The sequence below is a fragment of the Cajanus cajan genome, chromosome 6, assembly GCF_000230855.2.
Source record: "Cajanus cajan strain Asha chromosome 6, NIPB_CcT2T_4, whole genome shotgun sequence".
Lineage (NCBI taxonomy): Eukaryota > Viridiplantae > Streptophyta > Magnoliopsida > Fabales > Fabaceae > Cajanus > Cajanus cajan.
In genome coordinates this window covers 61,461,773-61,605,951 of record NC_138522.1, presented here as the reverse complement: position 1 = coordinate 61,605,951, position 144,179 = coordinate 61,461,773, and the positions used below count along the sequence as shown (strand labels likewise).

General features: G+C 31.0%; 11 protein-coding genes across 22 annotated transcripts; 5 read left to right on the top strand and 6 right to left on the bottom strand.

Annotated features, from left to right (window-relative positions):
- Positions 1 to 1,297: 1,297 nt before the first annotated feature.
- Positions 1,298 to 4,247, top strand: LOC109796964 (APETALA2-like protein 3). 2 transcript variants are annotated; one of them, XM_020356836.3, is made up of 10 exons: positions 1,300 to 2,042; positions 2,116 to 2,141; positions 2,233 to 2,263; positions 2,350 to 2,437; positions 2,536 to 2,681; positions 2,859 to 2,903; positions 3,018 to 3,121; positions 3,247 to 3,389; positions 3,537 to 3,650; positions 3,737 to 4,247. In XM_020356836.3, the coding sequence occupies exons 1-10, from the start codon at positions 1,582 to 1,584 to the stop codon at positions 3,986 to 3,988; spliced, it is 1,410 nt and encodes a 469-aa protein (XP_020212425.2). In that variant the 5' UTR covers positions 1,300 to 1,581; the 3' UTR covers positions 3,989 to 4,247. The 2 variants fall into 2 exon arrangements, with proteins under 2 accessions (XP_029126833.2, XP_020212425.2); XM_029271000.2 differs by having other exon boundaries at positions 1,298 to 2,042; positions 2,859 to 3,121.
- Positions 4,248 to 24,731: 20,484 nt separating this feature from the next.
- LOC109796182 (putative LRR receptor-like serine/threonine-protein kinase At1g67720) lies at positions 24,732 to 33,320 on the top strand. The gene is made up of 15 exons (XM_020355848.2): positions 24,732 to 25,028; positions 25,710 to 26,244; positions 26,646 to 27,151; positions 27,330 to 27,462; positions 27,660 to 27,731; positions 27,841 to 27,909; positions 27,983 to 28,054; positions 28,138 to 28,206; positions 28,849 to 29,003; positions 29,089 to 29,327; positions 30,810 to 30,936; positions 31,004 to 31,072; positions 31,218 to 31,404; positions 31,546 to 31,681; positions 32,457 to 33,320. Exons 1-15 carry the CDS (start codon positions 24,941 to 24,943, stop codon positions 32,790 to 32,792), a joined length of 2,793 nt encoding a protein of 930 aa, XP_020211437.1. The 5' UTR covers positions 24,732 to 24,940; the 3' UTR covers positions 32,793 to 33,320.
- Positions 33,321 to 35,123: 1,803 nt separating this feature from the next.
- LOC109796934 (uncharacterized) lies at positions 35,124 to 62,973 on the top strand. Of its 5 annotated transcripts, none has more exons than XM_083059243.1 (9): positions 35,124 to 35,369; positions 35,450 to 35,677; positions 35,769 to 35,898; positions 59,751 to 59,880; positions 60,228 to 60,262; positions 60,744 to 60,842; positions 60,973 to 61,126; positions 61,226 to 61,845; positions 62,087 to 62,973. In XM_083059243.1, the coding sequence occupies exons 2-9, from the start codon at positions 35,463 to 35,465 to the stop codon at positions 62,840 to 62,842; spliced, it is 2,139 nt and encodes a 712-aa protein (XP_082915369.1). In that variant the 5' UTR covers positions 35,124 to 35,369; positions 35,450 to 35,462; the 3' UTR covers positions 62,843 to 62,973. The 5 variants fall into 5 exon arrangements, with proteins under 5 accessions (XP_082915369.1, XP_082915368.1, XP_082915367.1 ...); XM_020356795.3 differs by lacking the exons at positions 35,124 to 35,369; positions 35,450 to 35,677; positions 35,769 to 35,898 and adding exons at positions 58,997 to 59,241; positions 59,353 to 59,526 and having other exon boundaries at positions 59,608 to 59,880; positions 61,226 to 61,363; positions 61,448 to 61,845; XM_020356794.3 differs by lacking the exons at positions 35,124 to 35,369; positions 35,450 to 35,677; positions 35,769 to 35,898 and adding exons at positions 58,997 to 59,241; positions 59,353 to 59,526 and having other exon boundaries at positions 59,608 to 59,880; positions 61,226 to 61,363; positions 61,445 to 61,845.
- On the bottom strand, positions 47,199 to 57,301 carry MCM8 (minichromosome maintenance 8). The gene is made up of 17 exons (XM_083059240.1): positions 57,023 to 57,301; positions 56,266 to 56,406; positions 56,055 to 56,172; positions 55,704 to 55,926; positions 55,417 to 55,580; positions 54,237 to 54,500; positions 53,711 to 53,806; positions 53,375 to 53,527; positions 52,819 to 52,889; positions 52,614 to 52,732; positions 51,832 to 51,961; positions 50,634 to 50,685; positions 50,350 to 50,530; positions 50,075 to 50,249; positions 48,077 to 48,247; positions 47,882 to 47,995; positions 47,199 to 47,523 (listed from the first exon to the last, which is right to left on the bottom strand). Exons 1-17 carry the CDS (start codon positions 57,221 to 57,223, stop codon positions 47,473 to 47,475), a joined length of 2,424 nt encoding a protein of 807 aa, XP_082915366.1. The 5' UTR covers positions 57,224 to 57,301; the 3' UTR covers positions 47,199 to 47,472.
- A 3,181-nt stretch (positions 62,974 to 66,154) lies between the features above and the next one.
- On the bottom strand, positions 66,155 to 67,803 carry LOC109797036 (small ribosomal subunit protein uS12). Its single transcript, XM_020356925.3, has 4 exons — positions 67,664 to 67,803; positions 66,786 to 66,941; positions 66,561 to 66,687; positions 66,155 to 66,439 (listed from the first exon to the last, which is right to left on the bottom strand). Exons 1-4 carry the CDS (start codon positions 67,666 to 67,668, stop codon positions 66,299 to 66,301), a joined length of 429 nt encoding a protein of 142 aa, XP_020212514.1. The 5' UTR covers positions 67,669 to 67,803; the 3' UTR covers positions 66,155 to 66,298.
- A 7,879-nt stretch (positions 67,804 to 75,682) lies between these two features.
- On the bottom strand, positions 75,683 to 80,367 carry RIP2 (ROP interactive partner 3). 5 transcript variants are annotated; one of them, XM_083059236.1, is made up of 5 exons: positions 80,112 to 80,364; positions 79,335 to 79,408; positions 78,960 to 79,056; positions 77,949 to 78,129; positions 75,683 to 77,774 (listed from the first exon to the last, which is right to left on the bottom strand). In XM_083059236.1, the coding sequence occupies exons 3-5, from the start codon at positions 78,977 to 78,979 to the stop codon at positions 76,119 to 76,121; spliced, it is 1,857 nt and encodes a 618-aa protein (XP_082915362.1). In that variant the 5' UTR covers positions 78,980 to 79,056; positions 79,335 to 79,408; positions 80,112 to 80,364; the 3' UTR covers positions 75,683 to 76,118. The 5 variants fall into 5 exon arrangements, with proteins under 5 accessions (XP_082915362.1, XP_082915363.1, XP_082915365.1 ...); XM_083059237.1 differs by lacking the exon at positions 80,112 to 80,364 and adding an exon at positions 79,826 to 80,081; XM_083059239.1 differs by lacking the exon at positions 79,335 to 79,408 and having other exon boundaries at positions 75,683 to 77,771; positions 80,112 to 80,367.
- Positions 80,368 to 87,964: 7,597 nt separating this feature from the next.
- On the bottom strand, positions 87,965 to 92,387 carry LOC109797600 (protein IQ-DOMAIN 2). Its single transcript, XM_020357695.3, has 6 exons — positions 92,190 to 92,387; positions 91,404 to 91,503; positions 91,008 to 91,325; positions 89,779 to 90,000; positions 89,557 to 89,676; positions 87,965 to 89,033 (listed from the first exon to the last, which is right to left on the bottom strand). The coding sequence occupies exons 2-6, from the start codon at positions 91,476 to 91,478 to the stop codon at positions 88,350 to 88,352; spliced, it is 1,419 nt and encodes a 472-aa protein (XP_020213284.1). The 5' UTR covers positions 91,479 to 91,503; positions 92,190 to 92,387; the 3' UTR covers positions 87,965 to 88,349.
- Positions 92,388 to 101,464: 9,077 nt separating this feature from the next.
- On the bottom strand, positions 101,465 to 104,320 carry LOC109797688 (beta-1,4-xylosyltransferase IRX9). Its single transcript, XM_020357798.3, has 3 exons — positions 103,498 to 104,320; positions 102,787 to 103,018; positions 101,465 to 101,913 (listed from the first exon to the last, which is right to left on the bottom strand). The coding sequence occupies exons 1-3, from the start codon at positions 104,145 to 104,147 to the stop codon at positions 101,782 to 101,784; spliced, it is 1,014 nt and encodes a 337-aa protein (XP_020213387.1). The 5' UTR covers positions 104,148 to 104,320; the 3' UTR covers positions 101,465 to 101,781.
- An 879-nt stretch (positions 104,321 to 105,199) lies between these two features.
- LOC109797687 (Tetratricopeptide repeat (TPR)-like superfamily protein) lies at positions 105,200 to 108,720 on the top strand. Of its 2 annotated transcripts, XM_020357797.3 has the most exons (3): positions 105,200 to 105,357; positions 105,772 to 105,850; positions 105,944 to 108,720. In XM_020357797.3, exon 3 carries the CDS (start codon positions 106,264 to 106,266, stop codon positions 108,553 to 108,555), a length of 2,292 nt encoding a protein of 763 aa, XP_020213386.2. In that variant the 5' UTR covers positions 105,200 to 105,357; positions 105,772 to 105,850; positions 105,944 to 106,263; the 3' UTR covers positions 108,556 to 108,720. The 2 variants fall into 2 exon arrangements, with proteins under 2 accessions (XP_020213386.2, XP_029126835.1); XM_029271002.2 differs by having other exon boundaries at positions 105,772 to 108,720.
- Positions 108,721 to 109,772: 1,052 nt separating this feature from the next.
- LOC109796953 (P-loop containing nucleoside triphosphate hydrolases superfamily protein) lies at positions 109,773 to 114,910 on the bottom strand. The gene is made up of 11 exons (XM_020356817.3): positions 114,692 to 114,910; positions 114,359 to 114,607; positions 114,182 to 114,273; positions 113,983 to 114,079; positions 113,735 to 113,815; positions 113,421 to 113,653; positions 112,166 to 112,360; positions 111,977 to 112,067; positions 111,039 to 111,161; positions 110,547 to 110,697; positions 109,773 to 110,412 (listed from the first exon to the last, which is right to left on the bottom strand). The coding sequence occupies exons 1-11, from the start codon at positions 114,770 to 114,772 to the stop codon at positions 110,213 to 110,215; spliced, it is 1,593 nt and encodes a 530-aa protein (XP_020212406.1). The 5' UTR covers positions 114,773 to 114,910; the 3' UTR covers positions 109,773 to 110,212.
- Positions 114,911 to 131,996: 17,086 nt separating this feature from the next.
- LOC109796742 (uncharacterized) lies at positions 131,997 to 134,285 on the top strand. 2 transcript variants are annotated; one of them, XM_020356516.3, is made up of 2 exons: positions 131,997 to 132,883; positions 133,740 to 134,285. In XM_020356516.3, exons 1-2 carry the CDS (start codon positions 132,120 to 132,122, stop codon positions 133,843 to 133,845), a joined length of 870 nt encoding a protein of 289 aa, XP_020212105.1. In that variant the 5' UTR covers positions 131,997 to 132,119; the 3' UTR covers positions 133,846 to 134,285. The 2 variants fall into 2 exon arrangements, with proteins under 2 accessions (XP_020212105.1, XP_020212106.1); XM_020356517.3 differs by lacking the exon at positions 133,740 to 134,285 and adding an exon at positions 132,971 to 133,225.
- Positions 134,286 to 144,179: the final 9,894 nt, after the last annotated feature.

The following is a 144,179-nucleotide window of genomic DNA, read 5'->3' as shown; positions in this document are numbered from 1 at the left end:
ATATAATTAAGAAGTCAAATTCAAATTTTCGTTTTAGGTCCAGTGTTCAATATTGTGAGACCATAAAGTAAATAATTTCTTATTTTTGTATCCAAACATAGCCCATAACATAAGAAACATAGTAAATAATTTCTTATTTTTGTATCCTACTAGTAATAAATGCAAACTCTAGACATGCTATAACAGTATATTAATATGGGGGAGTATATGCGCATGGATGAGACGCAAACGTTGCTTGTTATTTATACAAGAATACCAATATCTTATACATACACACACTTTCCTTTCAATTTTATTACTTTGTTTTGCCAAACAATTTTACTAGTTTAGTTGTCGAGTAGTAACTACAATTTGTGGTAAACGTAAAAAAAAAAAGGAACAGAAGTCCTTCACATCAATGCAATAATTTTAATCTACACGCTTTAGATTCTATTCTAGTTTAATATTACTTCTTTTATGCTCCTTGGAGTTCTTATGTTATATAAACTTTTAATAATTTAAAGAAAATAATGTAAAAAAAAGTAAAATTTACAATCATCTTTCTATATATCACCACACCATTATTAATACCCCAATAGTTTCAATTATCATTAATTTTTCTTACATTTATCTGATTAATAGAATATTTCTTTTACCGGTATAATTGCAAGAATTTTCTTCTTGCTCGTAATTTTGTTTCTTTTCAAATATTTTTCTTTAATTAAAATGAATAAAAATTTAAAATACAAAATAAGTAATGATGATTATTATTATGGAAAGAAAATGAATTGTGAGGTGAATGAAGTGTGTAGTAAAATAAAGCATAGAGTGTTCATAAAATGAAAGATGAATGTAACAGTCAGTGAAAGACAAAATTTGATAATTGAATGATAACTTAGAGAGTCAATGAGCTAAAATATAAAGAAATAAACAAATACAGAAATTCAAAATACATATTTGTTATTTTCTCAAAGTGCTCAGTGCCATAAGTTTATTATGTATCAAGATGGTATAATAACCTAATATAATACTAATAATAAAAATATTATAATGTTTAAATGTGTCCTAATCCTGTTTCTATTAGAAAGTATTAATAGAAAATAAAGAGAAAGAGGAGAAAAGGAGCCAGTTGACTGACTCCATGACATACACATTGTGAGGCCTGAGCAAAATGCGCCAATATGATAGGAATAAATTAATTAATATCTAAATGCATTATGAAGAAAATGATTTAGTTATTTTTATTTTTTTATATAGGAAATAAATATATAATAATGGGGAATTTGTTTCCCCGGGATAAAAGGTGAAGGTGCGGTAATTGTGAAGAGGAAAAGAAAAGGAGGCCCAGCATAGTATAGCATAGGATAGCATTCATAGGATCAAAGAAGAAGAAAAGGCAGAGTCAGAGTCTCCTCACTCTTTAGTCTTCTCAAGGTGCATGAAATTTCAATTCCAATTTCCTATGGACTATGCTTACAAGCCCATTCAACAAAGTGAATCCGTTGCCGTAGCAGATTCCACCCCTCGCTAAGCTTCTAACTAACTTCACTTTCCCTCCAAACCTCTCTAACAGCTTCTAACAAACTAACGCCTCACCTCGCCATGCTGGATCTCAACCTCAACGCCGATTCCGCCTCCCACACGCCGCCGCTCTCCGCCGCGCAAATGGAGAGCTCCGGAAGCTTCAATTCCTCCGTCGTCAATGCCGCCGACACCGAAGACTCCTGCTCCTTCGGCGACGCCGTCGCCTACAACTTCGCCATCCTCAACACCGCCTCCGCCGTCGACGACGCCGCCACCTCCGCCGCGCTCCATCTCGCCGGAGAATCCTCTCTCCGGACCATCCAGCTCTTTCCGCCCGCCCAATCCGGAGACACTCCTCCGGGATGGCTGGACTTCTCCTCCATGGACCCGCACCACCGCGGCGCTGCCGCGCCGGAGCAGAGGATCGCTCCCCGGCAACCGCAGGTCAAGAAGAGCCGCCGCGGACCGCGGTCGCGGAGCTCGCAGTATCGCGGCGTTACTTTCTACCGGAGAACGGGGAGATGGGAATCGCACATTTGGTTAGTGAATAGTAATCGTTTATGCTTCTCTGAAGTAACACGCTACTGTTTCTGAATGCTTCTGTGCGTGCAGGGATTGCGGGAAACAGGTGTACTTGGGTGAGGACGCAAGTAGAAGATTCGTTTTATGTTATTATGTGCTTCACCTTTCTTCAATTTCGCTTTTCTTTTTTTTTTCTTTTTCTTATAGGTGGATTCGACACAGCGCATGCTGCAGCTAGGTGATTTAATTTTCGTGGTTAGGTGTTTTTTATTTTCTTTAAGTGTATGAAATGTTTTTATCAGTTTTATTATTAATTTTTTTTAGGGCGTACGATCGAGCTGCAATCAAGTTCCGTGGAGTTGATGCGGATATCAATTTCAACGTTAGCGATTACGATGAAGATATAAAGCAGGTTGTGAATGAAGTGATGATTTTAATCTGTTGGTATTTTTAGAAGCTTGAATGGAATTTGTGACTTTAGCTTCGGTTTTCCGTTATTGTGTTGTGCAGATGAGTAATTTCACGAAGGAGGAGTTTGTGCATATTCTGCGTCGACAGAGCACTGGCTTTTCGAGGGGAAGCTCAAAATACAGGGGAGTTACTCTTCATAAGTGCGGGCGGTGGGAAGCTCGCATGGGACAGTTTCTTGGGAAAAAGTGAGATAACAAAACCCTTTGGTTCAATTCAGTAATCGATGAATCTGACATGGTTTGATCACCTGCATTTTAATTTGATCAATTAAGTATTAAACGCTATTTTACTTGGGTTGGTTCCGTTCGTGATGAATCAGAGTTCAGTTTTTAAGTTGGCCATGGTTTATTGCTTGCCTGCAGGTATATATATCTGGGGCTATTTGACAGCGAGTTAGAGGCTGCAAGGTTTTATCAATCCTATATCAGAACATCTCAGACTAAATTCCTAAACATTTTGGATTCCATATATTTATTTACACACACATTTTGTGTCATTGACTTGCTGTGTAATAATTCCAGAGCTTATGATAGGGCTGCTATCAAGTGCAATGGAAGGGAAGCAGTTACAAACTTCGAGCCCAGCTTGTATGAAGGGGATATGATTTCTCAGTCTGATAATGAAGGTGCCACTTGTTTATCCTTGATAATCTTCTTTTTTATTAATTTATTTGTTTTAGTTGCTTCCTAATCTGCTTAATGATTGATCTATGAAGTCTTGCACTGACATGTTGATTCTGACACTATTCAGATAGTAAGCAAAATCTTGATCTTAACTTGGGCATAGCTCCCCCTTCTTACACTGACGGTCAAATCAAGAACACACCCAACAATGGGAGTGGTTTGAAGGTTCCGCACGGCTGGGACCAAATACCTGTCGATAAGAGAGTTATGGTAAGGTGGAGAGTGTTGTATGGCCATGTATGGTTTGCTTTAATTCTTGAGTCTAGAATTTCCCTAGCCCCTCTGTTTTTTCACGTGTTTCTGAATTTGTAGTTTGTATTCTCAGTTTTCATTGTATATTTTCACTTTGCTTAATAGCTTGAGCACTCTGGATCAAGATCACTGCCTGTTCAGCCACCTCCTGGCTTCTCCATGGCATCCGAGCGTCATTCTTCCGTCTGGAGTGGTAGCAATTTCTTTCCCATCTGTGAGGTGATTTTCACATATTCTGGCAACCATAATTAATTTTGCCTTACTTTTTTCTGCGTTACATACTAATTATGGTTTTATATTCACAGGAAACAGCAATAGAGAAGAGGATGGAAGCTGGTCCCATGCCAAATTGGGCATGGCAAGTCCAAGGTCCTTACGGCGGGGCAACTCTTACTCCACCGTTCTCTACTGCAGCATCATCAGGATTCCCTTCAACAATAATACCATCAGCTGCGGACAGTCAAATTCATTTTCCAAGCATGACATTCCTCCACCCACATTTTCCACCATCAATCACTAACTCCAGCACCGTATCCACTTTCTACTGCGGTACCTAAAAGTATTGCCAGGTAGAGCAATGGTACAATTGCAAATCTTCTTGACTTCAGCGTATGGTTGATAAACTAGTAGGACTATAAGTAGCAATTGTCTGATTGAATTGCTTGGGTCTAGAGATTTTTACTATTTTGTCCTCCAATATACTAATTTTCTTCGATGTAAAGAAATGCCATGCCGCGAAGGCATGTTGATGTTGAACTCTGCTTTTTCTGATTTGAGACTATTATAACAAGCAAGCATTTACTTTGGTATCTCCAACATTCAACCTCGGTGCTTTTCTTTTCTATCTAGAAAATACTTGAAAAAGATGACGGTGATCTTTGAAGAGACGGGATTTGAGCGCATGCTAAGTGCAATCCGTATTTGTGGGTCATTGTTTTTAATTTTCTTTGCTTTTGTTGGTGTTTATTATTGCCGACAAAACACTATTCACAATTTTTGGATTGAATCCCATCACATGGTTATTCTTATATTTATGGAACACCAAAGCTGTCTTATGGTCTTTGGTAATGATTCCTCCCCTATCCTAGGTCGAAGTTTATACAATGGTTTTGTGCGCACGGTAGAACGTCCAAATCACTTTATGTCCCATTCCCATGTAAATTGTACACATTCCTTGCTTCTCCCACATTTTTTTAGTTTTTACTCCTCACAAACAGAAATCTATAGTAGTGTGTAATAAGCATCATTGTCAGAGAGTTCGGAAACAATGTCCGAGAAGATATTGAAAGAAGTTATAACAGCAAACCAAACTGCCGTTGAATCATTGCCGACGCTTTACAAGGTTTATAAATTATAATATTAACGCAAACCAGACAAACACGATTTCCCATCATTTTTATAACCGATGCATCTTTATTTCTTTATTGTAGCTACTTTTTTTATATATAAAAAGGATCATAATGTCGTTAATAAATATATAAAAAATAGGATCATCTTTTTTTCTTTACGAGTTCGGATTGGAGGTTTAATAATTAATTGTCATTGAACAATAGGAAGAAGAGAATATAATGTATGATCTTGATTTTGAATGCAAAATCACACCGTAGAATATTTCAAGTGACAAAAAAAATGTTGCATGGAAAAAAATTAAATGAACTAAGTTGGCTTCTGGAAGTTTTAAATTGGGCTTAACAAGTGTTGATTATAGGAACTTCAAATAGTGCTTAGATTAGAGTTTGTATATTTGAGTTTGATGTTATAAACTTGATTTAATTAAAATTGAGTTTTAAATCATGTAATTTATGTTTGGAAACTTATATTTCAAATGTGATTTTGACAAAAATGTTATTTGGACGCTACAAATTAAAATCACTTTGAAGTTTAGATATGTAATTGTTTAAAAGGGTGATTTTCAAATCAAATATTAATGTGATGATATCAATACTAAATTATAAGAATAACATCTCTACTGTTAACATAACACAAAGGTTTTTGTTTTCTTAAATGCAAAAGTACATATATTTTCAGCTTGTTTGGATTCAGTTAATAGAAAAGATATTTTTACTCATAAATTACTTTTGATACCATTTAGTGAAGCACGTTAAGACTTGACTAAAGAGTTTTCAAGATGGAAATTATAAGGGGTGAAAACCAATACTATACAGCTACTATGCCATTATTGTCACCTATATCTTTTGTTTTCATAATTATTGGTACTACTAATTCCCCAAAACCCAACCACTACCACCTTATATATCCCATGATCACTACAGGCACCAACCATGATGAATATTATCCGTATAATTTGGCATGGTAAATTGAGTGTTAATAGTTAAATTATTTGCTAATGTGATAGTTAAGCAAGAGAAAGGGTCGGTATAAAGAAGACATGGGAAGGCAGGCAGATGCCAAAAGGACAAGAGGTACGAGATTGAAAATGATTTGTTTGGGGGCATGGCATGATGGTTTGCAGCCACGTGTAGAAATAGGGGCTCGCTATGTCCCGTCCCTTTCCTGGGATTAAAGTAATTCCGCATTCCTCGGCTTTAGGATTCAATACCCAATTAAAAATTGAAGAGGGTGGGTTGATGGGGGCATGGCAATGGCAATGGCAATGGCAATGGCAATGGCATCAGCATTCAGCATTCAGCATTCAGCATTCAGCATTCAGCATTCAGCAGGTGCAGCTATCGTACTACTTCTACTATACCACTTTATAGTTTGTATATGTGAATAGTATAAAGTTGATTATTCTGTCACTGCCAGAGGCAGGGCCACACTTTCGAAAGTAGGTGACCTATCAAATCCGTACTAAGTTACTCAGCCTCCCCTATCTCTCTCCTTTTTATTGCTCTTTCCAAACTCCAACGTTGCCAATGAATGGCCTAATCCCACACTGTAACTTTGCCCACATCATTATCCCTATTTCCACATTTCATTTTAACCCACCCCCACACAAACAAAAGTTACCCTCCCTGCCCACATTTCCATGTTGCAACTCAAAGTTCTTCTGCAGTTTATATTTGGATTAACTTGTGTTTCTGTTGCTTTCATAATTAATTACAAGTTTTTCCTTATGATTTTGTTATTTAAATAATATTTAATTAGAGAAAATGATCTCTTTTAAACATAAATTAATCTTTAGTCAACTAGATCGTGTTTATAAAGGAAAAGTTTAATTTTGAAGTAAAAATAATTATATTCAATATTATATAAGTGAGAAAAATTCATATACATATTATCTTAATATTTTTATGTAAGATGTGATCTCAAATTATCTTATAGAATTTCCTTATAACTTATGAATGAAAATTTTTCCTGTTTCAATCAACCTATATTTTAAACAATAATTAATTTTTTAAGAGTGTTATAGTCAAATTTGTGATTATGTTATGGTTAAGTTTTTGAGTTCGTTAATAACTATTTTTATTGAAAATTAAATCATCTAAAATACAATTTTAAATTAAATATTAAAAAATCAACTATCATAAGTATAATACCCTATAGATATGTCATTAGATGATAATCTATACTATTAATTTATTCTGATTAAACTTAATTAAATTATTCTGTAATGTGACCTATATGATATAGTCAAAGGTTTTACTTTCTTTAAGACAACCATCCCAGTGCACGGCTCCTTTTGACAAAATGTTGGGGAGGGACAGAAATTTTGGTGACTGGAGAGTACAAAGCATCAAAAAATAAACTCCAGATTAAATTTGATTGGATATGGTATAAATATCCATTTGAGTGTTGCTATATCCTCCAAGAATTACAATCAAAATATCTTTCGAATATACAGTAAAAATTTTATTATATTTAAATTATTAACTGATATACTATGTCGAAATATATTTTTGCATCATTTTTGTATCCATTAATATTTATTTGTTACAACTAATTGAGTCGTGTTAATGTAAGAGAGGGACACGCGCTGCGGTGGTAACTGGTAACAGTTGATTTAGAGGGGCACCAACCTTTTTGATTTGAATTAGAAATAAAAAGTAATCATAAACCCAAGGAGATAATACTGTATGAAAAGTCAATTCACTATGCTTACGAGTTATGATTATTGTGTTTTGTCTATTCAGTAAAACAGAAGAAATGTGAGATTTTGATCTGTTCAACATAGCTTATGAGCTAAAAGACTAGGTCATTATACCTCCTCTAAGTTGGCCCCTACTATGTCACTTTGATCCTACAAACTCAGTTTTACTGTTCTCACTCTTTCTGCTTTATTTTCCTAATACACATTAATGAAACCATCTTAATTTTGTTACATTGACAAGACTTCTCATCCGTTAATCATGGGAAATTAATTTTAATTGAGAATAATATTATATATTCTTTTGAAATTAATTTGACACATTTTTGGCTAATTAAATAACATGTAAACTTCTTAAATATGTCAGATTTATTTGGAGGAGGGGACAAGTAAAAGTGAAAGATATATTAGATGAAAATTTATTTGATAAAAAATAGGATAAAATTTGTAGTTATTTAATTGAGTAAAATTCAATAAAAAAAATAAGGTAAAATTAATATTTATAATTATTATTTTATCATTTTTTTTATAATATATTTATAAAATCGATTATGATTTAGTGTTATAAAATAATTCGTTATATAATTGAGTCACAAAGACCATTTTTGTCATCAATTTTTATGTCTTAAAATTCTTCACATATTAGGATGGAAGAATTTATGGGTGAACCACGTACTTACTTTCACAATAATCATTTCGTTTCCTCTCTTACAAACATGTTTGATTTTTAAAATTTTTTACAGTCCCCTCCTCATTAACTTTATTTCGTGGGAATTCACGACTCTCAAACACACTGAAAATAGTGATTATTTCTTTCCAATATTTCATATTGTATTTGTAAAGTTATATATTAATTTATAATTGTTTAGTAGTTCATTCGTATACATAAAATTAACATAAAATATATTTTTAAAATATGTAAAAATATGAATAATTAAATTATTATATAATTCTTAAAGGATTTGACATGAATCGAATAATTTCAATCATATAATTTAATGGTTATATTAGTATTAAAAAAATTAATAAACATCCGTTTTGTTCCTAAATTAAAAAATGTTGTTATATTAATCTCTAAAATTTGTAAATTGACAATTATATTACTTTAAAATTAATATATATATATATATATATATATATATGTAAAACTAAAATAATACACACATAAAATGATAATAGCACTACTAGAATTTCTCTTATTACATGCGACTTTTCCTGCGATTTTTTCATAAAAATCTGCAGTAAATGTTGTTCCTGCGAATTTTTCTGCAAGAAATTTTGCAAGAATATTTTTTAAGAAAAAATAAAAAAATTACTATAAATTCTATCAATAATTTTTCAACTTTCAAGTGCTCACAATGAATTCATCCGAAACATTTATTTCCATGCCTCCAACATGTGATACATAATCTTTTAAATTCTAAGATGGTAAGCCTAACACTCAACCATATAAATCAACTTGTAAGGTAAGTGTTGTCCCAACTTATATATTCTTTAATTGTTTTATTTTCAATCGATGTGAGACTTGAAGTTTTTTTTAAAATATTAAAATTATAAATTTAAATATATTTTTTTTATTTTTCCTGCGGATTAAAATTTGCAGGAAAATTTGCAGGAAAAGTTACCTGCAAAATTTTTCTACCATTTAGTAAACATTACTTGCGAATTTATTTTTGCAAGAAAATCTGCAAGAAACAAAATAAAATTCTTACAATATTTTCCGCAAATTTTTACCACGGAAAAAAATTTCTATAATTATTAAAATTGTAGCAAAATTTGTAAGAAATATCTGTAAATTATTTTTCACAAATAAATTCGCAAAAAAATTCTGTAAATATATTTTTGCAGGAAAATTTGTAAAAAAATTTCTGCGAATATTTTTGTGCAAGAAAATTCGCAAAAAATTTAGTAGTGTAGATAGTACACATTAAAGTCATAATATTAATATATATTTGAACCGTAAGTTACTATATAACTAAAAGCTATTAATTCTTTTTATAATCACTATAAAAACCTTGAGTAGAGTGATATTAATTGGTTAGTAGTGAAAAATTATATTATGTGTATGAATAGGGATCGCAAAAATACCCGCACTCGCAGGTATCTGTGGGTAAAATTCGTTATGGATAATAAATATATAGGCTAATTGACCCGTGGATAATGGAGACGAATAATTTCCGTTTATAAATGGGGCGGAGGCGGAGGCGGGGGCGGGGGCGGGTATGATGATATCCATACCCGCGGGTACCCATTTAATAATATTTCTTAAATATCATAATTATCTTTGTACCACATAACCCTAAAACTACACTCTCTCATCTTATTTTCTTTCCATAGAATCATGTTGGATGTAATTTGATTAATTTTCTAGCTTTGATTGGACCAATAAGATTTATGTATTTTAAGTTATTTATTTTCGTTTGGAATTATGAGATTAAATTATTGTAACTTTGTGATATGAACTTTCACTTACTTGTGTGACATTGATATATTTTAAGTTATTGATTATCTTGCATTTTTATTATTCTTTCAACAAAATTAACGTTAAATAAAAGTTTAAAATTAACATTAAATTTTTATTTTTAATATTTCAATGATATTAAATAAAAACTTAAAATTATTTGTAATATAAAGTTTTTAATTTTTAAAAAAATTTATAAATATCCACGAATATCTATGGGTATTCAAGAAACTCATGAATACCTACTCAATGAATACCGCCCGGATATGGGATGAGTATGAGGTCAATTTTCATCCAGCAGGGCGGGGGTGGATTTACTATCACCCGCCCCATGGGGCCCATTGCCATCCCTATGCATGAACATGCATGAATAAGCCTTTTTTTAACCCCAAACGTGTGGTTCAGTGGTAGGGATTGATCCACGCTTAAGCAAGGTCAGAGGTTTGAATCATGCCTTGTGTATCCAGTCGCATTAAATCTTGGGGCCAACTATCCCACCGTTTGAGGTGTCTCCAACGTAGCGAGGAGCTGTTTGAGGTGCCTTCAACGTAGCGAGGAGATTAGTCACTACTATCGGTGATGGATACTCCAGGGACAAACTTAAAAAAAAAAAAAAAAAAAAAAAAAACCTTCTATGCCACATTGCCACTTATTTTTAAACAAATAAGTAATGAAAAATTCATCATCCTCCTCCAACTGAATTATCCGAAATATATTCTGAAAGTTTAAAAAATTAACTTAAGTTATAAAATAGTAAATTAAATAATTATTTAATAATAAATTTATTATCAAATATTAATATTTTAAAATTTCGGACCATATTTCCGTTCCGAATTCGGAGAATATAGCAATCCTCATAAGTAATCTTAACTATCTCTATATATAACTACAATTTTATTTTGTTTTATATAAAATAGATGTTTTCACTCTATATATCCTGAAGATGGGTGATGTGGACTGTTCATAATTATTAAATGTGGCCCTCGTAGTAAACTCCCAGGACTAACTATGCTAAAAATTAGTTGGGCATTATTGGCCTCTTCATTATTACATTAGAATTGGGGAACAACCTATCCTTAACATGCATTGAAAGCGACCTCTTCTGAAATTACATTATATGAATAAGTAGCTACACCAACCCATCTCAAAAATTTGTTTTTGTTGTACGTACCACAGAAAATAAATTCGAACTTCATGATTGAAGCACTTACATTTTACGGCCAGAAAATAGCAAAAAAAGTTGTAATTTTTCTTCTTTGAAGATCGCATAGGCTACATCTACATGTAATCTCATGCATGTTTTAATATCAATTTAATTACGTTGAGGTTATTTTATGCTATTTATCTGACTCTACAACGATGAAATATTATCTAGTATAAGTTCTTATAGTTTTGTTATTGGTCATCATTTAAAAGATCTTTCTATTATTAAAATATATTTGTGTTATATAAGTTATTTTTGTTTTATTTTATCGATATATATGATTTGTTTGTATCCCAATAAATTATTATATATTATAATAAAGAACTTATAGCACAATAGACTTACTTTTTTAATTTTTAAAATAAAGTATAAAAATGTCATGAAGAAAAGAAAATATTGTTTCACACTAGAATTTTATATTCTAATATCAATAATAATAGACAAATGATGACATGAAGAATTTAAAAGGCGAAAAAGAAGATTATTAGAGCTGATATGAAATATTAAAATAATATATATAAGTATTAAATTTAAATTATATTGTCATATTATAATTCATACAAATAAAAAAGAGATGTGTAAGAGTATTTATTTCTCAAATATTTTTTTTCTCTCAATACTCAACATGAAACACATACCCATAATCTATATAATAGGGATAAAAAATAAAGAAAAAAAATATTACTTTATAAAAGTTGCAAAATATCTTATAAAATAACTTTTATATATTAAACACAAATAATCATTTCACAGAAAAATATTTTTGTGAGTTGTTTTTTATGTGAGTACTTTTAAGAATTATTTTTAATTTGTTATCTAATTAATATTAATTAGTTGAGTAACATATGTAAATGTCATAAACTTTTTTTGATATTGAGTTAGATTCTCATAGATCATAGAGAACTACACAAGTGAGCCATGAATTAACAACCAAATTAAAATTTAACATTATATGTTTTAATTCAAAACGTTAAGATATCAAGTTTATGAATTTTTTATATTTTTATATTTAATTTTATATAATATGTGAAATTCTCATTCACACCTATATACTAACAACAAATGATCCAATAATAATTTGATAATATATGATCCTATAAATATAACAACAAACATTAAAATAATTATTTTAATATCATTTTAGATTTGAGTTTGAGTCTAATTTAATTTTATAAAATTATCAATATAAACTAAGTTTTATAATTATTTTTATCATATGTCGAACTCAGATACCGCTGAGGAACATATTCCCTAATGTTTATGAAGCAAATATTAAGGTATCTCGATTCTTTACAGAAATAAAATCTTAGATTCCGTTGCTATTAATAAATGAAACATTAGAAAGAAACAAATCCAAATTAACAACTGTAGCAATAATACCATAGGTACAACTGTACAAGACAAGGAAAGCTTCGAAACTCAAGTAACGAAGTGGTCCTTTTCCAAACACTAGGTAGCCCTCGATTGTTTTGCAGGCTTTTGGTGGGTAGGAATTGAAAGACATTGAAGGGTTAAGGAGTGAGTTAAGGTTGGATGTAGGACACATGCATGCACACACCCTGCTGCATGTGTGTGTCATGTGATGTGGAAACATATACCCTTTTTGCCTAGTATTTCTGGGTGACTTTCTCTTCCTCTCTTTCAAGCCAAACAAGGCCTTTGATTTGTCAAACTAAATCACAGATATTGCTATTGCTGCTGCTGCCACCATGCTTACCTGCGTGCGTCCATCAACTTTCCTTCCACGTTTCAACTTCCGCATATTCTTCACTTACAACCATTTTATTGCCTTATTTATTCAACCTATAAAGTGCTTCCTACGTTTAACCATTGGTCTTTCACATTGTACTATAATTTTAAGGAAGGTGAGACATAATTAAATTCATAGATCTTAAACATCTTCACTGTCAATAAAAACCTTTGCTTGAAGAGATTAGTTCCTTAAAATATATTTAAATATCTTGAAAATTTAATCCTAAATTTCTTTCTAAAAAAATATCCTGGTTCACCCAAAAAAAATATATAGCCCTTAACTGAATTCAAAAATTAAAATAGGAAAGTTATATGAAATAAATTTATTTAATCTAAAATATAAAGATATAATAAATATCTTTAGTATAATCTTTATATTTAGTTTTGCTAAAAAGTCCACTAATTTACTTTTTCTCTCTCTCTCTCTATATATCAACAAATATATGTGGGGAGTACATATGTATCGTTTTCCGAAGAATTTGGGAGAAAACTAGATGGAATTCTGTACCTTGATAAGTCGCATGTTTCGCTTGTAGTATGTTGATGTTAATTGTTAATTAAAGTTAAAGATGTAGTACGTGCAATACAACTTGTGTTTATTTATTTTCTGGGGAACAAGTGGTCAACCATAGAGTTCAACCTTATTGATGAGTACATAAGAGGAAGCAGGTTTTGTCTGCTGCAATGCAATATCACCAAACACAAAGCAAAAGCGTACAAAAGGAGGTTTGCAGTTTGCAGTTTGCACCACGCAACTTCATCGTTCATTGTTTTTCATCGTCTTTTGCTATCCAAAGCAACGTGCGTTCGGAAATAGCGACACTTATGCAGTACTTACCGTTAACCGTACTTTATTCTTATACCCCCACACTTTTATGTTAGATTGTTATCATAACTACTAATTTAGTATTTCAGAATCGTATAGTTGATAACTATGTTCCTTAAACATATAATTAGGAATTTAATTCTCAAGTACGTACGTGTACAAGAAAAGATATTCATACCTTGACATGTTAGTCTCTAACTCTTGGTGGAAGGATGTTGTGCAAAAAAACGAAAAAAATACTAGCATGAAGCAAACTAACAATATAAACCAGCAAAACGACAAAAAGAAAAATCCAAAATGCAAATCTTAGAGTATTAAAAGTTTCTATGACCCAACTTGACTACATACGTAACAGAATATTTAGGATATATAAATGTTTAAAGGGAAAAGGATAGATGAAAATGGATGATTTTGGGCCTTACGATTGGTCCTGCCCCACTCTGCTATGTATTTTAAACCCTAAACCACCAACACCAACACCAACTTCCTCCATAACTGTACCCCGCAAAGAATAATTATTGAGACCATTTGCCAGTTAACTCCAGCTCTTGCCACTCAACTGTGGGGATTGTAATACTTCCTAATTTGATCAAGAAATCTAGAACAAGTTCTGCATGCATCATTTTTTAAAGAATGTATTATATTTTTAGTTGATTATTTATTATTAATTATTTTGTTATTTGAAAATTCTACGGTTACCTTTTAAATTTGGAATTTTGGAGCAATTATTTTTAGACCAATAATATTTTACTTTCTATAGTAATTAGCAAATGAGATTGTAATTAACCGTCCCACCACGAGAAATGCTCACTGAGAACAGGAAAGAATTGAAACAGCTTAACCATATTTTTATTGATTAATTAAAAAATGAATGCTCTAAAACCCTTCAATCTACAAAGGTTCTATAGCAGCTCCCTTTCTGTAATTAGTGTAAACATTCGTATTAGTACCTTATTTATTTACTTGTTTTTAAAGAATGTATCATATTTAGTGGATTATTTATTCCCAATTTTAGAATTTCCTACTAATATTTGGGGCTAATAATAACGTTATTCTACAACCCAATCTAAATGGGCTTTCACACTCTAATATTTATCATTCTTTTAAAGTGTTTCATAATTTTACCAATTTACTGTGGCTCTAGCGTCAAAGTCCACAAGTGACTTCAATATAAATATATTATTTTATTTATTATTAGAAGTATTATTACTAGAACCACTAGGGCTGGCTTGTAATTAAAAAAAAAAAAAAAAAAGAGAGAGAGAGAGATTCTATTACTATAATCCTATTACATAAATTCACGTATGTTTTTACACCAATTTGAGTGGGCATGAGTGACAAAGAACTCATGTCACTTAATCAAATTGTTAGAGTTCGATTTCTGATTCTTGAAAAAAAAAACTTATTTGGTACCTTTTAAACCTCAAAAAGAAAATTGTCCCATATTTAATAGAGAATACTCCTAGGTAATAATATATATATATATATATATATATATATATATATATATATATATATATTACACAGCATACATCTTTAATTATTACTATTTCCTTAAATTATATTCACATTAGAAAAGTAACGTGATTAGCTTTACCATTACTTATGGCCCGTTAACTGTTATTTTGTGAACATCAAGTCTTATTGGGATAAGTTTCAGTGAGCCCAACACATGGGTCACGTACAAAAGAAGGCTCATGATATATACACCTCCTTTTTTTTATAAGTACACCTCCTCTTTTTAAAAAAAATTATAAAATATTATCATTTTTTTAAAAAAAATTAATTTTACATTTTCAACTTTCAATTTGTTACTTTCTTCTTCTTATTCACACACTTTTTTTTTCTCTTTTAATTTTCTCATATTACCAAAATAGGTGGGGTGAAGGAAAAATAAGGGAGTGCATATAAAAATTGAAAAAAGGAGGAAAGATGTGTGAAAAAAAAGTACTAAATTAAATGTTGTGGATGTAAAATTAAAAAATTTAAAACAAAAAATTAAAAATATTTTAAAATTTTAATTATTTTTTTTAAAAGGAGGTGTACTTATAGAAAAAAGGAGGTGTATATATCATGAACCACAAAAGAATTATAAATTGGGTTGTGAAATCAAACAACCCAAAATAGATAAAGGATTTCACTAGGTTGCTCCCAGCACAAGCCCAACACATGTTAGCTAGCATAAATGGCGGTTTAAATTAAAGAGAAACGAAATGGGTTTAAAAACGTGTTTGTGGTTGAAATCAGAAGGTTTAGAGAAGATAAATTCTGAGTAAGTACATGCAAGATTGAGAGATGGAACGAAATATTTCAGTCGGAGGAAACTTTAAAGACCGTTGAATTGATTTCCAAGTTTGATCACACTATTTAGGTCATTTATGGGACTGGTCCAATGTGAAGAGAAAAAAAATATACTAAAAAATAGTTTGGACCAACCAATTTCTTTTGAGATAATCACCTATACATTATTAGTGTAAAGTTTTTTTATACTGACAACCAATTATATATTTTAATACTGTCATATCATTTGCTTATTTAATCAAATAATAATAAAATAAAATAATTTAAAAGATATGATTGGTTGTTAGTATAAAAAACTTTACACTAGTAATGTATGGATGATTAACTTATTTCTTTTTGTTAAAATAAAAAATTCGTGAGTGAAAAATAAACTAATCCAGTCAATTATCTACTTACTCATTTACTTGATTGATATGCAACTTTAACACTTGCTAAATTATCAAATTTTAACTTTAAATTAATTATTTTCATGCACGTACAATGTTTCTAATATTTGATCTTAGTAATTAAGTTTATTTTAATTTTCACATACATATTTACAATTTATTTAGATTTATAATATTTTCTCAAGACTAATTAATATAACTTTTAACTATTATATTTTAGTTGAAATATAATTTACAGCACAGATAGATAAATGAAAAATTTAGCTAAAATAATAACAAGCAAATTTAAAATTAATTAATTTATTTTCCAAATAAAAAATGAGAAATGAAGAATGTCACGTTACTATTCAACTTTACTGATATTTTTAGTCTTAGACGCCAAGTTCAATTTATTTAAGTTTGTTAATTTTTTAAAATATATAAAAGCTCTTTCATATTTTTATTACATTGCGGTTTAATTTTGATAACCATTACAAATACACAACAACAAAAAAATACTAATAATTATAAAAATATATTTGTATTCTTACTATTAGAAAAAGAGAGGATGTTATAATTTTTTTTTCTCAATCACATTTCTCTTATCAATAAAATTTGAATCTAAAACTTTATTTGAAAACAAACTTGTCATAATTGAGAATACGTAAATTCGTATTATGTGACTTAGGCATACCCTGGCTACCATAAGTAAATACTAATATAAGTTGATAGAATTGATTTGAATCGAAATTTCACATTCCTTATGAGTATGGGTTTGAATTCTTAACACCACTTTTTCAGTAGGAGCAAAATAGTGAATGACCAAAAATAGCATCCATATAAAAATGAAAACAAATGGCAGAAAATGAGTTTACCTCAAACTAATATCAAACCTTCAAGTCTTCCTCACCATGACCATCTTTCTCTTTGTTTATATTTTAGTACTTTTACGAATTGAAAATTAAAAAATCTCCTATAGTGACGATCAATAACTTCCCTTAAATTGAATCACTAGGAAAAAAAATAACACTCCCAACTATATAATAAGAGTATCAATTGACGAAATATTTTGATATATAAATTTATGCGTCCAGTAAAAAAAGTGTCGATTAAAAGAATCACCGCTTATCATAAAAAAAAAAAAAAAAAAAATCCCCGCAAACATCTGCTTTTGAAAGACAAGAACATAAATAAGATTTTATAAATTTGAAAAGGAACAAAATTGTTTGACCAAAAATATAGGTTAAAGCCTCTAACTTTATCATAAGAATCCAACGGCAGCGGGAAATTAATTAACGAATGGTCAATTGAAACATTTAAGGCGTTATTTAAATTAAAGAGTGTTCGAATACAAATTAGTAAAAAACATTTAGAGTTTTTTTTACTGTAAAAAAATTCTAAAAACACTTCTAAATTTATATCTAACAAGTTTTTTTTATTTTTTTTATTTTTTATTTTTATGAACTGTCATGTGGAACTTCATTGGTATAATTTATAAATACGATTTTATAAATTTAAAAAGGGGACAAAAATGTTTGACCAATAAAATTGGTTAAAGTCTCTTACTTTTATCACTAGAATCCAATGGCAGTAAGGAGTAAGGACTGGCGAAATGCTTTAAAGTGTTACTTTTTGTTGGTTGGTTAAAGGTTAATTAGGTTAGGTAGAACTACATATATTTAAGATATTTATTTATTATAAATTTTAATTATATAAAATAAATTTTTTTCCCTTGCATACTACTACTATATAATAATCAATCTTCGTTGGAACTTCCATTTGAAATCCTAAACTAAAAGGCAAAGGCAAAAGGGACGAGGTAGTATTTAAGAAATCAAATACTTAATGTCTTTGATTCCATTAGAAGTCCAAAAGCAAAAGTGGAAAATGCGATGGCAACTAAAAATGATTATAATTCTGTCATCTTTTTGAAAGTTAAAGGTCGTGCTTATATCAAACTGTTCTTAATTTTGTCAATAAAAGAAGAAAATGGGATGGATCGTGCTTTTCAGAAAGTCACCAAAGTGACCCAACACGATAGAAAGCCATGTGGGGATCTTTAGTCACCATTTTGTTTCATCCTCGCATCTTCCTTCTCATCCTCACATAAACTTGCCAGATGCAAGACTGCAACCAACCTTTTTTTATTTTATTTATTTATATCTGATTATAAATTTAGCGTGTAAATTAAGAAACATATAGTGCAATATTACGTATGCTGTTTATTTATAAAACTATGTAAACATGTAACAGATAAACCCTTCATAATTTGGTTTCTATAACTTATTATTATAAAATATATATTATTCTTAAGTTTATGCAAAAAAATAAAAAAAATGATGTACCGGATGGATAATGCATCTCGTAATAAATATTTTGTGTACTGTTCCTACTTGTTACCGTATCCGAGATATTGTCCGTTTTGACACTTATTTGGACCGTCACAATTTTATCTTTTAAAAGATATTTCAGTGGGTTAAGGAAGGAGAGTGTTTATAAATTATCCATAGTTTCGACTCGTAAGCGATGTGAGATTTTTAGACATACCGGAACATATACTATGAGTAGAACTTGCTGCCATCATTTTTTATTAATTGTATTCATAATTAATTAGCATTGAATTAGTTGGTAAAAGTAAAAGATTGATTTTAAAAAAATGGATCAGTTATATGTATATAAGTAACCAATTAAGATTAAAATTTAGTTATGAAATTAAGATTAAAATAATTATATAATCTTACTTTATCGTTTGTTTGAATTTTAATGAAAGCAATAGGTTTGTTGATTCATTTTAATAATGAAAAGTATATATATAATAGTGCAATATTAATGGATGTCAAATACATTTAGTTGTATCAAAATCGTTGTCCACATCGGCTTTTTGTAACTTAAGGGTTAAGTTCATTTCTAAAGCATGTTTGACGGAGTCATGTTAATATAAATGGAAACTAATTGTAAGGGTCTTCTTGTACATTCTTATAAAAAGACTTACGTAAGGGAGAATGCATGGAGAGTTTGATAAATATTGAATAGATGAATTTTTTTTATTTAATTTTTTTTATATACGTGAGAATTAAGATATGAATTTAACTACTTAATTAAGTAACATAAGTCTCTTGGTCAATCCAAATCTTCTTTAATAAATAATTTATTACATAAATATTTAATAGAGTCATCTTATTATCCAATGACAGATTGCGTAAAATAAGTTAAAAAAGTAATTTTGGGTTAAAGTTGTCCAATTTACTTGGACCTTGGAAATGTAATTCTGGCCATATGGCAAGAGGCACACGTGAATTCCAAGCACAGCACCAAATTTCTCCTCGAGGTGCGAGCATTCAATTTCTAAGTTTCTAACTCAATGACATGTCTTCCTAATGCAGCTACCAATCAGTACTTTATTTATACGTGGATTGACAATTAACATGTGTTAACTGTTATGGCTTAAGTTAATTCTTTTTCAATTAAATTTCGAGTAACACATGTATTTACGAAAGTATTTAAAATTTATACGCTCAGTATTCCACGTCAATATGAATTATATATACTTGATAAATAGGGTCTGGAGTTGGATTTCCTCGTTATAATAAGAAATGAAAGTTATAAACTAAATTATACAAGTGTGTTTAAATGTTTTGTGAGATGAGGAGGAAAAAAAATATGTATTTGGTGGATCTTTACGATGTTGTTGAGGACTCTAATTGATGTTAGAGTTAGTATTTAAGTTAGAAGTGTATAAAATGAAGAATGGATACTTTTCATAGTAAAGGAATCTCTTTATGTAAGGGATAGTTGGCAGAAAAAAGTTAAGTTCAAATTTGTCACGTAACATGTCGAGTGACAAGAAAATATTTGGTGCAAGTGTTTTATCTGATGAAGCTACAAACACAAAGCAATTATCAAAACAACAAATGGATTTTGATATGATCAAAGAGAAAAAGGGAAAGATTGTTAAGTTGTAAAAGAGTCTTGCATTCATAGTATCTAATGATCAAGAACAGTATTACAAGAAATATAGTTTTGTCTTTGATAATGTATTATATGTTTTAGTTTAGATTGGAACATTTGTTTTTTTACGAGATCCCATGAGGTTGATCAATTGGTTTTAAAAGACTTATAAACTTAAAGTGAAATATATTCTTTTGATGAGTTTAACATTGACCAAGCTTGTAATAAAGGAAAATTAATCAAATTTAATTGATTTAAGAAATATCTCTCAAATATTTAAGAAAAACAATTTTAGAGGCATAATGATCGTTTTATTTAGTGAATTAATCAATTACATTAGAACTTGTGGATATTCGATAACAAAATATTATATCATATTAATCAATAACGTAAGATATTATTATTATTTAATTATAATAATAAAACTTGTTTTTTGGAAGTTAATTAGGTAATTGATGTTTTAGTCAAATAAGATGGAACCATGAGTAATAAATTACATATTTTTTAGAGACCTCACTTATGGATACAAATTTCACTTATTATTGATATTTAAGAATCTTTGAGCACAAAAAAAAAAAAAAAGAAGAAGAGACTTATTTATGTGTGAAAATAAAACGACGTTATATTTGAATCAATTATATAATAAAATTGATAACAAATATATGAATGAGCAATTTTTTTATAATTTTTTTTTGTGTTAATTAACTATAAATATTTTTTTAATTGACTTTATCACTCAATTTTCTCATATAATTGTATGTTCTAAATCTAATTTATTACTATGCATTTCTAATTAAATACAAGTTCATAAATCAAGATTAAAAAAGATCTAAAATTGATATAATCAATTACATCTATTTTAAATTTTCTATAAATAATTTTTCAAGGTTCATTTTTTCATAACAAATAAATATTTCTAAATCCAAAAGATATATATAGAGAGAGAGAGAAATGACCTAATATAAGTATTTTGAGAATTTTTATGAGTACATGACATCATATTAATTAGAAATCAACTACGTTGACTTATGGATCATCAAAGATTTCTTTTATAATCAAATGGTTTGAACAAATTCATATAGTATTAATTTCAATCAGTTTAAATGGCATACCATATATGATGAGTAGATTCAATCAATTACTTTTTAATTTCAATTGATTGAAATGGATACCATGGATGATGATATATATTGTCATGTAAATTTAATGATTTTTTTTTTTTTTAAATTCTAATCGATTGAAATGAAATGCTGTGGATTATTAATACATTATCAAGTAGATTCAACCAAATATATGTATTTTTTTTTAATTTCAATTGATTGACCTAACATAAATACACGAACTTACCAAACAATGAAGATGGAAAAATGAATGTCTAACACAAACATGGATCCAGCATAAACACACGCAAAACAAGTATTTCTAAAATTTTCACAAAGAACAAAAGAGAACCAATAAACAAAAAGGAGATGAAGAAGGAAAGTCAGCAATTCCTAACAGTACACAAGCTCCAACCGCAACCACAAATGGAGACAAAGAAAAGTTGTGTTGTCAATGAATGTTAAGATACAACCTTCATTGCATTATTGGCACATATCGTAGACCAAAAAAAAAAAGTGGATTCTACTCAATTATCTATTCTCTCCTCCCTTAGTCATTGTTATCAAACCACGAAAATTATCATATATTTTTTTGTTTCTTTTATCACTCTCACTTTCTACAACATTTCGTTCAAACCAAATTGAACGTCCTTGTTCACCTATAATCTAGGTAATTTGTAATGAGTCAGGTTTCGTATTAACCATTTAACATATTACTTTTATTTTTTAAACTTCGATATTGTTCTTCTATTAATATTTATTAATTGAGTGAAAATTTTCACTAACTCTTCCATAAGTCAATGTTAAAGGTCTCGGAGATTCATCAGAGGTGTGAATTTGGATATCACCAAAACGACTCACTTTGTCTTTCATTTGTGTGTTTTTTCTTTTCCATCTCTGATTCTAGCACGATGAGTGAGATTAGAAAAATAATTTAAAGATCCCCCGCCTAAGGACACTATAATTGTGAGGTACTCATTGAGGGGTCACTGCAAGTTGTAATTAAGGAGTAAGAGCAATAATATAAAACCTTATTTAACATATTATGACTTACTAGTACAAAACATAAATAGGAGAAAAAATTTAGGAGAAAGAGAGTACAATACATATGTATGGTTAAAAAAAAAAATTCTAGGTGTTTATGTTTATCCCTTATATAATTCTCTAAACTTTATATTTTATTTAATCATTGGATTTAAACTAGTGTATCTCAATGGTAAAAGTTAAAGTAAGGTATAAAAAGTTTTAAATTTAAAATTTGATGTTGTCTTGATCATTTTATTTATTTATAATTATTAATATCCATTTTAATTAATAAAATAAATATTAAATATGAGTACCGTGTCTTTCTAATTAAACGTTATAAAATAGCATAAAAATCCTCATTCGAGTCCAGAAAAATAAAAACGAAGCGAGGAAAAAAAAAAGTGAATGTTTTTATTTATTTTATAAGACGATCATGTGTCACGCGATCCTTCTTCTGGTGCCAGTCCCTCACTTCATGATTCATATGGGTCCTGTCCTGTGTCGTGAAGCCGCGGGACCACACACCACAAACCACAAATACGACACTGAAAAATGAAACCTGTTGTGTCAGTTATGCTATGTCGTGTAAACACTTCTCCACCAATATCCCAAATTCCCAATTCCCAAATCATTAAATTTTAATAACTTCACCAATGTACTTTCCATTTTCATTTTCCTTTCAAATATATAGTTTTTTAGTTGACCAAGATAGATATTTTTATAAAAATATTAACAACATTCAAATATCCTTTTTTTTTATATATAAAAAATGTCATCCTTAACAGTTACCTATTTAATTGGACAACAATGAATTTTTATAAACAAAAACAAAGTTTGCAGATTAAAATTATTTACATTAAATTAGTGATAATTACTTTTTTCCCAATAATTTATTATGCATAACTAATAAGTAATAATACAATAATTGATGAAATATTATTTTAAAATTTTTACTTATAAAATTTACAAATTAAATTTTCATTTATAATTTTTTTCATAACAAAAAATCTTCACAAGTAAAACTATGATATTAACCCAAAGCTAGAAAGTAATAATTAAATAAAACTTCTCAAAAGTTACCATTCTAAGAGAATTATCAATATAAAACTAGCACGAGATTAAAAACAAAATTTTATTTATCCAAACCTTTAAAATAAAAAGATAAATACAATATTTATACAAGTTTTTTATTTTTTTATTTTTGTCGTCACATGAGCTATTGGTATTGATCGTTTGTCTTTAAATGCATAGACTCAATTTTCGGCATCATCAAATATATCATTTATAATCCTACAGGAGTTATTAACTGGGAGTATTTTCTCTTTAAATAAAAACGTATAACTTTTTTCCGTATTCTCTAATACATATGAATTCACTTATTAAACTTCTAAAAAATAAATATATTCTTCTCTCACTAATAAAAATTTCTAATACACATAAATTAACTTGCTGGTTACTTAAAAATGATAATAGAGATTCAATTTCTCAGCTGTCCGTGCAGAGAAAATTTCACGGGGAAAGGAAAAATATCTTATTCAAAATCTTTATGTTTAAAACAAAATAGATTTTAACAAATAATTTGGAAAAATAATATATATTTTTATTCATAAGAATATTTCCAATAACTTGTCATGAACACTAACCAAGTTAGTCGCTTTCTAATATACTAAAGAAAATGTTAAGAATGTAAAATAGAAAGTACTCCTTCCGTTTTATTATTTATAGTCATTTTGTCAGAATTTATCATTTTTTTTATTGTTATTTTATTAAAATTAATGATTTATTAATTTTTTTTCATTGATAATTAATATATATTTACTGAATAATGTGTCTATTTATTTTTAATGTCTACTTATTTTTTCTCCAATCACTTATGTGAAATTAATGTTGCATTTAAAAAGGCAATATATTTTCAACGAAATATTATAAAAAAATAGAAGATAGAATAGGAAAGTAAGTAATAAATATTTTTGAAAATTAAAATATCAATCATTTCCTTAAGTCCCGTGCAAAACTTTAAATAATTATGAATAAAAAATGGAGGGAGTATTTACTTAAAAAAAAAGAAAGTATTTACATATTCTTTTATATAATTATATTGTAGTTTTTAAGAGTATAATCACTTAATTATATTATTAATTTTTGTAATAATTAATTTAACAAATGAAAACTTATGAAAAGTATTATTATTTTTTAAATATCTCACGTCTTTTGGTGACATTATTTATTGTTTTATTTACTTTATATATGAGGGTGCAGATTGGGAGAGAGTGCGTGAAAGAGTGTTGTTTTATGCCATTATCAACATCTATTATTAGTGGAATGCGACTAACAGTGAAAAGCGATACCAACTTGTGTTCTGCTATCCTCATCTCCCTCTCTACCGTATAGAAACTGAGACTCACTCACTCACTCTCTGCATTGGCTTTGCTTCACCATTTTTACGGTCTCATCTCAGCAAAGCCACACACTCTAGAAATGGAGAGTACCTCACTCTTCTTCGTATTCTCTCTCGCTCTCTCGCTCTTACTTCTCTTGCATTTTTCCTTCGCTCAGATAATGCAAGGTATTTCTCTTTCTCCATTCAACTCTCTCTCATTGCCTTTTCTTAACTCCAAACCTTTTTAGCTTCACTACTTATGCTTGCACTGCTAATGGCGTTTTCTTTTTGTATTTGTCGTGGTACTTTGTAATCTGACTCTGCTTCTCCGTTCGTTGGTATTTCAGTTTGATTTCGTCTCTATGTTTGCCCTAGCTGTTCTTTCGATGAGTATTGAACTTCTGAGAAGTTGCTTTTATCTTTATTTTTCTAAAACTTTTCAAGTCTTTTTGGTCTATTCTTCAAATCGTGAGGAGCAAAATGGATTTGTTTACCTTCCTGTTTTAGAGAGATAGCGATGATTATTGACGCTTTTGCTCAGTACGCACATTAAGCAAAAATTAGTAAGATCTAAGCCTTGATGATGTTGATTTATACTGGTTCAGTTGGATATAAGATCGGTTAAGATCAAGTTTTATGATGGTTTAATGAATCTTTATATCCTACCTTTTCACAAACTTCTTCTAATTTGTGGTTGCTTAGAAAATGTTTAGTAGCTTCAAGTTTTTGCTAGAATTAATCTCTTGGATTTTCGGCATAATGTTTTTTATGTGATTTATTTTGTTAGTTTTATTAGCGTGCTAGAGCTTGGAGGTAATTGGATTCATTTAGGCTGTTACGAGTAACAAAATATGTCATCTTAAGCAGGTTTTGTAAGTTTGGACTGTGGTGGTTCAGAAAAATTCACTGATGAAATTGGTCTTCAATGGACTCCTGATGATAAGCTTACTTATGGTGGACAAATAAGTACTATATCAGTTGCAAATGAGACACGGAAGCAATACACAACACTACGACACTTTCCTGCTGATTCCAGGAAATACTGCTACACTCTTGATGTTGTCAGTAGGACTAGGTACCTACTGAGGGCCACCTTCTTGTATGGGAACTTTGACAATAACAATGTTTATCCAAAATTTGACATTTCTCTTGGGGCTACACATTGGTCTTCTATTGTTATATCTGATGCTAATAGTATAGAAATGCGAGAGCTTATATTTTTGGCTTCGAGTCCTACAGTGAGTGTGTGCTTATCGAATGCAACAACCGGACAACCATTCATATCTACACTTGAACTTCGGCAATTCAATGGTTCAGTTTATTATACAGAATTTGAGGATCAGTTTTACCTCAGTGTCTCTGCAAGGATAAATTTTGGTGCAGAGAGTGATGCTCCAATTAGGTACCTAAGTACCTTTAGCCATTCTATATGTTGCTTCATAATCTGTTATTGTACAGATTAATATTTTAAAGAATTTGTTGTTAAGTGTGTGAATATGGATTAATTTTGATGCACAGAGCGTGTAAGAGTATTACGTGATCAAACGACCCATATGCTACCACTTGTTTGAAAAACTGTAAATACAGATACAACACCCTTTCATATAGATATACATATTCACTAGGTAAAATCATGATTATTAATTGATTGTAACGGTCTTCAACTTTTCATAACCAAGAACCACTTCACGCATTATTTCTCTAACTTTGTACTCGACTACATGTGTAGTTAGTGTCTTATATTGTGGTTTTTAAAGCATTTTTTTTTTGTAGTTTAAGATGTTAATAATTCTGCTATTTCAGGTATCCTGATGATCCTTTTGATAGAATTTGGGAGTCGGACTCTGTGAAGAAAGCTAATTATCTTGTTGATGTTGCTGCTGGAACCGAGAAAATTTCTACAAATGCACCAATTGATGTTAACAGAGATGAAATGCCACCCGTGAAAGTGATGCAGACAGCTGTAGTGGGTACAAATGGATCTCTAACTTACCGGTTGAACTTGGATGGTTTTCCTGGAACTGGTTGGGCATTCACCTATTTTGCAGAGATTGAGGATTTGGCTCCTGATGAATCCAGAAAATTCAGGCTAGTACTTCCTGGCCAGCCTGATCTTAGCAAGGCTGTTGTAAATATTGAAGAAAATGCTCAAGGGAAATATCGCCTCTATGAACCAGGATTTACAAACATATCCCTACCCTTTGTGCTCTCTTTTAGATTTGGCAAGACATATGATTCTTCCAGGGGACCTCTCCTAAATGCCATGGAGATAAATATGTATCTGGAAAAAAATGGCGGTTCTCTAGATGGTTAGTCCTTAATAAGAAGCTACCTTGACTGTATGATGTGCTTTTTGGCTAACTTGCAACTATGTAGAGTAACTATTTAATAAGCTTTTTTGTTGCAATGCCAAGTGTTACCAGTTAAGTCTCGTTTAGACATTAGAAAATTATAATTTATGTATTATGTGAAATGGACGTTTTGCAGGAGCAGCTATTTCAAGTCTACTTTCAGACTACTCTGCAGCAGACTGGGCCCAAGAAGGTGGTGATCCATGTCTGCCTGTTCCATGGTCATGGGTCCGATGTAACTCAGATCCACAACCAAGAATAGTTTCAATGTAAAGGTTAATCTTTTTTTAGGTTTTAATTTGGCCTATGTGTAGATTCCTTCTCTTTCCCAAAAAAAGAGAAATGAGGAAAGAAAACTGCAGGTTGCTTCTGTTAAAGAATGTTATTGTATATTGTATATGTTTCAAAAATAAAAAGAAATGCAAGTGATCTTATGATTGTTATTTTGTTTTCTTGGTGGTGGCAGCTTGTTATCCAATAAAAATCTGACAGGGAATATTCCTTTAGACATCACCAAATTGGTTGGTTTGGTTGAACTGTAAGTTTCATCTTAATTTCTAATATTTCTGGACTGGGCTGTCAATGTCTCATGTTTGATCCATTAAACTTATATTGTGGTAGTGATATGATTTAATCCTTGGATGCAGATGGCTAGATGGAAATATGTTGACTGGCCCATTACCAGATTTTACTGGATGCATGGACTTAAAGATCATGTAATTCCTGGTAACTTCTTCCTTTTGTCGTGTTATGTATTATTTAGCTAATTACAACCTTTTCCTTTTGCAGTCATCTTGAAAACAATCAATTGACAGGCGGGCTCCCAACCTCTTTAGTGAACCTCCCAAGCTTGAGGGAACTGTAAGCTGTCTAAAAATTTTATATATGATTTATACTTTTATTTTATTTCAACATAATTCATATTATCCTTATGATATTTGCAGGTATGTGCAAAATAATATGTTATCTGGAAAAATACCATCAGATCTTCTGAGCAAGGATTTGACTTTGAAGTGAGTACAATTAACTTTCAAACCAAAACACAAGATGAGACCATGCAACATTATCACATAAAAAAATGGAGAGAAATATCGGCAGGTTTCATCATATAGGATAATTGATAAATATGTAACTAGAAAATGTAACAATCACGGTTTGATAGTTTAAGAATTATTTAGGAGAAAACCTAATTGTGTACTTTCATTTTTAATTTTTTTTAATTTATTGTCTTATACTATTGGTTACTTTTGGCATGTCAATGGACTAATACAATCACACTTTCTTTCCCTACACTTTTTCTTGTATTTTGTTCTTTCATATCTACCCTTGTCTCTTTCTTTAGATCTTTCTCAATTTTTTTTTTTTGGTTTTTGACTCAGCTGCATACCATGTTGCTTTGATTGCTTAGATATAGAATTTTAGAATCTATCGGTGTACACAATATAAAAAAGTATCTATCAGTTAATCTTCTTAGTAATATTGGAAGTTACGTTCTATCAAGTATAGTTTGGTATGGTTGAATTTTTGTCTCCTTGGAATTAAATTACTTTAAATATATTTCTTCTAGAACTTTTATTTTTTTGTTGCAAATTTTCTAATTCATCTTCACCATATTTACGTGATAACCACTACTATTTTCCTTTCATACTCAACAGCTACTCTGGAAACATTAATCTTCACAAAGAAAGCAGAATAAAGGGCCACATGTATGTTATTATTGGTTCATCAGTTGGGGCTTCTGTTCTACTCTTGGCTACTGTCATATCTTGCTTTTTTATGCGTAAAGGCAAGAGGAGATATCATGAACAAGGTGGAATTCTAAACACTGCTATTTATTGTGTCTGTCTGATATTTGAGATGATAGAACATGGTTTATATGTTTACACTCTTCGTAGACCACATTGATTCTCTCCCTACTCAAAGGCTGGCTTCTTGGAAGAGTGACGATCCTGCAGAAGCTGCTCATTGCTTCAGTTTTTCTGAAATTGAAAATGCTACAAATAAATTTGAGAAAAAAATTGGTTCTGGTGGTTTTGGAGTTGTATACTATGGAAAACTCAAAGATGGAAAAGAGATAGCAGTTAAAGTTTTAACCAGTAATTCCTATCAAGGAAAGCGAGAGTTCTCCAATGAGGTAACCTGCATTTTGTAAACCTCTCTTTAAGCATTCCACTATTCCGGCATTGAACTGTCTCTTGTTATTTTGTTTGTGTCCTTTTCATTTTTTGATATCTGGGATTTTGTTTTGTTTCGTGGATGTAAAACAGATTTATCAATAATTGAACTAATGCATGGACCAACAGAAAGTTGTTGCAGGGAACCCTGGCCTTGAGAAATAAAAGTTGGTTGCGGTCTAATTTACAGAAATGTTTTTAATTTAATTTAAAAGAAACAATGAGTGGAAATACTGACTGTTAGTCTGCTACGTATAAACTAATCACCTTAAAACAGCTTATTTAAAATAAAAATAAACCATTTGTTAAACCATGTTGTTAAACAGGAAAGAAGGTTGCCCATGCAGAAACCTGCAGCATCTTTTCTGATAGTTATCATCCGAGGCCAACTGTTGTCATGAAGTGGCAGCATGGTTTCACCAAGTGCCTGAGTAAATTTAGATGTCGTGAAATTGTAGAGAACTTTACAATATCGCACTTGTCTTCCAGAAGCATACCCGTATGTTGTAGGCCAATTATTAAACACAACCTGGTGAATAGGAATCCATTACCAAACATTTGTAGTATACTATTGTAAACTAGATCTGCATTACAGAGCTTTGGCTTACGGACTGGAACCAAGTGGTACCATGAAGTTATTTGGTACCAACAATAATCTTAAAGTTTTCTGTCTATATCAATCTATGAAATTAGAATGGTCTCTCCGAACTTGTTTGGGATGATGGAAAGAAAGGAATTGACAAAGGAGGAATAAATTTAAGGTTGAAAGTCAATTACATAGGTTGAGAAGCCAAGAAAATGAGATCAAACCAAATGGGGAGAGCATTTTACAATTTTACAATAATTCCATAAAGTCTAGCCCTCCAAAAAAAGATAGTTAAGAGAAAATAAAAAATGAGCTTGCAATATTTTTTGTAGGATTTCTGCTTTCTCATCATTTTCTTTTCATTTTTTGACATCTGAATAAAAGTAGGGAAGTTAGTCCTTGTTTGTTTAATGATTTCAGTAACAGATTTTTTGTTTTTTAAAATTTCTGTCTCTTCAGTACATTTGAAGGTATTTTTGTTCCCTGAACACAGTTTTGCTTTCTAAAAGTTTATCTCTGAGCAATTGAACATAGCACTTGAAGAAAATAGAAGAGTGACAAAACATCTCCTAGATATTTTTATGTCTTTTGGTTTCTAACAAACTTATTTGGAAACAATTTTCAAAACTTAAAATAAGTTTTGGATGAAAAATTGATTGCTGAGTAGCATGGAATTGTTTTACCCAACAGTTTTTAAAATAAAAAAAGTGAGAAGGAAATCAAACAAACTCTTGTATCCCATTTTTTTAATTTTCTTGCTTCTCTTATTGTTTCTAAATAAAGCATAAAGTAGATAAAATAGTTGCAATTTTACTGAACTCTATTATAATTGAATTGATGTTTTTCTTTGATGTAGGTGACTCTTCTTTCAAGAATACATCACAGAAATTTGGTACAGCTTCTTGGGTATTGCCGAGATGAAGAGAATAGTATGCTTGTTTATGAGTTCATGCATAATGGCACTCTCAAGGAACATCTTTATGGTAAGCTTGCATGATTTAAATCAAGGAGAAGAAATCCATATGTTCAATGATGTCTAACTTCTTGCAGGCCCGTTAGCGCATGGACGGAGTATCAATTGGATTAAGCGCCTAGAGATTGCAGAAGATGCTGCCAAAGGTTTACGCTTTATGAATTACTAGTATTAAGCTAATGCATATAAGAATATATAATTAGTTATATTTCATCTACTTTTCTGATTGAATGGCCATTCTGTTATGATTAGTCACACGATATTAACTGTATTATTCTCATGCTTGTTCAGGGATTGAATATCTTCATACGGGTTGTGTTCCTGTCGTTATCCATAGAGACTTAAAAAGCAGCAATATTCTTCTCGACAAGCACATGAGAGCCAAGGTTTCAGATTTCGGTCTTTCAAAACTGGCAGTTGATGGGGTTTCCCATGTTTCAAGCATAGTTCGGGGGACAGTAGGATATCTGGATCCTGAGTAAGGCCTTTATCTATTTTCAGTGAATTTGTGTGTGTTTAAACAAAGTTTATTGTGTCTTGATCTTGGTTGGATGACAAAACTCAAATTCCCTTTTGTCTCCGTAACATCAAACTTTCCTTGAAACCTTTTTCTGGACAGGTACTATATTTCTCAGCAGCTGACTGACAAGAGTGATGTTTATAGTTTTGGTGTAATTCTTCTTGAACTCATATCTGGTCAAGAAGCAATATCGAATGAAAGCTTTGGGTTAAATTGCCGAAACATAGTCCAATGGGTAAGTTTTGATTTGTCTGCTTACTGCAAACACAGAATTTTGGATGGTGTATAAAGAAAGTCTTAGTGGTTTTTTTCCCCTCGCATGATTTGTATAGTATTTAATTCTCAACGTTAATAGAGATTCTACCTCGACTAAAATTAAGACCAAAATAAAAATATATGTGGGGGAATTTTCACTTTATAAGTGAGAGACAACCCTTATTTTTCAAGTTACTTTGTAGAGTTAAATTGGATCCAAAGTCATATTTCTGAAATAAAAACATTAAAAACAGTAAGCCATGTTAACATGCACAATAATGCATGATAAATTTATGAAGTTGACGAGCTATATGATTCTTTTGGATCTTTATATTCTGTTCCATGTATGCTTGTTATTAAAACAAAATTAACTTCTTCCCTATAATTAAGCTTGCAATATTTTCAGACTATAGACCACTGAATGAACAATATAGACATAAAGACCAGCCACATTCTGGTCCAAACCTACGTTTCTGAAAAACACTGCAAAAAGTAAGTCATACTAACATGCACAAGAATGCATGTTAAATTTATGAAGTTGACGAGCTATATATGATTCTTTTGAATCTATATTCTGTTCCATGTATGCTTGTTAGTTGTTATTAAACAAAATTAAATTCTTCCCTATAATTAACCTAGTAATATTTTCAGACTATAGACCACTGAATGAACTGTAGGCATGAAGACCAGCCTCATTATGTTAAATTACATTTAGATCAACTAAATTTTGGTTGCCTACATCAATGTTTTGACAGGCAAAATTACACATTGAGAGTGGAGATATACAAGGAATTATCGATCCCTTGCTGCGGAATGACTATGACCTACAATCAATGTGGAAAATAGCAGAGAAAGCATTGATGTGTGTTCAGCCCCATGGGCATATGCGGCCATCAATTTCAGAAGTTCTAAAGGAGATCCAAGATGCAATATCTATAGAGAGACAGGCAGAATCATTAAGAGAAGGCAATTCAGATGATATGTCAAAAAATTCTTTTCATTCTTCCGCGAACTTGGGTTCAATGGATCTAGGTGGAGCTGAGAGTTACCTGTCTATTGATGAATCAATTACGCAGCCAACAGCAAGATAGATCTCTCTTGTAAACAAAAGCAAGTTTTCCTTTTCCCTTTTCCTCTCATTACTTCTTTCTGTGTGGAGGCCTTGTTCATATGTGGTTTAGTGATTGGTGCCCCCTCCCAACCAAATGCATGTGAACTGGAGTTAATGCGTTCTGCCTTTGCAATCACCGATGGCATTGTATACATTGAATTGCCACTCGACTTGTTTGTTTGCAAAGCACCAGGGAAAAAAGCGTGCTGCTTTAGGGATGTAGGATTTCAATTTTGAAGGGAAAAAAATATTGAAAATTTGCTGTTTGGCAGGATGATAACTTAAGACAGTGAAGGGCTTCCTAAAAGTACAGCTGAAGGATCAGGAGAGCGTAGGTAGTAGTGATTGAATCATGCTTGATGTAGAAAGTGCAGAACATTACTATTTGTTATGAAAATTTAGTAAAACTTGCACGAATTTTATGTTTACTTTTTATTGGATAATTATATTAAGTTCATACGTGGGATAAATAAATTACAGAAGTTATTCGTCCCATGTCATTGGCATATTAGTTTTGTTGACAAAAATCGTAACAATAGTTATTTCCTTCAGAAAGAAGTCATGGTAAACCAATGATCTCAACCAAAAGTTGATTTAGCAGGTTGTAATTGTTTTTAGAAACAAGTTCAATCGCTTTAGATGAAAAAAGATAAATAAATAAACAATGATCCTGATGTTGTAGAATTGGAGCGAGATGATTTTAACATTGGGCCAAATCTCATTGTCGGCCCAGAACAATCTAAAGAGTTGGAAATTATTTTTTGCACACCTTTCTTTTTTCCCTTCTATTTGTACAGCTCAACACTTATTTTATTTTTAATTATTAATTTACCCTATGATGTCTTTGATTGTTTTTGCTTTGACTTCTTAAAAAATAATTGTTGCAGAAGTTCAAGCCTAGAAATTGAAAACTTATATGAAAGGATGTGGCTATTCTAAAATAAAAGTAACGTAATTTCATGATGATAAAACCAATAGTTGGTAATCAACTGTCTAACATATACACAATTCATTATGAATCCAGGTGTGATGTAAATAGTTTTTTTTATTATTAACAATTGAAATTGTTTAATTTATTCTAATCAGTAATCCGGACTAATATGTTTTTTTTTTATATTTATCATAAAAATATTTTAAAAATTAAAATCTGTTTTGAAAAATACTTATTCAAACCAATCTTTAACTTATTCATACCGATTCTAAAATGGTTAATGTATTTATTTAATTAATATTTATAAAATAATTTTAAATTGATTTAATTTTTTACTTAAATATAATCTTGACTTATTTTTTTTTTTTTTTTTTTTTATTGAGTCTCATTTTATATTTTGATAAGTTCTTTTAAGAATTGGTTACATATTATCTGGTTTACTTGATTAAAAGATGGTTTTAGAATCATATTTTATTTTCTTATAATTATAATAAATTTAGTAAGTTTTATAGAGTTCTTCTTATACATCGTTTTTATTGATCATCACATTATTTTACTGTGAGTTTTTGAGTTATTCTTACTTATAAAACTTATTAATTTTGTTATCCCAATTATTATTAAAAAAAATGTTATATCTTTGGAGAGTTGCACATTACATAAATAAGTTTTTTTTTGAGGGAGTTACATAAATAAGTTTTAAAAATAATATTACATGTATCATATTATTAAGATTTATGATTATACAAATTCAGAAATTAATGACTCCTAATTGATTGTGAAAATGAATAATTTTAACCAACGAGAAGAAAGAAAAAAATTAAAATAGGAAATAAATATTCACTATTTTGAAGCTTTTAATTTCATCGAAAGAATATACAATTCATCTAAAATGAGGAAAGTATTTTGGAAACAACAATAATCACATTATTTAAATAGAAAATGATTTAAATATATTTATCGTGTAAATTTTTTATTTTTATATTATTATCTAATTACAAACGATACTTTATATTAAAAAGAATTGACTTTCATAATAGTTATTTTAAATATTATATATACTATGAGTTCAAATTTATTAATAAAATAAAAAATTATACTCTAATACATGTATATAAAAAAATTAAACTGGTATAAATAACAAAATTGAAGGGTTTTTAAAAATGAAAGTTTTGCCCATAAATTAAAGAGCGAGCAAAGGAGTTCTGATAGCAATTAAAGAAGGAACCGCAGAAGCAGGAAAAGGCAAAGCTCGAGTACTGTACAGTATACAGTCCCAACACGTGGTCGAATCACGCACCTTGTCAGAATCATTTATGACATGCATCTTTTTTATTTTTTAATATTTTAAATTTATTTACTCATGTTTGTTTTTTAACGCAAAGAAAAACAAATATGACAGTGGAGGGCGAGGGAGGCGAAACCAGGAATTAAAAAAAAAGGAAAATAGAGAGAGAGAGAGAAGAAGAAGCGAAAAGCGAGTGAGGGTTGTGTTGCGTAATAAAAGAAAACGAACGGTGGTGATAGGCCTCAGTCTAGATCTCAAACGTCTCCACCTTCGTTTCTTCTCCAGCGTCCGATTCCCTCACCGATCTCGCGCCAAATACAAATTCATTCCAACTCCCTCAGGTATTCTTAACATTCCCCCTCCCTCTCTCTCTCTCTAGGGTTTCGCCTCATGTTTTCCCTTTTCCCCTTTCTCAAATTAGGGTTCCGGCGAGCATGTCGGAGGGTCCCGCGAGCCCCGGAGGCGGCAGCCACGAGAGCGGCGATCACAGCCCTCGCTCCAACGTCCGCGAGCAAGACAGGTACCTTCCCATCGCCAACATAAGCCGCATCATGAAGAAGGCTCTTCCCGCCAACGGTAAAATCGCCAAGGACGCCAAAGAGACTGTTCAGGAATGCGTCTCCGAATTCATCAGCTTCATCACCAGCGAGTCGGTGTCAATTTTCTTTTTCTCCTTCGTTTTTTTTTCTGTATTTTTTTCCTTGCTCGTCGTTTAATTTCGACGCCTTTGAATCGTGTAGGGCCTCTGATAAGTGTCAGAGAGAGAAGAGGAAGACTATTAACGGTGATGATTTGCTCTGGGCGATGGCCACACTCGGTTTCGAGGATTATATTGATCCTCTTAAAATTTACCTCAACAGATACAGAGATGTAATTTTAATTTACTAATTTCTACTTCTAAAGATTTTTTCTCCTCTTCAGTCTTAGAATAATGAGTATTAAAGTGTTATTTTATTTTGTTTATGGAGAATTTCCCTGTTTTTTGGCTTCTGATTTTTACTGATTGGTAACCTTTTTGTTTTTGATTATGGCTTTGTCATGGGCGGATTGGAAATTTTGCAGATGGAGGTAATTTTTAATCTCTCTTCTGATACTTGAATAGCTTTTCTGCTTTGTAATTGTTTTGTTTGAGTATATTTTTGTTTCTCGCACACCTCAATGTTACGGTTTTTCAATCTGTCATTTTCCAGGGTGATACCAAGGGCTCAGCCAAGGGTGGAGAATCATCTGCTAAGAAAGATGTTCAACCAAGTCCTAATGCCCAGGTAGAATGCACACATGCACACATGAATCATTATCGTGCTTGACTGCATTTATGGAACTATGTGTTGAACACAGTGACATCTGAAGTCGATGCATTTTGTTTTAAATCTGCAGCTAGCTCATCAAGGTACTTTTTCTCAAAGTGTTAGTTACACAAATTCTCAGGTAATTTTCTCCCTTTTTTCATGTTATATTTTTGGGCTGTATTGTTGAATGTTTTATGAAAGGTGATAAGGAGGTTGTTTGAACTCTTAATTGTAACTGCCGTATATAAACTTTCTTTTTCCAGTGTTGAGTATTATTCAAGAAGTGTGAATTTATGACAGGAGTAGGATGTGTGACTTCATTACTTCCATTTGCAGAACCACGTTTAATCTTTTCCTCAGAAAATCTTTAAGCTTATTTGAGTTAAAATGATCCACACAATGCTGGCTATAATACCATTTTGATTTAATATTGGAAAACATACTTGCACTGCATATTGAAAAGGTCCATCTTAGAATTAGTACCTAATAATTCTTGTCAATGTGTCAGCTACTTTTGTTTGGTAGCACAATCAATTCACCCATTAAATTCAATGATTTAATCTTTCGATACAGTCTCTCACTTTCGTAAGCATCTTTTGTGGTGATTTAGGGTTATTTAATATGTGGTCCATCTTTGGAGGGTGGTATTTCTCAGTTTGGTAGGGCACTAAGTGTTGTCAGAAATTCTTCCTCCTCAATGGACTGTACAAAGTACAAACAATAATAAATGTAAATTTACTGTTGCTCCTGGTTTCGTTAAAATTTCTTTCACATAATGCATTAGGATTGAATGAGGTTCTGTGGATCCTGTCATGCTGACGTGGTGCTTGGCTGGAGGTTTCGTAGCAGTTCAGGCCCCAATGTTATTTAGTTTTTTGGGCTAATCATCCTTGATGTGTGTGAATGATGCTTTTGGCATTAGTACATCACTTATGGAGTGGTCCATGCTATTGAATATTGACAAGTGTTATTAATACATATCTAGAGCTAGCTACTTCCCTTGGCTTTTTTTTGGATCACATTCTTTTCTGGTTGTGTTAAAAGATTGTGTAGCGTAACTTGTTTTTAAGATAGGTATTTTATTTCTTGCAAATGCATAGCAAATAAAGCTAGTGATCATGATTATAAATTCAAAATATTTTTTGGTAGTGAATTCTGGGTGAATAAAATAAATTCAATTATGTATCTTTAGCTACAGGGTTACCTGGTCCTTAAATTGTAACAGATGTGAGGACCGAATTTCCCGAATTACTCTCTGGGATCATTTTATCAGTTATTGAGGTTTAAAAATTATTGTTTAATATCAAAGCTAGATTTTCATTGCCTGAATAAAAAATATCCGAGCGTAACTTTTTAGTTTTTGCCTGACTTGAAAATGGTGATGTTATTTCATAGTAAGCTTGTTTGGAATCTTGAATGCTATGACTAATGGAAGTATCCTTTCCCTTTGTGCCCCTTCCTCACTGGCCAACTCTTAATGGAAGTACTAACAGTCCCACTCTGCCCAAGTGCACAACCGATCTCTAAAGATGCCACATTGGTGGGTGGGGCTAACCTTGTGGCATAAGTGTCCATTGAACCTCTATCTAATTAATGAAGGACATAAGATTGAGAATGCATATTGGTATATGATACAGATGTTATTCCACTGTGGTTTGCAAGTTTTATGTAGTAGTTTGAGGAATTACTGTTATCATAAGTGATAGAACTCTTATAGATAATGAATTTGTGTTATTCATTCATTTGTTTTTTTTTTTTGGAATATTCTCAGGGTCAGCATATGATGGTTCCAATGCAAGGCCCAGAGTAGGTATCAAGTCTGTTAACCCGCCTGTTGTAATGTATGTTTTCTACGCTGGTTAGCAAGTGTTCACGGCATATTGAATGTCTTTTTATGTTATGTGAATACTGACATAGGAGATGTTGGTTCTTGTGTCGAGATATTTTTTTAAAATTAAGGTTTGTATATTATCTTTGGAGTCGAATTATTATTTGAAAATTATTATATTGTAAATCCTAGAGCCCTGTTGTCTGAAACCATCAGGCGGCCTGGCAAAGACTGAAGATTTTAGGACTGATTGTAAGCATAAATCGGAATATTCTTTTCCTTATTTCTTTGTACAATAATGTATGAAGAAGGCCCGAGCTTCTTTTATATTTGTTCGTTGCGTGATGTGTATTCTTTTTTCTTTTTTCTTTTTTTCTCTTTTTGTAGAGTGGTGCAAAGAGTGGCCCTTTTACTTCCCTAACACAATGTTGGTTGATGATTAGGTCACTGGACTATTTCTTTCTGTCTACAAATAGAATAAGGTGATTGTTTTTTACACTACATATTTTTACTATTAACACCACCCGTTATTGTTTTAACTTTTTTTTTTATTATTTTATTTTTTATGATATTCCTTGGTGAGTGCTATTCATTGTTCTAGAATTTAAATTCCAGAACTATGGGGGAAAAATGACTTTCGGAATATAAGTTATGGAATTATACACACATTCAGAATTTAAAGTTCAGATGTACGCTTTTATATAGTTTGTTTTAATTTTTGGAGACATTTTATTTTCATAGTTTCAGAATTTAAATTTGAAAAGTCAAATACAAGTATCAAATTCTGTTTAAATAAACTAGAGTCAAATATTGCTTAAATAACATACAAAAGTCAAATATTGCTTAACAGTAGTTAAATACTACATAAATAAAATACATATTGGGTCAACTGTTGGATTGGGTCTTCCTTCCCTGATACGCAACATCTTGCTTAATACCATTTTTGTGATTTTTACGTTGCATCCTTCTAGCATGTGTGGGCTTAAGTACTTCACTAATCCTCTCAAATTTGGCCTACAAATAAGAATGTTTTATTGAAAGGTTACATCTCAACGTGATCATCATACCATAAAATCTAAAGATTAAATACTAATCAAAGAGACAACCACCGAAGTTGTACTATGACATGATAGGCTCTCTCATGTGGTCCTATAATTAAGGGTATGAAATCAAGTAAAACTAGTGTATGTATCCTTTAACGGATACTACTAGATTTGTCATGTCATCCACAGTTCCTTAACGCCGTCATCAACGTGATTGTTATAACTACATGAGATGAATATCATCACATCAATAACTACATGAGGTGAATGAGGATTGCCCTTTAAATGTTTGTATTGATCTAACAACTTTGGTAGGTGTGCATGCATCAATGATTCACATCTCAAATAGAGATGTCTTGAAAAAGGTGGTGCTGTACGATTCATATATGGTAATGTAGCATATCTACAAATGCTCATCGATTTTTTTTTTTCTAGCGTCTATAAATCTTTTTCATGACATCACTGTTCAGAATGCATTCAATTTGGACCATTGTTGCATGTGAACCTATTGGAAATGGTTAGACATTGGAAAGGGTGTTGCGACAGTGTAGATATTTACAGGGCATTCTCTGTTCACCTTGTGTGATTATAAGTGTGGCGACGTTTTTCAATGTGACTGATTATAAGTGATTTAATTACGTCAATTATGATGACATCAACGAAGGATTGCATGTGATAGGTACTACGCATTGTGTCCCACATGATTCCACGGTTGGTTGATTGATTGTTGTAGGGTAATTTTTAAAATTAATTACACGCTGTTTTGAAATTATTTATGCTTTTAGGGTACTTTTCTATAGTGTCGTTATGGCCTATAATGATACCAGTGCTACTTGTTATTTTTTTTTTTTAAATTGAGAACGACTTAAATTTAGTTATATAGAAGTCGCTACTGGTTATAGCGACTTAGGTAGTGTCGCTATAGACTCCTACGCCATTTAAAATGGTTCAATTTTATAATAAAAAAAAATTATTTTTAATAGACAAAAAATATAACTTAAAATATATATTTTTTTAAAACTTGATGTTTAAAAATATATTAATTTTTCTACAACAAAACACCATTTTTTAAAAATAAAATTTATATATTTATTGGAGGCGTTAGGGCCCATAGTGACACAATGTCGCTATGGGTCATAGCGACTTCTTTTTTTTTTTTCCTTCTTTTTTAAAGTTTTTATGGATTTATTTTATATATTATTTTTAAAAATTTATTTTATAGTTATTTTTTTCTGCTTTTTTTTATTTTTTTCGTTCAGTAAATATGATATTTGATATTTTTTTTTAATCCTTTTCAGATGTATTTTAATTAATTGAAGGAAAAAAATAAAAAACAAAAAATAAAAAACGCACAAAAACTATTTTAAAAAAAAAAAGGATGGTACTATGGGCCATATGGGCCCTAACGACCTTAATTTTTATTTAATTTTTTTTAAAAAAATTTCCACATTTATTTTATAATTTATTTTTTAATATTTTATTTTATAGTTATTTTTTTCTGCGTTTTTTTTTATTTTGTTGGCTTAGTTAATTTTAAAATATATTTATTTTAAGAGTTGATTTTTAAAATATTTTTATAAATAAAAAAAAATAATATTTTTTAAAAATAACTCAAAATAGTTCAATCAACCAAAAATAAATTAATAGTATATTTTAAGATAAATTTAAATAAAAAAATTTAGATTAAAAAAATAGCATTTTTATAAAGAAAAAAATTTTAAAAACTGAAAAAAATGAAGTAAAATATAGAAAGATAAATAACTGAAGAAAAAATATGCAAAAAAAAGCAGAAGAAAAAAAAATGAATTATAAATTAATTTTTTTTTAAAAAATGGGAAAATAAATTTGGAGAAAAAATAATTAAAAAATACAAGATTTTTTACAAATAACTCAAAATAAGTGAAGGAAAAAAAATCTGGAGAAAAAAATATTAAAAAGACTCAATGACTCAAAAAAAATAAAATTTTTGAAAGAAAAAAAATAACAGAGGTCGCTATGGGCCATAGCGACTTTTTGTGGGTATAGTCCATAGCGACTCTAGGTAGACAAAAAAAAACGGGAAAAAAAAATTGAAGTTGCTATGACCCATAGCGACTCTAGATAGTAAAAAAAAATTGAGGTTACTATGACTCATCATTTTTTCTTAATTTTTATTTTACTTCTTTTTTTTTCTTCGTTTTTTTTTACATTTTTGTCTTCACTTGTTTTTTTCTTTTATATTTTATATATTTTTTAAATCAATTTTATCTTTTACATCTTTTTTTTTTCTTTTTTCTTACATTTTTTTCCTTTAGTTAATTTTATCTTTTATATTTTCCCTTTTTTTATTTCTTTTCCACATGTATTTTTCTCCATATTTATTTTATTATTTTTTTATATTATAATTATACACTATAAAAAATTAAATAAACTACATTTTTTTAATCATATTATATACTAAAATTTTAAATAATTTTTTTTAATAAAATGAAATTAATTGATGTCGCTATAGGCTATAGCGAATTTATATGAAGCCGTTTTGTGTTAGGCTATAGCGACTTTATATGAAATGCTACCGGCTATAACGACTTTAATAATATGGCGTTCATGGCTTCAAAAAAAATTTACACGTGGCACTGATGTCGCTATGGGCCATAGCGACACTGTAGTAAAGTGTCTCAAAGGCGTAAATAGTTTCAAAACAGTCCTATTTACGTAATTAGTTTTAAAAACTACCCTACAATAGTCAATCAACTTGATTCCACACCTATACTTGGTACCACCATGGGAGGGATCCTTCGAGGGGAGTTTACCAACATGACAAAAGTCTATCTAGTGACTTTCATTTTTCTTTGCTTATATTTGTTTTTGCTATTTAAGATTATATGTTATGACTATCATTGTTTCCTTAATATTATGTATTCATATTTCTATGATTAGTGAGTTACTTCAACTCATGTTTGATAATAAAAAAAAAAATGTTGATAGAAGTCATAAGAGCTTGGGAATCACTGGGATTGAAGAGTTTGTTACATTTTAGAAGAAAAATATTATCTCTAATTCTAATTATAAACAATAAATTAGTTTTCTTTTTGTCCTAATTATAAGTAACAATTATTAATTTTTAAATTTATTTGTTTTTTTTTAATATTTTCCATTTATTATTAATTTTATTTCTTATACATTCATTTATAACTAATATTAAATAATACAACCATTTAAAGTAAATGGTGTATTTGAAATAAAACTTGAATTGATGATAAATTAAAAAAAATTATATTAATTACTTTTTTTAGTATTGATGATTTGTCTTACTTATATTTAAGACTAGAGATAGGAAGACATAACCTACTGTTAATTTGTATTTTATTTTATCCGGTGTTTGACTCTTAAGTTTTTTTTATATGGTATTGACTCATTTTATTTGTATATTGGCACTTGTTGATCTAATAATAGCAATAAACACCAATAATAAAATGTCATTATTATTTTAAAAAAATAATTCTGAAAATGTGAAAAAAAATTGACTTTTGGAACTCTGTAAAATTATTCTTAGAATTGTGTTGTACATTATTTTGGATTTAAATTCCAAAGTTACATTTTTTTTTATTGTTCCTGATCTAAATTATGAAACAATGAATACCACTATTCTAGCAAGAGTTATTAGTGGGATTTTTTTAAAAATAAGAGGTGGTGTAAATAGTAAAAATGGATTGCAAAAGCAATCACCAGAAAATATTAATAAAAAAAAATGTAGGTTTGCATCAAAGGATGGCAATGCTACTGTACTCTTAAAAAATATTTACAATCGTTAGGTAAATATCTACTCAATGGAGATGCATCTAATGTTGAATATTTATCTACAGATTTTTTAGGAATGAGTGTGGATATAAGTATTGTTGTAGGACTCCTTTAGGAGAGAAACTCTTATAACGAAATACACTTTTTTATACCAATATGAAAAATTATAACAACGATAAGAATCAAACTTAAACTTAATACTAATGCATCTATCACAACTTGCACCATAAAAAAAAAACTAAATTTCAAATATCTTTTATTAGATTATTATTGTTGTCTCTATTATTATCTATATTATTATTTATTGTTATTTTTGATAATGATAATAGTAATAATAGTGCAACAAAGGTAATAATAGAGGCAATAGTAATAATGGTTATTTTAAAATAGGTATTAATGACTAAATTTCAATTGTAGGCACTTTTTTTTTTAATAATTGTAATTCAAGAGTTATCATTGCAAGTTTGGCTTTTTCATTCTAATATGTCTCTATGAAAACATAGGTGTAATCATCACTGTTGCAATTATATAAAAAAAATATGAATTTTAATGTGAGAATAAATAATCTTATACCTTAACTTATAATTATTGACTTGGTTTAAAAATGTCATTTAAAATTGCATCCATCAATGTTGTTGTCATTATCATTATTGTCAAACATCATCATTGTTATTCTCATTAGTGGTGGTGACAATTGTGGGTTAAAGTGAGTCTTTAATTTAAGTTGTTTATTTTAATCTAAAGATTGTGATCAATCATTCCCATATAAGAAAACAATTGTTGTAATATATGTCTCTTACATATATGGAATGTATAACGAAAATATGAGAACAACTAATAGTAAATCTTATATTAAGATTGAAAATAATAGACTACTATGATTAAAAATTAATTATAAATATTTTTATGAGACCGCTAATGTTTTTCTTACTAATATTATTGTGATTATCATCATCATTACTATTATCATTATCATTATTAACATTGCTTGCATCATCATGTTGCTATCACTACCATGTGTAATGACTAGTCCCAAGATTTTGAAGACAATCTGTTAGAAGGATAATAAGTAATTAGTATTATTATTACAATATATATATATATATATATATATATATATATATATGTATATATATATATGTGCACACGTGTATTTGAAGATATAATTATAATTAAGAATATATGTATAAAAAAATTGACATAAGAGTAAAATACGAGTAGAAATTAAAATTGATAACAAGGACATTGGAGTGTTGGTAGTAGTAGGCTTGTGGCGACTTCGACTAAAGGTACAATGGTGATGGAAGGTAAAGGTGATAATAGTTATGTTGTGATAATGGAGTTAATAGTAATGGAGGCAACACATGATAAGTGATAACAATAACGTTAGAAACAATAGAAACAATAATAATGATGGTGAGAATGGTAAAAATAATGATGATAATGATAACATCAGTAATATTAAAAAATGTGTTTATAATTAAATTGTTAATAATTATTTTCTATTTTCATATAAGTTGGAATATTTATATACTCAAGATAATTTATAGTGAGTATTAAAATATTAACTTTACTTATTCTTTTGATTATGTTAACGTTATTTATTTATTTTTAAAAATAAAAAGATATAACAAAATGTACTAAAAAGAGTTTACCATGTGGTTGCATCCTATTAATGAATCAGATGATGTGATAAAATAAACAAATTTTATTAGACACGTGTAGTTTTGCACTAACATTGTTAATAATTTAATTTCAAATTTTACATTATTAAAAATATTAAATTTTATCAAAAATATTTTTTTTTAAATGAATGTGTTGTTTCTAAATTATTATTGACAATATACGTAATAAGTGATATTAACTATATTATTGGATAAATTGAATGAATTTGTCTTTATAAATTTTAGGAGAGAAATATTCAGTAGAAAAATAATTATAAACTTTTTATTAATTATTTTGTAATTGATAAGAAAATAAAATGGGATTTAACATTATTTTTAATTAAGTTTTGAATAAAAATTTCTCTTAAAGTCATATAAACTTATTGTTATATGAGTATATAATTTTTTTTATCCATTAAAATTACAATAATAATATCAAAATTCAAATCTAAGACTTTATATATAAAATCTCTACCATTAAGTCAACTCTAACCGTTTATATGATTATATAAATAGTCAATAGGTATAAAAATGAAAATTAAATATATTTTTTATATTCATATGGGCCAAGTGTAGAGAACTTTTTTTAATATAATTATAAAAATGGATACTATTTTTTCTTTTTTGAGACCTATTCGTTATCGTCCTTAGCAGTCCATAATTTTGTCAACAAAAATTCTTGGCCTCCAAGTTAACGCAGTATTATTCAGTGATTTTCCATAGTAAATGCTAACAGTGTTACTAATTAGTAATTACTATATAATAAGTTTCTTTGATAAAATGTTACGCTTTTCGCAACGGAGAATCAAATGCATAATTAGTGGTTGTTTAGTTTTCCATGAGATTAACGTAATTTTTCGTTGGTTTCTGTGATCATAATGTGTGGAACTTATCAACGGGTTATTAATCAGAGCCATTGTGGCCAGACCTTCAATTTATTTTGGTATTAGAAAGTTGTTATTAATATATATATATATATATATATATATATATATATATATATATATATATATCTTATTTTTTAATTAAAGATCGGTATTTGATTTCCAACCTACATATTAAATCGTGATTAATCTACTTTATCTTTACAGCAGCCGATAAGCTCTATCTCATTAAACAATACAAAAATATTTTTTTTTTTTTTTAATTGTTGAGAATAATAGAACATTATTTCTTAATAGTTTAAAATAAACGGGTCTGTAATGTAAGTACATTGGCTAAATTTAGTTATTCATCGCATATATATACCCCCCTTTATCCTCTTTCCCGAGGTGAGTGTTTGTCTGTTTGATGTTCCATATAGATTAGCTATGCCGTTTATAATATTTGTTGACCCTACATCTGAGATTCATTATAATTATATTTAATTTTCATGAAATTTCTCCTCAAAAGTTTGATTGTTTGGATTTTAGAATAAAACTAAATATAAAGTATTCTAAATTAATTTGGTAGATTTGTTTCAACTTTTAAAAGAAAATTGCCACTGATTCAAAAAAAAAAAAAAAAAAAAAAAAAAAAAAAATATATATATATATATATATATATTAGCAATCTAATTACAATTAAGCTGGTTTGATTCATCAGATTATAATAAAAAATAATTAAAGTACCAGAAATACTACTACTACATTTAACAAATTATTAGATAAGAATAGAAGTGACAAATGAATTTGTTAATTTATCATTTATCCAATTTATCTATGTACAAGTAAATTCATATAATTTATTCATTACAATAAAAATAAATAACGAATTCGATCCAATTCATACATTTAATTTTATAAATGATTAGTGATTCATTTACTATATTTTTAAAATCTATTGAATTATAATGAAATGTTTATTGGATTGAGATTTTAAAATACTACTTTGACATAAAAAATGTCTTGTGAATTTTAAAAAATTATAAAAGAATGTAATAATTTATAAAGAAGAGAGAGAAATAAAATATTTTAAAAAATAAAAATTATTTAATTTTTAAAACATTACTTTAAATGAATTGAATTTTTAATAAATTTAAACAAATTAATAATCTATTTTTATCCAATCAATTCATTTACCATCCCTAGTTAAGAATTACAAAATCAAGAATACGATTAAAAGAGTGTTATTAATATTTCTCAGTAAATTTTCAACTTTTGTCTTTAATTGATGGAAGATAAAAACAATTCTTCTACTTTAGTGATAAAATATTTATCATCACTATATCATTAATTTTTTACTCAAATATGATTATATATAATAAATATAACCAAAATACTTGATAACACCAGATAAGATCATAAGACTAAGACTATATGATGAAATTAAATGAAGAAAAAATTTAAGCACCAATGTCTAAAATATATTTATGAAAAATTAAAAGAATTAATCAAATCATTACGTTGGTTCAAATTGAAAAGGAAAAAGAAAATAAAAAACAAACTAATTTTAATTATTTTAAATAATCAATATGCAAAAAATTTTATTGAAAACTGATACACTATTTAATAAAAATTTCCTATTTATTTTTCTCGCACTTTTTAGATTATCCGTCATTTAAACTAAAAATAACCGATTAACTAAATCAACTAAAATGTTTTGTATTGATTTAATATAAACTGTGGGGTAATCTGGTGAACACCTTTACAGAATTTGTTGTCTCACCTAGTAATGATTGATAGACAGGCTTGACAGACTTACGTTAACAACAAAATAGAGTAAACCGTGCATGGCAATTGACACGACATGTTCACAAACATAGGATGAAAGCTTAGTAGCTTACCAGATCAAAACTAGTGCTGTATGTATATGTAGACTGTAATCCTAGTATTTCAGTATAAGGACAAAATGTACGTCGCTCATCCTGTTGTCCTGAACTGTTGGCTTCGTGCGTAGGAAGAAGATAACACCTGCAAAAGCCAAAAAGGATGCTTAATGCTTTTTGTCATCATTTTTTTTTTTGGATTTGGCTTTTTCCTAAGTGATGTATCAACTTAAAGTCATCGATTAAAATTTGTTATCAAGATTGTCGATAAAATTTATTTTATTATTTTTAACTAAAAGTTATAACTTTACCTTCTACTTTCTAAAAATGTATTTTTTTACAAGAAAAGGCCAAATCCTAAAATTTTGTCCACGTAAAGAGGTGGCTGGCATGTGAAGGCATGTTGGCTAAAGATTCTTTGTGTAAAGTCATAAACAGAAATTTGAGATTGTGGAGAAGCCGACTAAACCACAATAGACCGGAGAGTGAAAATGTCATCATACCTGGTATGTCTTTGGTCCTTTTTTGAGAAGATAACCAACGCTGTTTAAATTTTCGATGAAAGTGTCGATATCAGGAACTTTCAAGGAAATCCTATCCGCCAGACTATATATTTCCTGAAAAGTAACTCAGATTTTTTATTAAGGACAGAAACTACCGACAGCAAATGCAGCAAAGAGAAAAACAAGAGCACATACAGATACTGAAAAGCAATCCTTCTGTTCCAGTTCCGATTGCTTGTTGAGGGCATTTAGAAAGCGTTTTGCTTCTTTCTGCTGACTCATCCCCCCACTTCGACCAAAATCCACGACACCATGCTCATCAACATATTTATCATACAGGGATTCCTTCATGATTTCAACAACATCCTGCAACACAATCATCATCACAAGAAATCAAGGAAGGCACGAGAAATTCACGATAAGAAAAAGAATGGTCATTCTAAACTTCATGGACTGGAAATGTTCAGTTGTTGACACTCTCAGCTGGTATTGGGAATTCTACAGAATCTTGTGGCATAATATAATTTAGGGGCAGAAAATATTATTGGACGTCTAAAACTGCTTTCCTTTTGTCTCTAACGAAGATTAGTAGTGTTCAGAAGAGCTTCTTATCGATATTTTAACGGTGCCATTTAGGCTGTGCTGCATGAATTATATATTACCCTTCATATGAACTAATTGATGCAAGTCTTTTCCCACTAATTGTGACATCATCGTGATATGTTCTATTGTGAACAAACCGTTCACCTCTATATCCTTCTCTAATTAATGGTTTTGCTTATAGTTTTCTTCCGTGTCTTTACCTCCAGGGACAAACTTACCGCCTATCCGTCAACTCTTTAAGACTTCTATAGACCTTGTCCATATATGTATGTTCTACAGAATGAGTGTCAAGAAGTGTTGTGAAAGATTTTAGAAGAAAAAGCTAAAATATTCGCATAGCTTACATTCGAGTTATACAGAACATGTATGATGAGGTAATTACTAGTATGTGAACTCTGGGATGTGAGACTAAAGACTAAAGATTATAGGAACAAAATTATATCAAGACTTAGCCTTAAGTCCTCACTCGTTTAATCTAGTCTTGAATGTACTTAATTACGCACATACAAAAGATTATTCCCAGTTTCATGTTTTTTGGCCCATGAAATAGTTATAGTTGAGGAATATGGGGAAACAATTAACTTTAAACTTGAACATTAGAAACAAACTTCAGAAGCGAAGGATTTTCACTTGAAAGTAAAATTGAGTATATGCATTGCAGTTTTAGAAAGAGGCAAATAGGAACGTGACTTGAAAATAACAATGAGAGATATCATTCACAAGTTTTTAAATTAAAACTTAGAGATCAAAAGTGCAAAATTATAGGAAAATTAATGAGGATATCACACAAAGAATACAAGTGAGACGGCTAAAATGGAGATGGGTCAAGAGTTATTTGTGATCGCAAAATACTCACCAAACTCAGACAAATTTTATCGTATTGTTATAAGTTTGATTATATCTATAGAAGTTAATGTTGAATTTTAAAGGGACAAGGAGAAAAAAATGGAAACGTAAAAATGAGATGTTAAGATGAACGTGTGACCATTGACCACAGAAGAAAGAAAAAGATATAAAAGGACTTTACATGGAAGATACTGGTGTAGCATCAATCGAAAAAAATATTGCAGAAAATTGACTGTATACAAAATTTTTAACACTTCCAAAATCTAGTTTCAGGCGTGTAAAGTTTTAATGCTTCAAGAATTTAATTTCCGGATGTAAAAGCAATTCCAAAAAACAAATTAATTTCCGGATGTAAAAATAATTTTAGAAATTTAATGCTTCAAGAGCTAGGATCACACTATAACACACTTTTTTATTGATTAAAATTAATTTATTAGAAATTATAAAATTTGGTAGTCTCACGTTTTATTTAATGAACCTTTCTCTTTTTTATTTTTATTTTAGATAAATGTATATTCCTAGTACTCGTCTTTACACAATTCTGAAAATTAAATTATGAAAATGTTAAAATTTTATACTGCAAACTAAATTCTGAAATGTTGAATTCAATCACGTAAACAGTGGTATTTTGAAGAAAAAAAAGAAAGAAAAAAAACAAGGTGAGACGTGTGTTGTTAGAAAAAAAAGGGAGTGATGAAAAAAAAACTTCGCATTATTCAGGTCATACTAACACGTAAAACTAACCGTTGCATCCTGGGCCGTGATTTCTTCTCTCAAGTCCAGCCGAGCCCGAGCTTCAGCTAACCTTACTAGACTTTCCAGCTGCCTGGCTGTGATGGGAGTACTGTCAGCTGAAGTATGATGATCTCTCAGTTTTAGGTAAAATTTTTGCAAGATTTCAGCTGCTGGCTTTGTCATCCTAATAAGAAATAAAAAAAGGGAAGAGGCTCAAAATAAATTCCTAGACCACGGGAATACTTAGACCAGAATCATAAGGTATATATAAGACATCAAACCACCTAGGAAAGACAAAACTCCTTGCATAAGCAATGTATTTGCGAAGAAGTTGGCCGGGTAATGGAACAAAATCACTGTCTTTTAGTGGGTCAAGTCTCAACCGTGAAATTAAAGATCCAGATTCAACGCCCAGATCCACACCTTCGGCATTCTGTAATGCAGTAGCTCGGGAATCAGATGGATCTGATGAAGAGGAATATTTTTCATTAGTAAATCTGGATTTACCAAAAAAGTAGAATGCTCGAGCATGTTTAAAAACTAATGCAGGATGGAGTGGTAAAATAACCTCCACGTCGTTTTTTCAATGCCGGTGAATGTTGTCCATTTCCAGCATGAAGCTGCAAGATATATTTGAAACATTAACCTTTAGCACCAAAACCGTATACAAACACAGGATCAAATGAAAAATAATAAACAATAACATTGACTTTGAGAATAATATTCGATAGAAATGTGAAAACATGTCTACTGTGACAAGAGAAATTGTCCTAAAGCAAGAATACTCAAAACTAACATGCAGAGAACCCGATATGATTTCGCCTAAGCCGCGAGGCAAATGATATTTCCCTCCCAAGATTCTTATCACTTTTCCCACGTTTTTCTGTTGATTCTTCGGTAAATCATGTCATCTCTCTAATACATAAGTTCAAACCTATTTACTAATTTAATTCCTTTATTTGAGAAGAGTAGGTTATAGATCAAGAATTCAAGAGGGGGCGGTTAAACCTAGAATAATTATGCAGAAATGAAAAATAGCGTCAGTAAATAATTCATATTCCTCACATAAGCAGAAACATAGAAACTACAGTTTGGAGAAAATATCATGTGTTATCAATAGCGAATTGCGAAAGCTAAAATCCGCTATATCATGTGGCGGATATCGTTGGGCAAATAGCGGAAGTCACCTAGAGGTTGAATTTAAATCAATTATACATGTATAAAAAAGTAAGTTGTACACAAATACAAATAAGCTTAATAAAAATTACATAATATTAACTGAAAATTCAATTGCTCGAGTCAAAATACTGACGAAAACATTAAAAATAAGCTCAACATAGACTGTAAATGTAAGAGGAAACGAGTTGATGGAGGAGTACAGAAGTCCTTCCTTGCGTGAATAATAGTGGTTTAAGTAACATGTGGGAGAAGTTTAAGAGTTTCTACATGAGTGGAGGGAGTGGGACACTGAGACTGGGGAAAAAAGTTACGAGTAGTCCTACATCACTGTCTAAACCGTGACGCCTGTGGTGCCCTTGAAACCGTATCAAAATGATATACTCTATAGAGGTTATTTAACAACACTCGTTAAGTCACTATTTGACACCAAGTAAATTACTCTATCATCACCATAATAGCTGCAACTTTTATCGGAATACATCAAAATGAGAAACAAGGATGCCATTTCAATCAACAATGAATGAAATATGATAGCATGTATTTACATGCAAGCACCGATACAATGTAAGAAAACAGAATTCACTTACTGCCATAATGTGATCCGAGAGTCGCTTGTCCAGAAGTTCATCAGGTTTGTCCAGCAGTATGAAAATTAAATCAAAACGAGACAGGAGAGCAGCACTCATTTTCAAATTTTCATTTACAGTTTTTGCTCGGCTGCAATTTGGGATAAAGCTTTCAATATAACGGTACCTTTGCACAGATAACTAACTCAATTTGTCAAAAGAGACAATGTGCTTGGTTACATGACTGGCATTATTTTGATAGTAATTTTATAATACAAATTATAAAACCTCAATACTTCTTAAAAGATTAGGAAAAGCTTCCTCCTTAAAAGCCTAGTTTACTTCTAATATGGTATAGAATCTATCAAGTCTTACTGTTTGACGGCCGGAAGATGCCCTATCTTACAAACATCATGCTCCATATATCTAATCCTATGCACAAGGGAGATGTATAAATATGTCCCACATTTTCTTCCTTAACTAGCTTTTTCGAGTGAGTTACGCCAGATTTGATTTTAATAACATCTGCTTCAATTGATGAGAGAATGGAAATGTAAAGGATATTAGTGAGCTTGACATGATTTATGATTTACTACTGATTATATATTATTTATGATATTAGTGAACTTTATATGATTTATGATATATGATTTATAACTGTTTATAAATTTGTATTAAAAAAAAACTTCAAATATAACATATTTAAAACATTATTTTATCACGACAAATCAGACAGAATATCGAAATAAGAATGACCCACTGCAGGGAAATTATGGGAACTAGACGAAAATATAAAATGTTACTTATAATGACCACCAACGGGGTTTGCAGCTGCTAAAACAGAAGTCCTGGATGATAAACTTGCTACTAATCCCGCCTTTGCAATAGAGACACACTGTTGCTCCATCGCCTCCAGTAACGCCTGTATTATCACAATATGGTTTCAGTTAAAAGTTTAAGATATATCACGGTCAAAAGAAATTGATCGCCAGTCACGAGAGAACAAACCTGATGCTCTAATGACATTTTATCAAACTCATCAATACAGCACAATCCACTGTCAGCCAGCACCATAGCACCTATCAGAATTTCAGCAATCATTCACAGAAAATATCAATTAGACCCATTTATATCCTTATCCAGATAGCATAAGAGAAATAACTATTTTCCCCTTTTTCCACCTAATTGTACAAGTCATTGACACTAGCTAAGATAAACTAACCTAATTCAACAGAGCTTAAGAAAACACAACAGGCATCAAAATGAAACAATGTCATCATTTAGCCTAACAATGACTAGATAATTAGGCTCCTGACTTATTGAACACATTTTAAATTCCACATTTATCATACAGAACAAAGATTTCAAAAATGGAACATAAAGAACAATTTGAAGAATCAAACAATAAAACTTAACTTAGAAAAACACAATTTAAAGTCAAAGCATCCAACCAATCGTGACCAATCACAAGTAACCTAATTCTGGAAATAGCACGGTACACATTGAGCCAGAAGATCCAGAGTTTGATTGAGTACAGCCATAAAAAGAATTAAAGAACATATACCTGCCTCAAAAGCATAGTCATTTGTCATAGGATCCTTCATTACAGCTACTGTGAGGCCGGCTTTAGTTGTGGCATTACCACAGACATAGATACCACGTGGAGAAACAGCTGCTGCTGCTTGTAGCAACTGGCTCTTACCTAGACCAGGATCACCTAGGAAATCGAAATTGGAGTACTAGTAATTCGTCATGTTATCTCCATAATTTTTAACATGTCTCCATTACGCCAACTTTAAACTGAAGAAAACATTTTTGACAAATAAATCCACTTCTAAAAATAATCTGAAGGTTTGATTCCATTTCGAAGTTAAGCAAAAAACAAAGACAGTAAGCATACCAACAATTATGACATGAATATCTCCCCTCACAGGAACCTTATTCTGATCCATAGAATGCTTTCGTACGCCACCAAATAATGCCAGAGTTATCCCAGCTGTCAAAATAATTACACACTAATATTATATTCAACCTTCAATTACCAATTTTGAAATATTTTCCCCAAATGATGTCATTAGAGGATTTTAAATAAGGTGAATCACATTCTTCCCAAATAGTTTTTAACAATGCACATGTCAACAAGTCGATTCATAAGATAAAGAGAATAAAAGTATGTTGGGCTAGTTAGATTATGACCTTTTGAAGGGAAACATTAACAAGGTTATACTAACAATTAAAAAAGCCATAAGAAACATGTCATTAAACACACAGCTAGAAGGGTGGACCCATGCATGAGACTTCTGCCATGGCAATGTCTGGGGAAGCCAGATGTATACAATCTTCTCCAGAATGGAGAGGTGGTTTCCAGGATTAGAACCGATGACCACCAGCACCAAGCCACATTTCATTATGTTACATATATTTACCTTTAACAAGTTCATGCCCAAAAATGGATGGGCATATAGATTGAAGGATTTGCCGAAATAAATCTGAACCGTGCTCCTGTACAAACTTCACGACAAATTCTAAATCCTTTGAAGAAAAGGAAAATAAATCAAACAGCTCAGTTGGTCTAGCTTTGGGATTAGAGTCTTGCAGATCCTCAGGTATGGACTGTGACTTTGAGTTTTTTATGGATACAGCTTCAAGGTACAAATAATAAAATCCTTGGTTTTTGTTCTTTGACTTCCCTGCATAAATATCCGGAAGCTGCATAAGATAAGAAAAATGATTGAAAATGAATAAATTTGCATCTTATATATGTAGAGTAATTAAGATATTTAAAGCAGAGATAACTTAGCCAGACAAAATACTGAAAATAGCAACAAATGTAATAGGTTGTCTGAAGTCCCGCATCAATTGCACCAGAATATTTATATAAACTAAACCAATAAACAAATGCATTATGATTTTATACTAAATAATTACGTAAATCTTTGAGCCAACTGCCAAGTGATAGTGTGTCTGTTAATGATTGATCTTCATAACTTGTGTAAACAAGTCCCACAGTATCTAGCAGTTCACTTCATTATGGTTGTAATGAAATAATGGATGTCGGATATACTTTTGCATAAGATTTGCTAATAGCTATAATTTTCTTTGGAATTTAAATTTGTTAGCTTTGAAGTTTAGCATACTTTTCATGCATCAAGTTTTGGCCACAGAAAACCAGGCGTGTAGCCTTTCAGAATTAAGCAGAACCTGGGGCAATCCAACATCAGAGTGAAAGAGGAAACTTCTGTTCTACGGAAAAATATACAGATATGATGCTAAGACGGTGTGACTACTTGTGTTTCATGACTTCATCTTTGACAGAAGTATTCTATTATTATTGCCAGAGTACCAGGTCATTAATTGGCAAACATTACAGTTACATTAATGATTTTGCATGTAGCCAAATTCAAATTCAAATATTAGTAAACAAACACAAATATATATATATATATATATATATTAAAATGATATTAGATAGATATTCAAGTAAAAATAGAGTTTAGGTATTTTTGCTAACAAACTTGAATTTGCTTTACCTTCAAAATCCAAGCAAGTGTTAAAACAGGGAACCATATACAGTGAATAACAAAAAACATGCAGGCTCAGACATACCTCCTCCAATATCCATGTAAGAGTTAATTCCTCTTATAATTCCAGTAACAGTCACCACGTCTCCAGGTATGCATGTATCAACAAGATCTTGAGTAAGCTCACATTCCACTGTTCGAGGCACGCGTCCTTCTTCGTGGTCTTCAGGTTTTAATAATTCTTGAACTCTAGTGCAGCACGTGCATTAAAAAAGGGTTTTAAAGGACTGAAGCTCCAACGAATGAGTAAAGGGAAAGGGATGCCAAATGTATGTGAAAGAATAGAGATAATGAGTCAAGCACCAGGGTCACCTTATTTTTTGAAAATCAATAGTTTGAGCAGTTGATCGCAACGGATTAAAGATTTTGCTCTTGCAGCCATTCAAATTGCAAGTAGATGGTGGAGAATATTTTCCATCAGGAAATATACGCGTTATTGTTTGTTTACATTTACAGCATTCGAAACTCATTTCCACCACCAGAGGCCTGACAGTGCTGACTTTCACAGCAGTACCGCGAACTGAGACAAGCTTGTCTGTAAAATCACCAACAGATGATAAAATATTAAAATGATTCTTTTTCCTATACAACGGGAAAGCTCCAACCTTGGCAAGCAAGAATTTTTTTTTTTACAAAAATCACTACAATGAATAGATGATATACCAATGTAAGCTGCTTTTAAGTTCTTCAGCGCAATCATAGTTTCAGGACAGTTATGAAGACGAATATCTACCTTTGCACCAAGCTCCAGATCGTGATATTTCCATTTGGAAAGCAAAACCTGTTTCCAATTTATTATTTAAACAATATAAAACCTTGGCCAACACTAGATAAGCACTTGTTTGCGCAAGAACTGGCGTGACTTCAAGCATACCTTATGAACGGCAGCACCCATGCATAAGAGAGCAATTTTAGGTTTCTCCTTTAATATTTCATAAAATTCCTTAATAAAACATAAGCCTTTCAACTGCTCCAAGTCAAGTGACAAGACATAGTTTCCATAATCATTTTTCACCTGTCAGCATAACTCAAATCAAATATTCACTATATCACTGTGTCCAAAACAACGGTGCTTAAAAAGCTTTAAAATCCGAATGAGAAAATTTTCTCCTTCCCGTGTTTTCACTAACTAAAGCTACCCAACACTGAACCGTGTTCCGTCCTTACTTTATTCAGTATTCTAGTTTCCATAACAAACAAATTTAATGTGTTCAATAGATGCTTCTTCAGATGTTCCTTTTAGAGTCTGTTTGCATACAAACTTAAAAGTGTTTTTGAGAGATTCTCTTCTGAACATAAATAACTTTTCCCAGTAGAAAAACTCTCAAAAGTACATCTAGTTTGAATCCAAACAGGCCTTTAATATACAAATTCATTTTGCTTATTTGTGATCTTAATGAATGCATTCGTTCGTAACTTCGTTACACATTAATAGCTTGTTACTGACAAGACAACAAATGCCGTAATTAGCGAACGCAATATCGCAAACAAGAATCAGAAACCTAATCAAGGTGTTATTGAATATTTAAAATTCCTAAGTGCCTCAGGGAACGGATTCAACGAATCTATCTCAAATAGAATTCGGAAAAGAGGAAATGAAAGAGTGGATAAAGGAAGAGAAATTGCGGTACCTGAGAAGCGAGGTTTTGTCCCGTCGGCGAAGAGAAGAAGGAAATGAGAGCAGAAATGAGATTGAACCAGGTTTCTTCGATGGTGAAGAGTTGCTGAGGAAAGTAAGTGTCAAGTATATCCATTAACCCGAACGGGTCCATGGATACGGATCCCAAACCGTATCCTATTAACTGCTCCGTCTCTTCCGGTGTTCCGTGCATCCCGTTTCCGACGTCGCCTTCGCTTCCCTATTCCCTTTCTTCTTCCACTGTTTTATTTGGACCAGAAAACTTCTTTTTCTTGGCGGGAAAATTGAGAAAATAAACAATACAATGCCAAAAGGGCAGAACCAGTGTTTTGGGCTTTAATTCATACGAGTTAAATTGGGCTTTGAATGGGTAAAGGACATATCTAAGTGATCTCTAATTGCTTAATGATGTATGAATCTTTATACCCACAATCTATAAAAAAAATAAAAACTTGATATTAAATAAAATAATTTAATTAAATTACATCCATAATATAATAAACTTTTGCACTTTCATCTAATTATCAAATGTTAACTTTTCTAGTAATTAATTTAAGTTATAATTATTTTTAATTGGTTGGTAGTATAAAACTCTATTTTTATTTTTATTTTTATAGGAGTCAAATTAAACTATAAATGAAATCCTAAATTAAATATTAAATCTAAATACTTTGTTTATTAAAGTGGTTTATAGTTGTAAGTTTGAAAAATTAAAAAGCTTCAATTATTTTTTAATTTTAATATAAGTTTACTTTAAAACCCATATTCTATTAAAATTAGTTTAATGTGTGTTCTTGTAATACCATTGTTAATGATAATGGTAGGAAATTTTTTTATTTAATATTGTAGGAACATGTTTTTATCATAGTTTTTTTTTAATCAATAGTATGAACTTTTAAACCCCTTAAAAAAAGTTTGGACTATCAAGAATATTTAATTTAGTTATCAATTTTTTATATGGCAAAAAATATTTGGATTTGTTATTCATAGATATCTATTTAAGTTATTCATTTTTATCTATTATGTGTGTGATTATCCACAAGTAAATAAAATATTTGTATTGATTACTTGTAAATATTTATTAAAGCTAACCATTTTTTATGTGTCACGTGTGTGATTACCTTACCTACAAGTAAATAAAATATTTTTACATATTACTCAAATATCTTCATTAAAGTGACTTATTTTATACTCATCACAAATTTTATTAACAAATATTTACAAATATCAGTAAATATCACATGAATCAATAAGTTAATAATTTATCATATTAGAATACAATATAATATCAACCTTTTAAAAAAATATAATACAAACTATTTTGAGTAAATGATAATATTAAATAATTTTTCAATTAATAATGTTAAATACTCAAGTAAAAATATATAACTCACTACTCATGTAAAGTAAAAAAAAAAATCAATAGTTTTGTTTTTATTTATGAAATATATCCTTCATTTCATAATTAATAAAAGATTTATTTAAAAAAAAAACTAAAGCGAATATAATTTCCCTTAATAATTTTTTCCAACAAAAAGCAAAACTAAAAATGTTACATAGCTCAAAAAGAAAAGAGGAATTGAAGAAATAACGTAGTGGTAGGACGTTAATTCCAATCAACTCGCAATGTACAAAGACGACTATTACCTAACTAATTACGACTAATCACAATTTCCTAACTCAAATAAAATCATTTTAGGGCCTTTATTACGAGTAAACAATTTAAGCATTTTACAATGTAAAAAAATGATATTATTATCAATTTACAAATATAATATGTATTTATTTTATATTAATATACTTATTTTAATTTAAGACGTTTCTATATTCAAATAAAAAAAACATTTTTAAAGTTTTAAAAGAATCCATAGCTTAAAAAGAGACGCTCCCGTTTTAACGGTGTGCATGGCGCACTTTCCAATTTCCACGACGTCGCAGTTTTATTTATTTATACATAAATAATTTAAATTTTAAACTAAGAAGTCTCTGTTGTTTGGTGACACACTAGCCGCTTCTCCCAAGTTCAAAATTTGCTAAACGAAAACCTCTCCTCTCCCTCCGTTCTTCCTTCGCCACCGCTCTCCATGATCTCCGTTCCGTCGAGTTCCCCGAGAAAGAGGGACGTTCAAGATCGACGCCTCAGCATCTTCGACGTTTCCTCCGCCGACGATTCGCTTCTCGATGGAAACCCTCTCGACCACCAACATTCAGGTTTTCTTTCTTTCTCTTCTCACTCTTTTGTTTATTGACTATCCACAAATCCCTCTGCTTCTTCTCAATTTTTCACATCCAGATTCGAATCTTCCATTTCTGAAAACGCAGATTTGTTGTGCACTCCGAACTCGAAGAAGTTCGAAGACGCCGCCACCAAACTCCAGCAGTGGGACCACGAGCCTCACTCCAACGATTCATCTGGAACCGGAAAACCTAAGAAAAACAGCAAGTGCAATCTGCGCAAGAGCTTGGCCTGGGATAGTGCCTTTTTCACCAGCGCTGGTACCTTTCTTTGCTTCGAATTGTCTTTCTGTGCTCGGATCTTGAATTTTTTTTGCCTTTGATTGATGCGTGTTTTTTCAGGGGTTTTGGATGCTGAGGAATTGTCTAGCATAATTGAGGGCGTTGAGAAGCATGAATTAGCGGATATACAAGAGGATGTGTACAAGTCGTGTGAGTCAATATCTACTTTAGCCAGTGATAGCTTGACCTTTGAAAGTGTGGAGATGGAGGGTGATTTGTTTGAGGATGTAAGAGCTTCAATTCAGAAATCTAGCAAAAAGTCCTGCCCTGCAGTTACAAACACCAAAGTGCCTCCCTCCCCTAGGGCGCTTCCAGGATTTCATACTCATGACAGTAAGTTCTTTGTCTTCACTGTGATGTTCAGCATAGATCCTGAATTGTGAAGAGAATCTATAAAGCATGGGTTTATATAGATTAGTTAGTTAATCATTTTATATTAACTAGGTATCATGATTAAGCATTTTTTTTCTTTTCATAAGTATCATTTGAAGGTGATTTTTGTTTTACTTGCAACTAAAAATTGGTTATAGATGCATGAAACGAGTGGATGAACATTTCAAATGCTTTTTTATTTATTGTTTTTTTTTATCTTGTCTTTGTGCATTCTAAATTTCTGACAAGTTTTTGAATGCTATTTGGTCTACTTTGCTTGTATTTTGATTTCTGGCTTTTCGTTTCAGCTTCAAAAAAGGTTGGCGTGGTTTCTCGCAACAAGGTAAATTACAGTTCTGGTAGAGACTAGGTATTATTTGTAATGTATTTGTTTGAATGATTCTCAATAATACTAAGGAAAAATGTTCGTGATTCTGCCCATGTGGGTTGATTCAGCTGTAGACTGGTTGTTCATCTGTCCCAAAACTTTGGGTGTTGCATGTGTCCCCAAAGTAATCCCATCACAGAGGTGCCTCTTATTAGTTCTGGCCGTAGGTGCCGCAGAGTAATCTGTATGGTTAATTGAATTGAGATCCTCAAGATTTCTATGGTTTTGTGTGAATAAAGGAAATTTGCATCTTTAAACAATAGATATGATAGTCTTTATTTACACAAAAGCATAGGGATGGAGAGGATTTCTACTTGTGCGTGGTGGTGAATAGGGGTTCAAGGTTTCCTGTCTTGAACATTGTAATCTAATTGCCTCCTGTAGCACCATTTTTAAGCCCCCTAAAAAGTCTGCAATAACCTTGTATTGATATTAGATGAAGGCCCCGCTTGCTTCTAAGAATCCAAGTGCTGGCATGCAAGGATTTGGGAAGATGACGAAGAAGGATAATACTATTTTTCCACAACTTCCACAGGTATGCAAGTAAATAGAACTACTTGTTTTTCTAATTTTGCTGGCTAATGATTGGCAGAGGACAAAAGCACTCAGGCTTGTTCGATGAAATTTTGAGTGACTGTATACCTGACTATTTTCTTATTTTGAAGAAGCCTGCTGCTACAAGAAGAGAGTCATCTATTTTAAAGCAATCGAAGGTACTAGGAAAGTCTAGTTCAAGTTCCACAATTTCTTCCAAGAGAGAATCACTGGGCAATCTACATGTCAAAAGTGATAGGGACAAGGCAAAACGAATAGTTGGTGGTTAGAACTTGCTTTACCATTTTTTTGTTTCTCATTTTTGCATAATGGTTGCCGTTTTCTGAATTGCAGTTAACTTTTATTTTCATTTGACCTCTTCAGATAGAGTCAGTTCAGTGACAAAAGCATCTGTTATTGGAAGTTCTCGAGGCATTGTACCTAAGCCCTCACTACCCTCCAAATCACCTTCTGGTCCACCAGTATCAACCAGGACTAAATCCGTGACTTCCATCTCTTCTGGTAACAATTTGCCTGACGATACTGGTAAATCTTATTTTAATTACTTAAAAAGAAGTTATGAGCCAACTTCATCTTGCCCAGCAGTCAAAACACCTTCGAGAAAAAAAGCAGAAAGTCTTTCAAGCTTGATGTCTGCCACAAAGCTTTCTCCTAGTATTTCACCTGCTAGCTCTATCAGTGACTGGTCTTCATCGGAGTCATCCTCTTCAACTTCTATGGCTAAGCGGGTGTGTAATAATAGTTCAAGGTCCAGCCTTGATAGTGACTCAAGCAGAAAAGTTTCATTGGACACTGATGCAGATCAAGGTACAAATTCTCGGATTCCTCAGAGTGATTCACACTTAGAAAAGCCAGAGGCACAACATATTGGGTTTACTAGTGAAAAGCAAAGGACTACTCCTGGAGCGACAGTTCTTCCTCCAACTCACAAGAAACCTTCAGGCCTTCGACTACCTTCACCTAAAATTGGTTTCTTTGATGGGGTGAGTTTTGCCTTGTTTATATTTGATGCGTAGTCAGAGACCATGTTGGTTAGTGATTAGTACGATTTTCTTGAATAAGTTTACAGATTTCATATCATTATGACTTTGGTCACACACTATTTAGTGGTTATTCTAGATGCAATATATGTTTCTGCAAATTATGATATTTTACTTTTCCTAGTTCTTTAGTTATCTCCCTATTGCAGTGCATTTGTTGAATTGGTGTCATAATGTTGTGCAGGTGAAGCCCTTAGTGCGCACTCCACGTGGGGGACTGCAACCACGCTCTGTTGTACCTGGTGGCTTGCCAAAACATGGAGCAGAGAGTCCAAGAGAAGGCCAAAACAAAGCTGAAGTTGGAAAGGTGGATCCATCTAGATCTATCGTGTCAATTGAAAATACAAAACCCAATTACCAACAAGCTCCACATCCAAATACTTTGCATGCATCATTAGATGTTCCAATCAAGACATCTGGTTGTGTGCAGAATGTCAAAAGCTCTTCTGACATACCCATGGGTGCTGCTGAAAATGCATCACTCTTCCATGTGGTGGAGAATGCTCATCATGACTTGCTACCACATAAGGGTGTCAATAACCTGGAAAATGCTCATCTTGATAATCAAATTGATTGTTTGAGCAAACAAGTTGGACATATGGACCTAAACTTTGAGACACAGGAAAAGTTGAATGGTGATTCCCTTTCTTTCTTGCAGACTGGTATCAACTCCCTAGACAAATCCAGTAGTCTGGAGTTATCTGGTCACAAAAAGCTTATTGATTGTCCTAAGAAAGGGGAATTATTAAAGGGTTCATCTACTACATGTTTGTCTGTCTCCCCAACCAACTTTGATGTGGCAGCTTCAATAAGGACCCCGTTTACGGTCAAGGATTCCTTTTGCAACATGGATGGCGTTGTCTTTACAGAATCAACAATTTCAGAGGCAAAATCGACTAACTTGATTGTGCCCGAGAGCATTGTTATGAAAGAAAACTAGTGAGCTTGTGTAATTTAAGTTGAACTTGATCTTTTAGTTTACTGCTTTATTCTAAAAGTGCAACCCATATAAGTCTTGATCTTAATGTACTCTGACCAAGTCATGAATGGAAAATCTTTTTCATCTTTGAAGTACTCGTTTATACTATTTACTTGAATTTGATGGGGTCTTCAAAAGATTTCTTACTCCATGGATTCGTTTCCGTGTGTCCATCGTCTTCGATGTTTGAACGAAGTGAACCACGTTGTGCCATATATCCTTTCGGATCTCATTTTCAGTTTCTTACCAGTGTTTAAATGCCTGAGATATTAATATTACATTCGTTTGCAGTTTCTTTTCGCCACTGTATATAGCTTTGATAAAAATCAGTATTATATAAGCAAGGGCCTTCAAAATAATTAAACAACTTTTTATCCTTTAAATAAGTATAATCTTAAATACAATTACTAAGTTATGTATAAAATAAATATATTAGTTATCAATTAAAAATTGTATAAGTATTAAAAAATTATGATTATTTAAATAATAAATAACAGGTTAGTTTAGATAAAATAAAACTCTTAGGGGATGATTAATACGTTGAATGATTAATACGTTGAATGATTTTATTTTTTTTTAAATTTGAAGTTGAGAATGTTAGTTTTTCATATATGATTTATCATTTAAAAAGTAACATTCTTAAAACATGGTTTCTTGATGAATGTTTTTTATACAAATTTTCACCAAATTGTTGTTATGGTGAGAAATTAACATTTTTTATTTAAAAATAAAGTTTTATAGCAGTAAAAATATTATAGTTAATGCAGTAAAAAATTGATTTTTAAATCATATTTAAATATTTCTTAAAAATATTTATCATCAATTAAACATATTTAATAATTATTGATAATCATGGTTTTTATAATTTATGATTTTCAAATATGATTCCGAGGCATAATGTTTTTTTTTCAAGCTTTAAGTCTTGGTTCATTTTAGTTAAAGAAAAATAACATTAAAAAACCTAAACCGAAACTTAAACTAAGTCTTCTTAGAGGTGACATTGGCATTTTCGTTCACTTCTTTAAAGTAGTTTATTTTCCTTTAATTTTATTAACTTATTTTCTATTTTTATTATTCAAGCTTTAGTCTTGGTTACTGTTTATTTTTTATATATATAAGTTAGATTATAATTAAAATGTTGTAAATAATCATTTTTTTAACATATACATTATATTTTAGATTCATAATAAATAATTTATATCTTAAATACACTCATAAAAAAGATTTCCTAAAAAAAATCTTAAAAATATTTAAGAATGTTCTCGCTAAAGATATCTATTATAATTTTATAGCGAAATAATTATATAAAAATAAAATTTAACGATTTGTTAACTGTGGAAAGATTGGGGATTTTAATCTTATAGAAATCACATCAGATGCCTAAAATCTGTGGCAATATTTCGCTTTATTTATCCTTTAGTATTTGAAATGAACTTTGGAATATAACTAGATGAAATTATTTCTTCAGAAAAATAACTTTACCAGGTCGTTTTAGAATCTTGGATGACAAAAAATTATTGGTTTAATCAGATTAAATAAAATAAAGAAAATATATCTAAAAATTAGTAATGAAAAATTGGTGATTATAATAACTAAGCAATAAGAAAGTTATGATAAATAATTAGTTTGATTTAATGCATAAAATGTCTACGCTTTTTTTTATAAAAAAATAAAAATAAAAAGAATGTGTTAAAAAAATTAGAAAAAAAATATATGATAACTTTTTCATTTCAAGTGCGTATTTCCTAAATTTTTTTAAATACTAAAACAATAGATTATCAACAGAACTTCTAATCATCCCTTATTTTCGTAAACTCTTATTTTTTTTTATTTTTTTTTAAATACACTTTCTCTTGGTTAAAAAAATTACTTGTAATTTTTTATAATTGAATTTTTTTTGTCAATGTTATAATTATTACAATAATTTACTTTTATAAATTTAATTACCTTCCATTCATATTTTTTTAAAATTAAACATCTATCCTGAAATATTGATATGTTAAAAAGTCTTTTAAGAACATTTTTTTCTCTCTCAAATGATTTATAATATTATTGTCAAATACTTCATTCGAGGAGTTTTAGATTTATTTACGATTTTGAGATTTTAAAAAATGAAATAAACTTCTTAAATAAAGTTCTGAAGTAGATAACACAAATATTAAAAATAGTATTTAATCCATACAATACAATCCAAAAATAAATATTCAAAATTAGCTGCAATTGACATTTTTTAATTAATATTACCAATTAATTTATTATGAATTAAAATAGTTATTATAAAACTCTAAGCATGTGGTTCGGTGGTAGGAGTTGATTCACGCTTAATCCTGCCTTGTATATTTTGAGGCAGCTATCCCACCCTTTGAGGTGCCTTCAATATAGCGAGGAGATTAGTCACCGCTATCGGCGGTAGATACTCCAAAAAAAATAGTTATTATAAAAAATTGACATTTTTAATTAATAATATCCGATAACTAGATAGCTAACAAAAATGCATGTAGCAAAATAGTATATTCTAATAAAACATAAATTTTGTCTAAATCTATAATGCCATCCTATAATATTTTTTAAATTAAGTACAATTTTAAAATTCAATTGGTGTTCTCTTATCAAAATTTAAAGTTTTATTTAAATAATATACATAAATACATATTAATAAAAGAGTTATTCGTCTATATACTAGTATAAATTTTTTTACACCGGCAACCAATAATATTTTTTAAATTATTTTATTTTACTTTTATTTAATTAAATAAACAAATGACAAGACACTATTAAAATGAGTTAATCATATATATACTACCAGTTACACTGACAATCAATTATATCTCTTAATTGTGTCATGTCACTCTAACACATTTACTTTTAAAAGTGACATGACACAATTAAGAGATATAATTGATTTTCAATGTAAAAAAATTTTACACTAGTGATTAACTCTTAAAATATATGATTAATTATCACTATAATTTTTTTTTACACTAACAGTATATAAATAATCATAGAACTCTTATAAATTTAAGAAAGTGTACCTCCTATAAATTCTGGCAATCAAATAACCAGTTGTTATCAATATTTGAAAAACAATTGCTTTAAATTTCCAAACAATTTTATTAAAGGATTTTAAAGCAAATGACACATTCACTCGGAATTTGCTCATCCAGCCAAGTTTAAGGATTTAAACAACAACCATATTCATAGTGACTATTTCCAGGTACCACCTGATGGCGTAAAGTTGACAGGAATTCATTCAATAATGCAATCTCTAAAAGATGGAGAAAGGAAGTAAGATATAAATTAAGTTTAGAAAAATTGCTATTAGAGGTACAAAATTGTCCAATGAACTCATCTAGTCTTATGAAGCAAAATTCATAATAATATTTTGGATAAGCTATAGAGAGGACACGTCCCACAACTTTAAGACCTTGGCTTCTCCTTCTTCTCCTTGAACAGAGCCAGGAGAGACACACCAGAAACCTTCACAACCTTGAACCGGACACCAGGAATATCACCCACGGCGTGACCTTTTCGTCCAAATCCAGCAATCAATACTTCATCCTACAACCATCAACCACAATACAATGGGATTATAATACCCTTGCAGATTTTATGGTACAGAGAAGAAAGCATATCATCACCACCAAAACAACGTAAATAATATAATCAACTATTCGCTTACATTCTCTTCAATGTAATTTAAGCAACCATCGTTTGGCACAAATGCAGCAATCTTCTTGCCATTTTTGATGAGTTGAACCCTGGCACATTTTCTAATGGCAGAGTTGGGCTGCTTAGCCTCAATACCGCTGCACATAAAAAACCATGATAATTTCTCAACATCAGATGATCTAATTGAGGAAATATCCAAGTAATAGATAAACAGAACAAGTTAAAATAATCTTACATCTTTTCAAGAACAATGCCCTTTGCATGGGATGAACCAGCAAAAGGCTTCTTCCATTCATTGCCAAGATGGGACTTTTTGTATGCCTTGTCAGCCCATCTTTGTCTCCTTCGGTGTGACTTCAACTTGCGGGCAGCTCCCATTCCACGTGTCTTCCTGTAGTAGGAAACAAAGAAGACTTAATTTTCTAACTCTGATGATGTCCATATGCAGATTAAAATTTAGTAGTATGTATACACAAAAGAATAACAGCATCAGCATTCAAAGAATATCATCTCTAAAAGGATGAACCACTCGATATTGTCAATGAAAACAAATAAACTGCACTCTTTGATCTTAAACCACTACAACACAGTAATCCTAGCCTACTTGTCAATTGATTTTGAAACCATGAACAGATGAAATTCAATTTCGGTTTTCTAGTGAATGCAATGCCAAAGCTCAAAAGATGCCACCATAAAAGAGTTGGAAAAGTAATCACCATTAGGACATGGCAGCAAGATAAGAACCAAATCACACAGCACGTTCCCTACAAGTCCCACTCTTGAAAAGCACAAACTTTTCATTGGGGAAAAATGACAAAATTTAACTGGACATGGATCCATCCACAGCAACAATAAATCCAATAACTCACCACACACCACAGAATACAAACTCTTCAATGAAACAAAATTCTCCGACCATAAATACGCATATTATCCAATGTAAATCAAATTTGGGCAACACGGGCAACAAAAGGATCAATGGCGCTAAAAATTTCCAGAGTGAACCAAAATAACAGAATTTTAAGATCACACAGCAATTCCAGGAAGGTCACGCAATAATACTAGTCCAGTAAAATAAGAAGAAAAATTGTCGAAAACTTAAGGTTGCATTACCCCATGGTGATAGAGGTTTGGTTCTGCGCAGATAAAGTTTGAGGAAATCGAAGAAGATGAAGCCGAAGTAGCAGCCGCAGTGCAAAACCCTAACCCTAAAAATGGAGTGTCGTGTTTATATAAAGATTGAAGACTGTTAAGTCGGGGCCTCTATTCCGGACTATTAGGTTTAATTTAACGACATTGGGCTCAGTTTCTTTGGGTTTTATTTCAATGTTATTAAAGCCCATTTGGCTATCACTATCAATCTATCAGTATGGCCCATTCAAATAATAGGTTCGTGCGTTCTTTAAAAATAAATGTGAAAATTAAATATAAAAATAATATAACTTTAAATCATATTTAAGAGAAACGTGATTTAATTGAGGTAATTTTATCTTATTGGTGATTGAAAATAATTTCAAATATGAAAATGTAAGTGTTTATTTTTTTAAATTTTAATAATTGGTAAAATTAGTTTAATCAATATAATATTATTCTAATGATTTATAAACATATCATTATGTTTAATTTAAATCGAATAAAACTAAGTATTAACTAAAATTTGATAAAATATCAACTCCTATATATTAAATACAAAATGTTATCTTACACAAAAGTATTTTTAAGACTTTTTCTTTGATGAGAAGATTTATAGAATTTTTTTAACTTTTATTTAATTCAGTTGTTATTTATCATAATTATTGATTAATTAAATATTAATATTTTATAATAAATTAACAAAAAATAAAAATAATCTTGTACTACAATATAAATTATTTATAATAAATCTAAAATATAATTTGTTTAAAAATATCTATTTATATAAAATTTAAATATTATTTATATATTTAAACATAGTATATACATAAATATTATATATATATATATATATAATTTATAATAAATTTTAATTATATAATAAGCATTTTTATATATTGCACAAGCTAAAATACTAGTTAAACAAAATATCAAACTAATAAATAAGAAAATGTCCTTTTTTTTTCATTAGCTTCTTAAATGAGGTTAATCCTAATCTCATGAGTGTATTTTATTTTATCTTGTTATAAATAAGTTTAATTTAACAAAAAAGTCAAAATCCTTGCTCACGCTTTCTTCCTTTTATTGTGTTCTATTCTCACTTTATATTTAACTGTTGTTTGTTTTCTAACATAGGTTGACATATTTTATTTTATTTTACTTTTTCATGATCTTTAAAAAAAATAATTTATATCTCTTAGGTTTGCAATCTTTAGATCTAGTTAAAGCTTACTTTTCAGAACATTAGTTTGTCTCACGTTAAAATTCGGCTTTTGTTTTCTTCTTTAGAAGTCATGTTTCTGTAGTTTTTCGAATCGACAAAATTTTACATTTTTTTTTTTTTGATTGACAAAGGGGCTTAGAAGCCCAAAAAAACACTAAGGTTATATTTGTTTTTAAAGATGGAAAAGGGGGAGTGAAAAGGAGGGATTTAAAGGGAAAGTGAGTGGAAAGTGAGGTTGTTTGGATTAAGGAAAAGTGAGTGGAAAGTATAGAGAAAGTTTGTGAAAGTTTGTGAGTGAATTGATTGATGTGATAGTTAAAAATTTTGTTTTTAATTGATTAATTGGTAAGATTACTATTTTGCCCCTAGAGTAAAAAGAGGTTTATAATTATTGTAATTAATATTGTAATTGATAGTTTGTTAAAGATATTATGAAATTTAGTTATTTACAAATATTATAAATATAAATATTTTACTGAATATAAAAAATAAAAAATATTATGAATATAAATATTAATTTAACTTTGTAAAATATTTTATGTAATATATATTTACAAATATTATAAATATAAATAGTAATTTCACTTTATTAAATATTTCATGAAATTTAATGATTTAAAAATATAAAAATAAAAATGAAATTAACTCTATATTTTTATTAAAAATAAGATTATTCATTTAATTATCCAATTATTGAGTGGTCTATTTAAATGTTTAGTAAATATAATATTATTAATTTAATAAATATGTGTAATATAAGTGTAGATTATATTAAAATTCATATCTTTTTTGTTTATAGTATTCAATAATTACTATCACCCTAAATAATTATAATACTTAACAAATTTTCTCAAATTACAGCTTTCTTATTCGTCATAATTCATGTTTAAAAGTATCTAATAATTATGTATGTATTGATAAATTTTTAATAATTCAAAATTGTATATTATTTTAAACCATGTTAGAAATTTTAAAATTTATAACTCTAACGGAATAAAAATTTGTTAAATTTCATAATTTCTAGTAAGATGATATTAGCTTATCTAATAATAATGAAAAATTCTTTAACTCTACATAATGTCATATATATATATATATATATATATATATATATATATATATATATATATATATATATATATTGCATAAAACATATTTTCATATACAAGATTGAAAGTCATTGCAGGATAAACCGTACATTTATATGTTACATAAATGAGAAATTGTGACATTACATTTAAGTTATTATAATTTGAAACATTACAGAACCCTAAACAATACAAGTTATCGGATAACCAATTAATCACTTGCACCCATTAACTTTAGCAACTGGTTTAGACGCAGATGTGAAGGCAAGCCAAAAAGTCGCCTAACATGTGATGGATTATTGCACAACCAATCATAGCATTGAACCATAATCTGCTCATCGGGTAGGTTCATGGCGACTAACATCTCCCATATATCTGACTTTGAATACTGAACAGTTGATGTGCGCCTCATAACATTTATTTGCTCATTAATTAAATCATTTATGCGTTCTATAGCGACCACCTGTCTTTCAACAATGTCAAATAACCTCTCAGTTAGGTCATTACCTCGACCGAAGTAATCTGTAAATAAATCGAGTTTCGTTGTCAATTTATCAAATTGGGCATCCATCACATCAACCATAGCAGCTTTTCTTTTCGTGCCCCGCGACGATGATGTGCCACCAGTACCAGTAGATGCAGCAGATGGTATTGACTGAGTACCATCACCAGGACTGTACGAATCCACGTGCAGTGGGGATCGATAAGCTGTATCAAATCTTGCATCAAATGGTTGCTCCTCTGGGATCGTGTCAGCATCATCGTTCAGGTCAACCGTGACTGTAGATGGTGTGATATTCCTACGTGCTTGGCGCGCTGTCCTGGCCATATGGCCTGTGGCACGATCAGCACCCCACAATTCTTCCATCAAGTCATAGTAGCGGATGGGATTGACTCTCCATTTAGCTGCGAAAGGTTTAGTCTGTACAAAAATGAGAATTATTAACAGTCGTAATTACAATGTTAGAGTTATTGAAGCAATAACAACGTGTAGAATACTACCGTTAGCAACTCATCCCATACTTCAGGCTCAGCTGAAAAACGTTTTGTAGACTCATCCCACGCGAATCCACTAAGTCCACAAAACAAATCGTGAACCTCACGCCATTTATCCTTGAGACTTTTCTTCCTATTTTTGACATTATTTTTTGTTATGCCAATTAATCCAGATTGTTGGAGAGATTCAACGATGTTATTATATGCTTGGGTTGTCCAACTACCATCAACCCGATTACCCAACCTAGCCTCATCAAGCATAGCACTTAGTAATCGAAAGTCCATTTCATCTGTCCATTTTGTGAACTCGCGGACCGCAATAGACGATTCAGGTGCAATAGCCTTGCCTCTATTCATTTTCCACCTATTACAAACACAACAAATGTTATCATGATAAATATATATCGATATTATGCATGACACGTTGTGATGGAAGACATGTATACATTTACTAACAAACATTTTATTTCATACACTATTTCATACAATGTCTAATTATTTTGATAATCTCTCCACATTTCATTAGCTATAAAATCCCTTAGGTTTGACCCCTCCCTATAATCCTCCTCACGCACTTGAGTAGACATGGTATCCACATCTTCTTCCATCAACTCTCGATCCACTTCAGCTAACAGGGAGTCATCATTGTCAACCCCTCGAAGAAAATTGTGCAGAATGCAACATGCTAGTATTATATTCGTCATTGTATCCAAAGAATAATGAGGCTCTGTTCCACTTGCTATTATGGGAAATCTTTTCTTCAATACACCAAATGTTCTTTCGATCCCATTTTTTAGTGACGAATGTCGGTGGTTAAACAATTCTCGTGGATTTTGTAGACCTCTTCGGGAATACTCTTTAAGGTGGTATCTTACTCCTCGATACGGCGTAAGTATTTGTCTCTTTAACATAAATCCAGCATCCCCCAAGTAGTATTTACCTAATTAAAGTCATTGAAATTATACTTGTTAGAATTTATAAAATATGTTACCATACACGGGTTATTAAATGACAAATAAGTAACCTTGTGGTATGATTAGTGGATCCTGTCTACTCAGTGCATCCTTTAATATTCTTGAATCTGATGCTGTCCCTTCCCACCCTCCTAAAACATATGTAAATTTCATGTCAAAATCACAAGCTGCGAAAACATTTTGTGTTGGCCAATCTTTTCTTCCACGAAATCGGGCCGCATCAGATCGTGGCACTTTAACTCGGACATGAGTTCCATCTATGGCCCCTAAACAATCCTATAAAGTAAAACAGAGATAGTACAATTTTGTTATTAATCATGACTGATAACGTTTAGCTAAAAATATTGTTGGGTTTTTATTTTGATTACCTTAAAGTATGGATAAAATCGACTGTTGTTTTGAATGTAAGGCTGCACATCTACTCCTGATGGTTGAACTAACAACTCTCCCTCGAGCATAATTATGGCATTCAATACGTTATGAAAGTGTCGACTAACGGTTTGACCAGAGCGATGGAAAAAAAATGAAACAGTTCGATTTTTGACATTATGTCCAACAATATGGAGAAATTTAGCCACTTGTTCCTCCACTGTAGATCGGAAGGCATCCTTAACCAATCCAGTTCCTCTTATTCGTTCGCACAATGTAATGAATGCCATAGGTCCCATGCGAATAATGTGTCGACATTGTTCAGTGTGAATAAGATACGACATCAACTCGTGCCTACGACGTTCTTTTTGAGAAACGAATTCTCTAATATGACTTGATGTACAACGTACAGTAGACAACATATTTAACCCAAAAGCTACAAGACAAAGGATTGTCATGGCTCCTACTTGGGTTTGCATTTGTACCTGACTTTGTATCTGTGCAATTAAGTTCGCGTCGAAACTATCTTCGTTATCTAAATGATTAACATCCATATCTTCATCTGCCATCTGAATTTTTATCACTTCAATTTACATTTACTCAAACGTATAACATATTCGTAACTTATATTAAATATTTGATATACCCTTAAAATTTGATATTTTTAATATCAGTTACTATACTATACATTGTAAACAAACATGTTATAATTTCATATACATAAGTCGTAAACCACATGGCAAATAATATTTTGGCAATATATTGAATTTTTGATATTATTTACTAACAGTAAATCATTTTCAATATTAATAATTCAACATATTAATTGTTATACCTTACACCCTTCAAAAGTAAACTTTATAATTCCATTTAATCTAGTCCAAATTTCTTAACCCTAAACACACTTATTATTTAATATTTAATCAACTCTTTATAATTATATATAATAAATTTTTCAAATTCATATTTTCGTAAATTGTATATATATATATTAAATTATTAATTTTAATTATTTAGTTATGATAAATAAATTATTTTGGCTGTTTACCAAATATAAAATTTACAAATTTTGTACTATAACCCACATAATATTTAATTAAGTCTAACATTATATTTTTAGTCAACATTTTTGATTAAATTTTTTTTTCTAGTATTCAATAAGTACTAAACCATACTTATTTTTAGTTATTATTTTTTCCAATACACTAATTTTCTTAACCATATATAACTATCAAATAACATAATTATTATTGAATAATGAATAAATTCTTTCTAATTATATTTAATAAATTTTTTAAATTCATATTTGGTTAATAGTATATATTTATATTAAATTATTAATTTTAATTGTTAACTTATATATATATATATATAAATAGTTTTCTTTTTTCCATAAAAATCATAATATTAACCTTAATAATAATATCATACCAATAATATTCATACAATAAATAATTAATATAACATCATTAAAAAATATATATAACATATTATTACAATCAATAATTATTTTTAATAACAGAATATAACAAAATAATTCAACAAAATATACATATGAATTATTCCTATCTATATAAACATATAATATATATAATTAAAAAATAAATAAACAAGTAAATACATAACATTATATATATATATATATATATATATATATATATATATATTTATATATTTATCTATATAGTTATATATATAAATGTATGTTATTATTATAAAACCATCAGCTTACACATCAATTCACCATTCAAAACTACAGATTATTCAGCATTCAAAACTATATTAAACCTGCAACACGAGAAGCCATAGTTAGCAATGGAACAACAAAACAGCTGCTACATCCTGCAAAAATGACGTCGGAACAGCGTCGAAAGGGAGATGCAAAGGGTGGCGCTAGATCACGAGACACGCCACCCCCCGGAACCGACGTCGTCCCCCTGCATGCAGCCGCTCCATAATCGATTATGCTTGGCTGCATAATTGATTATGTGGCACCCATAATCGATTATGGGGTCGCATAATCAATTATGCAGCCATGTATAATCGATTATGTGAGCCTGCAGCTTCCATGGCTTCCTCCGGCGACCTTCGACCATTCCGGCAGCCATGTCATGGACCGTTCTGCCATGGTTTGCTTCTCCTTCCTCGTTGCCTTCGGCCACCATACCTGGGAGGGCAGCACGTTGAAACTACGGGGAAAGCTTCTGTGACCTTCTTCAGCCTGTGTAGAGCGACGTCCTTGGAGAGCTTTCATGGAGGTCCTTATACGCACATATTGAGTGCTTTAAACTTGAGGTACATAATGGGGTAGATGGGTAGCTTTTACTACCTTCAACTGTGCCCCCGTGAGTTTGCATGTGTTGCATGTGCTTTCTGTCCTTCCATGCAGAGCAGCAGTAGAAATTGCATGTCCTTTCTGTGCATGCATGCAGAGCAACAGTAGAAAGATGCTTCCACGTAGCCGAGGGCAGGTTGGTCTTTTTCACATAGCTGACATGGCTTTCCCCAGATTTCCCCTCCTTTCTCCGTTGATGAGCGAAGATCATTCCGTACGTCTCTCCCGCTTTTCCTCGCTTTTCCTTCCTCGCTTTTCCTTCGAAACAAACACAAGTGACCCCCTCTTTTCTTTCTGCAGCAATAGTCTTTCCGCGGAAACAAACAGAGGCTAAAAGTCACGGGGGAAACAAACAGCAGACTTATCTGCTAATAACAAAAAATGTGCCCAATTTGAAGGCGTGTTAAAACATTGAAATCCCTCTATGAAAGAGAGTCCTAATTTAGCAAATTTGTCCGCTACTTGGTTGGCTTCTCGAAAGATATGAACACACTCTACTTCGTAAAACCCTCCTGCCATCCTGACAATTTGGTTGATAAGGGAGTAACACGGATGAAATCTGGGACAACCTTTGTTCAAGAATTCAGTAGCTAATACTGAGTCAGACTCTATGATTATATGATATGAGAGAAATTTATCCTTTATCAATCTCAAACCATGAAAAATGGCCCATAATTTCAACTTGTAGCACTGAACAGTTTCCAATCAAACCTGAGAAAGCCAATATAAAGTCTCCATTTTTGTCTCGCAAGATAATATTTTGTAGGTTTATCTCTATATTAAAAACAGAACGTTATCGCCATTGGATAATGGATGTGAAGAATGCAAAGGAAGGAACTTCAAAAAAGAGGTGAACTTGTCCTTTTTTTCTGTATTGAATTTATAGTTGTATTAATTGTTAACCAGTCTTCATTTTTCCATTTCTTATTCAATTCTCTCTTTTATGTTCAAAAAGTTCATACCACCAGTGACTAGTGAGTCCTTCCTTGACATCGGTAATACGGTGGGATAAAATTGAGCAACAAAATATGATGGATAAATTCTTCATTGTATGGGACCCTACCAAGAGATGCAATACATTAGTCTCAGAATCTAATACCCAAATGAAATACTTTTTTAGGGCCACATAGGACTTCCCATCGTCCTTAACCTCGTTAACTGCTAATGATGTGATACCAAGAAAACATACAGTCATCCACATTCTCTTCGCTAATAATAAGCTGCTTCATCTATGCAGGTTCGACAAATCTAACTAGTACACAATATCAGTCACGAGTTTATCACAGATTTCCCAAGGAACTGCTCAAATGGTTATGACTACTTGATAGTGATACTACAAAATACCTTACAACGACAAAAAAGAAGTAAAATGAAACCACATACAAGTAACGCCATTTAGCTAACCTATCAAAGTGTATGCAATGATTACCGATACCTGGGCAGCATCTACTTAATGATGGTTCTTCCTCCACAAAACTCCAATCTTCTTCAACATGTTTGTATTTTTCTTCTTAGGTGACTCATCGTCAGTGTCTTCTAAATAAGGTGAATTCATCTTGCCAGTAACAGAATTGAAGCTGCTTTCACGCGAGACATTTCTGTCTGCAAATTTCCCATTGTTTCCACTAGAAAGCATAGAGGCAGCTGCTTCAGCTGCCTTTCTCCACTGATCTGATTGAACTTTCAGTCTCCTTAGTTCAGCCTCCAACTCCAAATTCGCAGCCTGAGCTGCATCTAATTGCTCGGTCACCCGAGCCACTCTTTTGTTACTTTTGTCAGCCTCTTCTGTTACGTGGCCAAGTTTTTTCAAAGCCTCTTGCTCTGCTGCCCTTGCTGCTTCAGCTGAAGCAACAGCTTCATCAGTGATTTTATTCTTCTCCAACTCCTCTTTGATTTCCATCTTGAGCATGCTGTTTTCTGCTGCTATATTTTGCAGTTCTGTCTCTCTATCTAATAGCTTTGCCTTCAATTCTGCAATATCATCATCCAATTTTTTTAGCTCAGACTGCCTCTCAGTAGATTGGTTTTTCTTGATCCTGGAATTGAGCTCCTTATTCTCCTCTGACATTCTCAGAAACTGAGATTCCTTGGCCATCAGGCTTGCCCTTAGCTCTTCAGTATCAGCTTTAGCTCTCCTTAATTCCTCAAATAATTCAACCTCTCTCTGACCCGATTCTGATTTTGCACGTTCCAGTTGTTCATAAGCACATCTAATCTGCAATGTGCTCTGGATATACTCTTCTTGGTATCTTACCTCAACAACATCCAATGCAGACTTCAACTGCCCCACTTCAGCTTTTGCAGAGCTAACCTCAGTTTTGAGATGGTTTATTTCTTCATTGCCTCCAATTTCCTGAGAAGGTACATTTTCATTGGTTGGAGCTATTACATTTTCGTTTGCACTGCTAAGCAAATCAGCCTTAAGTTTAATCACGAGCTCCTCCAGTGATTTTGCTTTAGTTCTTGATTGCTCCAACTCTAAAGCTAAGGATTTGTAAGCTTCTGCTGCTTTCATGCCATCTGACCGAAGTGTTTCCACAGTCTGATTTGCTGTTTCCAATTGCAATTGCATTTTACCAACTACTTCCAAGGCCCTGGATTCAGATTCTTTGCAATCACATACCTCGTTTTTAAGCTTTTCTACCATGGAGAGAGTTTTATCAAGCTCCATCTTCAATTCCTGAATCTCAGCATGAGCTGATTCTGCACTGCTGATCTGAGTAGCTTCAGACTCACCTACTCTATCAAGTTGAATTTTCAATTTCTGTATTTCATTCATGGCAGATGCCAAAGCAGTTGAATCCATTGCCTGCTGATTTTGGACAGCCTCTAGTTCAGATTGCCATGCACGATCTCGATCCTGAGAAATTTTGCGGAGCTCTTGAAGCCGTCCTTCTTCAGAAGCCGAGAAGTCCAAAAGCTGTTGGTGGGATTCCTCCAGCTCTTTCGACATGGCTACAAGCTGCTTCTGTGCCAGTTCAGCCTCCTGTTGAGCTTTTTTCTTCCATGTCTCAGATGAGTTAAGTTGATCCTTAGCACTCTTCAGATCTTCTTGTAGCCGAGTAATCTGAGATTCCAATTCCTGGATCCTACTAGGTCGCTTCTTCTAGAGCCAGATGATAAAGAGGGAGATGACAGAGTGAATAATAAAATTATAAACTGACAATAACATAATATTTCAGATTTTATATATACATATTGACAATGGATTTATGAAAGCTTAAATAATTGTATCCAAGAAGGGGCAATTCAGCTCTTGACACGAGTTAATTTCAAATACCTCAGATACTGGACTTTGAGGTGACCTGCGTTCAACAACCTTTGGACTCCTATTTTTTGGAGTCTTTTTTGCAGCATTTGGAGAGGAGACCAAGTCAGAATCAGAGTTTGGTATCTTCAACTGACGAGCAGTACGAGGGGTTACAGGAGATTTCTTTTGGGGCACTTCTGATGTACCAGCTCTGCTTAAAGTCAGCCATAAGCCAATTAATATGCATGAACAAATGTAAGAATAAAATGTGGATCAAAAAACATCTTGAGATTGAACCCTGAAGTGGTCAAGTCATGAGAATCAATAAACTGGATGATGATATGCAACACTATTTTCACACCCCACCATTCAACCAGGTGTTGCTTTTTCAAGGATAGACCAGTGACAAGTTTGGATTTAGCTACAGTTTCAAGGCCAAATAATTTTATGAAATGACCTGGTGAAAATTACTAAATGACAAGAATGATAAGTTTGAAGCAAAAAATAAATAAAGACCTTTTCTTAGGATCATCTTATACTAATACCTTCAATGTAAAGGCATACTGAAAACTAGAAGTTTGTGATGTCACCCAAGAGAACTAACACCGTTACATTTTCCAACTTAAGTAAGTGAAACTAAAACTTAGGTTCACATGAGCATAATGGATCAGGCAATTAATTAGAGAGCATGGAAGATGGACTCGTGCACAGTAAGAATTAGAAGTTCATTTAAAGGAATTTATTTTCACCAAGCAAAAAAGAATATTTGTTTTATATATTTATTTTAACAAAATGTTAATCGTGGTAGTTTTGGAGTTTACTAATCAACTATAATTAAATAAATGCATCAATAATTATTTTATCATGTTTTATTTTACCAACGACCAATCCCTAATTAACACATCCAAATCTAATGGATACAAGAGAATCACCAATTGCTCATTTAGACCCCAAGAATAATTATACAGTGATACCACAACTTAGTCATAAGATGGCACAGAGAATAGAAAGCAGGAAAAGTAATAGATAATCCAATCTTACCTTGCTTTTGGGGTCTGCATATTTTAATCTCCCAAGTCTTAAGGGATACAAGGGAAAACGAAAAGACCACTCCTTTAAAATCGCTGACCCACTATTCCTGCAATAGGAAACTGAGTAAGAAATAAAGGTGAAAAGGAATTTGATTTATAACGTGACAAAAAGAAAATGGCTCTCAATTGACGACCACCACGGATCAGCATTTAACTTAACAAAAACAACAAAAAAATCCTAACAAACAAACAGCATATAATCCCTTCAAAGAAACTCCAAGTAAACTAACTCCACTACCACCTACCAAATCAAAACTACCAAAATAAATAAATAAACAAAACGTTTCACCAAAATCCTTAAATAACTATCATTAATGGAACAAACCATCTTCAACATTTCCAATTTTTCATTCCCCTCTTTTACTCCAGTGTCCGTTAGCATTCCACAGCCACATAACGCTGCATTAAAGTTAAATTCCGTAATTATAAATCATTATGCACAGACCACACAGACAACCAAAGATTCAAAGCACTCTCGTGTTTCAGCATTTCAGAAATAGTAACCAAGAAGCCTTGTTGCTAACAGTGAATTTCCAGATTCCTCGCCAAACTTTTCAAATGAAAGATGGCAGGTGTGGTTGAGAAAAGCAGGAACAGAACAGTTTTTCATTTTCAGACCCCTTTTTCTTTTTAGTTGAGTGAAACACCAGTTTGGAACAAGACACAAAGTTGACGAGTGCCATTAATGCACAAGAATCTTTGACCCACACAAACCCAGATCTACATGACATGCAGTCAAAAACCAAATAACAATCAACCAATCCGAAGGAATAGTAACAATGCAACATAGTAGCATAAACACAGAGACAACATTACCTAACTAAATCAACCTACATGTTGTGTTGCAACCAACAGTCTTCAAACATAAAAACTAAAAAGATAAAAACTAAATTCGAAATCGTTCGTCGGCAGCAAATTGCCAAAAACATTTAAACAACTTGAGAATGGTACATTCACCAGACTATAACAAAAAAACAAAAAGTTGCAAGAGACAGTTGTTCTTCTTGGGAGAAATAAAGAGAAGCAAAACAATGAGAAACAAAAGAAGCAGAAAGCATAGCAATGGAGTGTAGTGAAAAGTTACAAGGAGTCTAACACTGACCGAAATGTTGAAATGGTTGGAATGTAATGTGGTGTGAGGGAAACCCTAGTGTTGAGGTTGTTATGTTAAGTTGAGTTTGGTTTGGCATATGACATATGTGATGCTCGGTTCCCGAGTGTGTCATTGTATTTTCTGTGTCAGTGGTGAGAGTAGGAGGCAACACCAAAAATGCTTTTGGAGCCAAAACATCATTATTCATTAATGACAACGCTCTTTGCCTTCCACGCGCTTCATTCCACTTCACTTATTATGGGACCTCAACACCCCCCAGACACAACCATTGCTCATTCATTCCTCCATTTATTTTCTCCACTGCTATGAATTTATTATTTTATTATTAACTTCATTTAAATATTTATTCATATTCTCGTTTATTTATTCACGCTGTTTATTATATGTGATTTCTTTTATCATCAAAATTACAACAATGAACCAGGTTCTGACCTATATGATTAAAATTACTTAATTTAACTTTATTTAAATATTCTTTTATCAAATTACATTAAAGTTTGATGTAGTTATCATAAAATAGGTTAAATGATTTTTTTATTATTATTATGTCATTCATAATCTAAAAACAGGTTAACTTCATCTGTTCGGTTAAAAAAAATTAAATTAATATGCAGGTCTTGTGGTTTTTTTCAAAATTTTAATTAAATTTTTATAATTAAAGACATCTAAAAAAATTATAATTTGAAAATTTTGTAATTAAAATTTTTATTTAGTGTTATAATTTCATTAATTTATTCTAATTGAATATTGCGACATAAACTTTTTTTTTAATTATGTTGATAGGATATCTTAATGGAATAATTAGCTGCTTATCCATATAACAGATTTCTAACTAGTGAAGGGTGGAATGGATCTAGAAACTTTAAATAATGAGAGTAATATTTAGTATTCAAAAATTTATATATTACTTTTAAAAATATAAATATATATTATAATTATTTTTTACAAGTTTTTATATTTATAATTACGATTAGAATTAGGTTAGACTAAATTATTTATAATTTAGTAGGTTTGAATTTAACCTTTACTAAAAATACATATCTTAAGTATGATTTATTCATTTATCATAAATATTTTTTTAATGTTTGATTAGAATTATAACCTCAAAGACCTACTTTATAATAAATTAACATTAATAAATATATTAAATTTTATAAAAATCAAATTTAATTTATTTATGATACAAATATTTTTTTAATATTTAATATAATTTTTTAAATAATAATTTATTTAAAAATACTTTATAATAAAAATTATAAACAGAACATAGATCTTACGAATTTTACTATTTTAATTTTTTAATCAACATGTACAATAATTAGAAAACATCAAAGATAAATATGCATACTACAAATCTTATTTCATCAAAAATTAATTTTTTTAATATATTATATTATATATGTGAACATTAATATACATACATATATATTAATTAAATTTTTAAAAAATTTAATTTATTATTAAGGAATATTATTCGTTACATATAAAAATTATTCTCTTTCAAAAATTTGAAAAATAATAAATAAATAGACATCTTCTCTAAATTTAAATTTTATATATATAATAATTTAAATATATATTATTTTATTTTATAAGAATATAACTTTTATTTTTTAAAATATATTGTTTTTATTTAGATTATATATATATATATATAATGTAAAATTATAAAATGGTAGTGGAATAAATGCTCCTTACAATGTTGCACCTAGAAAGTATCTGGGTGGAATCATAAGCGGGGGGACATGCCCATCCCCTCCCTCCAAATTTTTTTAATTCATTTTTTATATGTAAATTCTTTTATAATATGATGAAAAATATCAAATAATTATGAAAAAAGAATGAGAAATTTATCAAAACTTATTCAATTTTTAAATTCAATCTAACAAATCTCACATAATATGTAGACGGTCATTTTTTTGGCAAAATTTACAATATAAAAAATTATATTAAACAGGAAACTTAAACAATATTATTATAATGCACAATTTTTAAGCATATATAATACATATAATATTCTTGAAAAATAATATTTTAATAAGTATATTATGACAAAGGATGCATTTAAGAATAAATTATACCGACAAGATTTCATGAAATTGTTCTAACATTTCATATATTATACATTTTTTAACGTTTATTCAATATAATATTGAAAAGGTGATTTTATTTTTATAGTGTGTATTTGAATATGCTTATAGTGTGCACCAATATGATTGATTTTGAAACAATGTGATTTTCTAGAATTGATTTTGAATAAACATAGTAAAAAGTAATATAATTTTTGTTTGAATAATAAAAAACATGGATTTGATTTTTATATTAAATATTGTTTGAAAAAATTATTATTAAAAATAATTTTGAATATATAATTATAAATCTGGAAAAATAAAACCTCAAAATTAATATTGTTTAATGGAGAAACTATTAATAATTATTTTTAAGTAGATGTAAATTTTTACATCTTAAAAATTAAATTTTACTAATAATTAAATATACTACAAACATAACATAATTATGATAATTTTAAATACAATAAAATTAATTCTATACATATTTAATGTAGAATCAAATATGTAGTTAAATAAAGAATGAAAGTTTTGTAAAGATGATATTAAAAGTGGGAAAGATTAGTGCAATTTGACAAAAATTGGTGGGATGTTTATTCAGTGTGTATTTTATTGTTGGTAAAATGTAGAAACAAAAAGAGCTTCGGCCACATGCGATGCAGGCTGAGTCTGACACTGTTGCAGACAACTGCACGTAAACTCAACAGTCAACACGCGCCTCTAAACTATTCAGAGTTGAGACCACGCGCCAAGTTTCACTGTCCATGCTTTAGATCCTGAAATTTGTCTGTTAATCAAGAAATATCCAGCATATTGATCTTCTTTTAAAATTACTTGATCTAACACATTGAACTAGTATTTATAAAATTAAAAAATAAACTAAAGCCACAAGTTCTTAGTGTGTAGTTCTATGATATAAACGAATATATGTGTGCTGGAATTTATTGTGTAATCACCATTCTTCTAAATTGTATAGATCATAAAATGTGTTATAGCTTCATCTCAACCAGACAACTACATCTGACAGTTAATATTTTGTTATATTTATGAAATGTGGATCCGTGTTCAAATGCATTTCCTCTTTCCTTTGTCTCTCTTGGTGGAACAGTCATTTGAATGTAGTACAAGTGTAGTTTAGAAATTTATTGTATACTGCATTTCACAAGTAGCTTTTGTAGATGTCTATGGAAGTAGGAAAACATTTAAAACTGTCATAATCTGTTATCATAATCTATTTCATATATGTTCAGGATGAAATTCTCATTTGAAGAATTTTGGCAGAGATCTGGTGGAGTCAGGGAGACATGCAACCATTAATAGAGGAAGTTGTCCTGAAGGTATCCAAATGGGGTTTTGACATCGAAAGAACTTCACATGCCGAGGAAGTTTCAAACAAGAAGCATACTTCTTTGGTTGGAGTGCATGTACAATCAGGAAGAATATGAATACGTTCTTCTTTGTGTACTTCTGTTATTATGTTCTGTGTTTTCTATCATTATTTCTACAATATATTCTATTATTAGTTGCCATATACTACTTATGAGATACATGAAATTACCACTTTTTGGTGTAGGCCTCAATTTATTTCTGACATTCTGCAGGCTAAATTGTAGATTTTGAAAGTTGTCAGGAATGTGTTGAAATAAATAGCAGACTTAATTACATATCAGTGGCATCTTTTAAAATCAAAGATTGTTTATAGATATTCTACCAGCTCGTAGCACAATTTAGATCATTGATGTACTTATCCAAGTTTTTAAATGGATTCGATCTAAATCTTACTTGAGCTAAACACAAATTTTGAATTTATTATGTACCACAGAAAAGAAAAAGAAAGAAGCATAATCATAAAATTCTTCTTCCTTCTGTTGTAACTAGCAGAGTTCATGTTCATCTATTTTTTTACCTTCAACTCAACTTGTTACTTGTTTGAGTCTTAGTTCCCTTTTTAATTTTAAACTGGGATTGGATGATAGAGTGGTCCCGCCATCAATGACGGGCCTTGTCAGAGACAGTAATCTATAAGCTTCCAAACGAGGGTCACTTCTACTAATAGTTAATTTGAATAAATTTCTTCAAAAGTATTATTAAAAAAATAAAAATAATTTTTTATAAGTTAAAATTAATTTATATAAAAATTAATTTGTAATTTTTTTTAGTGAAATTATATGGAGAATTTTTATAAATTTATTTATGTATAACCTAATTTTAGTTTATCAAAAAAAAAATCATTTTTCTTCCTAAAAAATATTTTTAAAGAAGTTTATGCAACCATACCATATTTTTTTCTCTAACGAGTTCCATAGGACGATTTTTTTTCCACTCTTTTTGGAACCCCACATGGCCCGGTTGAACACGAGGAAACTGCATTGGAGAGAAATATGGAAGATGTTTTACAAGTATACATTTCTAACACGAATGATACCAAAACTACTAATATATATAAACAACACAACCTAGGAAGGATGTAAATAACACAGGCAGCTCCTAATCCTATGCATGGTAAAGCTTCAAAGGAGAGAAAATTCTTTACGATTTTTAAAATTTTGAATCATAAGAGGTTTAAAGGTATAGGTAAAAGTGCCACCTACATTGTTTTTCTTTCCTAATCTTCCCTCTTTCTAAGCAAACAATATCTTAGCTGTGTCTGACATAACAGTCTGGTCCGATCAGATTGTTTCTTCCACTGACCGTTAACTGATCAGCTGCAAAATCCTGTCTACTTGAACCTCCTTTTATTGATCTTCTTTTTTGAGTCTGACTATTTTAAGGTTAAGGAATCAATCAATAAATATTTTTATTGAAAATGTATGAGTAACATTAAATGTTACAATTTTCTGCAACAACTTTCCAGTTTTAATTACATTTTCCTTTCTTTTATCATGTTCTCTTCATTTCAATTGGATTGTGCTTTCTTTTAGTCTGGTTGGATATTCAGAATGGGTTCAATGCTTCAACAGTTCAACTAGTCACCAAATTGCACATGTTTCTTTACACTGCAGATAACTGGAATCAAGTTAGTAAGTAGTCATTACTCCCATCATTTATAAAGTTGATCCATCGTAAATATGACTATTGCTCTTTCCGCCAGGATCCATGACGGCTTGATCATTGGTGTTGTGTAGGGACTAGAGTTGGTGTTATTGTTTCAAATTCATATGGAATCACATTTATTATGTTTCTTGTTTATATAAAGGATGTTTGAGGAATTCAGTAGTCTTCACACTATGGTAGTATTTAAAAGAAAAAACATGCTTAGGTAAGGAGTAAGGACCATATTTTGAAAATTACTACATATTGAAGTTTGAAATGCATTTTAGGAATATTTTAGTTTAATCAATTCTGCTATTTAAACATTAAAAATTTGACATGGTATATGACACTATATACTGTCATTTCTGTTTCTATCTCTTTTTTATACACATCTCATATGCATTTTAAACTAAATGTGACATTTTTTTGTTGCCCCATTTTTATTGTTTGCAGAACATTTTCTGCGTTTAAGACTTTAGATAAGATGGTACATGTACCTAAAGTGGAGAAAATAAAATGGATGAGGTGTACTCCTTACGTGTATCAAGATACCAACACCGGCATGATGCTTCTAGATTTGATTTCTGTTTGTCTAAAAATAATATTTGACCAACAAAAATTATATCTAATATATACAGATTAATTCTTGATCGTTAATTTTAGAATACTGCATGAATTACATCCATAAATAAAAACAAAATTATCAACTTTCGAACACTGCCTAAATTATATCCATAGACAAAAACAAAATTATTAACACCATGTCAACAGAAAAATTCTTCTGCCCTGATGGAGGGAGAACTTTTTCTTCATTCAGCTGGATCACGACTTTTTAAAAAGTAAAGGAAAGTGAATTAAAATAAAATAAAAAGATTCGGTTTATATGCTTCTTGGAATGATATAATTTTCATGTTAACCTCAGAATGAAATTTGCTTTAAACTTCAAGCGTAGAGGTGAAAAGGGAGGAAAGAAGGTCCAAGAAAAAGCTGAACAAGAAATAATATTAATGTAAAGACAAAGTAGAAACTAACATGGCACCAGAGTAAATGATAGAGGATCAAAAGAGGGGCAAACATAATAATAAGGAAAGGAAGTGGTAGTAATGATGAAAGTAAAATGCTTTGATTTTAAGCCTTCTCTACTGTCAAAGGACTACAGTCAAGTTATAATACAACCTCCACATCTCAATGAATGTACTTGCATGTTAAATTTTCTTAATGTGAAGTGTGCAAAATATTTAGTAACAAAATTTGTGAAGAGCTTGACTCAGAACAACAATTCAAATACAGATCAGTGAAATTCTATCAGACATGTCATGGGGGGAAAATATAGTGAACACAAACAAGCACACATTTGTTACGATCAAGATTTCAAGTCTTGCAAGAAGTAGACTTGAATAGAAAAAAAATTTGTTATCATATCAAAATGATATATTAAAAGATAATCTATTGGTTATATTTGGTGTTTGAATTAATTTGAAAGCAGGGATAATTGATGCTCTACTGTTTAAAGAAATAAAAGATAATCTATTGGTTATGGAATATGGATAATATTTATATTGAATTTAGAGTGAAAATTTTGTACAAAATTCACAAGCAACTTTATATCACTTACACGAATACACTTCTATATAAAACTAATAGTAGACTAATAGTATATAGAAAGATTTCTTTATCTTTATATCCTTCTAATATCTTGCTTCCAAAAACTCAATTTTCTTTTATTCCTCAGTGAACGAAAGATAATATTTTTTCTAGTACATTAAAATATGTTTAATTTCAATATAAACTCAATTATCAATTATGTATTGTTACGATAATATATCTTGATTTATATTTAATATATAAAAAAAAACAGTGAATAGTTACCGGCTTACCGCTGCGATGTATAAAAAATGCGTCAATTACTAAGGCACCTACAATATATATTTATGCTAAAAAAAGAGTAAATCCTTAAGATAGTTCTCATGGTCATGAATTGAGTATTTTAGAAATTTAGTTCTTGAAATTTTAAAAACTTTCTATTAGTTCTTTCTTATCTTCACCAGAGATAAAATTCATTTTAATCAATTTTCACTTTATTTTTCATTATCATTTTATACTAAAAAAAATCTAGAATAGATGTCAATTTATAAAAAGACTGATGAAAAGATTTTAAAATCGTTGGGACTAAGATATCCGGTCTCAAAGACTAATTTAGAGGTTTATATGTGCTAAAATTGTCCACAGCTCATACCCCTCGACAAGAGAATCCCTGGTGCTTAATTGTTTAGTTCTATTATTACAAATTTTAGTTGAAATGCCGTATCTGATAATATACTTCTTCCTCTAAAATATTCTAAAAAGCTGAGAATTTCAAATTTAGTTGGCAAAGAAATGAGGCAGTTAACATGAAAAAGTAGTGATAGAGGGAAATTACACATATTATAGTACTAATATGAGCTGGAAGTCCCCACTTCAACCACCGTTTGATGAAGTATGTATCCCAAACCCTCACCAAACACAAAGAAAGGGTTTAGTTAAAAAACTAGCAATAATTAAAATAGAAGTGCATGCTGGCACAGACCTTTTCTGTTCCACAGCTTCAGATAGACAGAGCAATAAAATAAGCTCTGACAGCAGTGTTCAGTGATGCTAATCAAGTTTACAAGGGTATTATTTGTTCAAGACTCTTGTTTTTTTATTTGATCGGTTCCATGATATCAATCTTCAAAGCAAAACATAGTATCATCAAAGAAATGAGACAATGAAATTCAATTTACATTTATGTCACAGCTAAGAATCAAGAATGAGGAACTTTGACCAGAATTATACTTGCCCTTGATTGGGGAAGCACAGAAAGGATTCGGCCAGTTCATTTGTCCTTCTGTCATTTGACCATCATGAACCACATTCCTTCCCCTCAGGGCAAATAGTGCTAAAGTAAATGAAAATACAAATTGATAAAATATAGTAAGTAAAACAATTTTCACCCCAAATCAAAAGCCTCCAAAAAAGTTAGGATACAAATAAAATAGGAGAAATAAATAAATGGAACACTCAATTTAAGTAAACTCTTTGTTTTTATTTCTTCAGTGATATTTTCAATCCTACTTTAATGCTTTCAATCCTTTGACTTGTAAGATCAACTGGCCACACCATTGTCCACAGCTAACTCTGCATTTAAGCTGCTTTCTACCTTTGGTGGCCCTGAATGGCGCCTTGGTCTGGCAGGTGAAGCTGGGAAAGAAAGACGCTTCTTTGCAGTTCCAAAAGATCCTTTCTCAGTTTTTCCATTTTCTGGGGCTAATGGACTCTGTGTCCTGGACTTGGCTTTTGCAGATTGAGTTGGCACCATGTAGCTTGGAACTGCTGGAGAGCTAGCAAGGCTCTCGTCATCTCTCACCGAAGAACCAGCAATGGAGTGCCTCCGGAACCGATCTGACTGTACACTGACCAAGCTTTTCGAGTCCTCATCTGTAATGCAGCTGCCCCTTGGGCTTGCCTTCTTTGTTTTCTTAGCAGATGATGAAGCTGGCTTGGAAGGAGTAGACTGAAAGCTTGGCGAGCCAAGATTTTGGCTGGCTGATGGAGATTGCTTTTCAGAATTGAGCTGGAAACGAGCAAATGACTTGCTGATTTCTCCACCGGTAATGCTGCGGCTTGAGCCTTTTATGGATGAATGGTCATTCAACTCTTTATCCATCTGGCCATGGCTGTCCAAAGGCCGGGTTGCCATCCATCGTTCCAACCAACTCCAACCCCATGTAGGATTGGTTGGATCCATGAACATTGGATTTACAGACCTAGATGAGTTCTTCCAGTTTTGCTGCCAAATGTTTTTTTTTCAGATATCAATTGCTGAATTTGTAACAAAAATCGAGGAACTTAAACTCTGATTGTAAATTAAATCACAGACAGACATGCTATTCATTTATATTAAGCACATAATATAGTCTGCCACATTATTTCAGTAACTAATGGCCATTGACAAAATTGAGAAAGAATTTTATGCTGCAACTTAACAAAGAATTAGCATATCATTGAATTATGCAAAAAATCACTGTGGCAATGAGAAAGGAGAGTGCATAGGTTTAAGCAGAGGATATGGCAATTAAGATAGTGAAAAGATAGAAAAGAACCATGTATTTATCAGGACAAAGTTTCAGATGGGAACGGTAATCACTTCAAGAGATAAGGGAACAACAAATAGTCAACTAACAACATAACATGAATGCTTGGTTTCTCATTTTAGTGTTTATAATATGTAATATTTTTCAAAGATATTTCAGTTCATACTAAATTTTTCATCTATTTCCTCACATGTAAATTGATGAGAAAAAGTGAAAAACCTGATGAGTGAATGCATAAGCCAGTGCCCTTTCTCTTCTCATAGCTGCCTCATACTTGCTTAGTAACTTGGCTTCGATTTGTTCTTTTGATTGTAGGCTGTCGTCCCATTCCTCTCCCATCTATTATGATAATTTGCAGCAAGTTACAAGCATTCCAAACACAATGTGTTAAAAGGTTAAGAGAACAGCATTTCAAAATAAATTCAGGAAATGAAACCAGACCCGCATGCTCTCAAGCTCTCTTGCATGTTTCTGTAAGAGCTGTCTCTGCAGAGCTTGATTCTCCTCTAACATTCTGATCCTCCTGGAACGAATCTGAGACTGCAAGCGAGATAACGTCTGCATAGAGCGGAGGGTACTTGTGGCTTGGCGTTTTACAACCGGGCCTTCCATCAATAATTTCAACCTGACCAACCCCCTTAAAGCCCGCAATGCCCTTCTTGCCTAAATGATTTAAAAAGAAAGTGTAGTTTAAAAAGTAATTCAAGTAACAATTTCTTTTGTGGCAATTATTGATTGACACTGACAGTGTCATAAGTATATGTGTATAAAGAGTACATTTAATTAAGAAGTTGTATTCAAAATTTAAAGAGTTAAATTAAAATTTGATCTATTGTTATAGTAAAACTTTTAATCAAATAGTAGACAAGAAATTGCCATATTATTTTTCTAACTTTAGTTTTTTCTCTGGTAATAAAACATTTAAAAAAATATCTACTCTCTCATCCCCTGTATTTGCATTTAACCCATTTATTATGAAAAGCAAAAGTATCCGCCTTGAATAAAAAAAAATGTTTAGTTGTTAACTAAACTGTTACTCATAAATATTAGAGACGAAATGTCAACCCTCCCTTTGTTGATCCTAATAATAATATTTGAGAAAAGGAGAAGAATGCATTCATTCAGTACGGTTGAATTAAAGGTTCCCAACCACGTGAATTAAAGGTGGAGTTGAACTAAACAAATAGGTTCTTTATAAGACTCGGTAAGAAGATGAATGGCATTAATGGCATTTGATTATAAAAAAACAAGTTAATGACCCAATTTTAACAAAGAAAAAACTTAGATGCATTTCCTTAAGTACTTTTGGTGTTGTTCTTCCATTTAAATTAGAGTTTTACATCAATAATTCCCATAATAAAGGTTCGCATTGAAGGTCAACACAGATTACCAAGCCAAAATTCCAAGTCTGATTGAAGAATAACACTAAATGCACATAGGAAAACCATATCTAAATTTTGTCCTTTAATAAATCTTTTCTAATTGATAGCATTTTAGAGTTGGTTGTATCATCTCTTTAACAAATACAAGGGAGTTTTGTGTAAAAAAAAAAATTGAAAATAAAATGCTGTCATTGAATGCTGAGTTAAATGAATTGTGAAAAAGAGGGAGGGCGAAAAATGATTAATGAAGTAACTTATACTGCTTTAAATCAATATTGCAACACATACCAAGTGTCCCCTAAAAGCTGTTTGAATTTTGATTGCTGCCACTTCATCCTTTGGTTTACCAGCAAAACGAGCAATTGGGGCAGGTTCAACCCTAACAGGTTCTATCTGAACAGAAGGAACGGGTTCCTCAGCATCCATGGCAGTTGCAACTTCAACAACATGATCATGATCATGACTGTTTTCAGTTTCAATATCAGTTATTTTAATCTCTTCTGGTGGAGGAGGAATAGATGGTGGTGTTTTATCAGTTTCTGGGTATGAGACTGAAGTCTGCAACTTTTGCTTCCCAAACCATTTCTTCTTAGATTTACTTGATTTCTGCAAGAACAATTGAAAAATAAAAATATAAGAAAATCCCAGAAAATCGAGGTAAGTTGAATTACACTTTATACAAACCTGATCTTTCTTCTCCTTTGGGTCAGGGCTGAGAGCCTTCTTCACGCTAGAAAACCAATTTCCTTTCCTCCCCATTTTCTTGGCATTCCTTAATTTGATCCTTTGCACCAAAATGAAAACAAAAGGAAATTTTAAAGATCTGAAACCTCACAGACTAAAACAATTAATTTTTTCAACAGAAATTCAATGGCATCTACTGATATTATTAAATGTCATAACTAGCACTACCAAATTTGACACCGGAAAGGGAAGAGTCTCAATAATTGTGAGAGCCTCCTAACACAATATAATTAATATTTTTCCTTTTCTAAGAAATGGAAAAGAACAATAAGCTTCTGCAAGAGAAAATTGTTATGAACATAAAAGGGAAACAGAGGTGAAAAAGGAGAAAAGAAAAAAGGAAACAGCTTTACGCTAAAAAGACACTCAAATTCCTAACAATCCTCGTTGTATATCAATTCTGCATTAATTCTACCTGGGTGCCCCATAAATGAAAGTAAATCACGTTACGAAACAGGACGTTTCTAAACCTAGTTCACCGAATCATACCAGTCAAAAAAAAAAAAAAACTGCTGAGTTAATTTAATTTCCCCTTTTGCATTTTCAGACAGAATCGCACACGAGAATTCAGATTCGAGAGGTGGGAGAGGCTTACAGTCAAAGTTGAAGTTACGAGGCTTCCAGCAAAGGAAAAAGGACTAAGAAATTGTGGGAACAAAACAGAACAAGAGGGAATTACAGAAATAGAAAGATGAAGTTAAAATTGAGGGTCAATGAAGAGAGTACCTGGAGTGTAACAAAGTGACAGATCTCAAATGTGTAGAAAAAGATTGGAACTTGGAAGATCACATTCAGAGTTGAAGCAAAGAAAAGGTTAGTGAAGAGGGAAAGCAGATCTTGGGAAATGGTAAGAGAGGAGAGTTTGAATTATAGGAACAGCTGCTTCCGCTAATATTGAGACCTTGCCACTTGGGTTGCTCACACTGGGCCCTCACCTCTTTTACCATCCTCCAAGAATCACAGTCAAGGATATATCTCCCTGTAAATGTAAATCAGTTTTACTTTTAATTATAAATATTAATTTTGTTTTTTTAGTTTCACAGTTTCATAAGTTTTACTTTTAATACCTATAGTGATAGAGAATTAAGACTAAAAAATATAAAAACTAAAATTAAATATTTTAACTATAAAATTTAAAAATAAAGTTATAAGAAAAATAAATGGTTAAACCTGGTTTAAAAATGTTATAAGACCATGATTATATAGTATTGTCTATAAATAACAATGTTTTTTTTAAAATGTTTAGAAATTTGACCTCCAAGTTTATATATAAGAAAATTTATCCAAAAATAATAATTTTTTAAATAAGGTTTTGTATTTTAAATAATTTTTTTAATGAATGAGAAATATAGTAAAAGAATGAGAAAGAAAAAGCTAATTACCTTAAAATACAAGATTTTTATATTCTCTCCATTTTTTATTCAGTCATTTAATGTTTTGCACGGGACTTAAGAAAATGATTAAAATTTTAATTTTTAAAAATATTTATTATTTACTTTCTTATTCTACCAACTATTTTTCTATAGTATTTCATTGGAAATATATTATCCTTTTAAATACAACATTAACTTCACATAAGTGGTTAGAGAAAAAATTGGTAGACATTATAAATAAATAGACACAATGTTCAGTAAACATACATTAATTATTAAGGGTAAAAATGAGAAAAAAAATTAATAAGTTATTGATTTTAGTAAAATAACAATAAAAAAAATGACAAATTCTAACAAAATGACTATGAATAAAAGATAGAGGGAGTAGCATCTACAAGAACAAAAATAGATAAAAGACCAAACAAAAAATTCATAAAAAGAATTAGCTCATAACCTTATTCATCATTCAGCCATTGGTTTCTGTTTTCATAAATATGTCTAAAAGAAATATCTCAAAAGGAGTGAGAAAAACTCTAATTTTTTAAAATAACTGTTGTTTAAGTTTTTATGGAGGAATTTTTGAAAATAAAAACATAGAAGAAACAAGTTATTAAATAAATAAGTGACATAAAGGGAAAATACGTATATAAAACGGTTGTAAAATATGATATATAAATTTATGATTTAATTTTTTTATAGTTTTATTAACTATATTTTTAAGTTCTTATAATTAAAAATATTTTATTTCAATTTTTACAGTAAGTTCTTATAATTAAAAACATTTTATTTCAATTTTTACACGTATCAATTTTTTTAAGTTTTTATAACTTTATAAATTTTACTTTTTAATATTTATATAAATAGACGATAATGATTAAAAGAAAATAAAAATAATGTATATATAAAATAAAATAAAATAGTCTTTTAATTATAAAAAGTGAAATTAATAAGATTATAATAACTAGCAGGAAAAAGGCACTCTGTACCTGCATTATATTAAAAGAAAAATATAAATAAAAAAATGATAAATTACTCATAAGAAAGGTAGTTATTAAAAAATAAATAAAAAATAAAATACATGTAAAAATGAAAATCAAAAGTAGTTATTAAAAGTAGTATCTCTTTTATATATTAGTATTAATATAGATTTATTAGTTTCAAGTTTTTAAATTTGATTAAAAATATTTTTTCTAATTTTTTAAAATAAAAGGGTATAATGGTCTAAAAAAGTAGAGATCAAGGTGGTTACCAAAAGGTATTTGATATTCCCTTTATATATTAGTATTAAAATAAAAGAGTATAATTATCCAAAAAAAAAAAAGTGGAGATCAAAATAATTACCTTTATAAATTAATATAGATTAAAAAAAACTTAAATTTATTATAAATCTATAATCACCCACGGTGAATCGTGTCGGTGATGAATTGATGATGCCAAATGCGGTGCTGACAATTGGCGTGCATGGCATGTAGTAATTCATTGTTAACATTTTTAAAATTTTACCTATTATATTTGTTATTGTTTGGTGAAGCTAGAAAATAGATGCTATGTGGTTTGCTCCTTCTTTGGTTTCTTTCTACTAAAGTTATAATTGTACTGCTTTTTATTTTTTAAAAATTTGGTTTGTTATATACTTTTTATACAGTCTTTTTTTATATATATAAATTGTTATGGGATGTAAAAGTGTATATAAGAGTTCCTAGTATTTTTTACTAGATGACTAGGTGTAGTTTAGTTTATTTAGAGATGGCATAACTTGTTGAACAAACTTCTTTATCTACACATCTAAAAAAATTCCATAAATTGTGTACCACATCCTTTTCCCTGGTTCCTGAATTGCATCAAGTCTCGAACATATTAATGCAGAGAACCAGTTTTACTAATATTTGATTAAATAAGTATTAAATTTAATGGGGTTGGTAATCGAGCCTAGCAAAGTCAACTTTCTTTTAAATATACTACTGTAGCAAGGAGGTTTTTAATATAAATGCCTTAATTGCAATTTCCACCGTTACGAGTTTGTGACAACTTAATAAAATGCGTCATCAAAGTATGGTATGGTTAGAGCGTGATAGGGTTCATCACCCTTTCAAATTACTCTACTTGTATTTATCTTTTACCGGTATAAGTTTATTTCCCCTTAATTTTATAGGTAAATGTTTTAGGCATAATAAATACAAGTCACTAAATGTTGTTAACTATAGTAGTGTGATACAAGGTGCTTACCAATTCAACTGACAAGAGCAACCCATTTTTTTATTTTTCGTTCTATATGTTTAAAAATAGTGGTTTTATAATTATGTAAAAAGTTATCATATTGTAAAAACTACTAGTATCAATTTCGTTTACAAAAATTAAAATAACATTTATATTTCTTTAGTTTTTATTGTAATATTGTACATTTTGTTGATTATTATATTTTATCAACAATTATGTATTGTGGTGTTTTGAGGAGTGCTGTTGAGATATTTTAGAGTTAAAAAAAAAAAAGTTTAGTGTTTTAAATGGTTTCTCTCAGACTCAATTTGACTTTAGGGGAAATATGTAAGGTTTTTTTTTATAATTGAGTTTCATAAATTCATTCTCAAGATACATAGAAGGATACACCACAATGAAATACTCAAATTCTAATCTTCCCTTTCCTTTTCCCTTCTCTAGGTTCCTAGAAGACATAGGAGATAATTGTTGGTGAGATTCAAAACTTATAGTTGACAATCAAGATCGTGGTGTGTCGTGTGGTGTGGAGCTACCAGAAACTTGTAACCATCTTCTTTTTCCTTTTTTTCTCTTCATCTCAATTTGGAGATTTTTGGAGGCAAGGGAAACTATAACTGAATCCTTGTTGAATTGTTGTGCATGAGATGGTTACTAGATGGTTGTAATTGTGTTGTTGAATTGCATGATTTTGAGATTGGTTGTTGAGTTTTTTATGTCTTTGGTTTTCAAGAAGAAAACTTGGTAATTTTAAGAAATTGTGGTTGCATGTTGAATTTGAACCCAAATTCAAGTTGATGATGATTGTTATGTATAAAATGTTGTATTGCATGCTTGGTTATTTTGTTTTTCAGATAGTTTGGGTCAAATTTGTGAGTTTACAAGTACAAAACTCATTGTTATGCCTTCATGGCACCAGACGTGATTTCAACTAAGGGTACTCTGTCTTCCACATGCAGGGTGCAAAATTAGTGGCACCAAGTGTGAGGAGAGATAATTGCCTCAGATTAAAATGGTGTCGGTTGTAGTTTAAATGATGTCGATTGTAGTTTAAATGATGTCGAACATGAGGTAAAAGAATTGACTTTACTTAGATTGGCATTGAGTGTCAAAAGAGTGGTGTCAAACATGAGGAGAGAGACTCGTCTCTACCGGGATTTGAGCGTTGGACTTTGTCACACTAGGCGTGAGGGTCCAAGGGCCTCTACTTGGTCTACATCGGATGCAGGTAGAATGGCATCAAACATGGACAAAGCACATGACTCGTTGCCTTAATGGCGCCAGGCACGAGGTGGATACTATCAAGTGTAAGTTTTTCTTCAATAATTTGATGCTTGTATGATTGATCGGTGAACATGAATAAAATTGATGAATCTATTACATGTTGTATTTTGATTGTTGATATTTGATCTACATATATTACCTGAGATTATATATATAGATGATTGTATGTTTTTGGATCTATATTCATTAACCTATAATAATGCATATAAATGATAATTGTTTAAGTGTGATATTGAAAATGTTTTAGGCATTTAGGCAAAATTTATTAACTTGTGGGGGTGTTGGTGTTAAAAATGTTATAGGCATGTCCTGTTGATACACTGTTGATGTGTGATGCTGAGAATACTATAGGCATGTTGATTGACTTAAGATTGGAGAATAAATTATTTTTGAAAGTTAAATATCACATTTTGTGGATATTGGTATGGTGTTCCATAAACCCAATTGTTGAAAACCCTCCTTAAGTAGATGTTATTTCTCATAGTAGATTGTTAAGTCCCTATAGATCCTTAGTTGATATTGGAGTAAAGCATAAAATTAAGGACTGCAACCCTTAATTGCTTATTTGAGAGATGTGTGGTATCACAATGATAGTTAGTTGAATTGTAATCTATATGAGACTTGATAAAATGTATGTCAATGTTGTGGTAAACACATATCCAAGCTATGTTATACCAGACAATGGTATCGGACTTTCCTAATTTAAGGTTGCGATATCCAAGAATTCATGTTGTAGGGATTGATATCCCATTTAGTTGTTGATCTAGTAGGCGTGGAAAAAACCATGTTGGTTCGGTAAGGTTACGTCACTTAGATTGTTCATCTTGATGTAGGAGATCATTGTAAGTAAATGCATAATGATACATTAATTAAGATGTATGCATAGTGACACATTAGTTGAGGTGTATGCATATAATGTGATGTTACTTGGTATTCATATGTTTTGGTAATTACATGGTTGTGGCGTAAGTTTGATCATTTGCTTGAGTTATCTGTTTTTCAAGCTTATTGAAGTCATGTTGAGTGTTGTATGATGTAAGTCATGAGGGGGTGGTTTACATGCTATTATTGGCAGTATATTTGTATTTCATCTATACTTGTTATATTTTAATCTTTTTGAAAATTTAACTTATCCTTACATATTTTCTCGATGGTTAGATTGTAATGATCATGTTTACATGAGAGTGATGTAAGAATAGATGAAATGTTGATGTCTTTTAGGGTTATGTTGCTGGTGAGTATCTTAGTGTTACTATTGATGATAGAGTATAGTTTTATTGTTGTTTGACCGACAATATATATTAGAGTTAATCACCTATACACTGTCAGTTTTACACTGAAAACTAATTAGATCTTTTAATTGTGTCATGTCATTATAAACACATTTACTTTTAACAATGACATGACACAATTAAAAGATCTAATTTGTTACCCGTATAAAAAAACTTTGCACTGACAGTGTATAGGTGATTAACTCTATATATTATCTTTTGTATATTTAGGAAATGTTTATGTGTTTGCCTTAGGTAATTATTTATTTTTTCACTACTAACAATTAATTTATTAAATATATTAACTATAGTGTATCGTTATATTTATCGAAACAATTTAACTTTTTATAAGTAATTTGTCTCTTTTTTTTTATCAAAAGTATAATTGTCAAAAATTGAATCCATCGATTAATTAAACTTATAATTAAACACTTGGTGTGCGTTTAAAAAATTGTTAGAATGGGTTAAATAAAAAATTTACACATTAATTTTAATACATAAATGAAAAAGTAATGTGAATGATGAATTGAGTTGAATACATATTGTAAAGATGATTCAAACAATCCCAAATTTTTATTTAGTTTAACTTAGACTTCTAATCATCCCTAGCACGAGAACAGTGTGCGAAAACTTAAGAATGGAGCTAGTTATTTATTTATTTATTTTATTTGTGATCTTCTTGTCTCGTTTTTTTTATTATATTTTTTATATTTTTTATTTTAATTAACTGTTAGTTACTAGTAATTGTTAGCTAGTAATTGTCTCAAGCTATAATTTTAAAATATGGTATGTTACAATTACAATTTTTAAAAAAACGAGCTTATGAATCAACTTAAGCTTTTGTCAGTAAATCTTCCACGACTACATGAATGAATATTTTGCCATCATAATATACAATATAAATCTATATGATCTTATCCACACAATATATATTTATTATATTTTAATTTTTAAAATGTTTAATCTAGTCTTATTATTTTTAAATAATTTTATTTAGTTCATTAATTTTCAAAATTTGTTTAATATTATTACTTCTTTCAATTTTATTAACATTATTTGTATCGATTTGAATAGAAGAATAATATTAAATATTTTTTAAAAAATAGAGAAGTAAATTGAATCATTTACAAATAATAAGATCAAAACAAATTTTAAAAATAAATAGAGAGATAAACATAATTTTAAATTATGATAACATATTTAAAACTTACAATATTTTAAATAAAATATTATAATTACAATAAATTAATAATATGTCATGTAAGATTATTATTTATATATATACGACTATATATATAATAATATAAATTATTTAATAAAACTAGCAACAAAAATATAATTGTAATATATAACATAATGTAATATATAAGAAAAAATATGAAAGTCTACGGTAAAAAAAAAAAAAGACGAAACAATACTAAAAAAGGAGTATAAGAAGTATATTTAAAATTTTACACATTTCTCATTGATAATAGTTATTATTGATGTACAATTTTCTCAAAATTATGTGTAAAATATATATATTTTTTTCTAATAGTTATATGCATGATTTTGAGATACTTTCGCATCAACAATTTTTTTTAAGTGTTGTCTCTAAAATATAAATTATGGCCGTATATTTAAAATTTACAATGCCATACTTAAAAATAAAATATGATAAGATTGCTATAAGATAATGTATTATATATTTATATAATAGGAAAAAAAACATGTTAAAAATGTACATCTTTGACGTAAAAGTTAATAAAAACACTTTGTGATGATCAAATTTTCATCCAACGGTTGATATTTCAATTGAGTTCTTGCTAATCATGTAATAACGTCCATATTCTTAAGAAATCGATACTTGCCCTTATCTATAGTTTTACACTATGGGCATGAAATTCTAATATATAATTTTGAATATTTATAAAAAAGAAATATAATTTTTTATTCTAAAAATACTTTCTTTATTTACCAATTAAACTTGTAGGCATCGATTAACGGGCCTTTAAATAATAGGTGAGTAAATTTTGGCTGTGAACAACACATGCTTAATAATTTAACCTAATATTATTTTCACGGTTCATCCTAAGTTTAAAAATAATGATGATGTGCAATAATAGTAAGGTATGAATCGTAAATTTTACGCTCTTGAGGTCAGCCTAAACACGTGACTCGCTTTAAAGATCGATATGCAGTCACGTGAAAGACCGCTACAAAGCTATGCTCGTATTTCAATTCTCTTTATTTTTTATTTTTTATTTAATTCGGTGACTTAAATTTATTTACTTTTATTTATGTTTATGCATGCATATCATACATGCAACGCATTATACATACCCAGCGACTAGACACTACTATGCAACGCCGCCGCACTGAATCATACCCCTCAACGGTAACCAACACTAGCTAGTTTTTTTTTTTTTTTTTTTTTTTTTTTTTTTTTTTTTTTTTTTTTTTACGTAATAGCTAGCTGGTTTGTCGTTCACTCGTTCACCAACCAAGCATGATAATATATCCACCAGAAAAAAAAAAAAAAAAACTAAGCAAATTAATGTTAATAATTTATAGGCAACTTTATCTATATTCCTTTTTTTTTGGTTGAAAAAGTACGTAATTATGCTTTTAAAATATGAATAAGCACAAAAAGTAATAATATACGATACATTTATTTATAAATACTTAAATGGATGGCATAAGTTGTATATGGAAATCCGGGCACATAGACAGCATGTTTGGGAGAGACTATATTCCCTATTTTAGTTTTTTTTTTTTAAATTAAAGAAGTTGTATACAAGAAAAAAAAAAATCATGTTTGAAATGACAATTTAAATTTGTAAATAAATTTTTTTGAAAAATATATTATTTTTATAAAGTTAAAAAATTGAAATTTATAATTATTTGCCCCCACACATTGATAATCGGAACAATATATACCAATTAAATGTTAATACAGCTCAATAGTCAATAACCATATCCCACAGCAATGACCATTTGTCATTTTTTAATATAGACGATATTTTAAATAGGATGAAATACGAAAAATATAATTTTTTAAAAAATAAGAATCATGTGCGAATATTGGTTATAATCGTGGGATAAGATACAAGTATCCCAAATTTTGAGAACTTTATATGAATAAAAAACTTCCAAATGATCTGACACAAATGCAGTGAAAGCTTTGTCCTCTCATGGGCTTCATGATATTTTCTTACTTATATTCGGATCCGAAAGAGGAGGCCCAAACCCAACTTTGATCCAGTTCTTTAACGAACCTTGTACACAATCAATAAAACAATTTGAGAGGTTGATGATGTATATACCTCTCTCTCTCTCTTTTTATTTATTTATTTATTTTATTATTATTATAAGTACACATTTTTATTTATTTTTAAAATTCAAAATATATATTTTAAAAATATTTTTATTTTACACTTCCAACTTTTAATATAGTACTTTTTTTTCACACACTTTCTATCCTTTTTCAATTTTTAATGAAATTACTTGTCTTCTTTATTCTTTACTATTTCATGAATGTGAAAACTAAAAGAGGGAGGCGGAGAGGGTAATAGTATAAAAATTGAAAAAGAAGAGAGAAAGTTAGTAATGTAAAAATTAAAAGAATTAAAATTACTTACTGAAATAGGTGAAAAGTAGAAAAAAGACAAAAATGTGCATGTAAAGATTGAAAAAAAAAATAAAAAAAAGTGTGAAAAAGAAGAAGAAAATGTTAAATTGAGAGTTGGAAGTGTAAAATAAAAAAAAATAAAAAATATTTTAAAATTTTATTTGAAAAAAAAAAAAGAAAAGAAAAGGAAGTGTAGTTATAAAAAAAAAAAGAAAAAAAAAAGGGAGCTGGATATATCATGATCCACAATTTGATCCTCAAAAGACAAGGAAAAATAATAATAAATTCGGGAACCTTTTCTGAAACATATAATATGTGCTTTAAATCTTTTTGCTTCTTAGCAGAAGACCCTCTCACTTACATAAGCTAACAAAAATTCGAAAAAAGGAAGAATCAACAAACCTATAAACAATTAAACATACGGGTAAATTTGCAAAAGAGAAAAAAAATCAAAAAATTCTATATAGTAGTAGGAAAATAATTCCTGTGCTGCCAATTTCTATAGTGCTTCAACACTCGTTATTATTTTCTGTGTTTCCCCTTTGCCTTGGACTAAACTCTAGAAATTATTGTTTTGAAGTGGTTCGGGCACGAAAATTGAAACGCCAGAGCAAGATTTTGGAGCAGCCCTCGGGTGGAATTCCCTTTAATTTAGCCTCGTCTTCTAGCACTACTTGCTTCACGAACTTGATTGAATTCTAGTAGAACCACACAACAAAAGGCATAATTAATAATAAGGACAAAAATAAAAAACAAGAAAACTCCTTGGTAGAGATTATTTCTAGGTGATAATGATGTGTATGTTGTCAATTTGTATTTCAAACGAACAAGGTTTTCTAATTGAGATAATTCTGAAACTTGAAATTGGGTTGTGTCTTGGAGTAAAAGGAAACATCATGCATTATCACCGGTATTATGCCGGAGTAGAAAACACTTCATAATTAGTACTCTTATTAGTTCAACTGGTCAATCAAGGTGTCATTATATTACCTAATATCTTACTCTTTTTCTCCCTTTGAGTTTTTTCTTTTTCAGGTAGTTGGAGGTTGGCCAAACGTTAACTTAAACAAGGTTTCTATTTTCAAGAGATCAAAGAGACCCAATCTAGTTTTATCCGATAAGACTCTAGGTTAAACTAATGATATTGAAACAATCCATTCATATTTTTCATTTTTCTTTATCTTTTTCTCATTATATTTATACTTCCTTCTCTTTTTTTTCTCTATTATATTCTATATTTTCTTAATGATAAGGATGTTGGTGTTTTTTTTTTTTTTTTTTTAAGGGAGTCTAACTTAGTTAATAGGATGCATAAGTACTATAAATTTCTTAGTAACTTGTTTGATTTCTATGGGTAAAATTTGAATTTAAAATTCTTTGGATATATTATCGGAGTGCTTCATTATTATATCAGCTTTAGTGGTTTGTATTGTTAATATACGGAATATTGATTAAAGAAATAAATAAAAAATTATAAGGTTTATTAAAAAACTTGAAGTAATTAAAGTAAACTATTAAATAGTTTTTCAAACAGTATTGGACACTCGAAACGTATAAATAAAAATATTTACCTGAGAAGTGTCTTGAACAGAGGAAGTGCGACCCCATCTCTCAGGGTCCCAAAGGATGGAGCTATTGAATGCAAAACTTGAAATATGAATAGGGGGAGTGATTGTATCAGTTTCGTTGTTCATATTCCTTAGATGCCAACCAATGACTTGTGACGAATCGCATACAGGTCCTTCGATTTTCACTTTCTTTCTGTTTGCAGCTAGCAATGCAGTTGGCCACGTTCCAAAGACCCTGCACATTAATCAAATGAACAAGTGGACACGTTAGTAAGAAAAACCACCTCGGAGGTGTGAAATATAATGCATGATTGCTATTACCACCCATGTTTGGTACACCAAAAGATTTCATACCACAAAATCGTTAATGCTTAAAACTATACCACCCACTACATATATAGGAGTAGAAATGTAGAATAAGCACCAGAAACTATCACATTTTCTCCCCACTAAAAATTGCCCCCCAAAGATATAAAGTGATTAGAGAAAATAGATTATACTTCGACACTATCTAAAATTATTTTAGATAGTCCTTCAATTATAAACCATCATGTATGATAAGTTTATTGACTTTTATGATAATTATTTTAAAAATCATGTATTAGTAAAGATTTAATTGGTTTATAATAAAAAAAAATTATACCGATAATACGTACTCATTAAACCTAAGTAATTAATAGTTTACTAAAAGTAGTATAGCAAAAAGAATCATACTCAATATCCCTAAGCTGGTGGAAGAATTGGAGATCATAAATATTGGAAAGGCCAGCGAAGTGTACAATGCCATTGAGCCTGTGGTGCGCAATGTGCTTAAGAGCAAGATGTCTCTGGTGATTCAGTTCAGCTTCTAATTCTGTGAAGTTTTCCTTGAAAACCACATGCCTATACATGATGCCAGTCTTCCTTAGTATCTCTGGCAATTCAGTGGAATTGGTTTTAGCCTCCACCACAATCCATAACAAAGGTTGAGGAACGAGCTTTATAGTATTTGCCAACCTTCTCAAAAACACTGCTTGGTGGGGTAGCTTTGTGCTTGTTGGAGTCACAATGATTATGAGTCTTCTAGGCTTCAACTGGGGCTCTGCTTCAACATGCAACTTTGTTCTTGTTTTTTTCTTTTCAATGGTTCTAGGCGTTGGAGCAATCCAACTTGTATTGACATTTGTTGTGGCGAGGTGTGACATTTCACTAGGTTGTGGTGCAAATTCTGTCCTATTTGAGACAACAACTTTGGTGGAAAAGAGAGAAGATTTACCTGTTGGAGCTAAGCCTGTGAAAAAACCCATCACAAAACATAGGGAAAAATGGAGCATGGCCTTCTTCCATAGAAGAACCTTCTTCTTTGATCTTTCTAGTGAACCCATATTCTCTAAAATTGACCACCTGAAGCACAATCTTCAGGGTGGATTGGAATGAATGAAGAGAGAGGAGGGTTGTGGAATCTAATATAAACTAAGATGCTTTAAGAGTACCACATTTTTGTTAAGGAAAATGTTGCAACCATTGAGCTTATGATTGGTACTGCCAAACTGAATGCTTAGCTTTTTCGTTTGGAGGCACTTCATAGGAGGGTGGCTTCACTTGGTTGTCACTTGAAGTAAAAGTAATATAATAAAAAAAAGCTAGTGTGAGACCATGAGTTGTTATCTACACCAAATTGCAGTTGGGATGGCACCTATCCATCTACAAAGAATATGTCGTACCAGGTCATTTAACTAATACTAGTAATCATGCTCGTCGTGTTAGGAATTTAATTTTTAATTTGAGGTTGACTAGTCCAATATAAGGAATCTGAAGAAAAAATTAATTTAACAATGACTTTGGGATCTCTTTCAGAACAATTATGATTTTGGAGAAAAATTATGGATTATAGAAATAATTATTATGAGCATAATGAATCTTTTGGCAATTAGTTATAGAATTATTCTAAGGGGTGGGTGAGTGAGGAAGTAACCTTTGCAGTGGGTGGGTTTGGACTTTGGATCATTGAGAGCGTGTCCAAAAAATAAGGTCTGGGCTTCCGAAGCACTATATGTTAAGGATCACCTTTCACTAAGGCCCATTACAAAAGCATACAATTTAGTCTTCGAAAAAAAAAAGGAAAATAAAAATAAAGCATATTTACATGAGGACGTTACTTATGGCATAACAAAATAAAAATTTAATATATATTAAAACAATAATAATAGTTAGGATATTTTTAGTACACATTAGTTTTTAATGATGATTAATAACAATTACTAAAAATGTTAGGATATTTTTTTATTATAATTTTCAATATAATTCATAACTGATGTAAATATCACATTATTGTTTTTTTTTAACATTTTAAAAGATAAAAATACAATTTAAATAATCTTGCCATCATACTAGAATAGAACATCATTTCAAAATTTCATTTCTATATCTTAATTATATTTATTAATTTCAGAACAAAAATAAAAAACGGAGGAAATAAAATCGTTATTGAGTTTATTGCGTTGTTTGGTAGTGTAAGACAAACGTAACATACCAAAGTAGCACAAGTACTTTGTAACGTTTGGGTGCACTCTGAAGAGTTGTTAGTGACTCGAGGTACGTTGTTTTCAGTAATACTGTTTTGCTCAATGAACATTTAATTTGGAAGACAAAGTTTTTCTACGTTTAATTATCAAACTATTTTCATGTGTGTCATTGGTGCACATACACACTTTTTCAAACTCCTTGTCTTTGAATTTTGAATGCAATTCACTTGCATACCAACTGTTCGAAAAATGGCCACCAAGAGCGGCTTGGAAGAGACCTGTAGCAGAGTCTTTGACATGGCACATTTCCATCTTTCACGCATTAACACTTGAGAAGTAAATACGAGAGTTTGGCTAGTTTCACAAATTGAACGAGATGACATATTAGTTAATTGGCCATTTTAGATTGTGGATTTCTGATTTTTACGGAACAATGCCCAAGTAAAAGAATCATAATTCATATACTTATGTTTGATTCCTGCAGAAAGAATCTCTCCACTTGGTTTTGATGATGGGTTGGATGAAATTCCATGTCAGTTTGTCTGTCTAATCAAACAACATAGGTAACATCTTTGACTATCAGAGTGGCTCAACTCATAGATGATGTCCTTGGTTTCGTAGATTCCCTTTAGTATTTTATCCATCATTGTTGTCAGAAATGAAGTTTCCTTTGAAGAACATCAAATTGTACTGGCTGCTTGCTCTTACCTCTTGAGCTCATAAAGATAGAGATGGTAGATCAAGATGGAGGCTTTAGCGGAGGGTACTACTTCCTAATCATGCAGTCTCTTAATTTATATTTAATACATGGCTTAACAGATGTACTGCCAATGGGTTCATCCAATTATCGATTTTTGGTTTCATTAATCAGAAGCACTCATGTGACCTCTTTGCTGTCCTGACACCGTATTACCCAATAAGGTTCTCAACTACAACAAGAGTTACACTTCTCTTGCTTTTTAAATATCCCTTGTCCATGATCATTCAAAGTCAAATTCGATGTATATATAATTACGTAAGACCTATTGTACCAACAACAACCATCTCCGGTCTCAGTACAGAGTTATCAACCAACAGTTACATCAACTTGATGTGTAAGCAACAGCATTACAGAGAAGCACTAGATGCATTTAATTTCCATCTAAAGAATTCGAGTATCCAGCTTGAACCAAGCACCTATGTGAATCTAATCTTGGCCTGCACCAACTCTAGATCTCTTAAATATGGCAAGAAAATCCATGATCACATTTTAAAATCCAACTATCAACCAAACCTTGTTCTCCAAAATCATATTCTTAACATGTATGGAAAATGTGGATCTTTGAAGGATGCTAGAAAAGTTTTTGATGCAATGCAGTTGCGAAATGTGGTCTCTTGGACTATAATGATTTCTGGATACTCACAGAATGGTCAAGAGAATGATGCCATCATCATGTATATTCAAATGCTGCAATCAGGTTATTTCCCAGACCAGTTAACATTTGGAAGCATAATTAAGGCTTGCTGCAATGTGGGGGATATAGAGTTAGGCAGGCAATTGCATGGTCATGTCATTAAATCAGGGTATGATCATCACTTGATTGCACAAAATGCTCTTATATCAATGTATACAAAGTTTGGACAAAAAGCAAATGCCTCAGGTGTGTTTAGTGTGATTTCTACAAAAGATTTAATTTCCTGGGCTTCCATGATTACGGGGTTTACCCAACTTGGTTATGAGATAGAAGCTTTATATCTTTTCAGAGATATGCTGAGGCAGGGTGTTTATCAACCAAATGAGTTTATATTCGGCAGTGTATTCAGTGCTTGCAGAAACCTTCTAGAACCAGAATTTGGAAGGCAAATACATGGAATGTGTGTTAAATTTGGTTTAGGGAGGAACGTATTTGCTGGGTGCTCCCTCTGTGACATGTATGCAAAATTTGGATTCTTACCTTTAGCAAAAAAGGCTTTTTATGAAATTGAAAGCCCTGATTTAGTATCATGGAACGCAGTTATTGCAGCTTTTGCTGACAGTGATGATGTTAATGAAGCCATATCTATTTTCTGTCAGATGATGCATACAGGATTGATGCCAGATGACATTACTTTTCTCTCCTTACTTTGTGCTTGTGGGAGCCCTGTGACACTTAATCAAGGCACGCAAATACATTCTTACATTATAAAAATAGGTTTGGATAGGGAAGCAGCTGTATGCAACTCTTTGCTGACCATGTATACAAAGTGTTCAAATCTACATGATGCATTCAGTGTTTTCAAAGATATAAGCAACAATGCCAATTTAGTTTCCTGGAATGCAATTCTATCATCATGCTTGCAGCACAAACAAGCAGGAGAGGCTTTCAGATTATTTAAGCGTATGCTTTTTTCTGAAAATAAGCCTGACAATATCACGATAACTACCATATTAGGAACTTGTGCAGAATTGGCATCTCTAGAGGTTGGGAATCAAGTCCATTGCTTTAGTGTTAAAAGTGGCCTTGTGGTTGATGTTTCTGTCAGCAATAGATTGATTGACATGTATGCAAAGTGTGGATCACTTAAACATGCTCGAGATGTTTTTGATTCAACCCAGAACACAGATGTTGTCTCATGGAGTAGTTTAATTGTTGGTTATGCTCAGTTTGGACTTGGACATGAAGCTCTTAATCTCTTTAGAATGATGAGGAATCTTGGTATCCAGCCTAATGAGATTACATATCTGGGGGTTCTCAGTGCATGCAGTCACATCGGATTGGTGGAGGAAGGCTGGCACTTGTATAAAACCATGGAAGTGGAACTAGGGATTCCACCAACTAGAGAGCTAGTTTCTTGCATGGTTGATTTGCTTGCTCGTGCTGGATGCTTATATGAAGCAGAGAATTTTATTAAGAAAACAGGACTTGACCCTGACATTACTATGTGGAAAACTCTACTTGCTTCTTGTAAAACTCATGGAAATGTTGACATTGCAGAGCGGGCTGCAGAAAATATACTAAAAATTGATCCTTGCAATTCTGCTGCTCTGGTGCTACTTTCTAATATACATGCTTCTGCCGGAAATTGGAAAGAATTTGCCAGGTTAAGGAACTTGATGAAACAAATGGGTGTACAGAAGGTTCCTGGTCAAAGTTGGATAGAAGTTAAGGATAAGATCCATGTGTTCTTCTCAGAAGATAGTTCCCATCCACAGAGGGCCAAAATCTGCACAATGCTTGAAGATTTATGGTTGCAAATGCTGGATGATGGTTATGATCCATCTCAGAGCTTAGACATTAGCATTTGGTAGGAACTCAACTGGTTATGATCCTCTTCCAAAATCTATATTGATTATGAACTACCTCTAGAATCTAGATAGGTTGAGGCAGCACTTGAAGAAATTTTTTGTTTTGATTGATCCCAAGAGTTGGTGACACTATTAATTTGAAAATGCAAAATCTTATCATTATTCCTATTTTATGTAGTAGCAATTGGCAGTGTTTTTGTGCATGACTTATTGGCATCTTGATCTAGGTATCACTGAACTATCTATTCTACCTGTAAGTCAATTTTTCACAAGCAGGTTACTGCTTTAGCTGAGCCTAACGTCTCCGTTCCGGTATAAACCTATTTCATCTTTTCAAAGCTTTTAGGCAACAATGCTAATGACATCCTTAATTCCTTATTTTTCCTACTTTTGCTGCATTTGGCATCAATTATAGTGATCAGCCATTTGTTACATTAAAATAAGAAAGTGGAATGTGTGGTAGGAACATTTAAATACCCTGTCATTTGCATTTATTTTCTTAACATAACCCGTGCGTTCAACACGGCTATTTTAACCATTGTTGCCAGAATAACAGATCGATCTATTTCATCTAATTGAGAATCCGACACTAAACCAATTTAGCTATCTTTGAACGCTAAATTTGCAGAAAACTGGTGTAGAAATGGTGCGAGATAAATTCTCTGCATCTAAAAAATATATTAGACTCCAATTATTCTTAAACAAATTGAATTGAATAAACTCCGGATTTCTTTTTCACTCACGAAATTCCAAGTTTTAAAAATTTCATTCTCCTAACTACATAAACCATCAAGTCTTGGTTGAGCTTGAGCCATCTCTTATCACTAGTTTTAACTAATTACATTATTCTTAAATAGAGTATAAACCAATAACTTTTTTTCTCGTATAAACCGATAACTTCAACTAATGTTTATTACTATTTATGCTTATACTTTTCCAGAACATGCAGTTCATGCACAAAAAGAGCCATGGGTTAAGAGATTAAGTGGATAGTTTCTTCGAAAACTATTTGATCCCGAACGAAACTCTAGGTAGGCCACTAATCTCTTTCGTAACGAAAATGTAAAATGAATAATTATTACATACTTACAAACAGGGTATATATTGCAATAAATGCCCTGGCATTTGTACAATCATCATAATACAGTGAGAAAGCAAAATACGCAATTACCAAAGGATGCAGAAGCATATTAATTTAACGGCTTTATGCAAAACAAAACTAAAACAAAGTATAATAATATTTATAACACTTGATAATCAAAATAAAATGATCCGTATCACCCATCGCAATAAAAAAATAAAAATAAAGACATTTAGTGAAAAGGAATTTCTTAAAAGTCTATCAAACCAGACAATTCTAGTGTCTAGGGGTCAAAGAAATTAGAAGTTGACTACAAGGCGAGGCACAAAAATTCTATTTCATACGATATTACACTTGGGTTGGGATGACTACAATGAGGGCATTATGATGCTGTATATGATGAGGCGACAATCATGGTTTAAACTTTAGGCAACAGTGCCACCCCACTCCCTTCCCATAGTGTTTAAATTTTGGGGAAGGGCAACGAAGAAATCTTACTTGACACTAGGTTGTCTGGCCTATTAAGAAATAAACACTACCGTAAATTTCAGGGTTAAAAAATTTTCCCATTCTGTGCTTTTATAAGTCGGGTTTTGTTGAGATTGATTCTCTTTTGGGCCGGTGTTTCTTCCACTTCTTTTTGCGCAACTCCATGAGCCAGGATGGAACCTCACATCCCGATGCTGCCATAAGATTAGCAACATTCTTTAGGAATGGAATGTCTTCCTCTGTGTAAAAAGTAATCGCTTCTCCAGTCCTCCCTGCTCTGCCAGAACGACCTATTAAAAATCATTTTTTATTAGCAAATAACAATAATTTGAAGATATAGCAAACAACAGAGAATAATACAAACTATAGACCTTTTAAATGTCTTTTCTCGAATCTAAAACAACATTAATATAACTGCACGTACCAATTCTGTGGACATATGCAGCAGCTGAATCTGGGAAATCATAATTGATCACACAGTTCACACCTTTGAAATCCATGCCCCGGGCAACTACATCGGTAGCAATTAAAACCCATGTTTTTCCAGCTCTGAAGTTATCAACAGCATTTTCTCGCTATATACAATGCAAGAGATCAGAATTAAGGAAATCACTAAAACTGCTAAATTAACAAGTATGCTGTAATATTGGATTACCAATTGCATATGATAACAGAGATTAAAACAGAATTGTGATAATCAGAGTAAGCAATATGAAAGAACAGTAGTCACATGGAACGTTATATTTATATATTTGAAATCTTCGTACATATAGTGAAGACCAGACCTTAGTCACACACTTAATCAGTTTTCTTTCTTATTTTGGTGTATTTTTTGAAAGGGAGGGGAAATGTTTAAGATTTTCTTCTTATTTTCAATCAATATCTTGTGTTGTTCAAAAGGGTTGTTGAGAACTACCTCTTCTTGAGTCAAATCAGAATGGATGACATCAACTCGAATGTTGTCAAATGCAAGTTCACCATACAGCTCCTTGGCTCGCTCCTTGCTTTGGAGAAAGACCAATACCGGAGGATTTAGACTCTGCAATATATTGCAGTAAATGAAATGGTCAACAAAGGCAATCAACTAAAAAATACCAATAAGATTGAGCTCAAAGGAGGCAGTGGGGACTACAATATTATAGGCTTTCCACAAAGCCCAAAGTAAAGCCAAAGCTAAGTGATACAGCAATAAGTATTCCAAGTCATTTAATATTATGTTCATGACAGATTATCTAACACCAAACCAAGAATAACATAATGTTTAATTGAGAAATGCTAGGAACACACTTCATTTGATTGGTTGAAATTTATTAAAAATCACAAAATTTGGTAGATCCTACATCTTATTTAATGAATCTCTCGCATAATTTTGTAGTTTTCAATTTTTTTTATTCAATAAGTGTTAAGAGGAGCGTAATATAGAGTGTATTGCCAGGAATATACTATCCAACACACTCTTTTGAACATGTTTCATCCGACTGGTTGAAATTTATTCGAAAAAAAAACACAATTTGGAGTCTCACTTTATTTAATAAATTTCATGATTTTGTAGTTAGCAATGAATTTTAACCAACAAACGAGTGTGTTAAAAGGAGTGCGTTAGAGAATGTATTACTAACACTCTTCATATTTAATTATATATACACAACACATAATCAGTAAAACAAACATCAGCCTCCAAAATAATAATAACAGGAAATACATATTAATAGTAAATTGCAGTGCAATTCTAATTTATTTTGAAACATACATATGTCAACTAATGTTTAACTGTGAGACACACATCCTCTTGATGCATAAGAAAATTGGACTGACTAGCATTATTTATCAAAAACTTTAGTATAAGCAATTTACCTCTGCAAAGCTTTGACGAATTGCCAGAAGTTTTCCTTCTTCACTTCCAGTAAAAACCAATTTTTGCTTTATTGTTTCTGAAGCCATATTCCTGATCCACATAAAAGCATTAGAAATCAACTATAAAATAATTGTATTAACAATATGCTCAGGAGCATCATGTTAGTAAATGTTTTGCAACAAACTTACTTCCTGCCAACAATTACACGAACAGCATCATGCATAAGTTCTCGAGCTCGATCTTCAACAAAATCAGGTAAAGTAGCACTGAACAATGAGCGTATTATGGAGGGATTTGAGCATGCCTTGATAACAGAATCAATCTGCTTGAATAATTCAGGTTCAAATAGCTTATCCGATTCATCAAGGACAAGATACTCAACTCTGAAGCATCCAAAATAGTTGGAAGGAAGAAAGAAAATCAATAAATTGAGCAATTTAATAAATTGCATCACATAGCTGCTATTGACTTTGTAGACACAATTGTAAGATACATCTAAAAGCATCTAGCAAAAATGTGTAATGCTTAAAGTTTTAAGTGAAGCTACTCCTGTTGCAGTTGACCCATGCAGTTTTAATTGACGTGTGCAATCAAATTTATCAATTCATAACATAATACTTAATTGATATTTGAGGAGTAAAACAAATGCCGAATAATTTTGTGGAATATTTAGTGGATATTTGGTTCTCGCAACTTGTACGAAAATATTCTTTCAGCAATACTTTTACCACTAAAACAACACTTACATAAACTATTAAGTGGACTTTAGACAATACAACTGGCCAGATCCAAAAATTCAATCATGCCTGTCAGGGCTTATTGTTTGCGAGTCTACAAATGATCAACTGATTTATGTATATGCCATTTAGTATATAGGCTCAGATGAAAAATAAAGGTTATAGTGCAACTAGTTACCAGCAGTGCCTACTAGTCTGAATGGTTTAACTTTAAACTAGTAGGAATACTAACACTATATAGCTTATAGCTTATTGATCTTCCAAAACAAGCTTCATTATAATCATAACTATTTCAAAGTTAATTTCATCATCAAATAAATAAAATGTAGTTTGACGTTAGCACATGCAGCCAAAAAGAGTGAAATTGTGAAAAGACTACCTCATATCAAAGAAAAATATAAACTCATACCGAAGCAGCAAAGAGAATGGATACTAACAGGAAAAATGTCCCTCAAGGCTATCACATGTTCCATATCAGGAAACCATTTCATATCAAGTATGCAATTGATTGATAATTAAGAAAGCAAAGTTAAATCAATTATTATGACCAGAAAACTACAGTGAGCAGCGAAAACCATCTACACAAACACTTAAGGTAATCCTTGTGGATAACAAATGCATGTACTGTAAATCTCTAACAGCTACTTGATTAGAATTTTAAGGATTTCAAGTTTAAATCAATGAGACTAAATTCATCATCACACACCTGCTGAGATCAACCTTCTTCCTCTTGATAGCCAAGCGTAATCGAAGTGGTGTGGTTATCAGTATATCACATGGAAATTTTGAAAAATCAGCATTTCTTGAAAGATGTTTAGTCATTAACTTGATACGAAATTTTTTTCTCTTGGAAAGCTTTTTGCACTCTCGATATGTTTGAGCAGTTAATTCACGAGTAGGACAAAGGATAACAGCTCGAATCCCATCTTTTTCTGGAGTCTGTAAAACATAGTTGATTATATGAACCACAGACACAAGAAGATGGGAACTACAAACACAGTTGGAGAAAATAAGCAATACCTTGAGATTTATAAGCATTGGACAAACGAACGCAAGGGTTTTCCCAGAGCCAGTTGGTGCACAAGCAAAGCATTCACGACCCTATCCCAAATAATCGAAGAAATACAGCAGCGAAAACACTATTATGTTAATCCCTAACTCAAGGACAATGTAATGCGCGCATGGATCGTTATCGAACTTTTCAGTAACAATTTTCTGAAGACAAAGTCAATCACAAAATAATTATAGCAAAGACAGAAAATCCATACTTGTAAAAGTACTGGCATAGCCTGCCTTTGGATAGGCGTTGGTTCTTTGAATCCAAGTTCCTTCAGATTGCGCAACAAATATGAAGGACAGTTATATCTGCAAACAATTCATTAAGATTCTGAATCGCGGAATAAGAAGCAAAAGGAATACGAAGCGGTTCCTAGAAATGGCATAACATAATATTCACATAAAAGATACCTAGATTTCAACTCATCAAAGCTTTGAAGCGGAGACGGCACGTTATAACCAGAGACATGAAGGTTGTGCTTCTTCCTGAATATAGCATCGCGCTGAAAACACATAAAAAATAATAAATAATTGCACAAACTTGAGAACAATCAGAATCATGCAAATTACACAAAAAAGAAGAGGAACCTCGAGTTGCCTATTGTGCTCCTTCTTATTCAGCTCAACGGACTCCTCTTCAGCTCGAACTTCATCATTCGACTGCGCCACAGACGTCGAATTTCTGAACACGCTGAATCCTTCAACCGCTTCTTTTGTTCCCTTGCGCTTCCTCTTCTTCGTAGACGTTGTTCTCTTTTCCGCTGTTTCTATCGTTGTCACGCTTTCGTCTTCTGTGGCGCTCCAAATCTTCGCGGAATCGGTATCGCTATCTTTTTTCTTCTCAAATTCAAGGAAAACTAAGAGTTATTGATCTGTGGCATAACGGCGAAGAGGTGAACGAAGAGGAAGAGAGATTGGTACCTGGAACCTCGCAATGTCGGAGCCGAACTTCTTTCTATCGAAACGAATGCCAGAGAACAAAAACGACGAGTCGTTGGCCATTGGGAATTGGAAGCAAAGAAAGGAATTAGGGGTTTATGCAATGAATAACGGCTTTGTGGTCGTTGCACTCTTCTTTGGTTCGCTGCGGCTGGTCACTTCTACTGTGTTGTCGTTCTGCAACTTTTGAAGGAAGGTAACCAAAACCAACTACACATGGTTTTTTTTTATAAAAAAAAAAAACACCTTTGGTTTTTATTGGCCCATATTTTTAGTGTTTTGAAATGAAAAAAAAAATATTGGACCTGATCCATTTCTTTCGTTTTTATTTGGGCCAACCATCTTTCAAGAAAAAACATAAAATAAAAGCTGATGGTAGCGGGCTGAATGGCTAATGTGTTGAAGTTACATGTGAAAAGAAAAGAAAAAAAATGTATATATAAATATTTGGTCCTTATTTAATTTTAATTTTTCCAAAGCTTCTTGGGAAAATTGTTGAGACTAATTGCCATGAAACAAGGCCAAAATTAGAAGAGGTGAACTTTCATAACAAATTTCAACTTCCTTGAGTTTATCCACTAGGGTGTGGAATTTTAATACTATTTTGGCCTTTTCTTTTTAAGCAATCTATTTACATGACCATTCAATTAGTATGATCTATCTTATTTCTATTGTTTATGTTAGTCTAAACTCAAATTGCTTGTAAAATGTTCCATTTTCCTTAGAGAATTGATGCGTTGTGCTTTGTCCTCCTAAATTTGTTTTTTCTATGATTGGAGATGTCTTATATAATCAAATTTATAAATATGCGTACTGCCAAAAATCTTTTGATACAATCCATGATCGAAAATCTTATCTTTAGTCCATATAAATTATTTTACTAATTATCTCAATTTGGCTATGACCAAGGAACTCCTTCTAGGTTAAGGTTTCAAATGAAGGTTGTGATGAAACATATGACTTGAATTTCAACTCTTTTGAATACCATGGAGTATCGGCATCCAAACTGAGTGAGAAACTATGTTAATTGCTGATAGAACAACAAAAAGTAAGATTGTGAAACTAAAATTTGAACTAAACCTTAGTCAATTTAAACTCCTCGAAAAGGAAGATGAACTCGTAGAAGCAAGCTTGTGGAACTAGAATATGAACTAAACCTTCGTCAATCTAAACTCCTAGAAAAGGAAGATGAACTCCATTCATTAAAGAACAGTGAAAATTAAGAGTGCACAAAAAAATGAACCAAACTAGCGTTAAATTAAATTAAACTGCACTATAAAAAGTTAAACTATTTTTATAAAAAGGTAAATATTAAATGTGTCTAAAATAATTTGTCTTAATGAATTAGTTCTATACCTCAATGACCCAAACTTAAAAAGTGATAAAAAAAAGTTGTGTCAATTTGACTGGACTTGATCGACCACAAGACTATGTTGAACCAGTGATTTTTAAACTTCAAACCTACTACATATATTTGTCTCGCTATTATATATATATATATATATATATATATATTCCTTTGAAAAATTCAAAATATCATAAAAGCGACTCTAATGTAGATGATGTTGGGAACAGCTGCCACCAGCTGCCAATGCCACTTTCGATGGCTTTTAATTTAAAATTAAAAGCGGGTCCCACATGATAATAAAATAATATTAAAAGTTTAGGAGAAATTACGAAAATGCCATTGGGACTTTCCTATAAATAGGGAAGCTGAAAATCATAATTTTCATCCCAAATCTTCTTCTCTTCTCTCTTCCTCTCTTATACACCTTGAGATCTGTTCTCGGTAGTAGTAGTCTCCTAATTCAAAGGAGTAAGTTATAGAGAGAGAAGTGTTGTAATTTCCTCCCTTTCAGTAAATAATATTTTTACTGTGGTTATTTTCTCCATTGTCTCTTTTTACTCATCTCTTGTTTTAGCTGTGAGTAACTATTAAACCTACTCTGGACCTAACAGTGGTATCAGAGCCACTAGGTTGTTTATTATTCCGCTGTGGTGTACATTGGTATAGTGTCGGAGAAAATTTCTTAGTATGCTCTGTGGCTGCAGTATTGTCTGATCAGTCACATCAGAAAAGAATTATTCTTGTTACTGGATTTTATCATTGTTCCAGTAGGCGGTACTATTCTAGTGGAAGTTACTTAAGTCGGTTTAATAGAAGAAATTATGGCAGCAAAGTTTGAGATAGAGAAGTTCAACGGGAACAATTTTTCCCTGTGGAAATTGAAGATAAGAGCAATTTTGAGAAAAGACAACTGTCTTAAAGCAATTGAAGGCAGGCCATCAGATATTACTGATGAAAAGTGGAGAGAAATGGATGACAATGCTGTTGCCAATTTGCACTTAGCAATGGCTGATTCAGTTTTGTCGAGCATAGCAGAGAAGACAACTGCAAAGGAGATTTGGGACACGCTCGTAAAATTATACGAGGTCAAGTCACTTCACACCAGAATATTCTTAAAGAGGAAACTCTACACTCTTCGAATGAGTGAGTCCACAGCAGTGACGGACCACATCAACAATCTGAATACGCTATTTGCTCAGCTTTCAACAGCTGATTTCAACATAGTGGAAAATGAACGTGCGGAGCTTCTACTTCAGAGTTTACCAGATTCATATGATCAACTCATCATCAACATAACAAACAATAATGTTGTTGGTCGTCTATCCTTTGAGGATGTTGCCGGAGCTATTCTTGAAGAAGAGTCCAGGCGAAAGAATAAGGAAGACAGACTGGAAAGTTCAAAGCAAGCAGAAGCTTTGACGATGATGAGAGGAAGATCAATGGAACGTGGCTCCAGTGGGAGTCAAAATCATGGTAGATCAAAATCTCGAGGAAGGAAGAACCTCAAATGCTATAATTGTGGCATGAGAGGGCACATGAAGAAAGATTGTTGGCACAAGAAGAGTGGAGGAGGGAAGAATTCTGAAGCGTCAACCTCTCAAGGTTGTGTTGCTAGTACCCAAGAAGATGGAGAAATCTTGTACAGTGAAGCAATAAGTTCCAGAGGCGAAAAACAACTCCATGAATGTTGGATATTGGATTCAGGTGCAACCTGGCACATGACTCCAAATAGAGATTGGTTTTGCACTTATGAATCAATCTCAGGAGGATCCGTATTTATGGGAAATGATCATGCTTTGGAAATTGCTGGAGTTGGTACTATCAAATTAAAAATGTATGATGGTACTGTTCGTACAATTCAAGGGGTACGACATGTGAAGGGCTTGAAAAAGAATCTATTGTCCATTGGGCAACTAGATGATCTCAAGTGCAAGATCCACGTTGAAGGTGGAATCTTGAAGGTAGTTAAAGGCAATTTGGTGGTGATGAAAGCTGAGAAGATCACATCAAATCTATACTTGCTTTTGGGAGAAACGTTGCAAGAAGCAGATGCATCAGTTGCAGCAATAAGTCAAGAAGAGGCAACGATGATGTGGCATCGTAGACTAGGACATATGTCAGAGCGAGGCCTGAAAATTCTTGCGGAACGTAATCTCTTGTCAGGGCTTAAAATGGTAACCTTACCATTTTGTGAGCACTGTGTGACAAGCAAGCAACATAGATTACAATTTGCCAAAGTAACTACAAGGAGCAAACACATACTTGACTTGATCCATTCTGATGTCTGGGAATCACCAGAAATTTCCATGGGAGGAGAAAAATATTTTGTATCATTTATTGATGATTATTCCCGGAGATTGTGGGTGTACCCAATCAAGAAGAAGTCAGATGTGTTCCCAGTATTCAAGGAATTTAAAGCACAGGTGGAACTTGATACTGGAAAAAGGATTAAGTGCTTGAGGACAGATAATGGAGGAGAATATATAGATGGTGATTTTCTGGCATTCTGCAAGCAAGAGGGTATCAAGAGGCAATTTACAGTTGCTCATACACCTCGGCAGAATGGGGTAGCAGAGCGGATGAATCGAACTCTCCTAGAAAGGACAAGAGCTATGTTGAGAACTGCAGGATTAGCCAAGTCTTTCTGGGCAGAAGCAGTCAAAACTGCTTGTTATTTGATCAATCGCTCACCATCAACAGCAATTGGTTTAAAGACACCAATGGAGATGTGGAGTGGAAAACCATCTAATTATTCTTCATTACATGTGTTTGGATGTCCTGTGTACGTGATGTACAACTCCCAAGAAAGAACAAAGCTGGACCCAAAATCCAGGAAATGTATATTCTTGGGTTATGCTGACAATGTTAAGGGGTATCGCTTGTGGGATCCCACTGCCCGCAAGGTTGTTGTCAGCAGGGATGTAGTCTTTGCAGAAACTGAACTGCAAAAGGAGCAGGAGAATGACAGCACTATCAAAGACACCAGTATAGTGGAGATAGGAGGAAAGTCTAAAAAGGATGACACCTCTGAAGCAGAACAAGAGCATGAGGAACAAGAACCAGATGAAGCCAATGATGAAGAAGTTCAACAAATAAGACGTGAGAGAAGGAGACCATCTTGGCATTCAGACTATGTTATGGCAAGTCATGATGCGTACTGTCTCTTAACTGAAGAAGGAGAACCATCAACCTTTCAAGAGGCGTTGAGGAGTTCTGATGTTTCTCAGTGGATGGCAGCAATGCATGAAGAAATAGAGGCCTTACATAGAAATAAAACATGGGAACTTGTTGATCTTCCAAAAGGTCGAAAAGCCATTGGTTGCAAATGGGTCTATAAGATCAAACGTGATGGCAATGATCAAGTGGAGAGATATCGTGCAAGATTGGTGGTTAAGGGATATGCTCAGAAAGAGGGCATTGATTTTAACGAGATATTCTCGCCAGTTGTTCGATTAACCACAATCAGAGTTGTTCTGGCTATGTGTGCTGCATTTAATTTACATCTTGAGCAACTTGATGTAAAGACTGCTTTTCTTCATGGGGAACTCCAAGAAGAAATATATATGCTCCAACCAGAAGGCTTTAAAGAACAAGGAAAAGAAAACTTGGTTTGTAGGTTGACCAAATCTCTGTACGGTTTAAAGCAGGCGCCAAGGTGTTGGTATAAGAGATTTGATTCCTTCATTATTAGCCTTGGTTACAACAGACTGAGTTCAGACCATTGTACGTACTACAATAGGTTTGATGACAATGATTTCATCATCTTGCTGTTGTATGTGGATGACATGTTGGTGGTAGGCCCCAACAAAGATCAGATCCAAGAATTAAAGGCACAATTGGCTAGGGAGTTTGATATGAAGGACTTGGGACCAGCAAACAAGATTTTAGGGATGCAAATTCACCGAGACAGAAAAAACAGGAGGATTTGGCTTTCTCAGAAGAATTATTTATTGAAAGTCTTGCGGCGCTTCAACATGCAAGACTGTAAGCCAATTTCTACCCCACTTCCTGTCAATTACAAATTATCCTCAAGTATGAGTCCTAGCAATGAAGCAGAGAGGATGGAAATGTCTCGAGTGCCGTATGCATCAGCGGTGGGAAGCCTTATGTATGCCATGATTTGTACGAGACCAGACATTGCACAAGCAGTGGGAGCGGTCAGTAGGTTTATGGCAGATCCTGGTAGAGAGCATTGGAGTATTGTAAAGAGGATCCTTAGATATATCAAAGGAACCTCAGATGTTGCATTATGTTTTGAAGGATCGGAGTTTTTTGTCAAAGGCTATGTTGATTCAGATTTTGCAGGAGATCTGGATAAAAGAAAATCTACTACTGGTTATGTGTTTACACTTGCTGGAGGAGCAGTGAGCTGGTTGTCTAAGTTACAGACTGTTGTAGCTCTATCTACTACAGAAGCTGAATACATGGCAGCTACGCAAGCATGCAAGGAAGCAATCTGGATTCAAAGGTTACTGGAAGAACTCGGGCACAAGCAGGAGAAAATTACTGTGTATTGTGACAGTCAGAGTGCCTTGCACATTGCAAGGAATCCAGCCTTTCATTCCAGGACAAAGCACATAGGAATTCAATATCACTTTGTTCGTGAAGTAGTAGAAGAAGGAAAAGTGGATATGCAGAAGATCCATACAAAAGACAACATAGCAGACGTAATGACAAAGCCTGTCAACACTGACAAGTTTACATGGTGTCGATCCTTATTTGGCTTATTGAAGACATAAGCAACATGAAGTATCAATGGTGTGAAGATATGATTAACTTAATCATAATCTTCAAGTGGGAGAAATGTTGGGAACAGCTGCCACCAGCTACCAATGCCACTTTCGGTGGCTTTTAATTTAAAATTAAAAGCGGGTCCCACATGATAATAAAATAATATTAAAAGTTTAGGAGAAATTACGAAAATGCCATTGGGACTTTCCTATAAATAGGGAAGCTGAAAATCATAATTTTCATCCCAAATCTTCTTCTCTTCTCTCTTCCTCTCTTATACACCTTGAGATCTGTTCTCGGTAGTAGTAGTCTCCTAATTCAAAGGAGTAAGTTATAGAGAGAGAAGTGTTGTAATTTCCTCCCTTTCAGTAAATAATATTTTTACTGTGGTTATTTTCTCCATTGTCTCTTTTTACTCATCTCTTGTTTTAGCTGTGAGTAACTATTAAACCTACTCTGGACCTAACAGATGACAATACAAAGTGCATTGACAAAATTATATGATACATCTAAATGATAACTTTATAGGAAATTATTGATTGTATCAGATTTTAATTTAATTATCGGGCCTCACGTGGTATATGTAGACATTTTCTTTTGACCAATACATAATTATAAAGTTTAGCACCTCGTACTCGGATATCGAATAATTTACCATTCTGCAAATACCAGATCTCAAGATAACTCGCATAATCACATTCATATTTTTTAATGCGTGCAAGTTGCAATGCAACCCGTGTAGTGGTGTACTCTGCGGTATGGACATATGAATATAGAAACTGATTTTGAGAATTTTATATTTCAACGTCTACTTTCCACTTTCCAGGGCTTGATTGATCTCAGATTCTCGGGACCATAATGCCATGGCTTTTGCATTCACAAGCTAATATATAGCTCTGTTCACGAGTGGCATAATTAACTGAACTATTTTTGACTTTCTATGCTCTCTTGTTGGAGTTATACACTGAAATCACTAAATTGCATTGACATTGTGCGTGGTTGTCTGAATAGGCATAAGGATAGGATTGTAAAGAAACGTTATTAAGGGAATATTGAACATAGTGTTGGTTGACTCATACTGTGTTTGTGGTGAGACAGTACGGAAAGGCTTGCGTGAGGACATGGTATTGGGGCCTGCATTTTACTTTAGAGGATTACGTTTTGCTCTTTTGTATGAAAAAATTATTCATGGCAGTCCATAACCAAACACCATTGTTTGCTCAAATTTTCGCAAACCCTTTTCCTCTACTCCCCTTGTCCCTTTCCTTAAATAATAATAATTTTGATAAGAATGCTGTAGATGATTATTTGTTGTCATCCCCAAGGCTTGCAAAACATTTGAGATTCATAGCGTTTGAGAAAGCATTGGGAGACCATGACACGATGCAGCCATTTGTTTTCTTTTGGCATACGTAGTACAACAATCAGCGAACAAAGTAATTACAGTCAAAAATTAAATTTGATTAAGAATGTTTTTATATGTCTAGAAAAAATAATTTAGTCAGATTTTTTTAAAATTTAAGAAGGAATGTTATAATAAGGTAAAATAAAAGTGAGGTTAACCAGTCATACATTCATGAGTTATCATTTTTTTAAAACAAAATATTTGAAGTTTTATTCGAATTGGAAATTTTTTTTATTTGAATATGATTGATGTTTTATTCGAATGGGATATGGTTGGTATTTTATTCCAATATGTATGGAGGCATTTTCACATTGTATTTGAATGGATGAAACCTATATGTGAATGGTGAGATTTTATTTGAATGTTTAGATGTTGTATTTGGTTCAGGAGCATTTTATTATATGGAGACATTTTTTTATTTGAATACATCGTACTTTTATTTGAATATATATACACATGCTTTTATATATATACATATATATATATATATATAATAAAATATATTGATATTTTATTTTATTATTTAATTACTTTCACTCTATGATAAAATTATCTTAATTTTTTATGAGAAAAAAATTTACTTATTCTAAAAGTAAGTCTTGATAGATTTACTCTTTTCAATAGCTAATGTTCTATATCAAATTTTTAAAAATTCAACTATTAAATAAATTTTTTTTAATATATAGATCAAGTTTATAAATTTTTTTACAAATTAAAAATTATATGATACTTTATTAGATAGATCCAAAATAACATATAAAATATTTTTTTGTGATTATTTATTAATTTAAATTGATGAAACGTGATATTAAATAATTTTTAATTTTTTATAAATTTTATAAATTTGATCTATACATTAAAAACTTTTAATTGAACGGTTAAATACTTGATGTAAAACATGAATTATTGAGTGAAGTAGGTTTATCGAAATTTATTCTTGAAATAAGTAGTTTCCTTCTTGTTTTTTATTATTATAATAAAATATATTTTTTGACTAAAAGATTTATTACTTCTTTACTTATTAAAGGTGTCATAATTTAGTTTACTGATGTATGTTATTTATCAATTTTTATTTTATTTTTTAACCATTTGATCATGTATATGCATATTGTATGTTGGTAGGAGATGATCCATATTAAGAGGAATGTGAGTAATTGTTACACATTTTTTTTAACTTAAACATATTTAAATATAGACATTCATTCTTATAAAAAAAAAAAAAAAAAAAAGTAGACGTTGCACTCATAAAATATTTTTTGTTTTGAATGAGTGTAGAAAGTTAGAAAATTAAAAAAAAAAAAAGAAATTAATAATTTTTATTTTTATCTTATTAATTTTTAACATTTTATTCCTCTAATATTAAATAAGTCACAAAAATTATAAAATAACACTTAAATATAATCTAAGACAGAAAGAGAAAAAGAAATTATCACTCTATTTATAAGATAATTATAATTTATTAAAATAAGGTATTTTAATTTTTTTATCATAAAATATATTTTTCAAAAAAATATTAATTTTTTTAATAAAAATAATATAGAATATTTTATTATCCTCACTTAACAAATTTTCTGAATCCGTCACTATATATATATATATAGTTAATAATATTCAATATCTTCAAATATACTATTTTTTTTTTTTGCAAAGTAAGAGATATTAACCATATTATTGAAATGTATTTAATTAATTGATAATTTAATACACGCGAAGTATGTAATTTAAATCCATTATATTTTCTGAGATTATTTAAAATGACACTTACATGACTTAATATTAATTTTTCAATTTTTTCTTTGTTTGGGACATTAATTATTGATGTCATTTGATTTAATTTGATTTAATTTAATTTGTTAAAGGATTGTTCATCTATTGAAATTGTAAATGAGACAAGTAATAATTTAGAAAATGTTAGAACTACACAATTGTAGATATTATGATAAATGTACTCTAAGTATAAATCAAGACAACTTAAAAGAAGATAAAATGGTTAATAATGCAATTGGATTTAGAACCAAGTAATGGGTCATGTTCAACATTGTTGTTGCAAACAAATATGTAAATTGGTACAATTATATTATTATGTTGTATTAAACATGCATTATATTTGCTTAAATTGTTAACAAGTAGGGTGAAAAATCGAATTTTTAATTTCAAACACAATAAAAAGGAAAGACGTAATAAAGTAATGAACAATCTAGTTTATAAAATTAGGTGTTGCAATATTATACAAATAAGACCCAAAATCACCATTAAATAAAATATTATTATTCATATGAAACAACCTTTAAAAAATTATTTTATTCGAATAAACAACCATTTCAGTGATATATTTATTTAGTTGTATTTGAATATATATTATTTTAAATACAATCAAATAAATGTCTTTCATTTATTTAAATGAAAAATGATTCTAATCAACTAAAATAAATAAAAAATAAACTTTTGACGCGTAACATGATAGTAAAACTATACTTTTCTTTTCTACTATAATTTTTTTATTTACATTCATTCAAATTAAACAATTTTGAAATATTATTTTTTCTCTATTTCTTAATTATTTTTCTTAAATCAAACAAATTTATTTTTATCTTATTTTTATTCATTTATTTCTCTCTTTTATCTTTTTCACTATTTTTTTTGCCTAACAACCAAACACAATCATAAACTACGGGTTTATAATGTAAATAAAGTTCCTCAAAGAATCTAGATTTATATACGATGAAGAAGGTGGGGACACGAAAGATCATGTCTAGATAATTTTATGAATTGTATATCTGGTGTAAGAACTTTCTCGTCGGTCCGTAATGTCTCTCCAAAATCAAAATAAGTAAATAAAATTAAAAAAAAAAACAATCCAATCATAAATTTGTTTTCATTGACTTAGCGGACTTGATTGTCTGAAACTCTCGCCCTGTTCTGTTCCTTCTGTTTTATTTTATTTCTTTCTTCTAACTATCTAGGTTTTTCATTGATACTGTCGTATGTATCTGTATCCTTCCTTTACAAGATAACTCATGCATCATCGTCAATCTACATCCATGTATCAAACCAAACTGAATGTCTCAAGTATAATTGTATCTTAACATGTCTTAACGATAAAGTGTATGTATATTATTTTTATAAAAAGATAAAGACTGATAGCACATTTTTTTAATACATTAAAATTTAGTAGAATATATAAATTTTAGTTACTCATATACCTTATTTACTAATATCTCTTAATTTTATAATTTTTAATCAATAAAAATGACTATCAAAACAAATATATTAAAAAATGTGTACCAACATTTTTTTTATTACTCATCTTTCCTAACTAATTAATTAATATATATATCTTCTAATTAATTAGAGTACATGATCTATATCATTTTTCCATTCTAATTAATATTCATTTTTCTCCTGACCAATCTCAGTTAGATTACATATTTTTTACATAATTTATAATTAATATATTTTAATTAAGAATATTTTAGTAAAAAAATAATAATATATAAAATAATATGAATTAAATCTTATAAAAATATAATTATTTTAAATTAAATTTTATTAACACAAAAGTGGTAATAATTATGAAAAAAGAAAATATAATTCATCCATATGAAAATAAATACCAATATATTATTGATCTGAGTGGAATTAAGTTCAAAATTTTAAATAATATTTTAAATTTAAATTTAATAGATAAAAGTAATATGGTTAGAAATAAATCTAACCAAGAAATCGACCAATCTTTTTTAATAAAAATAATCATCGATAAAATTAATTAATATTTTATATTAATAAATCCAAAAAAATTGACATTAAAAATGAACCTTAAAACTTACCAGCGACGATCATCCTACGCTAAAAATAGTTTTACGAAAATTGGGATAATTAGTTGTTGAACTGGCCTTGAGAAGGTCAAAGAATCGGAAAACTTAGAGAAAAAAAAATAATAATAATCGACCAAAAATCAATTCATAGTTGGTCAGTATGAAAAATACTAGACACAGCATCATTTTTATATTTTTATTTTTTAAAATTAAATTAAATTAAAGTGTTTATTATTCTCTTTTTTACTCAAAACGAAAATTTATTAGTGTAAATGAGCATACTGTTGTGCATTTTTTTTTTAAGCATCTGTTGTGCATTATTTGAAACCTAAATTTAACATTCTAAAACTTTATTGATTTTTATTAATTTATACGATCATGTGTTTAGTCGTTTAATTATTGTAAAATTTTGAAAAATGATACATTCTTATAAATGTAGCTATTTAAAAGTTGTTTTAAGTTAAGGTTAAAGTTGACTAAATTTTTAAAAAAATGTATATAAAATTTTCTTAAGACTTTGATTTTATAAATTCATTTCTTTAAGAAATGTAGAAAGTCTAAAGCAAGATAGACTCCTTTCCTTTTGTTGATTCCATAGAAAGTGTAAACCCCTTTTTTTAAGTTAGATTAAGTAATGGTGTTGAGCTTCAAAAGTTTTGAAGTTGAGAATCAAAGTTCTCGAAGTTGTTGTACGAAGCTCCTTAGAGGATCTCATTCTTTTTTTTTCTTTTTTTTCTATGTTTTAGGTGATCGAAGATAAAGGAAGCTTCTAGACTATTTTGGTTGAATTGTTTTGTTGAATTCTTGCTTGAATTGTACATCATTGTGGTTGTGTTGACTGAATTTGAAGATAAAATGCTTGTGCTTTGGGTTTTTGGTTGGTTTTTGATGCAATCAAGAAGAAAGTGATGATTTGAGCTATTGGTTGGTTGCAAGTTGAAATCTATGATATATCTAAGTTAGTTATGATGTATACTTGTGTTTTCTTATGTTGCATGTTGTTCTGTATTAAGTTTTAGGTGATAAGAGTCAAAATCGTGATTATGCCAATTGTATAAATTACTGTCGCATTTGACGCCAACTTCATGACATAGGGCATGATGCAAATTAAAGACTTTTTGTCTCACTAACTTCGGGTGTGACATTAGTAGTGTCACACATAAGTTAAAAGAGAACTCCCTATTTTAATTACACAAGGCATAAGTAGAAGGGCACCGAGCATGATTGCCCTTTGAGCTATATAACTTGGTGACGTCGGGTCCAAGATGAGTAATGTTAAGTATGATCAAGTCAGTGACTTTATGCCTGGACAATGCTTGACTTAGGTTTTGTCACACCAAGCGTAGGTCAAACAAAGACTCTTTGCTTGGATGATGTCAGATATGAGTTTGTGACGTCGGGCGTAAACTAAATGGTGTTGGGCGTGACTTTGATGAATGAAAACCTTAACTTAGTTGAGTTTGAATGTTGAATCATGATGATAAATTTTTTATATGTTGATGTTCCAAGTTGAATTGTAGTTACATTATATGATGATAAAATGTGTAGTATTGAAAAAATTGTGTTGTGAATGCTTGATGCATATAGTTATGTTGTGCTGACCAACTTATGACTACAAAATATATGTTATTTTAAAATATGAATATTCCATTGTGAGAACATGGTATTGTTGTGCTTTAAGAGTGCAAATATTGAAAAACCCTTATTGAGTACAATTGTCTCTTAAAGTGAAATATTGAGTTTTCTCCAAATCTTTAGTTAATATCATATGGGGGCTAAGTCGAGTCGTGCTTATTTAGAAGTTGACCAATTGAGTAAGGTATAAAGTCAATGACTAAAATTTCTAAGTACTATAAGAGGCACAATATTTGAAGGGTGGTCGACAAGTTAATTCCATATAGTCATAGTTATTCATACTAAGGTTGTAGTAGACCTACACCCAAATTGTTTTATCCTTAAAAATAATACTAAGCTTTCTTATTCTAAGTGATGAAATTTGAAAAATCATGTTATGTTGTGTATTTGATATCCAAATTTGTTGTTGATCTAACAATTCCAAAAGGATCGTGTTATTAAGTTAGATTCGATGAGGTTAAGTTACTTAAGTTACTTGTCACGTTATAAGAGATCTTTTAGTTGATACATGTGACAACGCATTAAATGGTATTGTGTTGTGAGTTATGTGTTGTTTAGCTGCTATGTGACTGTGGTTGACAATTTATTTATTTATATACTGTTTGATATGTTGAAAGATGTTAAGTTGATAGTTATGTTGAATGTTGGGTCATGGTACTGTTTCATAAAATATTGTTATGCTAAATAGATGTTAAGTTGACATCATAGGAGGCTGTCTAATAGTGATGCAAGTTGAGTTGTTATGCTATTAAGTGTGTTGATAAGTTGGACATTGAGTCATTTATGTTGAAATGTGTTATGCTTCACAATGTTAAAATGATGATGTTGATGCATGGTTGCATCTCACTTCTATATTATGCTATTTTTTTATTTTAAGCTTATGCTTGCAAATTCTTTATTCTTGGACTACAATAATCACAATTATTGTAATTGTTTGATTGACTACCTAAAATTATGTTTTTAGTTCAAATTACTGTTTATATATGTATATTTACAATTTTCAATTGTAGTCCCACTGATGGATTTATTATTTATATTCATGATTTGAATTGATAAATTTTACACCTATATTTATATATTGTTACATGTATATCTAAAGATTATTTGTATGATAAATCCTAAAAAATTAGATTTCTATTTTCTATTATTTAGATTATTAAACTATAAAGTTTAAAAAATCGGATCATTGCATTAAACATCAAAATATATTTGATACAAACCTTTATATATATTTTGAATATTTCATAGCACACATAAAAAAAGGTATTTGAATTTAGTCTCTTTAATATTATTTTATATTACTTACTTATTATTAATTATTTTACTAATATTTTTCATCGATAGTTTAATCTTGATTGAACTATTAAATATTAAAATAATATTTTAATCAATTTAGTGACAGATTTAAAAACATGAGACTTATGATGCTTATATTAATAGTTTAATTTCTATTAAAAAATATTAATTTCTATAAACATAATTAAACAAACACTAAATCTACAAAAGCAACCATATCTCTGAAAATTTTAATTTATAAATAACACTTGTCAATGAGATGGAGGATTTTTTGTTTAATTTTTTTAATGATATTATTGTCTTATAATTAACATTCTTAAGAAATTAAATCATAAATGTGTATTAAACGAAATACCATTGACACAAAAGTAGAAAAAAAAGTCAATCAAAACATATTGAAAAGGTGAAAAAAGTAAAGCTAATAACATCTTCGGTGGAAGTTGTTTATAAATAACTTCTATACTACATTATTACTATATCAACTCTGATCCATTTTATAGATTGTTTAAATTTTAACAAAATTGCTTTTACAAATAACTTTACTAAAATTTAAGCAACCAATAAAATAAATCAAAATTAACATGACAATGATATGACACATAAGTTTAGTTATAAACAATCTCACTATTGATGCTCTAACATAGGTAAATTTGCATATACTCATCTCAGGTAACATCCTCACACTGCGGGCTTGTTCTTACATGAAGTTCCGTAAAACGATTGTATAGCAAAATCCAACATATATATTAAATTATTTTTTAAAGCCACAAGGAAATCCAACACCAACGATCGGTTCAAATGGCTTGGCGAGGACGCTTCAAGTCAGATTGTTTTCGTAGCCATATGATTAACGTAGTACAATCCCATCCATCTCCCCTGAAATTGTTATTCGTATAGTAATGTAATGTTTCCAAAACATTATTATATCTCTGTTTTCTATCATGGATCTATATTTAATATTTATATTTCAAATAATTATTATTTTAAAAAACAATTGTTGTAGAAAATAAAACAATATATAAGCGGGCTGGAGAGGATGGAGAAAGAGAAAGTGAGAACCACGATATAATAATAAGGTTAAAACCCTATTTTGATCCCTTATAATCTTTTTTTGTTTTAATTTAGTCTCTCATTAATTTTTTGTCTCAATTTGGTCCCAAATTAATTAATTGGTTTCAATTTAGTCCTAAATTAATTAATTGGTTTCAATGTGGAACTTTTCGTCCAAATTGTTTTAACGGTGTTAACTTTTGGCCACGTGGACGCCACGTAGATGCATATGTGGCATCCACGTGGATGAGATTTTTTTTAAAACACCTGGACCCAGAACGGCCCGTTCTGAAACCGGAACGGGCCGTTCTGGTTGCAAAATTAAAACACCACCAGTGAAGCAGAACGAGACGTTTTGAAATCAGAACGGGCCATTATGGTTTCAGAACGGCCCGTTCCAGAACTGTGAATAAAATATTCTTTACTTAATTGTGTTTTTGATATTATAATTATGCAATTTTGATCTCTAAGGTTTTAATTGAGTAATTTCAGTCCTTAAAAGATTATAATTATGTAATTTTAGTCTCACAATTTTTAATTGAACAATTTTAATTTCTCAAATATCATAATTGTGGAATTTTAGTTTTTCTCATTAAAAATTTAATAATTTTAAAATTTTAATATATATATATATAATGTTTAAAATTATATAATTTTTTGTTTATTTAAATTAACGTATATTATTTTTTTTAATGTATCAAATGATATATATTTTATTATTACTAAATAAATAAAATTTATATATTATTAGTATTTTAATATTACTGATAAATTAATATCAACAATATTTTTACCCTTTTTATAAATAAACTAATAATTTGATAAATATAACTTAATATATATTAATATACTTTTACAAAAATATAAATATATAAGATCAGATATATATTTCTAATTAATATACTTATATTTTTGTAAAAGTATATTAATATATAACAAGTTATATTTATCAAATTATTAGTTTATCTATAAATATATTAATATAATATCGAAAATTATAATATACGTTAATTTGAATAGATAAATAATTATTTAATTTTAAAACATTATATATATATATATATTAAAATTATTAATTTTTAATGGGAGAAACAAAAATCATACTATTATGATATTTGAGGGACTAAAATTGTTCAATTAAAAATTGAAGGACCAAAATCGCGCAATTGCAATTCTTTAAGGACTAAAATTATGCAATTAAAATCTTGGAGATCACAAAACTGCACAATTGTAATACTTGAGGGATAAAAAATGCAATTAAACCAATATTCTTAATTAATTTTATTAAAAAATATAATAATTAATAAGATAAAAGGAATATCACTTTATAATTTTTTACAACTTATTTAAGATTAAAGGAATAAAATGATAAAAATTAATAAGATAATTAGATAAACATAATAAAATAAAATATAAAAAAAATATTAATATATTTATTTTATTGGATATAATAACATAATTAAAATATAATTAATAATATATATTTTATAAAATTATTAATATTTTATATATAAAAAAATAAAATAAAACCGGAACGGCCCGTTCTGAAACTGGAACGGGCCGTTCTGGTGCATTTTGGGTGTGTTAATTTTGCACTTGGAACGGACCGTTCCGGATGCAAAATTAACACACCAAAAGTGCACTCAGAACGGCCCGTTCTGGTTTCAGAACGGGCCGTTCTGGATCCAGGTATTTTCAAAAAAATTCTCATCCACGTGGATGGCACGTATGCATCTACGTGGCATCCACGTGACCAAAAGTTAACACCGTTAAAGCAATTTGGACGGAAAGTCCCACATTGAAACTAATTAATTAATTTAGGACTAAATTGAAACCAATTAATTAATTTGGAATCAAAAATTAATTAAGAACTAAATTGAAATAAAAAAAGATTATAAAGGACGAAAATAGAGTTTTAACCTAATAATAATAATAAATAAAAAAAAGATATTGACAGTAAAGAGGATTCAGATTCACCCATCCGTGCGAACTGCGAAGATGCAATAAAATTAAAAAAGTCCACAGCAAAGAAACAAAAATGGGAAAAGCATTTTGCAGAAAGCAAGCGAGCAGCCCCATCTGGATTGCTTTTCACACCCTGACACTCTCGAACCAAAGTGAGTCCGAGAGATGAAGCTCTCGGGCAAAGCCATTTCGAGTCCGGGTCGGAGCGACAAGTTCCCTCCCCCATTGATGCGGTTCCTGAGGAGCAATGCAGGAAGCAGGAGCAGAAGGTCCAGGTCCAGCCCCATGTTCGTCCGCAAGAAAAACGCCACCACCATCGAAACCCAGGAGCCCTCCTCCCCCAAGGTCACCTGCATGGGCCAAGTCCGAGTCAGACGCTCCTCCAAACAGCCCCCAACCAAGCGCGACACGCCCCGCAACTGCTGCTCCATCCGAAAGCCCAACTCCTGCCGCTGCCGGCCCCTCTGCCTCTGGCCCTTCTTCCGCCGAAAGCCCAAGCCCAAGCCCAAGCCCAACTACCATCCCCATCCCCAAGCCCAAGAATCAGAATCAGAATCTGCCTTCCGAGAGACGCTGAATCTCAATGTGGATAACGCTTTCGCTTCCACTTCCAACTCCTCCACGCCTCCCAAAAACGCTTTGCTTTTAACTCGCTGCAGATCCGCACCCTACAGATCTTCCTCTTTGGCGAGTAGGTTTTGGGGTTCCCCCGTCAACACGGAACTGCCAAGTACAGATTCCACTTCCCAGGAACCGCAAAAGCTGGATTCCCTCACCCAACCACTCAAGCTTCAACAATTATCCAATGGAAAGGAACCCCAACCTCAAAACCAAACACTCTCTCCATCGCGACCTACTCTTCTCACTAGGTGCAAATCGGAACCCGCCAGAACCGGACACAGGCTTGACTCGCTCTGGAAAAAAACAAGGTTGGAATTTGATTAATTAATCCATATTTGCCTTTCTGTTTACTCATAATTTGAATATAGTTATTTTATTTATTTATTTAATGCTAGTACTGGTAGTAGTACTATTAGAATCGATTGCTTTGGTGTTTGACACCTGGAGTTGTACGCGTAAAAGGGTGGGGCTCGTTGGTAACATAAAAAGGTATCCTTAGCAGCGTGTAGTAGTAAATACCAGATAGAAAGACGGAACACGGGAACGCAGATGTGAGTTCAGGTACTTGTTTTCGGTTCTCACTGGGAATGCCTTCCTTGTCACTACATACACAGTAACACTGCCTTCAATGAATTTCTTTTCCCTGCCAACGGTGTTAAGAACCTGAACTTACTGCTTTCTGCAATTTCCTTTCACGTGCTCTTTTTTTGTTTTTTTCACTTTTCCAATTTCCCCCACTAATCTCATAGTACATCAAAAGCCTTTACTTTTTTAATCCTCATTTTTTTTTTAAACTTAATAATTTCGCTTTTCTTTCTAAAACATGGCTTAAAGAAATATAATAAATGCAGTGATAGTACTTGGAGTGAGATTTCGAGCTTATTTTTTTAATTAAGCTGCCACGACAGCACAATTTCACTAGTTAAGTAAGTATATCCTTGGATGCTCTGACCAACTTTCCAACTGGGTGGAAAGTTAATTTGGAAGTATCTTTAGTACATAATTATTTCTCATGTTATAATATATACACAATGCTTTATCATTTAAACATTTTTTTTTACATCTATCTGCGAATTATTTTATTGTAATTATCTGACTACCACAATTATTTTAAAATTGTCTGCAACTATTGTTTTGTGATTTCAATATTCATGGCACGAACAGAAAAATCAGAAGGGATGTGGGAGGGAATTGTGAACCTAGGATTCAGCGGGTACATATATTGTTACAAACTCAAATGCATTTGCAGCGGTTGTTGTTATCTGGTTGAGGCATATACTAATACTAGTATACTATTCCGCGGTCCATCGGAGTAAAATGCGTGTGTGTGACAGTGAATTGTTGTGTTTAACGTTTGTGAATGGCATGTGAGTGTGTGGAGAAGCATTTATAATAAGATGATGAAGTGACAGAGGAGTTGATAATTACTACTTGACATGGAGTGGTCCATCGCTGTTCGTGCTTCTTCTGCATTAAATATCGTTCGTTTCTATTATGATGGTCCTGTGAACGGAATATCTCAACCTAACGAAGCAATGTTGTAATTGCACCTCACGGGAAAGTTTAATCTTTGAAGACAAAATAAGGAAATGTTGGGGAAGGAATTTTATGACGCAACAAATAAGTTCAATGCTTTCAAACAATTCATAAGTTGATTTTAATTCTTAGCCAAACTATTTATTGGGTGAAATTTTTGTATTTCATTATGAATCGGCTTGTTCACAACACAAACTGCCCTAAAGTTCAATATGGCACCGGTTAAAGAAATTAGATGCGAAATTTATAATTATATTATTTATCTTAAATTTAATGAGAAAAACAGATGATGCACTGTTTTTTTTTTTTTTTTTTTTTTGAGGTGAAGATGATGCACTGTTATTCGATTACAAATTATTATTTATAATAAGTTATTAATTTTTTTATAATAAATAATTAACGAGTCATCACCATTAAAAACATATTTAATGTGAATCAGTAAGATATAATATAGAGATTCCGAAATTATTGACGTATTATGCTATATTTTTCATAATTATTAATGTATATAGATTAAGATTTTTTTTTTGACTGAATAGATTAAGAATTTTTAACAAGTGTAAATCATTATTATATTTGGACTAAAATTTTCTTGTTTAATATCTTGATCTTGCCTACACTAACAATTAACTAACAATAAAATATAAAATACGAGTATACTTAAAAAATTAGTAATATTTTAAATTTTTAAACAAATTATTTTGAGATAAAAAAATTGAAACATCAATAATTATAGAAAGAAAGTAATAAATAATTAATTCATACTTTATTATTAATGAATTATAAGATTTAAACATATTATATTTTATATTTTAAAATAAAAATATAATATCATATTAAATAATATATGACATTATATTTGGCTTAAAAAAATGATATGTGGAGAATGTGTAAATAAAAAATTAGGATTTTATTTTATTTATACCAAAGAGAATAGGTTTTTCTATCATCATATTGAGGGCTAGAATTGTCGGTAAATAAATGAAGTTAGTAATTATTGCAGTGAAAGAGTTGAGTTTTTCAACTCAAAGAAAGCATTTTGATTCGACCGTAAAATATAAGTTTACTGCATGATAGTATTTGTTGTCAGCATGTTGAAGCTTCTTATAGCTAGCTGCACAACCTATACTGCAAGAAGAATTCTCACCGCCTGTGATTTTTTTCTTTCTTGCCCATTAATTATTTAACTCAATAACTATTGCATTTTACTTGGCAATTAAGCATAAGTTTATAACATTATTCTTTTTGTGCTGAAGAATAAATTAGAGTCAATCTAGTAGCTTAATCAAAGTTAAAATATTTAAAAATATAATTTATTCATATTTATTTTAAAGTTAGAATTTTTATATTTGATTGTAATGAATTTATAAATTTCAAAAAATTTAAGACTTGATAGGATAATTATTTATTAGTATGTGATCTTAGTTAATAAAAATAAGATTTTGTAGTCGACATAGACCTTGAGTCAATATATTTTGAGAGGTAGAATAATTTGGTCTATTAGGTTTATGATTAATATTCAACTAGAAACTCTCATGACAAAATTGAGAGGGTATATTTCTCTTGGTTAATTCAAACTCCTATTAAAAATATCTTATGGGTTATATCGATTTTTATTCGACTTATATAATAAGTCAAGTAATTTATTTATCTTTATTCATATTATCTATGTAAATCCTTCTTGTTGGATTTATTTTAAATTATATTTGATATGGTATATTTATCTACCAGTCTCGAATTTGAAAGATAATGAATTTATTCGAATTATGTAGATAAAATCCTTCTTGATAGATCATCTTAAATTATATAAGATTATACACTTATCTATCAATTCTGAATTTAAAAAGTAAAAGTCTGTTTAGGTTATCTTGATAAAATTCTTCTCGAGAAATCTATCTTGGATTATATTCAAAATGGCAAGATTTTCTTATTATTGCCGATGTATGCGGTTATGAATTTTGATTTAGGTGAATGAAATTTGAGGGAATCAACTAGCAAGTGTGATAAATTCTCTTTCTCCTCTCCCTCCAGAAAGTGTGGGGTTCAATTTTGTGTGTAGCATTGATATAATTGAATAAAAGGTAATTTTAACTTGAAAAATGCTATTTATATGAATATCTTACTGTTCTGGCCAAGGGGTGGACTAGGGTTTTTTCCTAGGTCAAGCCTCAAAGTCAGAACATTCAAAAGTGTGATCTGTCTCTTCAACTCTAGGGTTTTGGGTTTTATGATATCGTTCATGGGCCTCTTGGGCCCCGAGAAAGAAGGGATTTCTCTAACCGTTTCTTATCATGATGGCGCGGGGTTAAAGGGAAACGAATCTGGTCGGATTTCGACCGACTGGGTCCATACCGAGAACCCAGTCGGGTTAATGCCGAGTAGAAGGCCAAGTCGGATTTTGACCTGGACGGTACACTTGCCTTCCAGCCTTGAGCCTATAAGGCGAAAAGGCTTGTAGCCTGGTAACCTAGTCAGGTATTAGCCGAGCAGAAGGTCAAGTCGGATTTTTACCTGGACGGTACACTTGTCCTCCAGCCTTGAGCGTGTAAGGCGAGAAGGCTTATGGTAGAAAGAGAGTCAGCTAAGCCATTATTGACCTATCCCTCGTCAACTATTTGATATGACTTCTAGTTGTTGCTATTTTGCTGCGAGTTGAATGATTGTGTGCTGAAAAACAGATTATGACGATGGTGCAAACGTCAAGTGAAAATTTCTCTAAGCTAAAAATTGGAGTTGCAAAAGAATCGGCCAAATTCCGATTACTATAAAAAGTGAATATTTTCTCTATGTTGAAAATGGTTTTGCAAATGAGTCGGCCAAATTCCGATTACTGAAAAAGTTTACATTTTCTAAGTTAAAATTGATTTCGCGAGACCAACGGCCAAACACGACAACAGAATAGGTAAAATCGATTTTTGCACGAGGCGGTCGCCTACCCGAAGGTTTCATACGCGGTTCTTAAAAAATTAGTGAAAAAACTCTTTTAGTCACGAACTCGTGATATTGTAAGTAAGGAGTCAGGCAAACGCCGACTCACTCCCCATGTATCCACACAATTCCGAATTAGCATGACAACGAAAGATTCACTCCGTTGGCAATTATTTATAATATAAAAGTTGTCGGCCAGATACCAAAGAGATAACCACAGTTCGCCAAAATAAATAAATAATTTCAGTGGGACGAAATTGTAAGTTGGATGTTATTCTGGGAACAAAATGTTCGGCTAAAATCCGAATAAGGAAAAGGGGATAGATAATTCTAAATTGAAAAGCTTACTTGAGCCAAATAATCTGTCCAATTCCAGTTTAATGAGAAGGAACAAACAAATCTAAGTCGGACGCCACCCTTGAATGACGTTATTGTCAAGATTTCGATCATTACTTCAACGTGGAATATTGAGCAATAAAATAATGATCTTTAACCGTGTAATCGGCAAATTGCCGACTCAAAATATTGAAGAAATTTTCTAGAGTTTGGAAAGATTTATCCGTATGATCGGCCAATTGCCGATTATAAGTATTGAGGGGAAAAAATTCTACGTTATTAATGAAAGTCAACAAAGGGTTCTCCCCAAATGCCAGTCCGGATATTGGACAATCTTTCTAAGTTTGGATGAAATTTATTCATATGATCGCCCCAATGACGACTAGCAATAACGTGGCAAATATCATTTGTTTGGAAAAACTTAACCATAAGATCGGCAAAGTGCCGACTTGCAATAATATGGGGAGTATGTGATTCAATAGAAACTCAACCCTATGGTCGGCTAGATGCCGACACGAATGTAGGTTTGAAGAGTGAACTCTGTTCTAAGCTATCGTCCAAATCCTGAATTAAATAATGATCTTAGGCTTCTAACAGAAGAGTCATCCTTAACCCGACATGTAGGTCTTGGATCACCAAAACTCTTGCGAGAAAGATGAATAACATTTTGTCAGGTCAAATTGAGCCGTATTTATATGAATAGATCGGCCTGATTTCCGATTTGTTTGTCTAAAATCGTCAAAATTCCGATTATGAATGATGGGTAACGTGTATCAAGTTAAGAATCAACTTGAATCATAAACTTTGGTCTTATTCTCGCTCGGTCGGACTTTTGCCGACAATCACGAGTTTAGTTCTTCGAGTTATTTATACTCGCCCAGCCGGACTTTTGCCGACAATCACGAGTTTGGTCTTCGAGTTATTTATACTCGCCCAGCCAGACTATTGCCGACAATCACGAGTTCTTCGAGTTATTTATACTCGCCCAGCCGGACTTTTGCCGACAATCACGAGTTTGGTCTTCGAGTTATTTATACTCGCCCAGCCGGACTATTGCCGACAATCACGAGTTCTTCGAGTTATTTATACTCGCCCAGCCGGACTTTTGCCGACAATCACGAGTTTCATCAATCGAGTTATTTATACTCGTCCAGCCGGACTATTGCCGACAATCACGAGTTTTATCAATCGAGTTATTTATACTCGCCCAGCCGGACTATTGCCGACAATCACGAGTTCTTCGAGTTATTTATATCGCCCAGCCGGACTTTTGCTGACAATCACGAGTTTCATCAATCGAGTTATTTATACTCGCCAGCCGGACTATTGCCGACAATCACGAGTTCTTCGAGTTATTTATACTCGCCCAGCCGGACTTTTGTCGACAATCACGAGTTTCATCAATCGAGTTATTTATACTCGCCCAGCCGGACTATTGCCGACAATCACGAGTTTCATCAATCGAGTTATTTATACTCGCCCAGCCAGACTATTGCCGACAATCACGAGTTCTTCGAGTTATTTATACTCGCCCAGCCGGACTTTTGCCGACAATCACGAGTTTCATCAATCGAGTTATTTATACTCGCCCAATCAGAATTTAACCGACTAATCACGAGTTTGCCTACAAGTTAGAATCAATTTGAAAATAATGATTTTTATTATTTGATGGTACCTCATTAAAAACCTTTTTAGCATAAAACCCTCGCAGCAGACTCCCATGTTTCCTCCACGAATTAACATCTGGGCACGAAAGTCCATTAGATGCTGACTAATATCCTGTTTCCCGTAAAACGGTTCCACCTGCTGATACGAAGCTGTTCTTTGACAAACCAGATCTCAGATTGATGATCCGAACGGTCGGAATGAAGAACCTCACTTCCTGAACCTATAGTCCAAAAATCAGCCCGATCCAACGGTGAACGACTTCACACCGATTAAAACACAGTACCAGTCCTGTTTTGCGCTGGAAAACTTCCACCTACTGATATGAAGCTGTTTTCTCCCAAACCAGGCCTCCGGTTAATAATCCGAACGGTCAGAATGAAGAACCTCACTTCCTGAACCTATAGTCCAAAAATCAGCCCGATCCAACGGTGAACGACTTCACACCGATTAAAACACAGTACCAGTCCTGTTTTGCGCTGGAAAACTTTCATCTACTGATATGAAGCTGTTTTCTCCCAAACCAGGCCTCCGGTTAATAATCCGAACGGTCAAAATGAAGAACCACACTTTTGGAACCTACAGTCCAAAAATCAGCTCGATCCAACGCTGCAAGACCTCACACCGACGAAAACACAGAGCCCACTCTGTTTTTGTGCGGGAAACTTCCTTTCCTTCTCTCTCTCTGGGTCACGCTCCTCTCTCAAGCCATTGATCGACGTCATCATCTCCTCCATGGTAGGGTGTTGTGGGTCGTGGTTGGATGTGCCGCCTCTCGCCATAGTAGAGTGTAGGTTTTTTCTTGTGACTTGGGGCGTAGGAAGAGTTTTACCGTAGCCCCACGGTGGGCGCCAAAATGTTCCGGCCAAGGGGTGGACTAGGGTTTTTTCCTAGGTCAAGCCTCAAAGCTAGAGCATTCAAAAGTGTGATCTGTCTCTTCAACTCTAGGGTTTTGGGTTTTATGATATCGTTCATGGGCCTCTTGGGCCCCGAGAATGAAGGGATTTCTCTAACCGTTTCTTATCATGATGGCGCGGGGTTAAAGGGAAACGAATCTGGTCGGATTCCGACCAACTGGGTCCATACCGAGGACCCAGTCGGGTTAATGCCGAGTAGAAGGCCAAGTCGGATTTTGACCTGGACGGTACACTTACAAAAGTTCTTAAAATTTTAAGAATAAAAAAGAGCTCATCCGAAAAACTTGAGGAACGGCCTTTGCCTGATTTAAGGCATAAGCTATTACTACCTGCTTTAAAGGGTAACTTCTATTTAATTCATTATTATGATACTTTAATTTTATTCTTGACATTTGAGTTTAAATTCTTCCAGAAATGATAAATGTTCTAATTCCAAGGTTCAACTATGGTTTCATGGGTTCAGTTTATCTTTATTTTGTTCTGGTTTAGTCTTTTAACTGAATCGTTGGTTTACTTGAACTAAACTAAATAATGATAATTTTTTATAAATAAAAAAAAAAAACTGACATCCAATTTATATAAGACGAGATTAGATTGATATGATATTTTAAAAGTAAAATTATATAATAAAATATAAAAAAGTAAATTACTGTGTATTTTACAATATATTTTGAAATAATAATATTATTATAAATATAATATCACAATACATAAATTGTTATTTATTAAATAAAATATTATGATTATTAATGTATAATTATTTTTAAAATGTATATTTTTTAAATGCAGAACATTAACTTAAATTAGGATGGCTTAAAAGATGACTCACAATAATGTTAAGAAAATACGTCAAATATAAATTTAGAGCTCAATATTGTAAATAAAAAAAAATGTGATGATGAAGGTAATTAATTGGTCCCATAAGCGGTCTGTACCAATCTCGGTTTGGGACCACTTAATTTCCAAAAGCTTCCAGGACCTGCGATCAAGGAAAAAATACTAAGAAACTGCCAACAAGAGTAAAAGGCAATTTCATTTCAGGACAAAGTGTCTTGTTCTGATTTCTATTTTATGTGTGGTCTTTATTTGATACACAAAGGAAGAAATATGAAAAATATATGCATACAGAAACATATACATAATCATAATTAATATGAAATAATTTCTAAAAAAATTAATTCGTATAAAATGAGAGAGTTGTATAGTACAACAACAATAATAATCTAATGGGGTTCTGTTCAAGCTTTTAATTTATTAAAAGAATTTATATTTACATTATGGACAATTCAGGGAAGATGCAGTAATAATCATAGCTATCAGAACATTGATAATCGATTTCGTCAAAAACATATATTTGGTTCCGCATCCAAATATCTTTATAATCCATTTTATTTTATATAAAGTTAATGAAGGTACGTTCATAGTATATTTAACTAGTATAATTATTTTGATATATTCACTTAAGAATAATTATTAGTAATTTTTCAATCAAATAAAATTGATTCTAAAGTTTTATCTATTGATACTTATAATTATACACTCAAAATTAATTTTGATAATAAGTTTTTAAATAATATTTAATATAAAAATTAAGTCATTATTTTTTTATTTTATAAATAAAATGTTATTATTATTTTTTATTTTTTTTATGTTTACTCAAAATCAATTCTAAAAATTTACATTGATTTAAACCAATTATGCCAACATATATCCAATATATACATTGAGTTAGTGTGTTAATTCGTATTTAAATATCAATTTAAAATTATATTCAACAAAAAATATATATTTCAATAAAAAAATAATTTTTTAATTCCAGTTGAATTTAACTTAACTGCTTTCTAAATACACCCTTAATAATTGAATATGTGAATAAACCCTAAATTCCATAAACGAATATAATTAACAAATCAGAAGAAAAAAAACTAAAAGAAATCCCCTCATCTCTTCCCTAGCCTCGATCGATATAATTCCACCACTCTAAATATAATTTAGTTACAAAAGTGATAGAAAACATAAAAATTTGAATTTCAAAAACAAGCTAATACAAAATTATATAAGAAAATAATGTTTAAAATTTTAATAATTTTTTTATAAATTCAAATTGTGAAATGATAAAATAATTTAATCATTTCATAACTATACTATAAATAAAATAAATTTTATTAATTTCTTTATATTTAAAGTTTAATTTGTGTCATCAATGGAACATATATTTAGTTATACAATATAAATATTATTTAAATAATTATGTTTATATTTAAAAAATGTTAAATTTAAATCATTTTAAAAGTTTAAATATCAAATGATAAAAAAAATCAATTATTTTATGATTATTTTTTAAAATAAAATAAAAAACTATTTAATTAAGTCTCATAAATGTAATTATTTTACATAAATTCCCAAATTTTAGTTTATCACATTATTAATAATTTTCGATAGGATTGATAATTAGTTTTGTAATTGTTGAGTTAAAGTTTCAATCAATTTATCTTCAATATAGGTTATTCACTTTTAATAATTATAAATATTTTATATATGTATAATATTATAAAATTTGTATAAAAATATTTATTTGTTTGACATGATATTATTCATGATAGTAAAATAAAAATATTGTATATTATTATGTATAATTTTTTTAAAAAGGGTTGATAATTAATTTTATAATCATAAAATTAAAATATAACCTAACTTGTCTTTAATATGGTGGATTACTTAAAACACTTTTAAAGTTGACTTTCAATATATTTATTAAGAGTCAATAGTATTTTACTTTTTTATTTATGATATATATTATCTAGTTAATGCTAAATTATCATTTCTAATATCATCTTAAGTACTCATGTTTACCCATATTGTTAAAAAGGTTGTTTAATTTGCATCATAAGACCTAATCATGTAAGATATAAAGACTTAGCCCCTTAAATAATTATTATATAAGAAGTTTTTCAAACTACATCTTATTAAGTCAAATATAAAATAATTTAAGTCACAAACTTAATAGAAATTAACCACAAAATACAAAATTAAAACTTATAAAAATCAAGACCTAAATAACACGTTTTAAATAATGTATAATTATGTTAGGATAAAAAAAATAATAGTGCAATATAACATTAATGAGAATGCATATCAAAATTAAATATTAAGGATAAAGTAGAATTCTATAATAAATTTAAATTATTTATTTCAAAATTTATTTTTATCATTGTAAGACTCGAGCTTCTCTTCCCTCATTTTTCCACTCACTCTACTCCTACTTCTTCCTCAAAGGGTGGAACATCCTCATTTTCTCTGGTTTTTCTTCTTCTCCGCAAGCTTATTCTTTCTCGGACGTGGTGGAGTTAGGGTCGTGGAGTCGAAGCTCATTTCCCTTCCTCGTTCTTTCCGTGGTAGCTTGGAGTTTTTTCCTAAGTTCTCATCTAGCCCGAAACCTTGGAGTTTGCGAATTCGAGGTTAGGGAAACTATATTTTATGGTTTTCTTTGAAATGGATTTTTGACGATTGTGATGCACTAAGTGTGTGCATGTAGGATTTGTATGTGTTTCTAGATTGTTTGATGCTTGGATGTCAAGTGGTATGGATTGCATGTTGTGGACTCTTCTGATTTTCAGGTTTTGATGAAATTTTCAAAGTTTGAGGAGTTGCTGCTTGAACTTGCGCCAGGCGCAATTTTTGGCGCCAGACGTGTATTCATCAGGGGTCACCATTGTTAAATCACGCCGGGTGTGATATCAAATAGTGACCTTGTGTGGGTGTTTTACTGATGCGGCGCCGGGCGCAGGGTTGATGCGTCGGGCATGGAGACTCTTTTGAGTCTCTGACTTGAGGGCGTCGAGTGCAGGGTTGATGCGCCGGGCGTGGAGACTCTTTTGAGTCTATGACTTGAGGGCGCTGGGTGTGGAAAAGCCTTAGAGCTCTCGGGTTGGATATCACGCCAGGCGCGAGATGGTTGCGCCGGGTATGAGTAAGCTGAATGATTTGTTTAAGTTGCTATGTTGTTTGATAAAGATGAGTTGAGTAGGGTTGATCTAAGTCGTTTATATGTTGTTATTGATGAAGTATGTATAAGTTAAAGTAGTCTATTGTTGTAAAGTTGTAAGTTGCTCTAAAGTTGTTGAAATTTAGATTTTGATGAGTATAGTTGTTTAAATTGTTTACTCAAGATGTTATTATGTTGCTTATTGTTGTAAAGATGGTTATTGTTGTAAAGTTGTTA

Coding starts and splice junctions, on each gene's coding strand:
- LOC109797687 (XM_020357797.3), top strand. CDS start 106,264: ATGATCATTCAAAGTCAAATTCGATGTATATATAATTACGTAAGACCT.
- LOC109796742 (XM_020356516.3), top strand. CDS start 132,120: ATGAAGCTCTCGGGCAAAGCCATTTCGAGTCCGGGTCGGAGCGACAAG. Junction 132,884..133,739: donor TCGCTCTGGAAAAAAACAAG/GTTGGAATTTGA, acceptor TGGCACGAACAG/AAAAATCAGAAGGGATGTGG.
- MCM8 (XM_083059240.1), bottom strand. CDS start 57,223: ATGCACGGAACACCGGAAGAGACGGAGCAGTTAATAGGATACGGTTTG. Junction 50,531..50,633: donor ATTGAAAAAACGACGTGGAG/GTTATTTTACCA, acceptor CCTCTTCATCAG/ATCCATCTGATTCCCGAGCT. Junction 47,996..48,076: donor AGGATTGCTTTTCAGTATCT/GTATGTGCTCTT, acceptor GTTACTTTTCAG/GAAATATATAGTCTGGCGGA.
- RIP2 (XM_083059236.1), bottom strand. CDS start 78,979: ATGCAGACCCCAAAAGCAAG. Junction 78,130..78,959: donor ATGCAGACCCCAAAAGCAAG/GTAAGATTGGAT, acceptor GACTTTAAGCAG/AGCTGGTACATCAGAAGTGC. Junction 77,775..77,948: donor CTCAAAGTCCAGTATCTGAG/GTATTTGAAATT, acceptor ATCTGGCTCTAG/AAGAAGCGACCTAGTAGGAT.
- LOC109797036 (XM_020356925.3), bottom strand. Junction 66,688..66,785: donor GGCATTGTTCTTGAAAAGAT/GTAAGATTATTT, acceptor TTTTATGTGCAG/CGGTATTGAGGCTAAGCAGC. Junction 66,440..66,560: donor TAAATTACATTGAAGAGAAT/GTAAGCGAATAG, acceptor TGATGGTTGTAG/GATGAAGTATTGATTGCTGG.
- LOC109796182 (XM_020355848.2), top strand. CDS start 24,941: ATGGAGAGTACCTCACTCTTCTTCGTATTCTCTCTCGCTCTCTCGCTC. Junction 27,152..27,329: donor AAATGGCGGTTCTCTAGATG/GTTAGTCCTTAA, acceptor GACGTTTTGCAG/GAGCAGCTATTTCAAGTCTA. Junction 27,910..27,982: donor TGCATGGACTTAAAGATCAT/GTAATTCCTGGT, acceptor TTCCTTTTGCAG/TCATCTTGAAAACAATCAAT.
- LOC109796953 (XM_020356817.3), bottom strand. CDS start 114,772: ATGGCCAACGACTCGTCGTTTTTGTTCTCTGGCATTCGTTTCGATAGA. Junction 114,608..114,691: donor CCGACATTGCGAGGTTCCAG/GTACCAATCTCT, acceptor GAATTTGAGAAG/AAAAAAGATAGCGATACCGA. Junction 110,413..110,546: donor TGCATATGTCCACAGAATTG/GTACGTGCAGTT, acceptor GATTTTTAATAG/GTCGTTCTGGCAGAGCAGGG.
- LOC109796964 (XM_029271000.2), top strand. CDS start 1,582: ATGCTGGATCTCAACCTCAACGCCGATTCCGCCTCCCACACGCCGCCG. Junction 2,264..2,349: donor ACAGCGCATGCTGCAGCTAG/GTGATTTAATTT, acceptor AATTTTTTTTAG/GGCGTACGATCGAGCTGCAA. Junction 3,390..3,536: donor CTGTCGATAAGAGAGTTATG/GTAAGGTGGAGA, acceptor TTTGCTTAATAG/CTTGAGCACTCTGGATCAAG.
- LOC109796934 (XM_083059241.1), top strand. CDS start 59,115: ATGATCTCCGTTCCGTCGAGTTCCCCGAGAAAGAGGGACGTTCAAGAT. Junction 59,881..60,227: donor AGGATTTCATACTCATGACA/GTAAGTTCTTTG, acceptor TTTTCGTTTCAG/CTTCAAAAAAGGTTGGCGTG. Junction 61,127..61,225: donor GGCAAAACGAATAGTTGGTG/GTTAGAACTTGC, acceptor TGACCTCTTCAG/ATAGAGTCAGTTCAGTGACA.
- LOC109797688 (XM_020357798.3), bottom strand. CDS start 104,147: ATGGGTTCACTAGAAAGATCAAAGAAGAAGGTTCTTCTATGGAAGAAG. Junction 103,019..103,497: donor CACCAGCTTAGGGATATTGA/GTATGATTCTTT, acceptor ATTAATGTGCAG/GGTCTTTGGAACGTGGCCAA. Junction 101,914..102,786: donor CTGTTCAAGACACTTCTCAG/GTAAATATTTTT, acceptor TGGTTCTACTAG/AATTCAATCAAGTTCGTGAA.
- LOC109797600 (XM_020357695.3), bottom strand. CDS start 91,478: ATGGGGAGGAAAGGAAATTGGTTTTCTAGCGTGAAGAAGGCTCTCAGC. Junction 89,677..89,778: donor GAGAGCTTGAGAGCATGCGG/GTCTGGTTTCAT, acceptor TTATCATAATAG/ATGGGAGAGGAATGGGACGA. Junction 89,034..89,556: donor CTTATGCATTCACTCATCAG/GTTTTTCACTTT, acceptor AACATTTGGCAG/CAAAACTGGAAGAACTCATC.